At 40.3% G+C, this 144,179-nt stretch overlaps 1 protein-coding gene, 1 non-coding gene and 1 pseudogene across 2 annotated transcripts; 2 read left to right on the forward strand and 1 right to left on the reverse strand.

Annotated features, from left to right (window-relative positions):
- Positions 1-6,538: 6,538 nt before the first annotated feature.
- Positions 6,539-48,606, forward strand: MTPN (myotrophin). Its single transcript, XM_032185904.1, has 4 exons — positions 6,539-6,704; positions 31,879-31,992; positions 33,151-33,234; positions 45,337-48,606. The coding sequence occupies exons 1-4, from the start codon at positions 6,633-6,635 to the stop codon at positions 45,421-45,423; spliced, it is 357 nt and encodes a 118-aa protein (XP_032041795.1). The 5' UTR covers positions 6,539-6,632; the 3' UTR covers positions 45,424-48,606.
- Positions 48,607-56,232: 7,626 nt separating this feature from the next.
- On the forward strand, positions 56,233-56,304 carry TRNAG-UCC. Its single transcript has one exon. It is a non-coding gene; the product is annotated as a tRNA-Gly (tRNA).
- A 79,710-nt stretch (positions 56,305-136,014) lies between these two features.
- Positions 136,015-136,326, reverse strand: LOC116487336 (annotated as a pseudogene).
- Positions 136,327-144,179: the final 7,853 nt, after the last annotated feature.

A 144,179-nucleotide genomic window follows, 5' to 3' on the forward strand; every position in this document is an offset into this window, starting at 1 on the left:
ATAAGTCCCTAATGCGTCCAACTCTCATGTGCTTACTAGCAAAAGATTTCACCTTAGTCAGCACTGCATAGCCCATGCTGTTGTCAAAATGCAAACTGCAACCTATTCAGACTCTTGCACACTCAGCAAAGCATTGGGCTGGGTTCTCCTGATTGCGATTCTCAGCTATCCTGTACAGTCCCTTGCTTTAGAACATAGACTGTGTTTTCACCCATGATAGTACAAGCTCTCCAGAGTTTAACCCTTCATTACAACCATTTGCTGGAAGGCAATTTCAGCATCCAAAGGAATAATCAATAGTGATTGATCCCTTCTAGTCATCACTTGTGAGACTGCAGCTGGTATACTGCTCCCAGTTTTGGGCTCCCCATTACAACAGAGATGTTGATACTGGTACAAGTCCATCAGACAAACCAAAGCAATAAGCTGGCCAAAGCATATGGCAATAACAAAACACTGGAAGAAATTGGCTTGTTCAGCCCTGAGATGGTGAGATTTGGAAGGGCTGAGGAGGTGAGGTGTGAAGCTGCAGCAGGAGATCTCAATGTTGTCTTCAACTACCTCATGAGAATGCAAAGGGAAACCAGAGCCAAACCCTTTTTGAAGGGGTATAGGATAAGATGTAACAAAGATAAAGCTGAAACAGGGGAACACTGATTAGATAAAAGTTTTTCTTCTTTGGTTGTTGTTGGTTGTTGCATTTGTTTGTTTGTTTTTTGGGGGGTTGTTTGTCAAAAGGAACCAAACATTGGAATAAGTTGCCAGGAAAACTTGTGTTTTTGCCATACTTAGATATGCTCACAACTTGATTGGAGAATACCTGGAGCAATCTCACACAGGTTAGCCCTTCTTTGAGCAGGAATGATGATAACCTCCCCCAGCTTCCTTCCAGCAAGAATTATTGTATTTCTATAATTTACTGATTTTAATTTAGAGATATAACTGAGATTATGAAGAGATAACTTCTTGTATTTCCACATTCTTGTATTTCCACTTCTTGTATTTCCAAAAAAAAAAAAAAAAAAAAAAAAAAAGCTTACTGGCATCTAGTAATGACATCTAATGATTCTGGGAAAGAGAAAGCCTACAGATGGAAGGACATTATGCTGTGTTAATAAATAAACCCAGCCTGGCTCTTTATGGGTCAAACCTCTACACCACTATTCACCTGCTGATCTTCCTGAGAGTATTTGTCAACACCGATACACACCTTTCAGTTTTCAGATACAGCCACTTGTTTAGCAATTGCTAAATTGAGTGCTAGATCATATTTACTAAATAGCGTCCAAGGAAACGGCAGTTCCACTCCACGGGAAGATTCATTTCCACAAATGTTGCCCTTCATTACTACTAAAGGCTGGCACCCACTACTGTATTAGTTTCCAAGGTCCAGTCTCATTAGGATTGAAGAACAAGTGCCAAGAAGCTAGAGCTATATGTCTTTGTCTGCTTCTAGTGCTATTTCAAGCACCACAACAAATATAGTCAACAGTTGTTGGGTTTCTCTGGCTGCAATCTTTTGACTTCAGGAAGGAAAAAATAACTTACTTCCTTTTCCTCCCCTTTTCCTTCAGACACCTCACCTCACATACAGGCAAAGCGAAACCTAGACTTATGTTTACATTTCAAATATTTACACAGATTTTGAAAAGGTTAGGAATAAATTTATTTGCAGTAGTGTCGGCAAATACTCAATTATTTCACCAGAGATTTATGCAGCTAAAGAAAGAACTTAAGGAGAGAGAAGATACTTGCCTTTCATATCCTGTATGCAAAAGTTTAAGGTGTGTAGACCAAAACCCCAAATTTTTTTTGGCTAAAATGAAGTACAATTATTGCTGGATTCAATGGCCAAGGGGAAGATATGAACTTTTCTTCTCTGGTGGTCTCCATGGCAAATCAACTGTATCAAATAGTATAAGTATTGCAAACTAATATGCAGAAAACCAATCAATTGTCCAATTTTCACCTGTCATTCCTAGATCTCATGTTAATTCTGTAATTTTATTCAGTCTACTATTTTGTTTTAAATTTATTATCTTCTCCTCAACAGAATTTTTTGTTTATTATGATATATAATACTACTGTTTGGCTGTTGTTGCTAAACTAGCAACTGCTATTTATGAACTGTTTGGCATTATTCGAAGGGAATACAGCAACTGTGTCATCAAACATGGGTTTTATATAAAGCCTGAAGAGGACCATCATATATGCAAGTCTCCTGTTTGTGTTTTGATATTGTTTTGGTTTTTATTTTAATAACTAAATTCACTGTCTTCTGTTCTAGACTATTTCTGTATTGCATTTATGATTTATGCAAGTGTATGCATTACACAATAGTACTGTTGTATAAATGAATATGTTTGAAGTGAATTACATGTATTTGCTGAAATAGAAAAAATGTAAAACAATACTTATATGCGAAATCATATGTGAAAATACACGATACATACAAAAAATAATAGTATTTGTATCCAGTAAGTGAGATTCACTCTGGTCAGCAGAGCAGGATGAGTCTATGAGACAACTGAGCAATTATCATAGAATCACAGAACTGTAGGGGTTGGAAGGGACCTCGAAAGATCATCGGGTCCAACCTCCCTGCCAAAGCAGGTTCCTCAGAGCAGGCTGCCCTGGTAGGCATCCAGACAGGCCTTGAATATCTCCAGAGAAGGAGACTCCACAGCCTCCCTAGGCTGCCTGTTTCAGTGCTCCGTCACCCTCTCCGTGAAGAAGTTCTTTCGCATATCAGTGCGGAACTTCCTGTGCTCTAACTTGCAGCCATTGCCCCTTGTCCTATCCCCACAAACCACTTAGAAGAGGTTGGAAATGTAGGCCTCCAAAACAAGCCTTAACTTGTAAGTGAGAGCAGAGAGATTAATTTCATCTCAACTAGAGAATGCATAGTTTCTAGTTCAATGATCTAGCACTTTTCCTACACCTTAACTTCCTGTCTACTCCAGCCCTTCAAATGATGGGATGAAGCATCTCGTGCTTCTTGAGCTTTTGGTAGGATGCAGAATATAAAATAAATAATCATCTTTAAGTCTGTTGAAGCACACATTCATAGCAAACATACAAAGCTGCTGACTGGAAAGAATGTTTGTTCTTGTAATACATTTGGATTATATCTTTACCTAATTACAAATGCTATTTTATTTAATGGTCCTCATTATAGTATATCCTCAGGAGCATGACTTGCACATTGTATTGACACTTATTTTGGTAAGACTAAAAATACTGTTTTGAAGAAGGAATGTCACCAAGTGAAGGCTTATATCCAAGAAGCCAGCATAAATTCTATGGCTAACAATCATGACTCTCTTGGCAATGAACTAATTCTCTGGATGGTGAACTTACAACCCACTTAGAGCTTTGCCTAGTATGGTTCAAGACAGTATGAAGAGGAGATCCATTCTACAAATGCAAAGTGATTCCACTACTGATCACAAGAAGGGCAAAGTAAACAGGGAGAAGTTTAAAATTACTAGTTTAGGCGATTCCAATTTTAAGACTTCCAATCTAACCCAAGTCTCACAGACTTTATATGTTTAGCTGCATTTATTTTCAAATGTAACTTTGCAGTGATTTTAGGAGAAAAATGTATATGTTTAAGAAATTCCTGTGTTAAATGTGTATTGAATGTATTTCTCTCATTTTTTTATGATTAATGTCTAAAAAACAAAGTTCTTACATGCATACAGGCTTCTAGGAGTTGGAATTAAACCCGAAAAATGTAAAAGAAAAATAATGAGGGCTAACACAGTCCATACAGCTTTTAAGGTACATATGATAGCATAGCTAGAAAATTGCATGAGGTATGTTTTTTTTATTCCTCGATGCATGACTGAGAGATCTGGTATTAGTCACTAATCAGATAAAAAGCATTCATAATTTGGGCCTGAAGCTAACCAGTGAGTAGGCATCTAGTAAAGACATGTATCAGGTAGAAGGGGAGAAAAGTCTGAGTAAACCATGCACTTTATGTAACAGGGCCTGTAGAGAAAGAGGTAAGTGTGAAAGCTTTTCTGCTTCAGTGATAAGGTAGGAGTAGGGAAAACATAGGCAAATTGAAAGACTGAATTTAGGTAGTACAAATACGGAAACTGAAGTGTCTGGTAACATTTAAAAGAAAAAAGGTGGTCACAGATTGGCTCCTTGATGCATTATTCAAATATTTAAGTAAGTAACCAGAATATTAAAAATGTTTCACCAGATGCATTAACTATTTAGTCTGCCTAAATAAGGAAGATATTGGATTTAACTTTTTATTTAAAAAATCCAAACCTCCTTACCCTTTTTGCTGACTGAAAATTAAGCATTGAAAAATTTTACACATATACTGGGAGCACTTACAAAGCAATGCAATAGCACTTGACAATTTGTGCCTCTCAGAGAATTTTTCTTTTATTGTATTAGGAGAAGGAACATCGACAAAACCATATATATTTCAAAGCATCTCAATTTATATGTGAAATCAATAAGGATTCTGACTTGAAAGAGTATAGATTTTTATTTCCTTGCAAATAATATTCTAGCTATTTAATTTAAATACCATTTAATCCCCGTTCAAACTCTGCAGATCATAGAATCATAGAATCATTAAGGCTAGAAAAGACCTTCAAGATCATCTGGCCTTCTTGGCCAACTGGGCACAATGCTGGCTCATGTTCAGGTGAGTAACAACCAACACAGAATCACAGAACAGTTGAGGTTGGAAGGGAACTCAGAAGGTCACTTGGACCAACCCCCCTGCCAAGCAGGATCACCTAGAGCACATTGTGTAGAATGGCATTCAGGTGGGTTTTGAATATTTCCACAACTTCTCTGGGCAACCTATTCCAGTGCTTTGTCACCCTCACAGTAAAGAAATTGTCTCTCGTATGGAACCTCTCAGATGGAACTTCCTGTGCTTCAGTTTGTGCCCGTTGCATCTTGTCCTCTTACTGGGCACAACTGAAAAGAGACTGGCTCCATCCTCTCGACACCCTCCCCTCAGATAGTTATACACATTGATGAAGTCTCCCCTCAGTTTTCTCTTCTCCAGGCTAAACACGCCCTGTTCTCTCAGCCTGTCCTTGTACAACAGCTGCTCCAGTCCTTTAATCATCTTCATAGTGCTCCTCTGGACTCACTCAGGTAGTTCTATGTCCCTCCTGTACTGAGGAACCCAGAACTGGACACAATACTCCAGGTGTGGCCTCACCAGGGCTGAGTAGAGAGGGAGGATCACATACTCCCAGATTCTGTTCCTCTGCACAGCCTTCCAGCCACTCTGCCCCAAACCTGTGGCACTGCATGAGGTTGTGGCCAAAGTGCAGGATCTGGCACTTAGCCATGTTGAACCTCATCCCATTGGTCTTTGCCCATCAATTCGTCTGCAGGGTCTTCCTACCCTCTGGCAGATCCCCACATATTTAACATTTCAGTGTTCAGAAATATAAAGAAAGCACAGAAACATCATAAGCTGTATAGCAAGCTCATAAATTTCCTTTGGCCATGGAGTGCCTCCTCTTTGCCATTAATGACACCATTACTACCTTCAAACACTGTTGTGCTTTTGCATACTGTTGCCAGACTGGGTACACTCATCCCAACTCTAGCTGCAAGGGTGTTTGGGCCGATGCTTGTCAGAGGGGGTTAGAAAGAGCGGCTGCCTGTTAACAGTCAAGCCTGACTCACATAACAGGCCGCATGCTCCATACGCAAAACATGTGGTTTCAAAAAAACAACCAGATGCAACCACCAAGTGCCAGCCTACTAATTAATTATCACACACTTCCTTTTATGTCTCGCCGCTCATGTTTTGGAAGTATTATGGTAATTATTCACTGCATGTTTCAGTGCCTGGGGCGTTGAAGAAGAGGTATTGAGACGCTCGGTTGGGTGAGCACAGACACTCAGACACGCTGCTCCTCGGGCAGCAGGGATGGAGGAGCCCAGGACACAAGCCCCAGGCCTCAGCAGGGCCGCGGGCGCTGGGTGAGGTAAGCGCAGCGCTGCCCGCGCCTCCATTTCTCGCCCCAAGGCCCGCAGCTGCTGGGGCGCGGCGCAGGCCCCGTCACCATGGCAACCACCGGGCCGCCGAGGGCGGGGCGAGGCTTCGGGGATGCAGTGCGCACGCGCAGTGCCGCTTCCGCCCTCATCCCGTCCCCCTGCCCGGTATCTCCGGGCCCGAGGAGGGGGCGGGGTGCTAAAATTAGACACTTGCGCAGAACGGGCTACGGAGGGAGGCGGCGTGCTGCGCATGCGCCCCGCGCCTCCCTCCCCCCCCCCCCCCCCCCGCTCTGCCCCCCCCCACTCCCGCGTGGGTGTCGCGGAGGGGTGGGCAGGGGACCGGGGGGGCTCGGATGCAAACCGGAAGCGGAAGCGCCGCGCGCCAGTAAACCGCTGCTCGCTCCCTCCCTCCCTCCCTCCGGCCGGGCGGCTGCCGCTGGCCCAACCGCCGCCGGGCCCCATCCGCCAACGGCCACAACCGCCCCAACCGCCACCGGGCCCCGGCCCTGCCCCGCCCCGCCCGCCCGGGGGAGGGGCTCCCGCCCGCCGCCGCCGCCGCCGCCCTCGTTGCTGCCTGGAGGCGCTGCCGGCCCCTCGCCGCCTCGCCCGCGTCTCTTCCCTGCCCGGCGGCCGCGATGTCCGACAAAGAGTTCATGTGGGCCCTCAAAAACGGGGACCTGGATGAGGTGAAGGACTACGTGGCCAAGGTAGGGAGGCCCGGGCCGGCGGCGGGCTGCTGAGGGGCGGAGGAAGGGGTGCGCTGGGAGCCTTCAGGGGCCTCCCCGCGGCTGCCCGGGGGTCCGGCTGGGGCGGGCGGCGGCCGCAGCCCATGCGGAGCTCGGTCTCTGCGCGGATTTCCTGCGGGGCCGGGCATCCAGGCCGGGCTTCCCCTCCCCCTGCCGGCGGCACGCTCCGTGTCTCTGCTTCCTCCTTTCCGCACCCGTAGCCCTGCGCCCCCCGCCGACCCCTGGGCCTGCTCCCCGGGGGGCTTGCTGCGAGTAAGGGCAGCGTCGTGACTTGACAGGCGGTGTCCCGGTCCTGCCTCACTGAGCTCATGTGGCTATGCATATGTGTGGCCTCGGCTTGGTTATCCTCTGCGTGCCTCAGGGCTCGTCCTTAATAGGGTGATGCTAAGCTGCCAGGTGTGTTGGGGCTTAATTCATTAACCTTCTGTCAAGTGTTTTGATATCTAGCTAGGGCAAGTGCTACAGGAACAGCAGACACCTGTGTAATGGCTGAAATAATCTTCACACACATCCTCATATTTGGAGTCTGGATTCCATCCTCGATTGCTTACAGTTGTCAGTGAGTTCTGGGGGAAAAGAGCTTCTATATAAAGACAAAATTCTGCTTCAGTCAGTCTGTAGTGTTCAGGAATATTTTGTCTACAAGCTTACATCAGAGCAGATGTTCACAGGCTCTTTGGTTTACGTGTAATTTAGCTGTAATTATTTAGATCTCTGAACACACAAATGGTTGTCTTCAGGAACTTGACGCATGCTGACATACCTTCTGATGACTGAAGTTCTTCCTACTCCACTTGTCAGCTTTGGTTGAAAGTTACCCAAACTTGTAGCACTCTTGGCAGAAAGAAACATGTGCAAGTACTTCCAGCTGCTTTAGTGCAAAGTCCAACAGCTTAGCTTGGATAGTCTTCTCTGACAATTTCAGCTAAGCTCCTGGACTTTGCATCAAAGTGGCTGGGTGCTCACATGCTCTGCTCTATCTGCAAAGTGCTAGAGGTAGTAATGAGGAGTAATATTATTATCCTGCTTCAGCCACTTGTTAATGATCACGTAGCTCTCTTTCTTTGTAATAAAGTTGAATGCTACGTTGACGTGTTCTTATTTCCTCTCAGCTTTGAAGGCCTCCAAAATGTTTCAGTAGAAGATTTGGATTCCTGCTACAGCTCTTACAGGAATTGCATATATGCATACCTAGAGAAATTGCTGCATGCTCGTTGGTAATGGATTCTTCTGTGTTTGTTGCTCACACAAAGAGTCTGGCAGTAGTCATCTTGAGTCAGTTTATATCCACAAGGTTGTTGCAATACTTGTTAATAAGACTGGTTGTTTGAACGTTCTGACCCTTTCCAAATGGCTCTGCAACTGATATAGCAAATGGATCACTCTTCATCTACTTCAGTATGAAGTCAAATATGGAAAGTTGTTTGAGCCAGCCTGGTGGATGCTGTAGTGAAGATAAAGGGCATCTTCTACCTGTGCTAATAAGTTAGAAACCTTTAAAAGGGAAATTTGGTTTAAGGTTAGACGATTACAATAAAAAAAGCCTACAGTCCTTGAAACTTACATTTTAGAATGGTTTCTAATGTAGAAGGTGAATAAACTATGGGAATTTCTTTGTGGTCAAATCTCATTTGTTCTTTTCCCTCACTTGCAAATAAGTCCTTTTTCCTCAGCTGTTAAGCATCCTACTTTCCAGTAAAACAAGAAATATAATGTTTTATTTTTCAAGCGCTATGTTTTCCTGACAGATGGTGGACAGGTAAACCTTTAGTGTGATTTCCTGTGGAAACTTAAAGAGCAAATTTTGGCTGACTGTATTCCTTGCTAATGGTTTGTTAATCTTTTTTTGGTCAATTTCTCATAAGTTTCACAGGGCAGATGTTTCCAAAGGTAGTTTTTTTTTTGTTTGTTTGTTTTTTTTTGTTTTTTTTTTTTTTATGAAACTGAATGAAGTAAAGGGAGATCCCGTAGGGAGGAAAAGAGTGCAAGGGTGACAAAAGGGAGTTAAGGGAGTACAGGAAAACTCTAGAAGCCTTCTGACTGTAAGAAAAGCCTCAGTTATTTCACATTAGTTCCTAAATTAATGAAGTATGTGAGTTCAAATCATGCTTTGATAGCTACAGTTCTCAGAAAAATACCTTCATTCTGTGTGTTCTCTTTTTGAGTGTCTTGCTTAGCAGTTATGTAGCTTCTTCCTGCTGCTTTCCTGTTTTAAGTATGATTTAATGTTTTGGAATTTTGCTAGAATTATAAGCTTTGTAGTGGTAGAATTTCCTCTCCCAGCAATGTGGGAGGCAGTCTTCTTACGGTCTTCACCTTCCTAAATTTCTAACTTTCTTATCTGTTTTCCTGGAACTTTTGACTTCCAACTTCTTTTTTCTTTTTTCTTTTTAGTTCTTGTTCTAGTGTTATTTTCCCATTACTTGAATGGATACAAAACAGCTTATAATTGTGTGGTTTTGCTGCCAATTACATCATAAAGTTTTTTGACCTTTGATTTTGTTCAGTATCTGAGTGGCAGGTCTTGAAGTGGTAACCAAATGACCACTTGTGATTTAAAAATAATAGTATAAAAGGGCGTTATCAGTGAGGTTTTGAGGGTTGAACTCTTAATAATCATGTATTTTCTTCACTTGTGTGTTTTAAGCTACAAAGGTTTTGTATTTGGAATTATTAGCATTTCTTTTATTTCATCTCAGGTATGATTAGTAGGTATGGAGAAAACCATAATCATTCAGATTCAAACATAAGTGAAACTCAAGATATGATGTGAAAACCTTTATTTTCAGTGGCATGGTTTGTTCTCTAGAGAAATTTTCTGCGATTTCAATGGTTCTTAGACAAGCGAAGGGTACAGAGGCAAAAGGAAGAGTCTCCATTTGCATTTTATGTGTTGTTTTTTTTTTTTTCTGTGTGAAGAGATTTTGTGTTCTCTTAAGGATATTTTCTTCAGAAAGAACATGTTCTCACAAACAGTAGCTCTCATGGACGACAATGAAACAGGCAAATGCGACCTAATATTTCCTTATAGCTCTGCAAAGAAGTTCTTAGTGCTTCTTATCTGTGTGTTTTAGAAGTCACAGCTGGCTTCTACTTGATAAAAATATGAAAGATGATTTGTATGGTTTTAAGAGTTCTATGAGACTTCATTCTTTTCTGTAGGAAATATTAGTCTCATCGTTTCTAAACTTGTAATCATATTAACTTTTTATGGTAAATGTTAATTTCTACTGAAGTACAGCAGTTAGTGTGTTATGCTAGCTGATAAGTATAATGTCATCTATGTTTATGATGACTAGATTAAAAAGTATTTTTTACTGTTTGCTTTCTTTGATGTCTTCCTTTTGAATATAGCCAGCATATGTTGCCTTCAGAAGTATCTTTGCAGGGCTAGAATTGAAGGAATTCTGTGCTCTTCCCACATACATCCACTCAAATTTTTAAAATTCCACAAGAAAGCAGAAGCTTTCATATGAACAGATGAATCAAATGTGCACTCAAATGGGTGAGGAGGACCCACGCAGATTAGAGAAATTTGATTCCCTCAGGGGAGGGAACAGAGGGTAAAAAAGTACCAGTTAGAAGAAGAGCAGTCTATATTAAGCCTGCAGAACTTTTTATCGTGAGTGGTATTTGCGCTTTTCCCTTTCTTTATTCTCCTTCCCCATTAAAATGAAGTAAGTTATATAATTGCGTAAAAAGACTCTTTTAACATGTACCTGTAAGTTTTCCAGTTAGCAATAAGACTTCTCAGACTAAGTAGAAGTTACGTTCAGTCACTGGGCACAAAGACTTTCTCCAGATAAACTTGTATTTATAAGAGGCTAAAATGTTATTTTCCTGGAGTAATTTCACTTTCCATGGCTTAACTGAGAATTCCTCAATTCATGAGCTGCTGTAATCCCCTACATTGTTGCTTCTTAAACATAGCACTGCTTACAGATGAATTTGACCAATGAACTAACCTAATACTATAAGAAGGTAGGACAGTGCCGGACTGGAAGTACCAGTTTTTTGCTGCTAAGAGGACAGGGAGGTTGAAATGATGGTAGGCTGAGAGTAGAATGTGTTTGGAAAACACGTGCTATGCTATGCTGGCCTAGTGGACATTTCTGATGGGGAGTCTTCATTTTAACTTCTTAAAGAAAAGAGAAAGAGAGAAAGCTAGGAGACCCTCAATAATTCAAATGCTTGGAAAACAGAGCAACCACCTATATATCCTTCACAAAGTTGTTATGCTATAAAAATTCTTGTACTTTGGGATATAAAGATGTTTGATTGGATATTTTGTGAGAAATGGAGAGAAGTTGACTGCTGCAAAATTAACTGGAAACACTAAAGCAAAAAAACATAGTTCAGAAATTAGAAATACTCTTTTGTAAAAAGGACAGCAGTCAGAGGTATATTTAAAGTCTGAATGCTGTGGAGGGGTAAGAGAAGAGACTTAAATATGTCTGGGAGAAAAATGATTAGCAAGGAGAAATAGTTTTTTTTTTTTTTTTTTTTTACTTTTGATGACTAGCTTCTATTCTTCTGAGTGTCAATTGATATTTCTACTCTTTCAGGAGCAAACTAAATGAAAACAAACATTTAAATAGCCACTAAATATGGGTGGATTACTTCAATTTGTTTAACCCTATTGCTAATGCACTGAAATCTACGTTAGTTGAATGTGTAAAGAATACTGAAGTGTACTTCGTTATTATGGCTATATTGACAGCCAGTTTGTATCTAGTATGGAAACAGTTGCTTGGCTTGAAAGTCTTGCTGTTTTAGAGTGAAGCGTAAATGCTCTGTGATAGTTGGGCAAGAACACATCAGGATTAGCACTGACCTGAAGCTGCTGGTCTGGGGCTATCCCCTGTAGAGCTGTTCAGATGCTTCTGTGATGTAGCTCCCCAGTGTTGTGCTAATACTTGCACTGTGTGGGTTTGTCTCTGTGGAGTATGCTAGGCCTTCTGTTCATTTTCTCATGATTACTTTTGAGTGTGCTGGAGTGTGATCACTTAAGATAGTATAACTAAGCAGTAAAACAAAACTGAAATTCGGTGTTCAGTTTGCTTTGTCAATTTGATTATAATAATCTAAATCTTTCATTTGTGAAACAAGACCATCGTGCACTACTGAATGGTATAGAAGAGAGGCTGTTAGCAGGCTGCATATTCGTGATAGTTCTTAACTAAATTGCCATGAATATACTAGAACAGTTTTCTGAAATACATAGCGTGGCTGCTACTTTTTGGTAGTGAGTACAGTGAGATGTATGAGGTCAATGAAAACACCGTCTCAGGGTGGCTGATTAGCATCCCCAGTGGGATTCAAAAGAGTCTGAAGACATGTGACATGTCACAAATATTATTGGTTCATGCATTGGTTCTTTAAGTACTTGTATAGGAACATCAAGGAGTAACAAACTCACCTGGTACAAAGAGCATCTGTTTAGGAACGTGTATGGTGGGCTTTGGTTGCAAACTGATTTTCAAATTGGTCAATTTTTGAATGTCTAGTTCTTAATTCTTTTGGACTACAGGTCAGAATCGTAGAATATCTCAAGTTGGAAGGGACCCGTAAGGATCCTTGAGTCCAACTGGTCAGCACTTACTGTTCATGTGTAGGAAACAGTTCTGGAGAACTAGCATTAAGATATCTGAAGTTTAGCAAAAGGGACGTTTTTGAAGTTGAATGTGTTGTCCCCACTGAATCTTACCAATTAAGATAACATTAAAAGGAGAAATAGGACAAGTATCAGGAAAGTCATACTGACTTAACAGAGAGTGAATCAGCCAAGAATAATATTTTCCAGGGGAAAATAGGGTCTATTAAAATATAAACTTGGAATTGTAGTGGAATGTATGACTCACTGACAGGATGGATGTCCCAGAATTCTCTGATCTGTCCATTTCATGAAGATAAGGGTATAACTGATTCTGAAGCAATTTTCACCTGAAATATAAATGGAGATTTTAAGAATCTTAACATGTCTAGAACAGCTAGTTATAGCGGTATTGTTGATGTCAGGGCCTGTGATTGTTCTGTTCAATCAGCTGGGTTCTGCACCCTGAAGCTCTTGGTCACTTTAAGAGATTGCCAAAGTACGTGACCTATGTAAGAGTGTTTTTTCCCTGCCCAAATTAAAAAAATCAGCTCTTTCTCATTTGTTTGTGTGGGCTATTATTATGTTGATGTGCTCATTCTGTATCTAATTGCTCTTTGAAAAAAAAAAAAAGATATCAAGACCAGTTTTTAATAAAGCATTGAATTTAAATGTTTGCTGCTGGAAATTTTTGTTAATATATTCAATTCCACAAATGAAAGAAAATTGCCTCTGCTGCGGATAAAATATCTTTTGTCTGAGGTAGTCTCTAGCACATATATCACTAACTACAACACTATAGATTAGGAATATGTTATGAATAACAACCAGAGAATTCGGTGGTGTTCAGAAAATATTTACTTCTGGTACCACTGTATTTCTTCTTATCCTTCCTCATTCTAAGCCCATTTTTCCCTCCTCTATTCTTTTTTTTCCCCTTTAAATCCATGTTTTTCAAGCCTAGGTCTTGTATTCTGATTTTGTTAGTTGTTGATTGCAACAGGAGGGCACATGGAAGATGAGCTAAGCTTTCTTAAAACCAAAGAGAAGAGTTTTGCAGTGGTCTGTATTATGTCTGCATTTGGAAGAATGGGTGGAAAGTTGTGTTAGCTGTGAAGGTTAGGCACTTGAATGTTGACTTGGATACCATGGAATTGGTGAGTCATGCAAGGCTTATGAGTAAAAATACTGAATGAGTAGAGCTTGTAGTAGTGTCAAAAAGCATAGGTAAGGAATCGGAACATGAAGGTCAAATAAACTACCCAAGTTTAAGGAGAACGTACTGGACTCATAAATACAGGCTTTGCAAGTACAAGAATTCTTATGAGACTAAAAGTCTCTGTAAAGATGCATATAGAAGTCAGAAGAGAAAGTGGAGGAAAGATAAAGAAAGCAGGGGGATGTATCAAATTATATTGCTTAAGTCGCATATTTATTTCTGTATGTGTCGCTGTGTTCTTAACATTTATGTTTTTTAATATTATGCTCGTTTCAGCTTCTGGATATGTGCCCAGACAGAAGTGTGAATGAAGTTACTTTTGCCTAATCTGCACACTTCCAAAGTTGAAGGTTTATATTAAGTTGTTCTTAACTTATCTTATTCCCCTAGCAAGAACTTTATCTGGGATGTTATTTTTACCTGCCAACACCTTTCTGTGGAAAGAGGTAGTTGTTGCTTGGATATGAAGATCTGTTACTAAGACAAAAGTGTTAACTGAAATTAAGTGCCAATAAGTGATCAGCTAGTTATATAATGATTGTTTTTCTTAAAACTGCTGCTTCAGCAGTTTTAACTAATTAGTTTTTTTCTCCCTTAGCTTGTGAGGATGGGCAGGTACAAATTAGCACAGCTCATATTGAAGAGTTTGCAATTATTGCATGCTTGAGATGCTAGTAGTTGCTGAAGCCAATGCTAAAGCCTGTGTTGATTGCAGCCACCAATGGTAAATTCTGCAATCATATGGCAGAGAGGAGAGGGGAAACAATGGTTTCCTTTCAGTGTTTAGGGGATTATTCAGGGGTGCTGTTCCATGCAGTGAAGGTTTGTAGCTCTCTGACTTGGAAAGTAATCAGTATTAATGAGTCGTGTTGAACAAGGTACTGTTCTTGTTCAGTTGTTGGTTAGATTGGAAGGTACTTGTGTTTTCTTGTTGGATTTTTTCCTTAAAAAAAAAAAAAAGTTTGTTCTGAAAGCAGCTGACCTCCTGATGAGGTAGAGCAGGAGGGGAAAGAGAAACATGATCTTGTAAATTCACTATTATAATGTATATGCACTTGAATGTGACTTTAAATTAGTTCATGGGACTTGGATTTTAGTACTTTTTGACACTTTGGCTGCTTTTATGGTCTTTGTGTTCTTTTATTAGTGTTTTATAGTTTGATGCAGATGTATAGTACAACACGGGTCATTGCATTTCTCTGAGTGAAGTATTTTTGTAGCTGCAACAAGAATTATAGTACAGTCTAGCTTTTTGTCTTTGCTTATATACGTTTGCTGCAGCTTTTAGTGGTTACAGGCCAAAAGGGAAATGGTGAAATCATTTTACTTAGCCTCCAGCTACACTTTGAAAATCAAATAGAGTAATTGCACACAGTGGCTAATAAGCTGAACAGACCAAAACATCAGTAGAAAGGTTTTCTGGAGATTTGCCTGTCATACTTCCAGACAAAGTTCAAAGAATATTCAGATGTGTATCTAATTACAGAGTCAGTTTATAAAACAGAACTGTGTGCTCAAAGTTTCTTATGAGCTGAGATAAAGTCTTTATTGTTGAATGACTGATACTTTGTTTGCTCAAACTCCAGTAATTTATGAAGATTCTTTTTAACACACTTGTGGCCTATAAATTAGTGATTAGCTTCAGGGAGGAAAGTTGAGCTAGAAGGCCATTTGAGACAAAAGAGAAAGAGCTGTCTATAGAACAGTTATCATCAGCATCTCTCTTCTAAACGGACTTCTTAACAATGCTATGAATATAAATACTGTAATACTGTAGGCAACAAGTGTTTAAAAAATATATTTGTTCAAAAGCACTTCCAATACTCAATTCAGGTAATGTAATTAGGAGGAGGAGGAAGTTTCAAGTCCTATTTACCAAAAAAAAAAAAAAAAAGGAAGGGGAGGGGGCGTGGGCCAGGAGAGTTCCTTCCTGTGAAGTGAGATCTGCATTTCTGTTTGAGCACACCCTGTATAAAGAATTTTGCAGGATCCTTCATATTCAAGTAAGGCTTGGGATTATTGCTTCCTTGGATTCTTAACTTTTCAATACCTTCAATAATATTACCTATCTCTTTAGGTAAGGAAGAGCTGTTATCATGGCTTACAAAAATAAATAAATAAATAAATAAAAATTTAGATTCGACCTGTAGTAAAGCATTATTTATGTTAGCTAAATTTACCTTGGGCATAGTAGCTCAACAAACAGTATATATGCTTACATTCAAGGTTTTTATTTTAGGAAACCTAATTCATGAAAAAGATCAAAGGTTTCTTTAAGAAGAATAAAATGTCAGTCTTCAGTACAGTTCTTGTGACAAGCTAGTAGACCTTATGGTTACTAAATCATTTTCATTAATAGGTGAGACCTAAAAAATTAGCTTACCTTTTGTAGATGGCTTATTTAAGTTAGTGTAATATTGCTATTGGTATATTTTAATAAAAAAACATTGCCATAAAGTTTAATGCCCCAAGTATAAGTGGTTTACAAAGGCATTCTATGAATGTTATACACGTTTTCTAAGTATATGCTGCATGTATTTCATGGATTTATGGTTCAGCATTTATTTCATGCACTTAAATAGCATTTCTGATCAAGCTTTTACTTCCATTGCATTGTGTTTTTTTCATGATTTCATTTCATGAATTATTTAACCAAAAGTCAGTGTTAATTATCAGAGCTTTTGGAACTTTATTATTAATACTGCTTTTTATATTTTATGTGTTTTTATACATTTCTGTATGAAGGCAACGTAAACTCAACATGTAGGCATTATTTTTCTCTGTTAATGAGATATGAATACTTGTAAATAAGCTAAGCTAAACTTTGTTGCTTTGGGTTTGACAGAACATTTGATCTTGCTTTGGACATATCCTTTGTTTATATTCTGGAGAAGGAAGTCATGCATTTGATGTCTAGCCCCAGTTATAAAGCTTAAATTTGGTACCTTTTTAAACTACAGCAATTAATTCTGGAAGATGTACTCATTTTCCCACTTAGCCTGTCATATTTTCATGGTGGAGTATGATCTTAACTTTGAGAACTCAGGATTGTTGTCGTGTTCTTTTTTCTTAAATTATTGATAGTAGATTTTAGATCACACAGAAATCAAAATACCAAGCTGGCATCAATGGAACCTGAAACTCGGTAGCTGGCCGCCCCTACTGTTCTAGAAGGAAAACGGTAATTTCCTTTGCATTCTTTGGACAACATCATCAAGAATTTAAATACAGATGCTGATGTTGGTGCTCGTACAACAACTGAAAATGCTTTCATTCAGGGGTAGAAACTAAGTGGAAATTGGATAATAATTGCTTTTAGACTTTCATGACCATTGCTCTAGAAGTTAACCAGGTCTAATGATGGAAACTTCTTGAATGCCCTTATTGAATCTCTAAACGGTTTTATATTTTAACTTTGTGGTATCAGGAAAGGAGGTGAAGCATGTTATGCTGTTTTTTTTATCTGTCCAAGCTTGCTTTCAGAATACCATGACTAGATGATCTGATGTATTAAGCTTGAGTTAAAGTCGTGTGAAACTACGTAAATGAGTATTTTGTAGAAGATTGTTCTGATTTGATAATGTCATCCTTTGTCAATCTGATAGTATAGTAGTGAATTACCTGCTTTCTGATTCAAATGTGGTTCCCGTCTTCTGTTTAGCAATCACCCTGGCACCCATGTGAGCTGGAATATTTTTCTGCTTGATACACCATTGAAATGGTAAATCTTCCAAATCAGATCAAAGTGCAACAGTGTTAAAATATGGACTTCGGCCAATCACTTCTGGAGGGGAAAAAAAAGTATATATATTTTTTTAAGGCCAGCTCAGCATTGCCTGTGAAAATGGACACTGCACTGTATTCCATGGATGCATAATTAACACATCTTTTCAGAGCAGACACTGGTTTTATGCCAAGTGAAGGCATATGGTGATAAGTTTTGGTTGTAATACCTTACAAATTGTTAAATGTTTTTATTTTGAGTTGTGTTCCCTGTATTCCAAATCAGGTCTGATAGACAAGCCCTGGTTCTGTAACTAAAGCACTTTAATTTTAATTCCAAATTCTAACAATTTTTCTAAGCAAAGAAAAAGACTTACTCAGTCATTCATAGTTCATAGTTCTTTTCTATGGTTGGCATCCTGTAGACCTCTGCACCAAATCTTTTGTTAGGAGCAATAATACCTCTGTCTGCAGCAGCTTGTTCTGTCAGAATTAGTTGCTGCCATTACCCAGAGCTGTTACCTAACTAACTAACTAAAAGACAAGTACTTTTGGACAAAATATTTTAATAGGAATTCATAAAAGCTAAGAGAGGATGCAAAACTTTCCCTTATATTCTTGTTTCATCTTGCTTACTAATGCAAATATTGAGTAGTTTCCACTGTTTTTAACTCAAGTCCTAAACAGTTAAGGATTGAGGGGAGAGCAACTACTTTCAACGATGCAAATAGCTGATACATCTACAAGGCTGGGATTGTAGCACATTTCTAGAAGCTCTTACTAGAAAACAGTAGGTTCATTTTTGTTCTGCAGAACAACTCTTTTATCAGGTTTGTTTGTCTTTCAAAATGCTGATAAAACAACGAATACAGATGGCTCAATAGTGCAGTTTGTTTCTGGAGTTGTCGTTTTGACTGAGAGAAAGAGCTCCAGATTGCATTTGAATAAAGTGGATAAGCTAGATATTTGTTTACCACTAACAAAACCTGAAAAGTAAATTAGTATACAACCTTTTTGTTGTCTTAATCAAAAATAAGTGGAAGAGTGCTTATAAAAGCGTCTCTGAGTATTTTAAATACCATATAAAGATAGGCCAAATCCAGCATCATGTTCAGAATTCATTTTCTTAACTTGTGTGGACCAAGTATTGGTCGTACCATCAGCAGCTGAGGCATCTATTAAATCAGAACTACATACATCAGTGATAAAGTAGATACCTGTTCTAAACATTTAGACATCTAATCTGTTTGCTCTGGTCCTAGCACTTGCTGCAAAATGTCTACAGGAGAGCAGCTACCTCTCTTGATAAACCAGTGACTTTTATAGGGAACGTTATGCTGAAATTCTTTGAGTTGCAGTTTTCAGCTTGTTAAATACTGAAGCACAGATGGATGTTGTAAGGAAAATTAATAGGAAAAAAAAGACTGGGTTAGATCCAGAGCAGCAATGAAAACTTCACTTGCTACTGATGTCTGCAGCTTCCACAGATTTAACTTTCTGTATTTAAAAAGTCCACTTCTGAATACCTATTAACAGAATTTCGCTTTTTGATAATTTTCTATGGGTTTTTGTGGAGACGCTTTTGCTGTTTATGTTGGTAAGATGCAAAAGATGGAGGTAAAGACAGTTTGTCCTAGATATTCCCCAAAGTGAACAGGGAAGTAAAACAGCAGCTGGGAGAGAATTACTTGTTGTTCCAGGTTATGACATTTTGAAGCAGAGAAATGAAAAATACAGCAGTAGCAAAAAGGCATTTGTAAATCTCCTATCATGAACACAAAGATTACCAGTAGAAAGGCTTAGCTAATGCATCTGCTTCCAGTCTTTAAACAAAACAACAACAAGCTTCTAGATCTTAAATTCTCTGAGTGGAAGCCGGTATCCCACACAATAAATCTAGGTCACTTGCTTCTGTCTGACCACAGTTGTGTGTGGACCACTCCGACCACAACTGGAAAACTACTGGAATGGTCAGCATTTGCTTAACCACTGAGCAGAAGCAGAAGTCTTCCTGCTGCAGGCTGAATGAGACAAGATCACATTAATTTATTTAGTGGACTGAAAATTGGTAATTTCTTAAGATATGAACATGTTAATGAAAACTTGGATCCTACACAAAATTGTTGCAGTTGCCATGGTAAACTGCCTACTTGCAGTTACAATGAGTTGCTTCCTTAGCCTTGGCAGGAACTTAATGTTGGTTTTTAACTGAAGAAATCTGCTTCAAAATCATAAACAAATCACAACACTTACTGTTTTTTACCCCTTCTCTTTTTCTCAAACTTTGAATTATCCGTTACTTAAATATTCACTATTTCTACTCTTAGGCTAAATATTGGCTGGAGCAACAAGGTTATTTTTCCTTGTGAACCAGAAGATAGAGACAAGAAAACTTGAGACTTGGTAATTTCGCTGAGTAGAATATAGGAAACTTTCCTCTTTAGGCCTTCTCTTTTGAGAAGCTGTTTGCTACGTAGTTTTTGAACACAAGTCTGAGTGAATATGGGGACTTTGTATCTTTTTGATACACCGACTTGTGTTATGAGCTGGTTGTTTTATTTTTCTTTCTAATAACAGTTGACAAGCTTGTGGAAACTGCATTAGGGTATGATTGTGATGAAATATAGAGCAGCTTATGAAATAGTTCTTGTCTGAAGTGCTAGACTAGTGATTCAGTTAGCTTCAGGCTTCTATTAGGACAGCTGATGTGAGGATATGTTTGCTGTAGCAATTCTGAACAGAGTTTCAGTAATAGATGCAGATATGCAACCTCTCTGCTTTACCCAGCAGAAACTGCTTCAGCTTCGTACTCCATTCCAGTTACTATGACAAAATCTCTAGAGAAAATGGTATAAACAGCTCAGGAGAAGAGACTAATTTGTTGTCCCTGCTGCTTCAAAGTGTTTTGAGGCAGGAAGTCATTTTAATTATAACACTTGAAAACTAGAAATAAGGCTTTGGGAAAAAGTCATTAGTCCTAAGTTATTGAATTCATTTTAAGGGTATTTCTATTGGTGATCTCCAAGGACCTCTGAAAGTGCTTGTGGATTTTGGCCAAATCGGTTTATATCATGGCAGGAATGAAAACTGCTGTTTTAGACTATTCTGTAAGGGGAAAACATTGAGTTGAACTGCAGTGCTACTTGCAAAAACTTGAATGTTGTAGGGTCGCTGAACTGAAGGCCTAAAACACAGACCAGGTGAATATTTTATATAGTGAGCTCTGTACTTGATCTGGTGAGATCTGGTATTGCGTAAAAAAAAAAAAAAAAAAAAAAAAAGGGCAAAGAAGCCTGACAGCATTATAGAAATATGTATTTTGGAACAATAGATGTCTGCAAATGCAGCTTTGAGTTGAGGTTAGCAGCATGTGAATCAGCTCAGTGGCAGTCATTAGGTGAGAACAAGGATTACAAAATGGAAGGCCTCCCTCATGAGGGAGCCTGAAAGAAGAGCTTTCTCCAGGTGGTTACGTGAGGAATCGGGGCTTTCTGTATGTAAGCCCCAGGAACGTTTCAGTAGTGAGGAAACTGAGGTAGTAGCTCTTGAGTTTTCAGTGATAAGCCTCATCTTAGATCTTACGCTCGTAAATGGTAAAAGTGAATCCTCTTTGTTTGAATTCAGTGTTCAGTTTTAGTTTTGAATCTTTAGAGGAAGTTAATTGAAAACCAGGGTATTTGAGGCTTGAATTCTGTGCTTAAGCAACTGAAAGCTGGAGGAAATCATTAGAGAAGAGCTATAAAACTTTATTCCAGTCAAACAAGATGAGACTTCAGTTTTTGATGGTATTTGAGTATAGATGAGGCAATACTGCAGCCTGCACAAGTACAGAAGGTTAACTTGCTTCAGGGGCCTTTCTTTGCATTCTGAGACCGACCGGTGACAGCATGAGAAACATTTTGTTGAGAGAGCCCTTTCCAGGGCTGTTACTTAGAAACAGCAAACACCTCTCTGGCCAGATAGTTTGAGGAATCTGTAACAGATAAGAGTTACATAGAAGGTGAAAATGAAATGGTCTACTGGAAGGAATGCAGAAACATTGCACAAATGTGCGGGGAGTGGAGGTATGAAAACTGAAGTTCAGCTGTAGTTGAAACTATCAAGGAGTTCGAAGGGCACTAGTAGTATATCGATAACAAAAGGAAGATGTGGACCTACAGCTTAGTGGGGCCGAAAGCCTAGCAATAAAATACTAGAATGTGTTCAGAGGCAAGCGTTTGGGGGAAGTTTGTCTTTTTGTACCAAGGGACAGAGAAGGTTGAGTAGAGGTGCACACTGAAAGTGTGAGAGATAACAGTTCAGCTGAGATGTGAAAAATTCCTGTTAGGGAAAAGGGGAAAATAGTTCAATATCAAGATGATCAAGCCCTGGGAAGGGCTGTGTAGAGAGCTTGCGGAATCCTCTGTCGTTAGGGGGATGCATGGGTGTCAGCTGGGCAGTGTCCTGAGCAACCTGATCTGATTGGACTGATTTTGAGAAGATGTTGGATTAGATAACTCCCTGAGTTCTATTTCGGCCTTAAATAGTCTGTGATTCAATGAGTTAGTAAACTCACAAGCATGTAATATTGAACTGTCCTTATATTTTTAGATTATTAGTCATGTCTCAGGAAGCGTGGTCTTTGAGTTTCCTCTCACTACCTCAAGTATTTATGACCTGCGGGTTAGTATAGCATCTTATGTTTTTAAGGGTAAAGCATGTAGAATAGGGACAAAAGCTGTTGCTTCATTTCATGATGTTTTTGAACTCATAATGACTTCAGAACTTGTAGGATGATTAAAGAAAAAAAGAATTTTTTTTTTTAGTTGTATTTGCCTTATACTTTGCCTTGTCCTTGAAGACTTTTAATCAAGGGGTTGACATCTGTGTTGTTGGAGAGGGAACTTTTGGATTAAATCAGTCACAGCTGAAAAATAACAGCAGTAAACATTTGAAAATACTATGAACATACAACTGAAATACAGGTTAGGTAGTGAACTTTGGCTTAAATTCTTAAAAGACAGTTACCTTCTAAATAGAATTACAAAGATAGCTAAATGTATTTTTATCTTCAGAGTAATGTGGGGATATTTTTTCAAAAAAGCCTTTTCCTATATAGATGAATTCTGAGGAAAAAAAAGTTATACTGGGGAATGAGTCAGTTTACACCCCGTTATTCAAACTTTGAGGAAAAGGAAGGAGAGTAGTGGAGGAAGATGAATACACAGGAGTTCCCTCATTGTGAGAAAGCAAGACTGTCAGCTAAACTCTGAAAATATGGCTAATGTTTTTTTCCAAGGTTTGGTTTGTACAAACTTATTTTCCCTTAAGAATATTGAGGATTGTGTCACTATTACGTGGTTTTAAAGCTTATGTTATCTGTATTCTACCTAAAAGCATAAAACTTAGTCTTTCAGGCAATGGGTTAGGTGTGACTTCTGGTTGTAAGGAAAGACACTTCACTCATTGGATACCAGCGTAACTTCTTTTGATGTGAAATGTGTCTTCAGATTTTATTCAAGAGCATAAATTACAGTTTAGTTCTCTTAGTTCCATTTTACAAAGTTTAAGTGAAATTGGGACACCTGACCATGGTATTCTTATTTAGAAGAGGATTTCTGGATTCAGAATATCACAAAATAAGAAAGATTTTACCTTTCAGTTAGAGGTCACCTCCATCACTTTTATTGGGAGCATTAGAGCTTATTTAGTTACCTAATAGGGGTTTTCTTTAAAGACATATCATGAAGAGCATAAAAAGCAGATGCTGTATGAAAATTCTCCAGTTTTCAATTTATTTTTTTTTCCTGCATAAAATTTCTGGATGATTTTGTTTGTTGACACTATGCACTTGAAAGTGCAAAATCTCACTAACATTGCATAAAGGAATGTTACATGTGATCCTTCCAATAAGGTCACACACGACGATGTGGCAAGGGAACAAAAATGTAAAATATCCGCATTTTTCTGTTCTCTTTTATTCTCAAGTATTTGCCTGTTGTTCCTACACCTGGAGAAAATAAATATTCAATAAATATTCAAAGCTTGAGATGCTATTTTTCATAAATTAAAATCTAAATATGTTTTGCTACAGATATGTACAGTGAGATTGTTTTGAAATGTTCCTGATAAACTAAAACTCATTAAATGTTTTGGTTGAAATTTAAAAAAAAAAAAAAAAAAAATCTAGTCAATGGAACAAAGGCCTGTGGGAAAGATAGAAAAATATCACATGCTTGAAAGTAGTGTTCGCAATATTCAATAAGATTTTTTTCTAAATTTCATCCAGAGGATTTAAACTTCTCTTTACAATAAGAGGATTTCTTAGTCTTCTTTACCACTCAGACTTCATCAATGAAGTTATTGCTTTATATAAAAGGTCAGAGTTATCTAACACTCTTAAGTATGGCCATCCTTTGTATGCAAAGAGATTGGGGTAATGAAATGGCTTGTATAGTCCATCTTTTACCAGAGTAATCGAGTCTGGCATTACTCAGTAGTGCAGTACCTGTAGTGTGCTTTCCTTCATTTAAAGGACATCTGAGTGCATGGAATCAGGTTTTCTTCATTAAAATTTCAAGGAAGGGAATGCGTGAAGTGGGGAGACAGAGTTATTTCTGCACGATAGGGTAAGTACAGATGGGGATATGGAGTTGTTTCTAAATCTGAAAGAGCATTTTAATGCCATCAGAATTGCAGATACTGCTCTACTAATCCAGTTAACCTATGCAACAGGATTTAATGAGGTCACCAGTTTCAGTTTCTATTCCCGTAGAAGAACTGCAGTGTAAATCCAAGCGACTTACTTCTGTTGTGTTCAAGTGCCAAGTGGTGAATCGGATAAAGAAACAGGTTCATTTGGAAAGATGAAATGATAAAGTTAATTCTAAGATTGATTAGTTGCTACACTGGATTCATTCTTCAGCTACTAATTTTGATGCAGGAGTGGAAAGCATCGAACTGTGACAATGAGTAGTGGTACTGTAACTGTTACACAAGAAGAAATGAGTGCTAAACTAATTGATGAGCCGAGATATTAAGAGCATGGCAGTAATGTTCTAGAGCAAAATTACTGGCAAACCACAATGCCCACATGAATAGCTGGTTCAGCCTCAGCTGGAGTGCCACTGCAAAGTAAGCCTGTGTTTGAAGCATTTGGAGTATGCTGTAGGGACGCTTGAGTGGCACTAGATAAATTTGTTCTAGCTGAGCTGGCCTTAGGTATTGATGCTTTTGAAGCTGACAGGAACTGGGACAGGAGGGAGTTAGTGGGCAGAGCTAGATCAAGGGAGGTGTGGGAATGCAGTCTGTGTATCAGAGCCTACAGAAAATGTAAGGTCTGTTCTAGAGGGTAGCGTCAGTTTGTGGTTAAATAATTTGCCTGGAAAATAACAAGCATTAGAATTTAATTTATGACTAAACTTGCTCATTTGTTGTTTCAATGAGCTAATGTCATAATATTCATTAGAGGCAGACAGTGAAATTTTAAGTCATTGTTATCACTTGGACTGCAAAAGCATAAAGAAATTTAGCAGAACTTATTCAAGGCAGCTGCTAAGGTGCAGACCCTTGCAGGTTATTCTGAAACATCCAGCAGGTATGATAGGAGAGCAGTGTGGTTGTACAGTGAACTCATCTCTGAAGTCTTAAATACAAAGAGTATGAAAAGTAGAAGTATGGGTGTTGAAATCCAAGAATAATGCAGAAGCTTTCCCAGGGTACGCAGGGATGGAACTAGAAAAGCCAAAGCTTCACTGTAGTTAAAGTGGAAAAAGGTATGAGGCAGCCAGGGCTTTTGTGTAAGTACATGTATAGTGGCAAGAAAAGATGGAACAAGGAATATGCTGGCTTGCAGATGATCTAGTGATGATAAGATATGGGGGGGGGGGAGGGATAAGAAAAAAGCTTAGATATTCCATGCAGTTCTTGCCTCTTTCTTTATAAGTAAGCTCTGCTGTCAGGCCTTGTGGGCTCCTGTGCCTAGCTTGGAGTCTGGGTTAGAAGCAGTCTTCTCTGTTTTGGTTAGAGTCAGGGATCATTTAAACTGGGCATCTACAAATCTGTGTGACTGACTGGTGGTGTGCAACCAGAAGCACTGACATCATTGAGGCCTTTTGGTCATCTTTCAACTGTGACCTGTCAGTCATGGGAAGGAATGATGCATTTTGCATGTTCCCATGCAAAAAAAAAAAAAAAAAAAAAAAAAAGGCATGTCATACTCATTTCCCAAAAGGGCAAGAAAGGAAGGTTGGTCAACCTCACTTCATTCCTTGGGAAGTCTGTGTAGCACATCCTCCTGGATGGCTTTTTCAGACCCATTATAGTGGTTAGGAGCAGCCAGCACAGTTTAACAAGGCCAAAACATGCCTGACTAACCTGATTGCTTTCTGTAATTTTTCTGATTTTTTTTTGTCATTCTTGATGGACATAGGGGAGGTTTCATTTGTATAAAATACAAAACTTTCACTATAGATAATTAAGCACTGGAACAGGGGTTTCAACCAATATCCTTATGGATTTTAAGGCCTAACTAGACAGGTTTGACAGCCTGGATTTAATTCAGAGTGGACCCTACTTTAAGCAGGCAACAAGACAGGGACCTGAGTCCTTTTCAACCTAAATGGTTCTGTCACTCTGGCTCAATGGCTGCTGTTCTTTTTTGGGGTTGGTCCTGAGTGATGCTATGTGGTATTTTCATAAATACCACATAGCATCTGAAATAATGGAACGAAACACCACTCAGGTCAGCAGATGACACCAGACTGAGGGGGAATTGGCTGATAACATGGGAAGTACAAATGCTGTTCAAAGGGGACCTCAGGAAGTTAGAGGAACGTGTTGACAAAGCCTCAGATTTTAACAAAGAGAAATACAGAGCCATTCTCTAGGGATGGAATAAGTTTCGTGTGCTAGTGCAAGTTCAGGATTAATTCACTCAGAAACAGCTTCCCAGGGAGAACACAGGCTACATGCACTAAGTTTGCAGTGTGCCCTTTCATTGTTGAAGGCCACCTACACACTGTACTGAGTAACAAGTCCAGTGTGTTTGAGAGAAGAGTCCAACAAGTTTGACAGAAGCAGTTGTTTCCTTCTTGTCAGCACCTCTGAGCCCGCATCTGGAGTAGTGTGTTCAGCATGGTGTTCTTTGCAAGAGACACAAACTGGAGTGAGGACAGAGAAGAGCTATGTATTGATGTTGAAGGGGGGTGGATTTTATGATATGAGGACAGCATTTCTTTAGCTTTAAGGGATGTTAGAAAATGGATTAATATCAGCTTTCTAGTATTAAATGGCAGGGATATAGAGAAGATGGAACTTGGCTCAGAGGTGCTCAGCTACGGGACAGGATGCAGTGGTCACAAAAGAAATTGATTGGACACAAGGGAGAATATCCTTCACAGCAGCAGTGGTTAAGCACTGGAACAGGTGGTGTAAAAGTCTTGAGTGCTTCTGTTTTTCAGCATTGAAGAGAACCAGGCCCCAAGCAATCTGATTAAACTTAAAGGATAGCTCCGCTTGGAGCAGGAAGGTTGTACTAGACGATCTCCTAAGATCGCTGCTGACCTTACTTTTCCTGTGATTCTATTCTGTTACTTCTGACATCTAAGACTGTCATTCAAAATCTTGCACTAAACTGAGATTTTGCATTAAGCATGTTTCCTGAGTCCTTTGATAGAGGTTAGTGGGAGAACTAAGTTCAAGAGTAATTTGGACAGTACTCAAGAAATGAGTTTGAACAGATCTTTGAGGATTTGATTCCACCATTACAGGAAGTTAACGTGATACTTGCTTTCATGATGAACCCTACTGTAAGCTATTTCGAAAGCAGAGAAGACTTTTTAAGTGTTTAGAACTGAGCTTTGAATTTTTATTTTCCTGTATTTTATTGAATGTTGGTAGATAAATTTCAATTAAAGCTGTTACGTAGTCTTTCTAAATGAATACTCTGTAGTTATAAGTGTATGTGAGTTTTCTAAGTAGGACGTAAGATGAGTGTGTTGTAAACATCTTTTATTCTGTCTTGTGTAGTAGCTGGAGATTCACAGAGAGGCTTTTCTTAACCTGTAATCAGATTTTAGTAGAGGGGATTAAAGTAGATACCTGTTAACTGCTGGTTCTCATGTTTCATGTGTTGAACCAGTTTTTAATGTTAGTAAGTAGTTGGTGCCTTAGGTCTTTGATCAGCAAAGAAAAACATTATTGATGTGGCTTACGCCAGACTTAATCTCAAACGTCTGACTAAGTGAACTCAATGTATTCTGGGAAGTTATTAAAAGAAGTGATTGTTTCCCTTTGCAAGGGCACATTCCTTTCCCCAGATTTGCACAAGCATTTGCACAATTGTCAGTGAATTTGTAGGTCCACTACAGAAAGTGGAAATAATTTTCCTTCAGGAGCAGTGTGGCCTTTGAGGGAAGGTATATTTTATTTTGAAGTCGCTATGGCTCTCTTTTCATTTCGATTTGTGTCCTTCAGAGTACCCTTAGAACTATTAATCTTGTTTCTGCTGTGTTAGACTCCAGAAGATGACAAAAATAATCTTATAAAACTTCCTGTGAGAGCTGTTGGGATGCTTTTTGGCTAACATACATAAGAGATTACTTTCTGTGCTATTTCCAGTCTTGGCCTGTTAGCAGGGCTTGGCTGAGCTCTTCATCTCATTCTGTTAACATAATTAGCCGTGTCTTCACCAGAGCTGCCTTAGAGAGGAGACCCAAGTCTTGACCTTACACTCCAACTTTCTTCATATCCTATGAAGATGTGAATTGGGATTTGGAGCTTGTTGCTATAGCTACAATACATAATTTCTTTGCAGTTATGAATATTTGAATTTTCTAGTACCGATTCGTGCAATTTGTAGACAATACTGTATGGATAAAACATGTTAGCTGTGCAAAATATGGTCTGTCATGGCTGACCTCTCTGAAACTGAGAACCCATCTCCCTACAAGTCAACATCTCTACCTGGCTTACTAACCAGAATACTTCAAATGGAAGAAGAAGAAAATTCAATGTGGAGTGCTCATCGACTGAAGACAAAAATCAATACTCACAGGGCTGTATGTTTGAAGTTTAAAGGAGAACAGCATCTTGTTTAGATGATCTTTGACAACATTATCTGGGATGTTAGATATGTTCCACGTCACTGTCTAGCCAAGTAAAAAGCTTATTGTTGCAGCTGTGGTGACTGCTGTCTTTGGCAGCAGCCTACTGCCAGTTTGAATCATGAGGGTTCAAGCAGTCTTTTGATGTTCCCATTTTATTGGTGATCTTATATGAAACTTACATGTGCCGACCTATTTAAGCACATAAATGCCAGCTGGTGTACATTAAGGTGGAAGCTTTATATCTTTAATTGAAATTCTGTTAAAAGCCATCATTTCCATGCCTAAAGGCACTTTATCTCTGCAAAAGTGGAACTATAATGATATTTTTGAGTTTTCTAACAGTTGGTCTTTAATCCTAATAATTCTTGGGGGGTAAGGTTAAGGGTTTTTTTTTATTTAGCCTGTAAAACTTTCATTGGAACGGTTTAATCACCTCCTGAAAGAGTTCACTTATTGTTTCCATGTGTACGGATAGGACTCTAGACCAGTTGTATCCACAGTGTTTTGATTATGCACCCCATCAGTGGGAAAAAAAAAAAAAAATTGAACAAACACCACTAATAGATTATAAGTTATATAAATGTACTACTTTTTTATTTATAAGTTATATACATGTACTACTGTGCTAATATATTATGCATGTAAGACCCAAAATAGAAATTAAAGGATGCGATAAGGATGAAATAAACAGTTTTTACACCTCAGTTATGGTGCAAAAAATCTCCTCCCCCCCTCCCCCATTAGATTATCTTGCACACCCCTCCAGGCATGTGCGCCCCGCTTCAGAGACTGTTGATCTGTATCAATTGTGTGCTTTTTGTAGTTCACATTCTATTAGCTGGGAATGCAGTATAAGCAGGTGATCTAAAAGCCAGAAATAAATTATCTAAGAAGAGTCCTGCAATTTTTGACATGTTATAAACTGCATTTAGAACTACTAAATTTAAAACTACTTGTTGTAGGATTTGATCCTTGCGTGTGAAGTGGATTGATTTGTTTTGTTTTCCTTTCCTACTTCTATATGTCTTAGACTAGGGATGGGGAAGGCCAAATGAAGCTTAATAATATCCAGTGGGCTTTTCACAGTATGGTGGCTTTTCACAAACATGAGAAAAAAAAAAAAATGGATATTTGGCTTTGTTTATTACAGAACCTAGGAGTACATTTTTGTTCTTCAGTTTATTATTGTAAATGATAGTGTATCTTGGTTACGTTAATTCAGGCTGAAACATTTTAGTGCTATAGTTTGTGTTCGGATGCTGCTAATACATTTCCTTAGTGCTCGTATTCAAGTCCACATCATGTCTTTTTGGGATGTCTTTGGAGACTTCTTGCAAAGTACTTACCTATAAGCAAGCTTTAACAATCTCTAAAGGGATCCTAGAAAATTTGGTGTTTGAGTGATTAAGTTCATTATCCAACAGGATTTTTTGCTGCAACTGGCTTAGAAGAGCGCAGAAGGATCTGTCGTATATTCTTTCAAAAGAAAGATATCCTATAGTGTAAGCCAAGCAGCTGAATGTTTAGACACTTAAAGGGGAGCTTTGGACTGTCTTAATCTTAACACATGATGATTCTAAGGTACAAAACATCATTTTTGACTGTGAACTTTCTGAATGTGAAGCTTTGCTATGTGATGTCCCAAGAGTTAACATTTACGACCCTCTCCCTTATCCCCTTATTTACCCTGTCTTCCCATGTGGCAGACATTAGATGCTTTAGAGCCTGTTTTTGGTGGTATCTGCATGCACGTGCTGTTCAAATGCCAGTTGTTTTTAAACTGATGAAAAGTGGTGTGGTGCAAATAAAAATCAGTAGAGCTTAACTCCCTATTCAAGCAAAGTATGCAGATTCCTTATGTGCTTTTCAGACTGATGAGGCTATTTGTATGCTGTTAGTGTACTGTGATCTGGATGAGTGTGGGGTTCTTTTGTGTTTTTTTTGTTTTGTTTTGTTTTTTTAATTGGAACACAATTGTTAACATATCGCAGCCAATGATCTGTACTGAAAATTGGCAAAGTAAGGGACAAGTTGCATCACAGGACTTGCACGGCAGTGAAGTTGTCAAAGATAATTAGACTTTCAGTAGCCTTACTAGTATCTTACATATTGTACTTTGAGTATCCACAGCTAAAGTAAAGCTGTGGTGGACTCTGTTTAGAGGTACATTCTTGCTGTTTTGAAAATTATAAATAATAGTTAAAGCTATTTAAAGTTAGTTAAAACTCTTTTCTCACATTCAACATGCTTCCTAAGCCCTAGTCATGTGTCTCAGGTCAGTAATAATACCACCTACAGGGATTTTTCTTTCATACTGCTTTGAAGCTCTCATGCTACTGAATGTTCTTGCAAAGTCCTGATTTCTGAAACCAGAAAATGCAGAGTATTCTATTTAAGCATGTTAAGTTAAACACTGTTGTGCTGCTTTTACTTTCATTGGGATTTATTATGGAAAGAGTCAAATAGTCTATTGGCAAGGAGAGGAGAATTCTGAACACCAGGCCAGGTGTTCTTGTTGACTGGCCTGTAGTACGAAGCTGTGACAATACAGAACATGAAGCGCAGAATAAGATTTCCTTTTAATGGTCTATCCTTCCACTCTCAGAGCTGAGACAGGAGTAAGTGGACTGCAAAGGTCCTATAGAGAAGTATGAATTGGTGCTGCAGCTGAAATTATTTTGTTTGTTTTTCTGTGGAGACACACAACTTGAGGTAAGATGCTAAATTTAGCTGTGACCTGAAATACTAAGCTCACTTGCATAAACAAACAAGAGATTACCATATGGCCTGTCTGTGTTTGGTGTTTAGTAACTTCTTATCATTGCTGAAGTGCATTAAATCAGTTTATCCTTAGTTGCACAACCTAAGATGAAGAAACAAAGCTAATTAGGCATTCACTGAATTAAATTTAATTTGTACCTTAAGGGATGCCTCAATCTACTGTTATGAGGGGCATTAGAATATAACTTCCTGTGTCCTGATTTGATTAACTGCCTTCAGACCTTTTTGTGTCATATTACAGATTTGGTGGATACTATTTATAAAAGAGTGAAGTTTTGTAATTGTGTTTTAGATTTTGAATGGTCTATGTTCACTTGCTAGTAGTTACGATGCTGACTTATTTCTGTACATGTAGCTTCTTAGCATGCAGCACCTCAGCATGTGTAAAACCAGGGAAAGTAACTTACAGTAGCCAGATAACTAAGATCCCAGTTAGGTGTAGGAGAAGCAAAACAAGCAAACATGGGCATTTTCCACATACTATAATGACTTTTTGTTGTCAAGTTGCCTACTGCGCTTGGGCACTCACTAGACCTGAAATTCAATGTGGAAGGAGAAACCGAGGCTGTCATGTAGTTTTAAATGTGTAGGTGAAGAGAAAAATAAAATCAAGTACCTTAATTTTGATTTTTATTAGGCAATAACTTAAATATTTGAAGTTGTTAGATTTTTTTTCAAGCTTTTTTGTTGTGATAACTTTAAATTTTGCTTATGTGTTTGTTTACACTGAAGGGTGAAGATGTCAACCGGACACTTGAAGGTGGGAGGAAGCCTCTTCACTATGCAGCAGACTGTGGACAGCTTGAGATTCTGGAATTTCTGCTATTGAAAGGAGCTGATATTAATGTACGTACATCAATTTACAAACAGTTTAGGGTCTCTTTTTCTCCCACATACAAGATAGGTATAAGTGCTTAAATGGTTACTGGAAGAATTGGATGGAACAGCAATTTGATTCATTTAAGAATGCCTGACAGGTGTTCTCCTAAAGGTCAGAAACTTAAAATTACATTTGTTAAATGTTCTAACACTTTGAAACACATTAGAAAAAGCTGTTATCTACAAAAATTAAATTTTATTTGATGATGATGATTAGAAAAATAGAACCAGCAATTATATCTGAAGGGTGACATGAAATGCATGTTAAATTTGTTGAAAGGGACTTCATAAGACATTGCAATGCATCCTTAGCTGGGGCAGGATCAACTGTCTAAATGCGTGTGCTTGTCTTTTTTATTTTATTGATTTGAGACATTTTTATTGCACAAACTGTCATTTTGCTGTAGCTTGACATGCATGGCTTTGTGTCATGAAAAGATTTGGCTGAGCAGTATTGGCACTTCAAAACAGTCCTCCATGAAGTTTCTGTATACTTCAACCATATACCCCAAATGCCATGCTTCAGAATACCTGCCTAAAATTAATGTATGAAACATCTTAGCTTCAGACCTTAACAAAACGGCTTGAATTTTCTCATCGGTGCCTAGAAAGATTAGTAGTTGCTCAGGATTTTTACTAATTCAGCACAAAATGGAGGAAAAAATAATAATTTTTCAGTTGCTACACTTCTTATTCTTTCCAGGATCATAGGTTAGAGAGAAGAAAGCACAGAGAATGTTTCCAGCCATAACAGGTTTCTAAAGCCAGACTGTCTGAAAAATGGGAGAATTGGGAATGCTGTTCTTAAACTGGGCAAAATTTTTCAGCTGAAACCTTGCAAATGTTATCATTGGCCTTAAAAAAAAAAAAAAAAAAAAAAAAATACTAGATGAATTTTGGAATACCAAGTAGATTGATGGAAGAGCTATCATTCTGTTCCCTTGACCAATTTTTAAATACACTTCTTTTCAAATGGCAGAGCAAAAAAATCTGAAGGAATGCATTTCTGGAAAATACTCTTAAATCCTTAACTTCACTCTGGTTGACAAAAACAAAATGAAGTTAAGCGAAACCTTTTAATGCTGTCTGAAATTGTGTTTCAAATAACTGTGTCTCAATTTACAGGCTCCAGACAAACATAATATTACACCACTCTTATCAGCAGTCTATGAGGGCCATGTTTCCTGTGTGAAATTGCTTCTGTCAAAGGTGAGATACAAATGTTTAGAACAAGTTACCCATTAGTGAATTATGTTACTATGATTTTTAATAGGATTTGCTGCTCCAGCTAAGATCAAAACATCAAACAAATGCTGTTTATGTTACTAAAAGAGAAAGGGTATGGTTGTAATGAAAAGATAGTTGAATGAAAATGTTCTAGGACTGCAGTGTAGCAAAAGTAATGGCAACCACTAAAGGTATTTATTGTGAGCCCTGACTGAGAAGTTAACAGCAGATCAGGCTAGATTACAAGTGTTTGTTCAGCAGACAGAAGAGTGAGTGGGGTTTTGCTGGAGTAGCCGGTTAGGTGTCTCTATGTCCACTGTGAAGTTGGTCAGAGGTGTGGTTTCTCTCTGTTTCTCTGAGATGAATGAAAACCCATCAGGGTTAAGAAATATAGATTGAGGACAATAAAAGTAGGAAGGTGGCAAACTTTCTCTTCTATAGAGCTTGTAAATTTTGTCCAGAGCAGAATAAACTTACCTAATTTTGGTCTCCTTTTGATTTATATTGCAAAGGCGATCAATTTTACAAAGCAGTAGTTAATTCAAGCAGTGTTTTGTCTCTGTAAGTGCTCCTTCTTGTTATACCTCATTTCCTTTGAAGAGAGAAGATTAACAGTGAATTTGCAGTACATCAACCCACTTAAATTATTCAGACAAAGGAATATATATTTCCTGCTATGCATAACATTAGTTTCCAAGGTAAAATGGCTTTCCTTAACTGCCTTGGCACTGCATGGATTTTATCTCTACTTCACAGAAAGATAACTAACATCAGACTGAGTCAGAGAAGTGAAGAAATGCTGTGACTCTTAATTTAGGACTCAAACGGTATATTGGTCTTTTATATCTGTTGAAAGGACTGGTCCCTCATTTAGGACCAAATAAACTAAACATATGTACAGAAAAAAACTTTTTTGTAACTAGTGTAGAATTCTAACATTTCTCAACATTTGTCTTCGTGGCGTGTATGGGAATTTTAGTTTATTTTACTGGTGAAGTATATAATAATAGAAGAGAAAGACTTAGGCTCTTGTTTTCTGAGCTGCTATTCTTACACAGTTCAGAGCTGTGGTATATAATGCTTGCTTAAATACAGACTATTGTCCTTATGTCCTGTTGTCTGATTCAATGTAATTTCTGATACTGAAAACTGAAGTTCAGTTCTGGGAATTTACTTTGTTCAGAAGCACACTTGTAAATTTTCATACAGTTTTGATATTTTTTTCTATGTTGTTGGACATATTGCTAGCTTAGAAAGCTTATTTTTATATTTTGTAGTGAGGACTTCCTTTGAGATATTCTCAAATATAAAAATCTGTTGTTACTTGCAACAGATTGCCCCATGTGGTCCATAACTAGAAAGATTTTAATGTCTTGGAAGTGCATATACTATGTAAATCCTTCATTCTTCAAGCCAGAACGAGTCCAATTCAAAGACAGTAACTTTTTCTCTGCCTTAAATGCCAGTGACCAAGACAAATGTTTAATTTTCTGCATATTGCTTTAATACTATCTCCATCTTACAGCCTAGGGTGACTTACAGATGTTTGGTACCATGCCTGTATGAGCAATAAACTGCTAACATAAAGTAACATCTAGTGATTCAGTTAAACACGCTTGGTACAGTACTAAAAGGTTCTGATTCAGGGAGAGTGTATTATGAGAGCGCTTCTAGAGGTGCAGTTTTTCAATATATAAAACTTAAATTCTTTGTATGGTATTGGCAGATACAGTACGTTACTGTGACCATTGTTTTTTAACCGTTAATTAATAGCTAATATTCCCATGACTGTTTTTACTTGTTGATTAATCTACTGTGACAGTAATTCCTAGAGTTAAGATGAACTTGCCAAGTTTTTAGAGAGCTAAGAGGTTTCATTTTAAAGGATATCTTAGTGTCAGTGAGTTTACCTCATGATTTCTACGTTGTTTTTGTTTACTGTATGGTTTAATACAAAATTGGATTTGCAGCAGTGTTCATATGGCTCTCTATGATTGTATCTTGTGATGAAATTGGAAATACAGGCCTTGAGGGTAGGGCTAATCCTAAATTTTGAGATTTTTAGAAATGTTATTTCTATATCTACTCATATGATTGACATATATGCATTACAAAAGATCTCCTCTATCATACAGTGTATTTCTTGCCATTTCTGTTTTGAAGTGCTTTGCATTCTAAAGTTGCTCTGAACTTGTTTCCTGTGAATGCCTCAAAATTTGAGTTCACGCATGAATTTTCTGGCATCTAATAACAATTATGCATGGATTGCAGTTAGTGATGACATTAAAGTCCTTCCTGAATCAGCCTTTTTTTTTTTTCCACACAGTTTTTGAGAATATATTGATCTCTATCCTTGCTGTAAATTGATTGGAATTGGTGAAGTCCAATGGTCATAAATACGAGGTAATCATAGAAAGATATGCAGAACGTGAACTTAGTCTAGGACGAGAAATTAGAAAAATGCTATTGAAACTAGATAGCTTCGGAAAGCTTATATTAGTTTTCAGATTTCTTCATGGAGGCCTAGATCTGCTAGTTTCCGTTGATATGGACTGGCTGATGAAGTATTTATATTTTTGATCTTTTATCACCATCTCTCAAATTGGCATGGTTTGAGTGGCCTCTTGATTTTAAGCTGAAGTAGCCTGGGTTGCTTCAAGGTTGCTTCAAACATATACTGCTTGTTGTTGAATCTTGTGATCATGCAGTTCTACAAGGAATTTATTCAGGCTGCTAAGCTCTTAATAGAAACCGTTTACACTAATAAGAACTTAATCTAAGAAGTAATGGGGGACCTACACTGACTCTGAATTTGTTAGCTCAGTTTCCACAAAAGTTTTTAATGTATGTGTCACTTACCAGTAACACAACTTCCTGTAGACAGTGCTAATAGTTGAAGTCACTGCATTAACTGTTGTCCTTTAAAGAAGAAGCAGTTTTGTGGAATTGCAAGTCATTTTCAAAAAGGCTTTCCTGTGATAAAGCCCTGTTTGTTACTATTTTTATTCCTTAGCAAGGGCTGTTTTGGTGTTCTTAGTTAATACTTATTGCACATATGTAAGCTGAATGTGTGAGACATTCTAAAATGCAAATGATTTCTTTGATTAGTGAAATCTGGTCGTTTACCCAGGAATCATTAGCAGCCCATATTCAGTTAGACTGCTGGCTCCACACAGCTCAGAATTTGAAACATATTGGAACATAGTATGACAAGGGAAAACATTGAGTTGCATAAGCAGTCTGCACTATCACCAACAGTAGAATTGTTTCAGTAGATCAGTAGAATTATTTTACATGGTAGCATTTAGAAATGGATGAAGAATCCAGCCAGATCTTACAAAACGAAGCCTAATTGGTAGCCTTGTCAGGATCAATATGGGTCTGTGGAGATGGGGAGAGATGAAAAAAAAAGAACTGACTAAGCAGGTATTGTTACGGAATGTATTGTAGCATACAGCTAAAATTAAGTCGCATTTTGTACAACCAGATAACTAAGTCGTATTTAGATGTTCAATTTTTGATGTCCTGTAGTAGTTTCAGTCACATAAGACTGAAGGAATGTTTGTATGTTTCTTTTCATGGCATAATATCTCTTCTAAAGGGTAAGAGGGAATAATGAGCATGCTGTCTACCAGCATTCACCATTGAAGGTGAAGCTGCAGTCCTGTGTTACAGCTCAGCCAATGTAAATATTAGTTGCCAGCAGAACAGGTGATCCTGTTTAGTCATTTAATATTATTACTTGTGTATTCTAACTGCTTCCTTACAGTAGCCCTGGCATTGACACTCTTCATTTTTCCGTACTGCAAGTTAATTTCCTGTAGTTAGTTTTCTGCAAATTGAGGTTTCCAAATTTGTTGTTTTAAATTTAGTTCCTTGCATTAGTTTATGGGATTAGGGAAACACTGATGCCAAATCAAGATGGAATGGAAATACCTTCTGTTTCAATTCTGTTGAATTTTCAGTGGTCTTGTGATGGTGACATACCTGTTCCAGAGGGTGGCCTTCTGGGTTTTGTTGCAGTCATTGCAAATGTGCAACAGAACCCATTTTTTTGTCTTGCTGCTCACCTTGTATCTGCGTTGCCTTGTAAATGGCAGATGTTTGCTTGTTGCCTTGTACTAACTGCTTACTTAGTTGTCTATGTGTTTTTCTAGGGGATGGATGAATTTCAGCTGAAACTTGAGAATAGGAGACATGGAACAGATTGAGAGGAATGAAGCTATAGTCTGTCTAGCTGGCTCATTAGTATATTTTATACCCATGCTTGCCTCATCCTATCACTTAGAGTGGCTCGAGTTCTGTCTATTGCCCCTATTCATATTTATTCTTCAGGAACTATGTGGAAAATTTTATTGGTTTTGTAACGTGTATAAAACACAGCTCTTGTTGTTTTTCCATGTCTGAAGAGTGATGCATGTGTTCTAAGAAAAAAAAGTTACTTAAGGCTAATGGTTACTTATCCCTTGCATGTTTTTTGACACACCTGTATTTTTTTTGTTTTTGTATTAATCTGTTTCTTGACTGCAGTATAAGATTTATGTTTGGCTAGCAGCTTATGTGGGGAGGACTCTGGAAGTACCTGATCACAGGAAATCATGCTGTTCGGATATATGGTCTCATTGCCTGGGTATTGAACTTGCATTGAAATATTTACATCTTTTAACAGTAAGAAAGCTTTTGATTGCTTCATTTTAGCAAAGAAAATAAAAAAATATTGAAAATCTTTATGAAAAAGTAGGATAGGCAGAAATAATCCAAATATACAATAATTCGGGTTAATAACAAGTTTTTGGCCTTTGTATAGGAAGTAACAGTTGTAATATTGTGTGGGGTGAGACTTCAAGGAAGTAAAAAGTGAAATGGATACTTGAAAAAGAAGCTGTAGCTGCATGCTCAATGCGAGGGGATTTCACTGATAGGAAAAAGTCTAGAATATTCCTGCTAAAAACACAGTATGCCATGCTGCTACCTCTCTTCTAGTACTGTTTCAGGAAACTCGAACTGATTGCTTCTGGATAAATTTATAATTCCTAGGTTTTTTTTTCCTGCCTCTTCCTTCCTATTACAAATGCATTAAGTTGTTTTGTCAGCCACAACTTCAAGTTATGAAATAGCTAACATTTTCATAACTACCTTGAGGTCCTGCCTGCAGCACTCTGTTATAAACTAGAACTGGAATACTATGAAAACTGCAGCGTAGAGCTCCTTCCTTAATCTTGTGTGTTATAATTCTTTGCCAGTTACTGTTATGGGTAAAACAGACTCAGCATAAGGGAGCGTAATGTAATCTATTGCTTACTGATAACATACTAGAGCAGTGAGAAACTAAAAGCACCTTCACTCTCAATCCACCCTTTTCTACCTCTTCCATTAGAGCAGGGGTTTGAGGGTTGCAGTCAGTCCATAAAATTTAATCTCTGCCCCTACTCCAGTGTCGGGTCCCTCCCATTGGATGCTGTCCTTCCTGAACTGAATGTCCTGCATGGACTTCTCACAGATTGAAACTCTTCAAGAATTGTTTCAGTATGGGTCCATACCAAATGGTCAATACTTCAGAAGCAAACTGCTCCAGCACAGGTCCCCCACAGGTGGGTGGCAGCTCCCCCCAGACCCCCTGCTCCTGTGTGGGCTCCTCTCCACAGTCTGCAGCTCTGGCCCGGGGCATGCTCCTGCGGGGGCTCTCCATGGGCTGCAGCCTCCTCCAGGCCACATCCACCTGCTCCACCGGGGGTTCCTCTGTGGGCTGCAGTGTGGAGATCTGCTCCATGTGGGGACCCATGCGTGCAGGGGGACAGCCTGCTCCACAGGCCACAGGGGAACTGCTGCTCTGTGCCCAGAGCACCTCCTGCTGCACACACCTTGGGTTCTGCGGGGCTGATTCTCAGGCTGCTTCTCATTCCTCAGTCTCTCAGCTGCTGTTGCACAGCAGGTTTTTTTCTCTTTCTTAAATCTGCCTCTCCCAGAGTTACAACCGATGCCACTCATGGCTAAGCTATGGCCAGCAGCAGGTCCCTTTTGAAGCTGGCTGGACCTAGCACTTAACCTGACATGAGGCAGCTGGGCCGCACTCTCACAGTCCACCTCTGCAGCCTCCCTGCTACCAAAGCCTTGCCATGTAACCCTTGTATATGCAGACACTTCAGAAGTTGTAGGATGATTGAAGGATAAAAGTATTCAAATTCCTGTCTTTGGAAGGGTATTAAGGGCTGCCTAAACCCAGAAATATAACTCCAAATTTCTTCTTAGAATCCCTTGAAGAATTTGAAGAGTGGTGATCTGTCAAAGGGAGGTAACCCCCTAACATTTGATTTGACTTTGAAAAGAATAATCATCAAAAACAGTGAAGTGTACTATAAGGAGAAATTGTGCAATGGAATTTCCTGGTAGATTTTATAGGAAGTATTTGAAATGTGATTTAATATTAATTAGTGGCTACAAATGACTACTCTAGCAGGTTGTCACAGTAATTTTTTCAGCTTCAGAAAGCCACAACTCTATAAACTGCTTTTACCCTTTGGTAAATCCTTTGTTCAGTACTGAAGTTGGTTACAAGGATTGATTTTTTTTTTTTTTTTTTCAAGCTTTGTTCTGATGTGGTGGTTTAATATGCTGAACCACCACCATTTTATTTTTATAGTGTTTTCTTCTACTCGTGAAAAAGAGAAAACATTTTTAGGTTGTTCTTTTATGATGAATCTACTTTGAACTGTAGCTTCACACATTACCGTAATTGATGTTGATATTCAAATTCAGACATTTTTTCCTATATGAGAAATCAGATATAGCCAACGTATGGTTATTTTGTATAAACAACATGACTTGCATTGTTTAAAACAAAAAAGTTACCTGACTTTGCTCTCACAATTGCAGTGCAGGTATAGTATATACATGCATATGTATGGTACTGGTAAATACCTAACATGGCTTAAGGGTAGACGTATTATACTAATCTAAAGGCACTTCCTCGAAAGTGTCTGTGTTTACATACAGTATTCTGAAGTTATTGTTTCAGTGAGGACTTCCTGATACCTTGTTCAGATGCTTTGATTTTGGAATCTTGAGCACTCAGTTTAAATTATACTATAAGAAACTTAAATACAGTTTGAAAGCTTCAAAACTGAAGATAGTGTTTGAGTGTGTTCAAGCTCTGCTGTTGTGCTAATTGCAGTGATCAGCCATAATCAATTACTGTGATGATTTAGATGGATTGGATTCGTTAATTGTTTTTTACCAGAGCACAGTTGTGGCCTTCTTTGATGGTTTAAGCTTGTCCAATATCAGCTAAACCAAAACATTGATAATATGGTAATTTAAACTTAAAGATAAATGTTTTTGTTAGCATGTATACAATATTCAAATAGTGTCATCCTTCCAGACATTTAAGGATTAAAGCTCTAATGCTAGTCTGAAATCATCATTTCATCATAGAACTGTAAAATGTACTTAAGTACATGTGCACGGAGGGGATGTTTTGTACTTGAAACTTCTGTACATTAGAAAGGACTTTTATCTTCCATTTGGGAACAAGAGTTTAATGTTTGTTCTCTAAATTGCTGCTACATGTATGCTTGATAAGCCTACAAAAAGCTTAATTAACCTACTGTTACTGGTAGCTAATAGTACATGTACAGTGTCATTAATTCTCAAGTTTGAAAGACTCCAAGCACTGAAATATACAATTCATAAAGCAGGGTTTTGTTGCCCTCAGTAAGGGATGGTTGAATTTACTAAAGTAAATGAGTTAATCTTTAAGAGTTAATTTCTAAGTTAATTTTTAAATTTGTCAGCGGTAGCTTAAACCTTCTAGGTCAGAACTGAGGCACACTTTCCTAATAATCACTTATTTTGGTTACAGTATTTTGACCTCTGATATATCCCTAAAACATGCTTTTTGATGAATCCATTTATCAGATTCCCACAAAACTGCTCTTTTGTATAATCAATCACTTCTGAACTATTAAGCCTCAGTTATACAGTATGTATGTAGCCCAAAACCAGTTTGGGGAATTCTTGGTATATCTTTGAAGTTTATGAAAAACGATGGAATATCATTCTATAGACCTGCTGAAGAACAGACCTGTAGAGGTTTGTAGAGTGATACCAGAAACTGATCTGAGTTTGCCCAGAAACTGATCTGAGGCTCCCCAGGGAAGTGGTCACTGCACCGAGCCTGTCTGAATTTAAGAAGAGATTGGACTGTGAACTTAGGCACATGGTCTGAACTTTTGGGTAGACCTGTGCGGTGTCAAGAGTTGGACCTGATGATCCTTAAGGGTCCCTTCCAACTCAGGATATTCTATGATTCTATGAAAATATACTACAGTAAATGAGAGCAAAGCAACATGAAAGTAATTAGCTTTAGTCTAAAGAGCAATTTGTTTTTAATTCTAAGGTAGTGCTTGATGCTACCTTAACAGTAGCTTTTTTATTTTTTTATTAATTTTAACATATTTCTTTCACGACTTTTAAAAATATTCCTGGTCATTTTAAACAGTGGAGTGGTTTGCAGCATATAGTGACTTTGAAGCAGAGCTGTTATATATTGTGTTCAGTTCTATCACTTCTGCCTTTTCAGTATTATTAATGTTAAATAAGATTAAGGATATTCTACTCTTAGCAAAGTGAATTATCAGTAGTTTTTGATGAAATTGGAAATGAATTGTCTTAAGTACCAAGAATTTAGTTTATGAGGTAAAGATGCAAGCATTCTACAAACAAAAGAGCAGATAAAATGTGCACTAATAGCTAACATAAGTCATTGTGCTTCAGTTTGCTTTTAGTTTTTGCCAAGATAGCAGAGGTATTTATTTAAAAAGCAGAAATTTATTAGAATTGTTTCATGTTTTTCTTCAATATGAGTTTTATATTTGAGTTTTAAATGTGAGAAGACTTCTTCTACATTACAAAAGATAAAAGTTTCGTGTTACAATAGATGTTATTTGATCAGTTTTGACTACTTCTAATAGAGGTTTCCATTTGTGGCACAGTTCTTCTTTTAGAATACCTCTACCGTTTTTGTAAAATACCTAATACAACTTACTTTGCTTACTACTAAAAATGTGTCACCTAATTCAATAGCATACTTTTAATTTAGCACCTTTTTTCTCTGACACTGGCAGGATCAATGCCATTTGAGAAAAGTTGTGGACTTTACCACATTTGCTCATTTATTCCTTTCGTATTGGGGATTTTAGAGGCTTGCAAGTCTATTTAGAGGTTCAAAAGTCTTCTGAAGTCACTTCCAAAAACATTCTCCAAGAATTCACTTGCATCCTTTTTGAACCAGCTGATGTCTGTCTCTAACTTCAACGGGAAACTGATTCTGAAAGTCCACTGCTTGCTGTGTAAACCAGTTTTCTATTAGCTAGGTTCATCAAGCATTACCCGTTCAAGTTTCACAGGGTTTAAAGAGCTCTGCATTGACTACCTGTCACCTTCAAGATTCTTCTGAACTGCAACTGTACTATAGTAACTATTTTGCTCCCTTCAGAGCATTTTTAACACTTCTGCTTTGGATAGTGTCTTAACAACAAACAAGAATGTTTGCTCTGTTTCACGGTGCCAAAGAGAGTGTGTGTCTGTGTGTGTATATTTTAATGTGTATAAGTAAGGAAACATAAGCAAGAGAACATAAAACAGAAGATGTTAATACCTTTTTACTTTGGGGAAGTAGAGAATGCTGTGGAATCACTTTCTTGTATGAATTTTTCATTAAATTTGCTTCCTGGCACTGTTGTACTTCTGAAAATTGAAGTCCTCTTGACCTGAACTTTATTATTTTCTTCTTATTATTGAATGCAGGCAGGAATCTTTCTGTGTAGTGAAGAGCTGTTCTCCTAATTTATGAACAATGACTCTAGTGTGTTTATGAACACTGTTCTCCTAATTTATGAACACTGACTTTATTAAACTTTATTAAACCTAAACTTTATTAAACCACATCATTCTTAGGTGGTCGTGACCTTCTTTATCCTACATTCAGTAAAGCTGCTTTAGAAATTCAAGTCTACCATGTCTAGCTGTTCTGAAGTACAAACATACCTGTGGGAGAAAAGCAGTCCTAAGTCTATACTAAAGTTCTGTTAAAAGTTACTTCAGTTAAGTTGTCTTTTATGCTATAAATGCTGTACACTGGTGGAGAGTTGGTATTTTTAGTGGAAAATCTTTCACAAACATTGGGTTTCAATGATTTCAGCCAAAGGGTGTATTTGTGTTGACCATATGGTCTGTCCCCAGGAAATGACTAAGTCAGCTCACGTTCAGACCCAAAAGAACAGTGATACTGCAGCATATAGAGTGTACCATTCTGTCCAAGGATGTTGCATAGCAAGAGGAGAAAAAGGTAAATGTTATCACTCTTGTCACTGCAGTGATTTATTGCTTACATACAAAACATATGCCTGCATTCTGCAGTCTGAAAAGTGTGGAGAACATGAGCAGCCTGGAAAGAGTTACTGCAATTATTAGTAACCTCCATGGAATTCTATGCTGGAGTTCAAGACAATTGTATTTTCACGGGCTCTTTCTCTGATAGCAGAAACCTGTCTCCCTGCCCAACAGCTGACTGCTACCAGTCTGTTCAGTTGATGCCTTGTGTTAAGGGTCTGTAGGGGCTGCAAAGGAGGTAAATGGCTGTAAGCAGGGTAGGTTTGGCCAGTGGACTACAGGATGAGCACTAGTGTGTTTTAAAAGTACTGCAAAGACATCTCCTTAGAATGGCAGGTAGAATATTTCCATCTTTGGCAGCAAGTTACAGTAAGGTGAGATCCAAAGTACGAGGAACAATTACAGTGGGAAGTGTAGTGGCAAGAGTTGTCTTGGGAACAAACAAGGTATTACATGTAGAAGTTCAGCTGTTTTTTGTGTGTGTAACCTTTTTTCAATAAAGAAGCCCTTGAAATTCTAGATCCAATATGTTCTTAGAAAATTGTGTGTCCTTTACAATTAATCTATGCGCTTTCTTCCCTTTAATGTACTGGAAAAGGAATTTGTATTTTATAGACAGGTTATACATGAAACTAAAGGCAGAACTCTTCAGTCCATGTTCTTGCCAAAGCATGTCTGTACCCACAGTGTTCTTCCTGTCATTTGATTGAGCTAATACAGGCATTGAGAATTGAACATTTTCATGAGGAGTTACTTTGGAATCTAACTTACTTTCAGGAAACATCTTGGTTTTGATTTCTGTAGTTCTATGTTCTCTAACTTTTATCCTTTTATTTAATTTATTTAACTACCCTATTTATGATCTCCTCTGGGTTTTTATTTTTACATATATATGACCAGTGCTCAAAACAAACATGACTAATCACTCTTTGCTTTTGTGTTTTTGTTTTTTTTTTTTCTTCTATATTTCTGGCAGTGGGGCTGCTTCTGTGGTTACCATTCTCCTACTGCCCATTTGGTACCCTACTGCCCATTTGATATATTTGTTATCATCTGTGAAGTAATGCCATATCTGTAAATAAAATGCCTCCCTGTTCTGTTTTGTTATTTTTCAGGTAGGCTTAGCTTATTCAGAAACTTATTCAGAAAGGTTGTTCAATTTTTCATTTAGAATGACTTCACTTTTTTTTCCATGTAGTAATAAGGTTTTTTTTCCTTCCAAAATGGAAGAGAAGCAGAATGCTAGATGGGTGTAATCTGTTACGATATAGAAAAAGAAAACACTTCATGTAAGCTCTGAAAGATCTTATTAACTAATTTAGAATGTGGAAAAAGATGCTGCACCATAGATTTCATAGAAATGTATGAGACTGAATTTTTACATTCATATGAATAGTTACCGAATACAAATCCTTATAGTTCTGTTCTACGTTAATTGATAAATTGTTGATCTTGAAATTTGCTCTGTGACAGGTTACTTGGCTTTTTTTTTCTAGCTATAAAGTTTGAAGTTTAGCTGCATGCTGAATAGTTCGATAAATAAATGTGGCCTGTTCATTTCCTAAATGAGAACATGCACTGGACTGAAAAGGTGTAATTTAATCAGTGTAATTATCCAAGTTAAGTGTTGTGATGTTCTTGATACTTCCACAGCCTAACTTCATGAATTGACAGTCCTTCTCAATGTCTTTACAGGGTGCTGATAAGACTGTGAAAGGCCCAGATGGACTAACTGCCTTTGAAGCCACTGACAACCAGGCAATCAAAACTCTTCTTCAGTGACGGATGGACTGATATCTTAAATGTCTCTCCTGTGGCCTCACACTGCTGCCTGTCTGTCACTCTTTGCATCTTCCAGCTTCTTCAGCTAAATACTTTGGGGGGAGGGAAATTCTTTATGAATCAGACTAGTTAGGGGCCTGTATCGAAGATAACCTGTTTGGAGAGGGTTGAAAACAATTATGGGCAGTGTCCCTCTAGGACTTCTTTTCAGTGCACAATCTCTTCCCATTTCTAGTGAAAACAGAAGAAGAGAGACCATGATCTTGAATTTTTGGCTTGTAAACCTTCTAGGTTAGTACTAAGATTTTTGTTGCAAGATTCCTTTAGATGGAAAGTACTGTGCTATGTACCTGAAACTAATTGTGAAGGGGACAATAGTCCCATGCTCTTAGTGTCTGCTATAATCTGAAGTGTAGTAATATAGGTGGCTGGGTTGCTTTTCTCTCATTTCTCTGTGGGTAGCTTTATTCTTCCTCTGCCTAAAGCTTACGTTGCAGTTTTGAGGACTTTTAATACTACTTATTGGAGCTGGTCTTTTTATTGACTAATTGGATGTCACACTAATATTTTTTTTTCTGACTCTTGAGTAAACCAGAAAAGATGAGTTAAGGCATGGTGTTACACTCCAGAATATCTGCCAACATAGTTTTGGGTGCTTGAATATTTTTTTCCTTTGCATGTTAATCCAAGACAGGTTTAAAACAACTGTTCTTGAGAAAGTTAAAAACATCATTGCACTTATTTCTAAAAATGATTGTAAGATAGAATTTATTCTTTATTCACCATGTCAGCATAAAATGAATCCACATGTGAAAGCTCCAGGCTGTTTTGTATGCAAAGATAATCAAGTCGTGCAAAATGAACAGTAATTATTTAGACATAAATGTCAGGTGAATATAGTTGCTAAACTTCTCTGGTAATTTAAATACTTGGGAGTTCTCTAAGTTGAGATGTTAAGAACAGAAAGACTTACAAGTTGAAAGCTTCACTTGCTCTTATTGCTGGAGAAGACAAAAGTAATTGTGGGTATCCTTGATTTGGTGCTTCATTATTGGCTGAACAAATCTCTTAAATTTCATTACTAAAGCATGGGGCTTGTTCTGAAAGTTCCCACTACAACCAAACCACATTAACAATTGAATTCTAGATATGACTTTTTGTACCAGTAAATATGGCAGTGCTATTGAGAGCCTTGACAACTCATGAGAAGGTACTTAAGAAATTGTTAGAGATTCCTGTCACATCCTTTAGTCCTCAGGAATGCCTGAGCTTCTGGCTTTCATCTTGAGAATTTTCATTATAATGCTGATTCACCCAAGACTAAACAACAGGTTTTATTGAACAGAATTGAGTACCGCAAACTATAAATATTTTCTTTTTTTAACAGATTTCACACTTTCTGATAACGTATACGGAATATAGAAAACAATGTATATAGTATCTCATGCTGAATTCATTAAAGTAGCTGATACTACTTGATATCACTGTTGAAATTGAGAGGATATGTAGAAATAGGTTGGTGACTACAACTCATAAATATTTAATGGAGACTTAGTTTTACTTGAATCATGTTGCATATTATTATTGAATGTTTCAGCTATAAAAAGCCTTGCATTTAGATTGTAAAATGAGAACAGACTGATTTACACATACATGTACATCTATATCCCATAAAGAATGCAATGGAGCAAACAATCAACTCTGGCCATCAACAGTACAGTGCAATTACTTCTTGCTTCTTGGATATGGGTGTCGAGGAAGAGCAGAAAGATTGGAAATCAGTGATAAATCAATTGGTGAGCTGCTGATAAAAGATGAAGCATGTTTGGTGAACAGTGTGTTTAATGACTATTTAAAGAGAACTCTTTAATCTTATCTCTGATCAGTGCTGAATTGTCATGTCATTGTAATAGTGTTTGAACACAGACTGTAGGTTTAACTCTATTCAGCTATAAAAGTAACCATTTTTGGCATAAATTTGCCTCCATATTATGCTAGTCAATTCTTAGCTATTAAATTACTAGTCTAGAAAACTGCAATCTGTTTTTATGTGGAAAATTTGATTATTCAAGTTTGTATTGATTAGTGTCAAGTTGTCTGGCCATAGTGTTTGTTTTTGTTTATTTTTTTCTCCCTGTATTCTTTACTGCACTTCCCTTAAACTAGCTTCAGTGAGCATTATAATAGTAAAGAAACATCATCTTTGTACTAACCCTTGCGGTGATTCACTGAGGTAATTTTGCCTCCCTTTTTCTACAGTTATGTGAACACCATATTTTTTTTCTTACTTCACTTGACGGAAAAAATGCAAACAAACTTCAGTGAGACAAGTATTAATTTGGCTGTAATATACACCCAAGCTGCCTTTCCAGTTCGTTAAAAGATGGCATTTAATGTTTGATTTGTAAAGAAGAAATACTTTTTTTTTTTTTTTTTTTTTGCTTTTTGCACTACATGAGAGGTGATTGATCATTTTGTCCAGGATTAAAAAAAAAAAAAAAAACAACTAAATTCTTTTGTAATTCTCTAGAAACTGGGCTTGTTCATTCATTCCCTTGTTGATAACTATATTGTGGGGAAAAAATAATGGGTGGGTGCCTGTATCTTTGAGTAGGTCCTAACTAGATGAAAATACCAAAATGTAAATTATTTTACATTCTTTAAAGAACATTTAAATACTTTGTCAGACTGGAATCACATACACTTGGAAATCCACTCTGTTCGTAAACCTTTTCCTTTGAAACTTGTGCTGAATAACTTATAACCTAAAGTGTATTTTGAATTTTGTACCCTCTTTTGTTATGGGGGAGCAAATTGGAAAAGTAATGTAATAGTTAAATGGAACTTATCCTTGAATATAACATTGAATTATTAGTAGAAGAGGCTGGCAAGAGTGGAGTGTCCTAGGTCAAGCAATTGCAGTGTTGCATGCAAAATTTCAAAATGAACTTGTCTTAATTATATTTTGTAAATGGATAAACAATCATCTTTCTACGCAGTGATGGAAGAATAGTGCTCTGTGCATTTTGATATTTGACTTCCTCTTTTCACCATCGTTAACTGTTTTGACACAGTTGGGTTCATTATCATGGTTCATAGACATCAGAATGCTAAATGATACTGTATTTTTAAGTTTGTGTTGCAAGAATGAATGGAATAAACTTGAATTGTGCGATATGAGAATCTGGAGTCTTACTTCTTCTTTTGCTTCTGTTTTATTAATCTGGCTACAACTTTGTATTTGCTTAGAAGGCATTTAAGCTTCATCTCCCTTTTACAGTGATTAAAATACTCAGGTACTTAAGATTTAAATGTGGGATAGAAACTCCCTTGAGAACTAAGTATATAAAGCTTTTGATTAATTCTGTGGTCTTGTAGTCTGCATTTCCCAGTTAAATGGTAATGCATAATATTAAAGATCTGTTATTCATCTTAAATTTTAAGAGACATTCTGTAGTGGAGGGATGTCCCTCTTATTAGCTGTTTGGGAGACTATGAATTACTTTAGTCTTTATCACAGAAAGTAAACCAGTTGTTTACAGAGAACACAGATGATATGTAAATAAAATTATATTCAAATGTATATTTGTTATGTTTCCTGACTCATCAGGGCTACGTGCAGTAGTGATTTATATCCAGTTGTTTGATATGGTTTATTTCTAAAATACAAACTTTTGAGTAATAAAAAAAAAAGTATTGAAGTGGGAAAATTGTATGAATATGAAAAAAGTGAGTATTTCTAAAGAAACATAGTTTCTGTGCAAAATTTCGGAAACAGGGACTTAATGCTGTATGCACAACATTTCAGTCAATATTGGAAAACAGAAGAGGGGGTTGTGTTCATCATAAATAGTTTTCCAAAGCAGTTCAAATAAGTGATAGCAGGTGGCAACTGATTTGTGCTTGGGTTCCTGTGTCCATCCTGGTTTTTTGTTTGTTTTTGATGGATAGGTAGCTTTTCTGCAGGACAAAGTACAAGCTAAGCTTTAGAATGTAGATTTCCTTCATTTTTTTCTGGCTAACCAAATTCATCCATACATGTAAGCACTTACCTTCATATTTGTCTAATCTCCCAGAAGAAATGGATTTCTTAGCTCAAAAGGAAGTTGGCCTGAAAAAGCAAGTTTTTTTCAATTGGATGACTTGATTGTTTCTCTGTTTTGAGAACAGTATATTCTCCTCAAAGCTCTCCTCAAAATATTTTTGTTTTACTCGAAAGCTGTTCCAAGATGCCAGTTTATAACTAAGTTATTCTGTAAACTTTGAGACATAAAAAACCTGCATTGATTGGAAAGCACTTTGTTTCATTAGTACTTTGAAAGGCTACAAAAGCATACAGTATTACCCCACTTGGGAAGTGACTGATAATTCCTAGGAGTAGCACTTTTTTTCTCCCTGCCTCAGCAGTCAAAACAATGTTTCTAGTAACTCAAAACCATTTAAAAAAAAAAAAAATCCAATGAAATACTGTAGTTGGCTGTTGTGATCTAATGTTAATATCTGAAAGCCCTTCTTTAAATAGGATAAGTCCTGGAATCTTTGCTCTTCAGATTGTACCTGGAAAGAACCTGTATGCACACCTCTATTCTCCTGCTAGAGAATGCACAGATACTAGTCTTGAAGTAAAGAGATGATTTTGAAAAAGGAAATATGTCTGTCTAGCTGATGTCCCACGCAGTGGTAAGCATGATTGTGCAGATTAAACTTCTTCACTCTAACTATGCCTCCCTTACTGGGCTGTGATTCTGTTACCTAGACACTGATTTGGTGGAGACGGCTGCTCTGCAGACACTTAGTCTGTTTCTAAATCATTGTTATCTGTGATATCATGTGATGTGAGGGAGATCAGCAGATGAAAGGAAATTAAAGGTAATTATAAATAATATTCACATCTAGCTCTATAGTTGTTACATAGCAAATTTAAACTTTTTTTTTTAATAAAGATGTAAATGCAGTATAACCAAATGTTTTTAAACAATTCATTTTGCCTTCAGTAGTTCAGTATTAAATAGTAGAAAGTAACACCAATTTGAAATAAAAACAGAAGTGTTCTCTATTCTTTACCCCAACTGTATATATATATGTGTGTGTGTATACATGTCCTTGTAAGAGACATAAGAGGAAGAGAGCTTCAGTCTTAGTGCCAGATCAATTCGTGCTGCTCATTTGACTATATACTTAACACATGTTGATGCTTTTTATAGGTATTTAAGATTTTTGAGGAGAACCACCCATAATATGGATCATAGGTATTTTTGGTGAAGAAAGTTTTAGTTTTATCACAACTTTTTAGAAAAATCTGTCTTTAAAAGCAAGTCTCTTTTCTAGTAAGAACCGTTATTTAGTTTTTCTCTAAGACTTCATTCAAGCTACCCTTTAAAGGAGCCTAATGAATGCTAATGACTATGTAAAATACAGGTTGCAGTGTGTCCTTCGTATTAAAGAAAAAAAAAACTGACAGAGCTCTACAGGAAAGGTCAGCACTATTTAAAAATAGATGTTTTCCAAGTCTTCAGAATAAGGGGATGCTTTGCTAAATCTAAATGTGTGAAACAGCAGTATTTCATTCCTGTTGTCAACACTATCTAGGAACATGTTTATATATAGATATAAATAAATTTTGCAGGAGCTCCCTTCTGCACATTAGTAACAGAGCACCATGAATTTTAATCTTTTGTAGAGTGACATTAAACCAAATATCATCACTACAGGCAATTTAAATAAAAAAAGTTCCATAAGCTCCATCAACTACTTCTAGTGTTTTGCTAGTACTGCAAAATCAAACAATAATGTGAAAATAGTATGAAAACTGCATTAGAGAAACTTCAGGAAGTAGTAGAGGAGGAATCAACGACTATGAAGGGTTTGCATTTTCTCAAGCCTGAAGGTAAAAACTAGTCTTCAGTAAATAGATATAAACGGGATGTGCTTTCATAAAGATAACTATCCCTATATAGCTGAGAAATGTACTGAGGTTTTAACTGTAGACAGTTTGTCTTCACCAGACAAAGTTAGCATGTTTTTAAATGTACAGAATAGAAGGAATTATCAGATCAATATTGTGTAGATGAAGGAAAGTTACAGGCATATTTTAGCTCAGTCAGGAATAGTGGGCATGCTGCTGACCACAGCTTCCACAGTGTCTCTGATGACCAGGCTATTGAGTGCTTGCATTATTTCATTTAGCTTTCATGGCAGCTTTTTGCAGCTGTCAGCAGTTACACACACACAATGTTTCCAAACTTTTAAAGAAACAACCTGAATTTGCTTTTCTGGCCATACTTGCTTCCTTCAATATGGTGAAAACTTTCCTGAGGGGAAAAGTTAAGTTTTAATCTGCTTTTATATCAGGGTTTGAGGAGGGTAAGCTGTTTCCACTTAGAGGTTTTCTCTAAGAATAAAGTTAATTCTAAGAGCAAAGATCTAGTTTGATATAGGAATGCAGTATTTACCAATAAATGTGGATGTAAAGGGAAATGACATGCATCAGTATCACAGTGCTAGCTATTACTTGAGAAGAGAGCTAAATTTAAAAAATAAAAGTAATAAAAAATGCTCTAAGATGGTAAGAAAAAAAAGCTTCAGTTTTCTAAACTATAATTAGGTAGGTAGTTCTCATTAAAGCTGTGTAAAGATATTTAGAGAGAGAATTATTGTTTTTAATTGCCAAATTTGTCATTTAAAGTGTCAGGGGACTTCAGTTTCACCTAAATTGAGAACTACAAGCTTAGGATTTATAGTTTTGTGGGGTTTGGTTTTCCTGCTTTACTGATGAGATGAATCTAAGAGCTGAATGAGAAGAGTAGTAATGGTAGTGAATGCATATGAACACATACTGTGTGTGATGTGTATATATATAAGACTGTGATTCTTCTGAAATACTGAAGCTGAGAACATAGGACAATTTTTAAAAGAAAGTAAGGCCCCATCTCTGTTTAGTGCTTTGTGTTATCTGTTATTATGATGTAAGTAAAAGATGAAGAAGCTCTGCTTCTACCTTGAAATATTCATCACTTTTTTGCTATCTTTGTTTGCTGGTCATGAATAATGCTTAAAAAAAAAAAAAAATGTGTACAAAGCCTTTTTTGGAAAAAAGCCTTTGCTGGAAAGTCTTTGCTCTGTTGAGGAGGTAAATTTTGGAGAAGGAAATGAGAATCAGTGTTGTCTAAATAGGAGGTTAATTTTGAATTTAAAACCCAGGAGTTCCGCAACAGTGGAATCCACCACCAACAGGGAATGTCCACAAACACTGGAAGATCAATCCATGTAACCTGCGTGATTAAAGTACAAAGTAAAGAATTAGTGTAAAAATATATATATATGAATTGATTTCCTCTAATAATAACAGATTAAATCACTGCTATGGTGGCTGTGAACTGAGTGAAGATACTGATCTTGTCCTTCTAATTTAAGGACCCTAAAGCTTTATATGATTAGTTGATAAGACAGTTTGATATTAAAGGGCAGTCTCATAGAAGCATAAACTTTGATTATCTGGAGTGTTTCCAGTGATGCACCATGTATAAAAGCAGCTTCTCTAGAATTATTTGAAGTCCTTAACTGAAGAAATAATGCCACTGATAATAGGACCTGCTTTTGACAAGTCAAGATGGGAGGGACGTGTATGCATTAGCAGTTTGGGGCTTTTATTCAAGGGGATATTCCTTGATATTACAAAGTTGACAGTCAGGACAATGAGTCAAAACCACTAGGTAGCATATCTCAATTCATCTACCAAATTTACAATTAAAAAGAAAAAATCTCAAGCTAAACACAAATTTATTGTACTACAATAAATTCAAGTTTGCTGTATGTACTGTATGTATAAAAATTACTTGCTTTCAAAACATTCCTTCATATGTGTTTCTCATACACTTCCTCTAACTGAAAATATTTTCTCAGTACATTTATCAGAAACTTTTTGTTCACCAAAATTTTTGTTTCAAAATAAAATAAACCACTTTCTAGTTCACATCAATGTTTAACTATTTTGCTTCAAAAGTGTTTTGGAAGTGGGAAGTCTTGAAAATTATGTAGCTGTTCATGGCAACAAAATGAAATACTTCCTCTTCTTTAAAATAGCTTTTTTTTTTTTTTTTTTTTTTTTTTTTTTTTTTAGAAATATAGCCTTTAATTTAAAAAGAGGCAGAATACTGTGGCAAAAATCCAACCACCCATTTGTCTTCATCTTCAGTAGGAAAACTAACAGCTATATTCAAAGTTGACTCTACTGAAGCTGTTTGTTTGTTTGTTTGTTTTTCTCCCAAACACATCAGTACAGCCACCAAACCAGATCATTAAGACTCAGCCTGTTTTCTGCTTAGAATTGTGATATGCCTGGGATATCACCTGAACAATGCCCTGGAGTTTTATAGTGTGACCTTGTTGAGCTTCAGGCTACAGTCCATTATAGTGCAAGGCAGAGGTAGAAGGTTATTTAGGACAAAGTTCTGAGTGGAGTTATTACCTGACTCAGTTTCTGTATTGTAGACTTCCCAGTATACACCTTTCAACAGGTAGAGAATACAGATAGCTACCAAAGTTGCTGTTAAACAGCAGTTTGTCATTACCATGTTATGATGGCCATAGCCCATCTGCTATAGTCTGTTAGAAAAAGCAAATTATTTCTAATGTTAGTTTCTAAAAAGTCTTCCCAAACATTGATTCTTTTTGTGCATGTGTATATATTTCCTTTTTTGTTGTCTTGCATATTCTTTAGGAAGAAAGCTTCCTAAAACAAGAATTCCATTGAGTTTTCATTGCTCCTTTTCATAAAGTAAAGCTGCAACTTTACATTTTACAGTAGAAATGTATTTTTTTAATTTTGTTGTTGTTGTTGTTGAAAAAAGTATCCTAATTATATCCAATGGTAGTTTTCTTTTCTATTATATAAGTAGTATAAGGACTCTTGTGGCAAAAAATACTTCTCAAGTATAACTTTGTCAAATTGCTATGAAAAACTATTCCTACACCTGATACCAATGCCTACACATTGATAAATCCTGAACAGCTAGTGTAAATAGAATACAGGAGGGAGATGTTTGAGGCATTCGGTGAGATGCCATTAGAACTGGGTTCAATACAACAAGAACTGGGATCAATACAACAATAACAAATTTGTTTTGTGACCATGCCCAAACCTCTCTGTATATCACCTGTCGATTGAAAAGCTCTTTTCTTTCCTTCATTTTTTATTTGTGCATTTGGCCTGTAAACTGACTGAAGCATTATTTCTCAGGACCTGACACACCTTAAAGTTTATGTGTTTTCAGTTAGTAACCTTCTCAAGAGCACAAAAGAGCTTATTTAACGAGAGAAATGAAACAGATGGGAAGCACACCAACTTCTAATGTCAGAGGTTTAAATGGTAAGAACAAAACTCAACCTTATTAATTAATGAAATTTCTGAAGATAGATTTAAATATTTACAAAGCCATATTAAATGGTAACTTGAAAGAAAAGAGATCCTACACAATAAAGTTGTATAACCTGTACACTTAAGGAGGTGCTTCTAAGGCTGTGTTCTCACTATAAACAGCTGGGTATAAACTGGCTGTTCTCTCATCTGATTAAAAATAAATAAATAAAACTGGCATTTAACTGATGGTTGCTTTGGGGGAATGGAATTCCCTTGATCCCAATTTGCAAAACTTGGAGGTTGAGGGTTTTTTGTTTGGTGGTTGTTGTTGTTGTTTTTTGTTTGGTTGGTTGTGTGTGTTCTTTTTTTTTTTTTAATTTCTGTCAGAAGTTAAATTTACAGAGGTATACAAAGTGAAACATACTGTAAATTAATGTCAGTCTCTCTGAGTAGTTTCTAAAGATCACATTTGGCTAGGCTCATTCATTCCCCACGTGTCCAACTTGTAACACATGCTTTCATCTTCACCTTACCTTCCTTACTGTACAGCTTTCTAAAGCTGTAGTTTGACCCCATAAAAGATGCCATGTGGCATCTTTACTTCCAGGAATGGAAGTATCAAAATCATGGGATAAAAGACTTGGGAGAAATTAAGTGAAATAAAGACTGTTTCAATCCTATCTCCATACCACTACAGGCTAATTCTTTCCATTAAATGTTTCTGTAATTTGTCCCATTTATTTTTTATCAGATGCTTCATTTACTTGCTGTTCTTCTTCTTTGCTGTACACGTGATGCAAAGAGTTGTTATAGCACTGGAACAAATTGATTTACTTTCCACTTGTTTTTCCCCAACACTACTGAAAGACCAGGTGGTTTTAAAATGCAGCAGTATTGGTGGTACCAGAGATCCTTGGTGCCATCCTGAAGCAGTTTGTTTGTAATACAGGTGTTTTCACCTGCATGTTGTTTGAGACCTGGATGGCCTTTTGACTACTTTTCTCCTAATCCTACAAGTCAATAGGCAGCTCTTCCTAAAAGAGGAGAGGGAGAAAAAAAAAAAAAAAAAGAGGGAGAAAGATAGCTGTTGATAATCAACAGTTCACTGTTCAACTCTCGTCTTTTTCAAAGCCATCACAAACATGAATTTTCAGTGGTTTTTTTTGACAATGTTAGTAGAGGCATTTTTTTCCTGTTTATAGAAAAGTTTGCAGAAAGTTTAAAGCTTTCTACTAAAAGATTTATTTTGTCTAGGAATGTAGCAGGCACTGTTGTATGGGAAAGACTGAAGGAAATAAAAATTCGAAGTCATAAATGAGAAAGTGATTGGCCAGTTTAAAAAGAGTCTATAGTTTGGAGATACGTGGAATCATCTGTATTACCAAATATAGAGAAGAAGAAAGAAAAAAAAAAAGAAACAGAATGAACTTTTTAGAAGGTTATGAAATATCGCGTTGGTGGTATAGTGGTGAGCATAGCTGCCTTCCAAGCAGTTGACCCGGGTTCGATTCCCGGCCAACGCATGTCAGTTTTTATGGCTGGGGGATTGGATTTAGATGATCTCTAAGGTCCTTCCAACTCCAGCCATTCTATGATTCTATGAAATAACTGCTGAACCTTGTGTGCAAGAAGTGCTTGTTTGAAAAAAAGTTGCCAAGTCACATCTAAACCCCCAAATACTGGCATCGTTTGAATTTATCTTTGATGGTAAATGCTGCTTAGCTTCTACATGTGGACCCAACTCTCACTCAGTTTAAGGAGTGTTCTGGACCATCCTTACTGACTGATACAAGGAAATGCTGAAGCTTTTCTTTCTGCTTTGCTCTGCTACTTGCAAAGCTATCTCATGTTACTGGAGGGAAAGGTGGGACAGTATAATGGAGTTCTATGTTATGGAAAAACACAAGCAAAGCATTATGAGCAATGTCACTGTTCAGTCTCGGGTTAGCACTGAAATCAGAAATAACTTTATTGTGAGCTGACCCTCTTTTCCAGGCATATACGTTTGCTCAATTCCACTTTGAAACCAGCCTAATTCACTGGGACTCAGAGCTTGGTGCTCTCTTCCAATTCTATCAGCTGCTTTTATAAAAGATACTGCTCCTTCTTTACAAACCTGGCTTCACTTGTAGCCATAATGGCTTAAAGATACATTACATGGTGTAAATTAAAAAGTCATCTCAGCCCTTCCTCTTGAGCTTTAATAAACACGATTAGTACTGATGTGATTCCTGCTACTGCAGGTCACTGTTTTAAGTCTAGGATTTAAAATAAGGATATAAGATATCCCATGCTACTAACTGTATTATCCTGACATTCCTTAAATGTCATTGTCGCAAAAACTGTCAGGATCCTATGCATCTGCCACATCTGAGTGAAAGAGCCTTTCCTGCATAACTACAGTTAATGCACAACCTATTTTGCCATTGTTCACAACACTTTAGAAAAATATGCAATTTTTTCTAAATTTTCCCCAATATTCAAAGGATCACCATATGCATTCTGTGCTTCAGTTGAGCTTTGTGCTACTGTGCCTGTTTTCTGAAACAGAGAAACTGTTGCTTTGTCTGCTTTAGTAAGCATACTTCAAATTCATAATTGCAAACAGTTTTTGCTAATCTTAGCTCAATGAACTTTGAGTAAATCTTGTTGAACAAGTATGACATGCTTATTTATAGAATCATCTACGTTGAAAAAGAACTTCATCATCAAGTCCAACTATCCACCTTACTTACTGAGTCCCATCATTAAAATGTGTCCCTTAGTGCCATGTCCACATACCTCTTAAATACCTCTGCGGTGGGGTTTCCACTACTTCCATGGGTAGTCCGTTCCAATGCTTGACTACCTTCTCTGTAAAGACATTCTTCCTAAAGTCTAGTCTAAACTTCCTCTGACTCAACCTGAAACCATTAAAAGATTTCAAAATATAATTTAATTCAAAAATACCTGGGCAGATGCAGGCCTCCAAGACCAGACATTTTAATTAGCAGGATGAGTCAGCAATGGATATCTTATTTTTAATTAACTGGGCAAAATAGCATAGTAAAATGAAAACTGTATTTAAAAGACCATCCATGAAGCAGAAGGTTAAAATGATAGACTTAGAAGCCAGGCAGAAGTGTGAGTAGGCTTGGCAGGATTTTAGCACTTTGTACCAGCAGACTAGAGAGGCAAGTGAAGGATATAAAAATGACACAATAATTAAGTAGTTTTTCATGGTCTATTTTCTATTTAGAGTTCAGTTCCTCACAATTACCATTATTCATAAACACCTGAGCTTCAGGAAGGTGTGTGGGGAGTGAAGGAGGTGTAGAGGGGGATAAGGCAGAATAAAGAATTACATTAATTTTTTGTGTTTAACAAGCCATCTTATTTTCCAGAACATTTAGAATTTTAATGAGCAAGCTTTGCTTGTGCATTTGTGCATTTGTGAGATATAGTCCCATTATCCCAGTAAATGAAACATCTTGTTTTTTCTTATCATTAATATTTTGACTTAAAGTGTTCTGTAACGCATTTTTATATTCATGTTGAAGGCAGTTTTTATTGCATTCCTGTTCTGAAATGATAGATGAAAGATGCTGTATTCATTTTTTATTTTATTTTTTTTTTTCCAGAAAAGCTTAGGTGTCCTTTGTTCCTCAACCATTTAGACTGAGAATTGTTGCTCTGTTGAGATGGAGGTCTGCTACAAAGTATAGGCCCATGTAAGCAGAGAGCTGTCTGATGCATGTACAAGCATTTTCACTGCAGAGAGCAGCTGCAATGAATTGTGGAATTCCAAACATATTTTTCCCCACTGGTGGCTGTGAAAACCAATCACTAGGTGAAACCAGTCATTAGGCAGAAATGTGTCACATAATAAGTACATAATTAAATAAATTAAATAATTAAAAAAAAAAAAAAAGTAGTGGCCACTCGCTAGAATGAGGTAATGATGATTTGAAAGAGATAATATGAGCTTGACCTGTCCAATATAAACACTCCTATAGAAAACAGCGTGTTCTTCTGGATCCTCTCCCAATGAAATGTTAAAACCATTACCAGACAGGTGGTATATGTGCTAGGATGCACCTGCCAACTAGTCATATTATCTCATCTATTTACTGAGGATTCAGAATGTCTGTTCAAATGTTCTGCATTTCACTGTTAAACTGATGAGTGAAACCTACCTTTGTCACTTGACAGCAGTGGTATTAAGAAAAGGAATAGTACTCAATGAGGGATGCTGGAGTAGCAGGGTTTAAGTTTTTATTTAATGTAAGAATAGCAGTAAGAAAGACTAATAGCTAGTATGGGAGTTGACCTACTAAGGTATTTGACAAAATAAAAATAACAAGCTTTTCTTATAGAGGACTTGAAATTTCATTGAACTTATTTTCAGAACAAGTTAATAGTAGGGACCATGGATGTCCCTTGTTAATGTGTTATTAACACTTGTTTTTTTCTAGGCTTACCTTTGTCGTAATGAGAAGTTCAGTCGGCCTTCTCTTTGTATTCATAATTTCGTCTACATATAAGGGTAGTTTATTGGTTATTCTGTCTTTCAGTTCTCTTATTTAAAAATGGGGTATATGTTTTATATGCTATTTGGATTAAAAATAATAATAAATAAAAAATCCTTGTAACCTGGGGAAATATATGTGTGTGTGCATATATATATATATATATATATACATTTTTATACATTATATATGCACATATATTTATATATATTTATATATGTATGTATTAAAATATAATAAATAATATATAGAAATATAATAATAAACATATATTCATATGTGTGTATTTATATATACATTATGTATATATATACACATCATATATATACACATTTTTAAATGTACAGAGTAATATTCATCATAGAAGCTTGTTTTGTTGTTGGTGTTTTGTTTTGTCTTTTTGTTTGGTATTTGTTTGTTGTTTGTTAGTTTTTAAGTTACTTTGCTTTCTTTTCAGAGAGGGAGCAAGAGAGTAGTTTTTCTTTCTCAAGAACTATTGATCACAAAGTAAGGGATAGGAATTTCCCTGATCTCTGGACTTTGGTACTGTTTTCTGATCAAAAATTGATACCTTCTTCATCAAGATGTCTTTGGCAGGATTAGTGTATCAACAAGACCTAATGAATTTTTTCAGTTTAATTCTATATAAATGGATCATGTCATGGATCGGTTTGTTATAACATCTGGTACCTAATATGTAAGAATTTCCTCTTGAGAGTTGAAAAATTCAGGGCAATTTGTTCCAAGCACTTTCTTTATAATGAGGAGTTAAATTAATGTATTTGGTTTTGAGTGGCAGCTAATAAGCAGGCATGGAAATACCTGAGGGAATCTTCCACTTCCTTTGCAAATGACTAGAAGTGTTGCTAGAAAACTTAAAAAGCAGAACAAATGAACAACTAAACAGAAAGACGTAGTTCTGTGCTTCTGTCTGGGCTAGCTGGAAGATTAGTATTTTGTTCACCAACATTACAGATCTTGTCTCTCTACCTGTGCCAAGAGTGGCAGCATCTTAAAGAAGTTACCATAACATTATGTGACTACACAAGAAAAACATGGAATATCAGTCCTTAAAGGTCTGTATATTAGTCATCTGCTTGCCATTTCCAGAGTGTCTTCAGACAAAAGTTTTCATATAGCATTGTTTCAGTTGTTAGCCAGGCCAAGAGTCTACAGGGAGGCCAGGCCTTCTCAAAAACTGATGAGGGATGCTGGAGAAGCAGTATTTTGTTACTGTGAGATGCGGGGTTTCCCTTTCTCGAGAAATATTAGGAAAAAAAAATATTAGGGGTAGAGCTGAATATTTTATTTGTTTTCATCTGAGTTTAGTTTTTGCAAAGCCAAAATTGGGCTTTGAATGTTGTTCCAATGTAATTAATTCATTAAAGGAATTTGTATTCAAATAAAATAGATAAGAGTATGGCAAACTAGGAAGAAAATGTTGAATTTTGTTGTTTTTTGGTTTTCCAAATAAACTATGCCACCAGAAAGTACTTTCTGCTTTCTGGATCATAGTTATTTAGCAAATTAATCCTTTATAACATTGTTTTGGTCTTGTCAGTCATAAGTTTTCCTCTGGATTTAGTTGACTGAAAGTAGTTTAAGCACAGTTAACATGTGTAAAGCAGCACAAAGATGCCTCTTCCAAGCTGGAGAACTCTGAATTTACCCTGTCTGCATAACAAGAAAAGGTATTTGTATGAGGGGAAAATAAAAAATAAAAAATAATAATAATAAAAAAAAAGTGAAACAGTGGAGCAGGGTGGGGAATATTTTGTATTGACGAATTTGAATCTTTACCTTTAAACTGATTAATTTTGAAGAAAATTACACTGAAATATGACGGCTTCAGCATTATCTTATGAGGAACATGAAGTAAGTATCACAACAGCAGTTGGGGAAAAAAAAAAAAAAAGAAAATGGCAAAATATAGCCAGCATACGACAGGAAACCAATGAGTATCAATCCTGTTAATTGCAGTACATTAAATAATAAACTTCAGATTTACACAATCCAAAGGGTTATGCTCCAGAGGATATTAGCTCAGTATGGTGAGACAAGAGTTGAAAACAATTTTTTATGCTATAATTTGGGGGAGAGAAAGGAAGAAATCTAAACTTGAGGGCAGTCATTAGAATCTATTTTCAAATGGAATAATTATGTCTTTTCATTTATTTTGCATTTTGTTTTCTCTTAGTTGTGACTTTAAATAAATACATGAAAGCTGAGTAAGTGAAAATTGCAGCTTTTGAAGTTCTTTGGCTCAATGTTTAATTTCTAAACGGTGTTATTATTTAGTCCTGAACTGTAAAGGCCACTGTGTTCTACAGTGTTGAAATTGTGAAATATGCTGTTGCAAGAAGCACAGGAAAGCAGTTGGAAGGTTTATTGCTGAAACAGACAAAACCAGCAACCTCTCTAAAATGCAAGTGTGTTTAAATGTGCAGTTTGTAAGTGAATAACCCTTTCCAAGCTTTGCTTTCCATAGGCTTTCTATACACACATACTGTGACTCTCTTCTCATTGGGAATGACCAATCTCCAGTTATTTATTTGTAGCTGGTTGGACGCTGTGAAACTTTCTTCTGTTTTAACACAGATTCCTTACACATTAAAGTTTGAGGACCCGTCACCAATCCAATAATCCTTAATAGAGAAATAATGAAGATAAATGTATATTTCAACAGAACAAACCCACACTAAACTTTTCTCTTTTGTAATAAGCAGTCCCAATAGACATTGGGAAGTACAAATCTATTTGTCAGTCTGGCATGACAAAGCTTTGGTTCTCCTGCCAGGGTCCTGTCCTTGGTGCAACTCCATCTCTTCTAGCTAGCAGTGGCAGGAGTACTGGTGTACGTTGGCTGCAAATTACTTCATTTTTCACAGCCATCACCTCCAGGCTTGCTGTAAGCAGTGTTAAATGCTTTGTTAGTATATAATATTGCAGACCTTGGCTGATGTGTTTCCGTGAACTATAGCGGAGGAAGAAGAAAATCACTACTCAAAGGGTGATTAGGGACTTGCATTAAAGATTCTTATGCAACTGGTAAGAGAGAGAGTGCTGTGAGTTGTCACAGATTTTACAGGTGTGTTGTCATCATTGCAGCAGTGGTGGGAGAATTACAGTTACCAGAGTAGAGAAAGACAAAGTGGACAGACTGATGTTGCTGGTCATTGCCTTCCTCTACTGAGATGGATGTTCCAAGTGACAAAGTGGCTGTCCCAGATTCAGGAGGGCTGACTTCCTCATATAACAGATTTTGCTTGATCTTTGGACAGATAATTTGTGGTGCAGTTTGATGGAGCAGTTAAAGTAACAAATGCTGCTGAACAGGCAAATCTTGTCCCCTGCCTTAGGCCAAACCCCAGACTCTTTTCCTGCATTAGCACTAATGTTCACCTGGTCCTGAGGAGAGCTGAAACAGCAGAAAATATTGCCTAACAGCAATAACAAAAATATGATAAGCCTAAAACAATATTTCAGCTGTCATTAGGGAGCAGAAGCAAATTTTCTCTCTTAATTTATAGCAGTGACAAAAATCGTATATAGCTGTCTGTGGATTCATTGCATCTGGCACATTCCCCAGACATACTACGTCTTTCTAAAGTTTCTTCTAATTCTCACTGGCCACAATAATCTACTGTAATCCAGGGGATATAGTCACCTTGCTGCTTACCTCTTCCAGCTCATTAATACATCAGTGGAATGTCCTCGGTCCAGTCCTCATCGTGGTGCCACAGTCACTCTAGTATTAACCTCTGTCAACGGTGAGAAATAGCTACTTACATGTATATCTACTTCTCTGTCACATTTTACACTACGTTATGACTTTAGCCCATGCTGGTTGCTGAGTTTCTCCAATAACTTCTTGTGAAGGAGGTTTTAAAAAAATCTTTGGAAAGTTTAAACATTTTCTATCTACAGGTTGGCGTATTTTAAAATCAATCAGATAATGTGTAGGGAGTGGCAATAGAGAAGGAATAGCATGGGCTTTTTTTTCTTAATATGGTTCCTTAACAATCAATAATTACCTTGCAACTTTAAAGTTCTTCAGCTCCTTCAACTCTAACTTCAAAGGAAATAGGGGATGCAAGTATCCTTAACAAGTGGATAGAAGAGCAATTAAAATCTGGCCAGAAGTTTGATTTTTCCCCAAAGGCCTATTTTCCCACAGAGTAAGCATTGTAGTCTTTAAACTGTTCTTTACAAGGGTAAACTTATGCTTAGGGTAGTGATCGATACCTCTTCTAAATGAATGAATTGATTCCCTTCCCCCTACCTCTTGTAGCAAGAAACAAATGATCAGCTGCTGTTGAGGCAACTTCAATACAAGACTTCTTTGCCATCTCACCTAAGTTTGGACAGATCATTGATATTGCAAACCCAGTGAACTAGCATCTCTGCAATATTTTCAAGTTCTTTGCAATTGAAAATCAAAGTTTTGCCAACAGCCTGACAGTTCAAACAGCACAGCACAAGCCACCAGGCTGTCTTATATATCAATAATTTATCATTATTCTGTGAATATACTAGACAGTCATTTAAAAGTTAAACATACACTTTGAATGATGCATAATCACTTGAGTTCACCACTACCTTGATATCATGGGCAAACAGCTGAAAGCTAGAATTAGTAATGCATGGCTCTTGTACACCATTTTGCGAGTGGGAGCTTTATAGAGGAAGCAGACACTTAGAGATAAAAATCTCATGGTCAAGGACAGAAATAAGTTCACATCCCCAAATTCTCAGCCTGATTTGCTGTTACCAAATCAAGTTAACACTTTATGGTGGAGTCCAGAAGCCCCAGTTAAAGGCTGATATCTCTCTTATTTTGTGATACAGTGCAAAAAGGTAAAATAAATCTATAACAAGACATTGTTTTACACCTATTGCTATTTCAGATAACTCTGACAGACCAAAAAGTCCTGAATTTTGGTAAGAACTCTGAACATGCCTTCACACATAGAAGAAAGCAGCAAGAGTGATCAGGGCTCAAGAAAACATGACAGACACAGACAGACTTTCAGATATGTAAAACATGCCCATGACTGTGGTGGATAAGGTAAAACAGATATAAATTTCAATGAAGAATCTGACATCAAGAAGTAGATAATGAAGTTCTGAAACTGGTATTTGAGAAAAGTTTCTGGATGTTTTATTTCAATATTTGAATTTTAAATAATGTAGCGATTAATGATGTCAATAATGATAAACAATAAAACAATATAAAAAAGTTAATCCACATACCACTCCTTTTCTGATACATATACCAGACTTTTAACAAGTTTAAAAAATATATATATATAAATACACTTACATACAGATCTGAGAATACTTGGAAACACATTAAGACTTTCCTTCTCTAATATTTTTAAGTGTAGTTAATTTTAAAGTTCTCCCTTTGCTTGTCAACTGGTAACACGAAATAGTTGTTTCCACACTTAACAGCATTATTACCATAACATATTCTTCCTAGAAGAATGATCCTCTGGGCTGTGCTTGCCTCTGACAACCACAATCTCTGGATGCGATAAAATGCAGCTTCTCAATGTATGTGTCCCATGCCACACACGATTCCGAGTGAGTGATCTGAATCACGTAGCTCTCAGTGTCATTTTTATAACATATTTTGTCTCATTCTGAGGCTGACAGAAGACATGAGAATCAATAGAAATACAGGAAAATAGAGAGGAAACTAGAACTAGGAAAAATGGGTATGAAGCACTAGAGATATACATAATCTTCAGTGAGATGAGAACATTTTGGCCAGGTAATTTTGACAGATAGCACACCCCCAGCCAGTGGTTGATCTGTGTAAGAGAATGTTTGTTGCTGCTGTTATATTCTTGTTTGTTATCCCCTAGAGTTCTTGTGTTGGTATCTTGAGAAGTTATTTCATCATTTATTGAAAAGTTCCATATATCCTCATTATAAATAGTTAATGCTGTGATATTAAATGTCTGATGTCTGACATGAAAGGTCTCAGTTGCAGTTGTTAAGAGATGTGCACTTCACTTTTCATTTTTAGTGTCCGTTTAAAGAGATATATAGAAATTCGCGAAGGTACTATATGTGTCTTGTTTACACTAAGCTTTTTTTTTTATTTTATTTTTATTTTTTCCCTCCTGTTATTTTCGATATATTTAGTTGTTTTGTTTTGTTTTCATACAAACTGGTTGCCTGTATTTCAAGGAGAAAAAAAATTATCTGTTTAACAGGTTTAACAATGGAACATAACAAGAGGATAAGCAGTCCAACCTGATGAAATGTACATTTCTGATATAACCAACATTAAAATAAAAAAGAATAAAAAAAAAAAAAAAAAAAAAAGAGAGAGAGAGAGAAAACCTTAGAGTACCTCAAAGCTTTAGGACTTCTTGCCATTAAAAGGATAAAATATTAAAATTGTTGTTCCTGTTTGTTATTTTCTGAGCATTCCTCTAATTACTTTTACATGTATTCCTGTATGTAAAGGAAATCTTTTTTCTTTTTTTTCTCCCCAACATTCAGAGAGATCTCATGTCCTAGGCTACCAAACTTAGAGAAACAAAGGCTGGCTTTGAAATTTGACTTTATTTCTACAACTTTTTTAGGTGTCTGAAAAAAAATATGTATGGGGTCTATTAATAGCTTACATTTAAATCAACCCATATTGTGATTTGGAGAGGAAACAATATTTACAGTCCCAGATATTATGTAAGGTAGATCTTGGTTTATCCTTTACTACTGGTAAGGTTTTCAGCTGAGTATCTGACAATGAGAAAACTTAGTTAGATTTGGAGATTTCATTTAAATGAAGTTCCCAAAAGTTAAATCTGATTTTAAGCTGTATCTGAACTTACTGAAAACAGTGTTCCTTGGTAAGCTCTGATTTACAGGTATTTCTAGCTTACCTAGAAATGGAAGTAGCTTATTTTGTGCCAGCCAATGTTGGAAATAAGCAGCACAGGAGCCAACAGCAATGGTCACAGAATTATGTAAAAACAAACCAGCTTTATTTTGCTTTGCTTTTTGTAATAGTGGAGAAAGTTCCTTTTGAGTGTAGCCAGTGTCATCAATTACAATAGTAAACGTAAATTACTTAAAAGCCAGTTTCAACACATTTTAGGTAGCCTGACTACTCCATTCCATGAGTCAGTAACATCTAAGAGCCTTAGGACATATCATGCCCATATCATAACACTTAAATTGAAGAAGGCAGAACTTACTAAGGTAAAACCCTAAAGTAGGTCTCCAGTAATTCTCCTCCTCTCCCTGCCCTGAGTTTTCTAGCCCTGCTCCCTTCTCTGGTCAGACATTGTGTGATTGACTGAGGAGGGACAAGAAAGCAGCTGAGCCCATGAAAATTCTTGAATTCTGGGGGAGAGTGCCAGGCAGAACTGATGGCCTCTGATGGCCCAGACAAAAGGGCTAATGCAAAGGAGTGGGTGAGAATATGTGTCTCCGGGTCACAGCTCAAAAATGGATCATGTGAAGCCTCCATGCAGCTGCACAATTATTTAAGTGTTATTATTAAAGTGGTTGCAAGCTGAGTATGAGCAGGAGAAAATGTTTGGACTCAACAAACAGGCATGACACTGAGATTCTGAATCAGACTGCCTAAACTTACACCAAAAGAACATTTTTACAACACTCAAAATTTAGGAAAAATAAGGATTAAAATGCAACTTGTATTCAGTTTCTTCTTGCATTATTTTGTTTGCCTAAAATAATCAGTCTGGAGTACTAGAAGGAACAGCTCTCTAACACAAAATCCTGGAGTAGTTCAGACAACAGCTACAACCATGTGATCTAATTCAGATATCATTCAGGGGATTTTTTTTTTCTTCTTCTTCTTTTTTTTTTTTTCCCTAATCCCATTTGATTGGGTACCAAACTCTTATTTATTTATTTATTTTTTTGCAAAGAGAGCCTTAGTCTTAGCAAAACCTTCCCTTGGACAGCTCTGTGAATGACACCATTTATTTCTCTGGTGAAGATTTCACCAAGTGGAACACTTTTCAAAGGCAGGGGCCCTCAGGCAGAATCCCAGCACAGGTTGCATGCTCTTTTCATGGTTCTGTGGCTGACAGCACATGCCTTCTCCCCAGTGAATCATCAATGATAAAGAAAGGCAAGAGGGTGATTCTCTGTGCACTTTATATCTGATGTTTGGAAGGACCATGACTAGGGAGCTAATACACTGGCTGCTGGAGAGCTTTAGTCACTTCATTGTGAATTATAGACTGGGAAAGTGAATCACATTAAAGACCTAACCTGCAGATGAATACAAATTTGGTTTTTCATTATAAATGACATTTGTGAAATGCAGCTTTGCTTCCTAGCAGGAGAAGGAACAATCAAACTAAATGCTAATGCAGCAGCCCTATCCTGTCCTGTGACGCATGGTGATCAATTGCTTGTTCTTCTGCTGTGGACGTAACACATCTTCAAGCAGGGAAACGCTTTAGTCTAAGGTGTGGATTTAATTTGGCTATATTTCTTGCTGCTCTGTAGAATACGTTTCTGAGCTGTGGCAAAGAATATATTTATTTATTTATTTATTTGTCTGTTTGTTTCCAGAGGCATTGGTTGAAAGTAATTTTTTTTATAAGTGTACAGCTTTAAAGAGCTCATAACATTAATTGTTTTATGTCTTGTTCAAGCTGTTCTTTCTGATGGTCAGTGACATATTAGATTTGTTTCTGTGTTATGAAGTCATAGGCTGGGTGCAACATTAAATATCCTTTTTCTCTTGATTTGGAATATTTTATGTACAGACTGGAATTAGTGAGGATTAGATCAAACTATGACTGTCAAATTCCCTTTTTCCTTCAGGATAGCTGCTTCCTCCCTAACATGCAGATTTGGTAAATTATGAGTCACATTTGCCTATTACTCTCTCTGCAGATGGCTTTGTTGGTGTGGTTTTTTGTTGTTGTTTTCTTTTTGAAAATGCCAGACAAGAGTTTCTCTACTGTACAAGTAAACAGCTCTGTGATTTGGTTAGTTAGGGTCATCTGAAGGAAAGAGAGAAATAAACGTGTTGAAAAGCACAGCTCTACTAATTGAGTTTTATGAGGACCAACGAAAGCTTGCTTCTAAACTTCTAAACTAAAGTTTCAGTATTACTCAGAAGAGAGTTTGCACAGGCTTGCAGAGGGCAGCTTGACTTTCTGAAAGCCTGTTAAAATTGCCTTGCACAGGGGAGTGGTGCCTTTTAAGAGAGAAAAAAAAAATATCCTCAGCCTTAGAAGTGAAGCATGCAGGTGGGGTTTCCTTTGTGGTCACATATCTTGCTCATTTGATCTAAAAATAAGAAATCTAACAGTAGATTTTATTGCAGTTTCCAACTTGTGCTCAAGTTCAGGCAATTTGCTTAAGTTTTGGAAGTGATGGGACAATTTGAACTGGAGCAACTAGCATCTGTCTTGCAAGCACATTCTCTGTTTGGGATGAAAAGCTGAGAAGAAATTGAAAGCAATTATGAACAAATGGGTAATTACCTGGATGTGGGGTTTTCTTTTTCTTTTTTGTTTTCCTGTTGCAACCTTCACTGTCATATAGCTACTGTTAGTTCACTTTCCATTCTGCACTGATACCTCTATACATTCAAATGGATTATCTGATTAAATAAAATCCTGGGGATTCTTCACACATTAAATAAAATTACAAAAGCCTTTGCATATTGTGCAATTACCTCTTCTTTTGTTTTCCTAAAAAAATACAGTAGACACCTCCCTGTCAGGACACTATAATTATCAGGTCAGTATCATGGCATCACTCTATGGGAGAAATCTCCATATATAACATCACAGTCCAAGGTTATATGTTGATAGGCAAAGCCACATCAAAAAGAGTTGTTTGCACCAGTATCTTCAGGGGAAGTAAGCAGGTAGTAGTCTGTTCATTCCTGTCATGACTTCAGAATCTATTACAGGCAGAAAAACATTTGTGATTTAGATCAAGAGGTTTCAGAGTAGACAACCTCATTTCCTGTCCTGCACCCCACACACTCCTTCCGATCCCCAAAGTCCTTCCACATAAGAGACAACCTCATCTGCACATTGCCATTGCCTGGAAACTGATATCGCTCTTCCAGCCTGGCTTTAAACAGTGGAGCTCTAATGATGGCATTCTCCACTCATTTTTTATCATGTCCATCTTCACTAATGAATATTTTTCCTGTCATACCTAAGGTGCAGACAGTGAACCCCTTCTGAGAAAACAAATAAATACACATATATATGACTTCAAAAACAGATGCAATTCTGGGAAATTAAGTGCTTTATGTGATGATGTTTATGAAGGTTAAATATTCTAATTCAAACCCATCTTTAGTTCTGGAACGACTAATTTGCTCTAGAAGTCAGAAATGTATCTGTATTTTTAAGTTGTATACCAGAAAGGGGAAAAAAAAGGGAAAAAAAAAAAAAAAAAAAAAAAAGAGAGAGAGAGAAAAACCACTTTTTAAAAGCTCTGATCCTCCTTATACATCTACACTTATACATCTACATCTACTGCCAGAGTAGATTGCAGTAGATAAGAGGTAGATGAAACTGAACAGCCGGTATAAGAGGGATCAGCAATACCTGGAGTCTGGTGAAAGAGGTTTTCACTAAGAGGCCTTCCACCTCCAACCTCCCCACCATGACTCTGCAGAAAAGTCAGGACAAGCCTGGGAATTCCTAAATTCATAACACTGCTGCAGACTGAAATCATGGACAAGACAAAAACACCTTGCCTTCCATTCTTTTTGCAATCATAACAGGTAACTCTTAGCATCGTTGTGCTCTGCCCCTTCTCAACTGTTGTAAAAGCATTGGTCCTGTCTGTTTCTGACCAGGCTGAAAATTTGTATGCCTTACCTTTTTTTCTTTTTTCAATGCACTCAATTGATTTTATAAAGCATTTGACCTGTCCCTTCAAACCTTACTACTCTGGAAAGATTAGCAGTACTGAGGACATTGCAGTTTTTGATGCTGACAAGCCATTTGAAGGGAGCTGGGGATGTATGTGCCTAATCTTGAGCAGCAGAAGTCTCTCTTTAGTTTGCGTGACAGAACAGATATAGTTAGGGCATAATTACAGCCTTATGGGGCTGCATCTCCCTCATGTTCCTTCAGTGCCATCTTGCTCAGTCAGAACTGGATACAAACTTCAGTAGAACAAGCTAAATACATGAAGGTTAGAGTGGATAAAAGTGCCAGACTGGAATACACCTGCAGTCTTGGCCCAGTCATCCCACCCTCTTGTACCTTAGTTTCCTCATCTGTAAATTGTGAATAGTAGTGTTAACCTTCTCTTCACAGAAACATGAAGAAAAAAATTACAGAGGGCTACTAAGATCACCGTGGTCTGTAGGAGAAATCCTAGCACCTGGTTCAGTATTCTACTCAGGGAGCACCACAGTTACTTTTTGGTACCCCAACCATTCTTCTTGGCCTAGATTTGCAGGTTATTAGGAGATCTCAGTATTTTGTCTACCTCAGGTGATCTTGATCCACTTGTTCCTTTCTTTTCTTCTTGTGAAGATTGTGGAGATGTGAACTTGTGAAGATGAAAGACCATTTATTCCTAAATACGTGTGGTTTTGTTTGTTTGTTTGTTTGTTTGTTTCCTGTGCATAAGCAATATTCCACTGCTACAGCTGCTGCACTTTCTGCTGCTGCTGCTAAAGGGAATCAGAATATTCAAACAAATATGCACTAATGTAGTTACAGCAGAGAGAGAGGGCCTCTGACTGTTGCTAGACATGAATCACGTGCAGAATGAGAACATGGATGTCCCTGCTCCTAGGCATTTACAGCCTATCCAGGCAAATGAAATCACATGAAGAAAGAAGTGTGCTAGTAACCATCTCCAGAGAGCAGACAGAGCAGAATAAAAATAAAGGGATTTGCCAAAAACAGAGATGTGAAATGGAGGAAGAGCCTGGGACTTGGTTTGGGTTCCCAAGGAGCAGCCCAGCTCCCTGCCTCGCTCTGGCTTTCTGCCCTGCTTCTCTTTGCAGTATTGTTTGAGTATATCCAGTCATAACATCATACCTCCCGGGGAGGAGCTGTTTATGTGCAGACAGAAGAATCATGTAAGTTATTTCTGGATGAACAGATAATTGGATTGTGAAGTGAATAAAGGTTGCTTATGGTTGTTGTTGTTTTTGTTTGTTTGCTTTTATTTTATGTATTTAATTTAGTCTCATCCCCACCCCCCTTTCAGTCTCTCTATCTTATTCTGTCTTTCTGTTTATTTTTTCAGGTCTGGCTTTCATATCCTTGTATTTGATTAGGATCTCCAGGGGTAAGTGTTTCTTCTTTGCAAAACACCTTCTGCTTTTTTTGGGGAAATGAGTGGAAGATAGGAAGTTAGCAAGGCAGAAACATGAGGCAACCAAGCCCCAAGGAATTACAACCAAGCTCACAAACAGGGCTCAGGCACGTGTACACCTTGCACTTTCCTGGTTTTGCTCTGCTGCTTTCAAAGTACATTTTGCACTCTCTATCTCCTGTGAAGTTATCAGGTGAAATCTGCCACCAGCTAGCCGAACACTGGTTACCTTGCAAAAGTGCTTGCAGGGTGTTGGTGCCAATTCTTTTTTCTACAGTGATAAGTGATTCCCTGTGATACAGTCTGCCTGAGCTGTAATTTTGCTCTTGCCAGAATAACTTGACACTGCTAGTAGATGGAAACAAAACCTACATGTTCACATCTGTATGCCTCCTCTCAGTGTTTGCTGCTGTTTGCTGCTCCCCCTGTTCTCACTTGTCTGGCAGTGCTCTGGCCACTTGATAAGCCTTCCTGCCCTGCACCCCAGAGGCTGCACATTTCCCAGAGAAGAAGTAATCCTGAACAGAGAGATAAGGTATGGGAGTTTGGGCAGTGGTGCCAAGCAATTTATCAACAGCACTATCCCTGCTGGAAACAAGTCATCAACAATAAGAAAGGGGCATGACAGTCCCTTCTCCAGAGCAGCCAGATAGCCCAGAGCTGAATGCTAATGGCTTCATGAAGGTCTCCTTGTCCTCTGTTTTTGCTCTGAAGCACAAGAAGAAAGATGCTTCCACAAGGAAGCACTTTCAGCAAGGCCCATAGAGGTGTTGTTACATCCCCACTAAGGGTCTACATAACCCCTTCAGCATTTTCAAACTATTGAGGGGTTTCCACCAGAACGCCAGCCAAAAAAAAATGCCTTCATGTACCAGCAGGCAGCTGTTTCAGTCTCACTGTGTTGTGCAGTCATAGTCTCACTCTAGCTGTGGCCAAACACCTCTTTGCTGTTGTAGTACCGAGGACCACAGAACATGTGTTTGTGCACTACATCTCTGAGCCTGCATTTGAATCACAGCTGTCCAGGTTTCTGTTTTAGTCATAAAAGAAACAGAGTTTAGTTAAGATATTGTCCCTGCAAAGGGTGTGGGGGTGGAAGAACTACTCCTATCCTCTTGCTAGAAGTGCATTTCTGCAGAATTTTGTTGATGATACATTATCACTACAGGTCTTTTAATCCATGCTATTCCTCTCCCATAAATCCCACACATATATGTTAGAATCTTCCACTCCACTGCAGTGTGGGGCCCAGAGACCTTTCCTGTAAGTTCTGAGTCCTATGCTTTGGTGGATACATTGGCTTTACATAACACTTGCTACTAAATGATTTTTCTTGATTCACCAAATCTCTAATTGACTGGACTTGAGCTGTCTCAGAGACATGCACTGCATCAATGGCCAAAAACCACCTTATTGACTACAAGCCAGAACAACAGTATATATATATATATATACACATACATGTATATACATGTATATATACACATTTTATTTTTTCAGAGAGAGAAAGGTGTGTGGGACTGCATTGCTTCAAACCCTATTGTCTGTGGCCAAAGAACTAAAAACAATCTCAAACATTTCGATGAAAATTTGCAGCTCATCTTGCAACTGTTTCTTCTTTAGCAGTAAGAAAAACAGTCACTTTTAACAGGGCTTATCTATCTAAATTTTTCTCTGCCTGTAACAGGGAAGAAGCTAAAAAACCTCAGTGGGATCACAGATTTAGAGTAGCTACCACATTCACAGTCCTGAGAAATGTTCTCATAACCAAGTGATGTATCACTCAAATATGTAAATAAGTTTTCCATGGGGAACTCTCAGTCTCTGCCTCAGAGGAAGTTTTGCTTAAATAAGCACAGAACAGCTCTGTTGTTGCAACTTTATGGAGCTTATCCTTTCAGGCTGCTAGTCCCAGAAGCTGTGCAAGTCCTGGCCAGGCTCTCTGACAATCTAGCAGATGTGTTCAGCTGCAGACACTACCTTTCTAGCTCTGCCAGCACTCCTCTCCCAACTTTGTCAGAGGCTGCTGCTGCTGTGCTTTGCAAGTAATGTAAAGGTGTTAAAAGTGGTTTGTGTTTTTTTTCTTTTATTTTTTCTTTTTTTTTCTTTTTTTCTTTTTTTCTTTTCTCACAGAAGGACATCTGGGCTGTGCACAGTGAGTGACATTCTCAAAGAAAGTTTTCATGGGACTAAATTATAATAATTCAGCCTTTGGTTTGCTTTGAAGTTGTGCACTCACACTAGCAGTTGTGGTTCATTTTCTTACCGAAAATACAATGTGAGTTGTCCCTTAAAATGGCAGTTCTTACACGGTCCCCTTTCCTGACAGAGAACAGTGACATTGTTTTGCCATTATGTATCATAGAATTCCCACTTCTCCCTTTGGTTTTAAAACAGAGAGATTTTGGAGACCTCCTGTGCCAGCATCAAGAAATAGATTCAAATGTAGAATTCAAAATTGCACATAAATTGTTTTCAGAAGACTTTGGAGGCAGATTCAGCTCAAGAGATGCAGAGAAAACAGGACAGAAAAGTTATTCATACATGGAAGAAAAAGGAGGAGAAGGCAGCAGAGCAGCAAGAGGACATAGAAGCCAAAGAGATGGAACAGAAACTGAATCAAACCTGGGTTTAAGAAAAAAATTTACATCTCTTTATTTTAGTGTACATAAGTACCAAATCCCAAAATAGGACATTTTAATGACAATGATCACATTATTATGAAACTTGTCTTTGGGGCAAAAGGGATGAATATGTTCAGTGGCATTATTCCAGCCTTGTACTTGAGATAGCTTTTCTTCTACTCCCATTTCAAGCAAGTGCTATCACAAGCCACATTTAGGCACAAACAAAGCAACTAAGAAAATAGAAATACACATTATTTCAGGCCATGAAAACAGAACAAGATGCAGATGGCCTTCTTCGAAATCTGGCTTTCTTTCAATGTGTGTCAGCATAGCTATATATCTCTCTGAGCTACTGTGACAAGAACTGAGAATAGATGGATGACTGTTTTACTGCAGGTTTTGATAGCAATTTTGAGAGATTAGGGCTGTTTTGGAAAGACAAGTTTCAGAGTCTTCTTTCTGAAGGTGTTTGAGATTAACAAGTAACTTTAGCAACTCTGATATCTCCTTCAGAGACAATAGAGGTTGAAGGAAAATCAGTCATAAAAGAGAATTTAACTAAGTTTCTTATCCCCACGTGTGTTTAGGGAGGGCATTTTCAGAGGACTGGCAGAGCCAACTTCATAGGATGCATTTCAACAATGAGAAAGGGCTGTGATCAAAGGGAATTAATATACTCTTGAATGTGAAACATCTACACTGACATAGCATGTGGCCTCTTGCAGAAAGAAATGGAATCAGCAGCCAATAAAGCAGGCAATTTTTCTTTGATTGTTCTTATACTTTTTTTTTTTTTTTTCATTGAACCTTGTGTGGTTTTTGTTGGGTTGCTGGTGTCCTAGGTTTACCTTCTACTCTCAGTCATCAGTCTCCGTGTCTTGATGGCAGTCATTTCATTCAGCCAATGTGGTAAATTTTGTGGGGGTGATTTCACAGAATAATTATGACAAATGCTGTTAGTATTAATCACCGTCTTCCTGAATTAAGGCACTTGAAGTAAAGCACTGTCTGGTGAAAGGAGAAGAAGAATAATATCCATGCGATAAACTGCTAATGCTCTATCAATGTCGAGAGAGAGGAGCTGCTTAGTTCTGTAATGACTGGAGTCTCTTATTTCATTTAAGAATGTATTTCTCTTCCATCTGACATTCATGTCTGCTTATTGATATTTATATACTAAGTAAAATCATGTTGTCAAATTTGCATCACGTCAGCTGAATACAGTGGTAAAAGAGGGTGTCAGATTATAAAATATGTGTTCCTTAAACACTGCTGAGAAGGGAAATATTAATGTGTCCATCAGCGGTTATTCTTTTTCACTTGTGCTCTTCATGAGTGATACAGCAACTTCCCCTGGCCTCACTCTTCAGATAATTAAATTGTGCTGTAACTCCTTATGGTGGATGACTACAGAACTATACTTCTGGGAAATCAACTGGTAGGGAAAGGCACCATCTTTTTCTAGACTTGCTGATATATTTGGGAAAATAATAATAATAATAATAATAAAATATATATAGATATGCTATCAGGTTCCTCTAGCTGACTCTGTGCTTGAAATATTCTAGATCCAGCCTGGTAATGGATGTGAGCTGTGCTCTAAGTCCTACTTTCTCTGACTGTCACACCTACAACAATGCTATTATAAAGCACACAGAAAATTGTGCTTTCCTTCCTGGATTTCCATAGGCCAGAAGAATGATAATTCTGTGTCCCATAAGAAGTTGGGAGAGAAGAATCAATGGCTTTTGTGTCAATGTGCAATGATTTTTCTCCAGCTGCTGCCTGGCATTGTCTTCTGATCATTCCAGTTCCCACTTGCTTCTGGGTACTGTCCCCACACAACCCACCATCAGGCCAACAGCTTCAGCTCTATTTAGACCAACAACTTAGACACACATTTTATAGCCATCAGCTTCTGGTATCAATTTTATAGAAATGCAAAATAGCTTCTTCCCCCAGCAACCATATGCTGAACTGCCAGATTATACTGATTTTATTTTTTTTTTAAAGTTGTAATTTGCAAAGTCTCATTAAATTGAGAATTAATTGTGAGTTTTGAATTAAATCACTTCTCTGGAATCAATGGTACTCTGCTAAATAAACCCCTAAAATACCTAAATGCAATTTCAGAGAAACCATTGCACTTCCCATCTGTACCTCTGTAATCAACCTTACATGTTAAAAAGAAACAGAAGTCAGGAGAGAAAATGGAGGCCATCAAAAGAAAACAGGTCAAGCAGAGGATTGGAGCTGGGGCAGAGCTGTCCCAGCCCAGCTCAGGTCTTGTGCCCCAGATGTTGCTCATGAGCTGCCTCACTCTTTCATATTTTCAGACAGCAATTTATTATGGCTTCACAAGTTGGTTTCCTGTGCTTCTGTGAGACAAGGGTATTGGAAAACAAGAATACAGGACCATGTGATTTTCTCACTGTAAACTAGAAGAATAGAGTTTGTGCTTGGACTTATATTTTTTCATGACAATTTTGCCAGTATGATGTAACATATTAAATGTAAGTATTTATACTAATGCACTTTCATAGTCCCACTTGGACCATGAAGATGAAGAATGTTTAGCAAATCTGTTAGCTGTTTATGGCTGCTATTTTTCTCTAAAGGTTATTGTAGTGATTTGTAATGTTCATTTAAATAACAACTTCCCATCTAAGACAGGCTGGCACCCTGACTTCAGTGACCTCCAGTTCACACAGCTGTGTTATATAGGCTTTGCTATATTTGCGCTTAACCTAAATACATTTACAATGTTGGAAGAGAACTGTGACACAGCTTAAAATGTTTTGGGCCCATGTTATAAAAGCTATTTCAGAAACCTTACCATATATATATGCCTTCCCAATGTTTTGGTCAGTGTGCTTATAGCTACTCCAGATCTTTTTTTTAGCAAAAAAAAAAAAAAAATCATACAAAAAAATTACACCTGTAAGTACAAAATTACCTGAACTGATAACTGTAAGAAACAGGTTTCACATTGAGTTTTAATTTTTGTTGTTGTTGTTGTTGTTTGTTTGTTTTGTTTTTTGGCTGTTTGTATTTTCAGAAGAAAAAGTAGGTAGCAACTATGAACAACCCATTGTTTTTCTAACTTTGTCTTCATCCCAAATTTAGGAGCTTTTCAAGCAACTGGCCACCACAGTTCTATGTTTGGATTTAATACATTTGGTTAGGGCAGAGTCATAGCCTTAATCAAGAGTGTCTCCTGATAGTCTTCTCTTTTCAGGTTAAAAGATTTCAAAAGTTAAAATGTATTCATGTCTGAGTACTCCTTGGATGCCATTTCATGGTAGCTTTATAAAAAGCATGACTCAGAGCATATAATTAATCCCTAAAGCATTTCAGACTTTTTCAAGTTATTCAACAAATGAGACTTCGCAATAATGGTGAAATAATTTTGTTTCCAAAATGTAAGACTGAGTTCAGCTCTAACAATTCTTCTGGGTGTATAGAAATTTATTTATTTCTTTGATCAGGAAAGAACACAATAAAGATGGATAAATTCCACTTTAAAACAAGGAAAAAATATGAGATATAAGAATATGTATATATATAGTTTATTATACACTTCTATAGTTAATTTTATTGTGATTTGTTAAACAGGGTGAAGAGCTGAAGATCTTACTGAAGACCTTAAACTGAACATTAATGATTTCTTAATAGACAAAGACTGTTAAAGTTCTGGGACAGTGGTCACATAATTACCTACCCTTCTTGAAGGTAACTATCCATATTGCTTTCAAAGTCTTGTTCACTGAGCATAAGAATGGCAGTGCAGTACCAGAATAAAGATTAATCTAGGTAATTTGCTGTCTGGGATAGTAGCAGATGCATAGAGATGAGCATGAGCTTATGGTTTCATAATACATAGAGCCAAGATAACAGCTAGGTACTGCCAAGAGAGAAAGGTCCTGCTCTTTCAGCTTCTGCACCCCCAGATCCTGGATTCATAAACTTGCCTGTGCAGTTCTGATGCACACAACACACCAATTCACTCCAACTCACTGAAAGGGTAGAAAATGCACTTAAAAACAGAAGAGAAAAAAAAAAAAAAGTGCATTTGTATTTGGTGCGTTGAGCTGGCTAGCCCTATGATCTGTCAGTACCAGAGCCAGACTGAGGTGTCAGGCATCTGGGGTCAGCTGATGTGGGAGGAAAGAGCAAGGAAGGCTGGACAGGAGGAGGAATTGAAGTAAATCTCTTTCCTGAACAGAAATAGCTAATTTAGAATTTATAATCCATACTATATATATCTTTTTTATTATTATTTACTTAAACGTGCATTACTTACAAAGTATTGCACTTGATTTTAATTGGCCATTTTATTATTTGGTCACTCAATGTCATGCAGTCTTTCTGTGGCAATTCACCATACTTGGCACTGTAGGCAGCATTAGGTCTTAGTATTCAGAACCTAGGAGGACCATGACAGTAACTGCTTTCCATTGTCAAAACTGACCATATAGTTGAATGCTCTCTTTCCTACTTTTTAAGCAGTCATCAGTCTTTGAGAGAAACTTTCTATCCAGCCTGAGAGGTCTGAAGGGCTTTTGATAATGAGAGCTGTTGCCACCTTTTCTGGAAGGTGGTAGATTGACCACTTGGGCATTGATTCTGTCCATATGATGACTTGCCTGAGCAAAAGTCATGTTGATAAACATAGTTACAATGCATTCACTTCTTTGTTTATATCACTGTCTCTTACAGCAGTTGGGATTTTATTTATTTATTTATTTAATTTTCTGTGAGTTTCATGCAGGGAAACTCACTTCATTCATGTTAAAGATTGGTGCCATACTGCCACCTTCCACTCCTCTAGCATTTTGTTGGTGCTATGCTATAGATCACACCTCATGGCAATTCCATAGCTGAGATGCTTTAAGCTCTTGAATAAATATCATCTGTTCCTGGTAATTTTTCATTGTTCAGTTTCTCAATTTGTTCCGAGCCATCTATTGATTCTTTAAGCTGAGGCTATTCTTTCTAGTGAAAAATGTCTCCATTGTAGGAAATTCATGGACACTTTTAGGGCCATTAGATACTTCTTAAAATCTTTGAGGTTCTTTTATAGCTTAGCGATATGTCCAAATATAAACATTAAAAAAATAGTCATTGTGGTAGGCAAAAAACTGCTCTAAACTGGCAGCAGACAATTGCATGTATGCATACATGTGCAGGGTGAATATCCAAACATCCTGACTGCAGGAATATCTTGGAAATAGGCGAGATTTACAGCTTGAGAACTGGCACCACCTAAACCTGATGAGGTTCAACAAGTCAGAATGAAAGTTGCTGCCCCTTGGCTGGGGCAATCCCAGACATGAGTACAGACTGGGAGAAAAACTCTTCGAGAAAAGCCCTGCTGAGAAGGACTCAGCGGTTTTGATGGATGAAAAGCTTGACATGAGCCATCAGTATGTGAGCCATCAGTGTAGAAGGCCAACTGCATCCTGGGCTGCATCAAAACAGTGGACAGCAGGACAAGGGAGGTGATTGTCCCCCTCTGCTCTGCTTTTGTGAGGCCCCACCTGGAGTACTGCATGAAGGCCTGGGGCCCCCAGCACAAGAAGGGTGTGGACCTGTTAGGGCCACAAAGGTGATCAAGAGGCTGGAGTACCTCTCCTACAAAGAAAAGCTGAGATAGCTGGGGTTGTTCAGCCTAAAGAAGAGAAGGATCTGGGGTGACCTCATTGCATCTTTTCAGTACTTAAAGGTACTGAAGTACTTAAAGTACTTATAAAAAAGATGGAGAGCGATGTTTTGCTTAATCAGATAATGACAGAACAAGGGGAAATGGATTTAAATGAAAAGAGGGGATATTTAGATTAGAGGTTAGGAGGAAATTCTTCACTCAGAGAGTAAATCAGAGAGTAGTGAGGCATTGAACCCAGGGAGATTGTGGATGCCCCGCCTGGAGGTATTAAAGACCAGGTTGGATGGAGCTTTGGGCAACCTGATCTAGTGGGTGACATCCCTGTCTATGGCAGGGGTGTGGAACTAGATGATCTTTAAGGTCCCTTCTAACTTGAGCCATTCTATGATTCTATGATATAGAGACAAATGACAAGAAATGCCCAGGAACCTTAGCTAATAACACCGGAGACTGACACTGGCAAGCAGCTGCTCAGCAGGCCTGACTTGCTGCCTGACCTCCCCAGACTAGGAAGATCTGAGCAGGGAAACTAAGACCTAGGGAAGATGATGCAGGTGGGACAGCAAACGAGTATGTAAAATAACAAATTAGGGCAAAAACATGTTGGTTCTTAAATAGATCCCAGTGTCTAAATCCAAGAGTTGCTGTTTACTCTCTCATTAGTCAGATCCACTACATCTTTCTATTTATTTATTTATCTTGTATTTGCTTTACAACAGAAAACAGTAAGTTGAGGCTTCTTTTTGACCTTTATGTTCCAAGTCTTGAAGTGCACTTTCAATGTTTTGAAATATTGCTTTTAAATTAGAAATACAAGAAACCTCCTATATAAATATCCTATTTACCTGATTCCCATAACTGGATAATAAATGAAAACCTTCATTAACCCATATCTTGCCCTAAAAGTTGAAGAACTGTCAGTACTGGACAATGAATACAACTGTGAATATAATCAGAGTTGCTGTAGCAATTATTTAAGCTGAAAAAGATGTCCTAGGGTATGAATACATCTAATTGAGCTGTATTTAAATTCAGTATGTTTTATTCTGTTCCATTAACTCACAGTTTGTAAGCCAAACCTATATTTATTCTACTGCAAAATTAATCTTTAGAAAACCAGTACAGCTTTTTCCAGACCAGAACTATATAACAGACTACAGATTGAAGTTTAATACACTGACTTGTTTTTTTTGTGTGTGTGTTTTTGTTTGTTTGTTTTTTAACCAAGATTTCATCTTGTGGAATGGTTAAAAAACATTATTCATGGTCTTTTTCATATGCCACATATTAGATTCCCTAGTCAATGTTTTTTTCTATTAAAAAAAAAAAAAAAAAAAAGAAAGAAAAAGAAAAAAAAAAAAAAAAGAAAAAAAAGCATCTCTGAAAATTGGGACCCTCAATGCTTTAGGTACAAAACTAGGCTACATGACATTCAACAGTGATGAACATTTTCAGCTTTTTTGCTGTCACTCAAGGTCTATTTCTTGTACTAGAACAGACGAGCAGTCTCTTGTTTTACTTTGTAATTTTTGACTCTCCTGTCCTGAAAGCAGGATAGGAGCTATTTCATTACACCTGAATTGGGTGCTGGCAGTCCTTAACCCTTCTATCCAGCACATCAGTGAAGGTAGGTTCTGTTCCCTAGCCAGCCTACTTCAATGCAAGGGGTCTCATACCCCAGAAGCCTTCATTTTGAACTCAGTTCCTGGGGCTGACTGATAGGCATCTGACTTTCTTGTGGGCACACAGAGCTATAGGCAGATTCAGAACATCAGCTATTTGTTCTGATAAAGCTAAACTGATTTGTTTAAGCCAATTTGATTTGTTAGTTAATTACCAGCATTCTGTTTTTTTTTTTTTTTGTTGTTTTGTTTTGTTTTGTTTTTTCTTGGAGTTTTGTTCACACTGAGCTGCAGAAACTGCCTACTTACTCATTTATCTCTTCCAGTCAGCAACATAATGAATAGCAGCCAACATAATTGTAAAGGTATTGCAGATATTTTCAAACTTCATACCAAGCCTTATACTGAGATTTTTCAGTGGAATTCAGAAGTTGATAAGAATTGCAATCTTCAGTTTTATTGACTGAGATGACATAATACATACCTGGGATTTAAATCCAGGCTAGTGATAACATAGTGATTTTAATCGTGAGAATGCTTGATCATTGAAACAAATTATCTGTTGATTAGAATGGATTCCTTGTGAACTAAAAATGCTCAAATCAAGATTGCAGAGGTTTTTAGAAGTATGTACTTGCTTCAGTCTCAACAAAATATTTATAGGAAAGAGTGGCGGTAGAAATCAGATTATTTTATTGCAGGGTGTTGTGTGTTTTTTTTTTTGTTTGTTTTTCTTTTGGTCTTAAAACTGAATTTTATTTCTTAGAATGGAAATGTTTATCTTCTAAATTATTTACCAGTTTACCTTTTTATCATCTTTCTTCATGTCTTTACAAGCATAATAAAAGAATAAATAAACAAAAGTTTTGTACTTTTGTATCCAGAGGGCAGAAAAAATTCCCATTGTTCAAGCCCTACTCAACCTCCCCCTTTCTTTCACCTCGTATGAATCACTGATGAGCATAGATGTATGTTCCTCTCCTCCCTAAACACGTGCTGAGCTCAAATAGTCCATGTCTCAATGTGTCATAGTTACTTCTGGAGATAACTCTTATATGCCTGAGTGCTCGAGAGAAAGGACTGGGTTTATATTGGATTGGATATTTTTGTATTTTTTTTTTTTCTGCCTAGAAGGACTGGTAGGAAGGGTAGCAAATCAAACAAAATTAGTATGAACCCTACGGTGGAAAAAACTTCATCCAGAATACTGAACATCTTTGCCATAACAAAAAGATTTTCTTGCCAAAGTCCAAATAAGAGTTCTGAGATTTTTATCATGCTCAGACGGTTTTACCTCTTTGTCATTTATTTGAACCTGCGATTAGTTCAGCAATTCACTTAAGGAAATGTTAATTTCTGTTCAGTTCTTCATGAAAGGAGGGTATTTACCTCACACCACCAGCTACCACAATGGGTTAGCACCTTCACCTTTAATCTTTCCAAAGCCACTGAACCCTTGCGGTTCTGTTGAAAGCTTTGACTTCTCACAGAAAAGTGACCTTTACATGATTTACGTGAACATACAGGATACTGCTTCTGCACTTGTTCTTTGATTATTATTTTTTTTTTAATTTTTTCATAACATCAAATGTTGCACACTAATTTTATGTTCATAGTGGTTAACATTTTCCCTTCCAGCCAAAGGTCCTGGAAGGAAGCACACAATATGGTGAATGTCACCTTAACACTTTAGCTTGGTCCTTGATCAAGTGAAGAGGGTCTAGGTTACCACCAGAATTCTCTAAAGAGCTGTAGTTTTCTTTAACAGCAATAATTACTGTCATTTGATTGACTCTAATTAAAATTACACCTTAAAACTTTATTATTTCAAGTAAGTGTTTTTTGGTCAGAATGCAAGATTTAATCAATAGTTTCAGTGTTAAAAAGATGCAGTCTTCCTTAGCCTTTTGCCCTAGGAGACTAAAAAGAAGACATGCCCCTCTGTTCTTCCAATGGCAATGGATGTTTTTTTCTTATGTTGAATAAAAAGTGAGGAAATGCGTACTCACATTTTCTTGCAGGTAGTTTCCAACAGCCTATTTGTCTAACCAGCTGTTTTCTCAGTTCCCCCCTCATGGCTTTTGTAGCAAATATGTTATTTTGAAGATTAAGATTTTGATGAGGGAAAATAGGAAGTTCCTAAGTCATTGTTTTCCATCAGTCTGCACTGCTGTCTAGGGAGCATAAGATGTGCCTACTTGACAATTTAGTGTAAAGGGTTAGAACCAACCAATTTATTTTCCACTGACAGCTGAAAACTACTACTTTCTCTCTCTTTCCTGCCTTCCTTGTCTTTGCGTCTGATTGCAAGAGTCACTGCAAACTATCTAACAGCTGTGCTGTTAATTACTTTGTTGGCTATCCCAAACTACCCCAGTAGATAACATTTTTGCTTGATTTCCCACCTCCTCTTTATGTTTCCCCTTGTCCCTCAAGTGGGAATCAACAACTTTCCCAATGCAAGAGGTGAATGTTTAAATAATAAATACATGTATATTTAATTGCAAAGGGAGGTTTGAAGTGAAAAAAAGTACACTGATCTCACAAATACTTTGGTACTTCCTCTTTTTGATTTACAGCCTGAAATAAGTCATTTCTCCACCTATGACCTCTATAAGGCATCATAGTCAGGGAGTGAGATCATGGTGTCTCCTGAAATTGTCAGCTGTATACTGATTACTGTCTTCCATCCCTTAGAAAGCCAAAATTTATAGGGCTATATGTCAATAAAGTCAAATATTACAGGCTTGTTATAGGGATGCATTTATGAATTATATACAGTATAAAAGCAGATACAAAGTAAGATTGTAGTTTTAAGAATTCCATTCACTCAAATGGATCTGATAAAATACAGAATTGTTAGGGCTTGAACTAAACAAGCCTACACTGTGTGGTTAGACCAAATACCACACTGATTTTCTCCCCAGTTCTACTACCTACACAAAAAATCTTGTGCCTGTGAGTCAATTCATTCCCCTCCAGGAAGGCCGCGGGGCTGGGGGTGGCTACCTTCTGGGAGAATGCTCACTAGAAACTGATTACAAAGCAACAAGGACACAATTCTTCAATGCTCTTCCTGCAAATTCCCCAGAAATACAGAAAGCTTTTCATCCAATTAGTAAGCACTATATCTGCACCTGGGGTTGTAGGAGCTGTCTTTGGAGGCAGAAAGGACAGCTATTTAAGTGGGATTTTGCTGAGTGTGTTTTTTTCCTGTATTCTACTACAGAGGCTGCTGAACATCTGTGTTAACACAGGTATTAGGTTTTTGCTTGAGATACCAACCCTTTCCTAAAGGTTTTGTTCTGTTCTCTAGAAGCATGTAATCTTTTAACTTAGACAATAGTTGGCAAAATAAAGCAAAGAAAACTTTAGAATTAAATTAAACTTAAATGTGAAAGAGAGGGAAGTACTACATTCATCAGTAAATAACTGAAACCAATGTCTCAGAGTGGCTTTCATCCTCTTCTGGTAAAACTCCTTCCCAAAGAAAAGAAGAAAGAAAGAAAAAAAAAAGAAAAAAAAAAAAAGAGTACCAATGAGGAAACAAAGAGAGCCCCCTGGCATTCCCACGCCCTTGTGAAGTCAAGTTCATTTTGTAGAAAAGACAAAGGGGAAGTGAAATTATATTTCATGAGTGAGGGGGTTTCTTAAATTTAACTTTAATTGCACTGAGAAGAATAATTATAAAGATTCTGACTTCTTTATTGCTGAAATATATATGTATTGTTAAAAAGTTTAATAAAACATAGGAATAATTTGCCTGGGGGAAGTTGTGCTGTGTCCATTATCAGTGGCTTTTAATAATATATTAGACTCACATAAACCATCTGTCAATGTTGCTGTAATACAGTAGATCCTGCCTTGGGGCAGATGAACAAACTGGTTGATTTACTGAGGTCACTCCCAACCGTAATTTTCTATGATTGCACAACATCCCAAGGAAAATGCTTGCTGAGCTCATCACCCAGGTGAAGTACTTGGGGCTCTCCTACATGTCTGAAGCCTTTTTAATGTGCCTAATACAATGGGATGGTACAGAGCTGAATGCTGTTTCTGCCCTGCTAGTTGTAGTGGTTGACAAAACTTATTCAATTCTGTCCCCAGCAGCTGGCTAAGCTTAGGCTGCACTGTACATGGTAAATCCCTGACAACTTCTTGATAGGCAGGGAAGTTGAGAAGGCAGACGTTTGGTGGGACATCCTTAGTAGCAATTTCACTGTTTTGTGGAAAAGAGCCACAAACTTGGGGGAATATATCTGTATATCCTGCTGCACTACCTATTTATTGTCTGGTATCACAGAATTGCTCAGAGACTTAATTCATATTTTTAACTTTGTGGTAGTTACCAACAGGTCCAAGAAAATCCATTTGTTTTCTGTTTAAAAACTCTGTAGTCTGTAGAATGTAAATCATTGAAAAAAAAAAATCTTTTAAATAGTTAAAATAGAAAGTAAGTTAGATTTTCATAGGGTGTTACTTTTATCTTCTATTTTAAATTTGACTGATTTTTGAATTCCCCATACACATTGCATATGTATACTGAAAGCTTCTTAAGTGTGTGAAATGCTCTGCCTACAATTCTGAGATGAAGAATGGGTAGATGATGCTAGCAGCTGATAAAGAACATCTCACTTAAGTTTCATTTGTATCGTTTTGTGTCATTCTAACAAATTGCTTGGCATTCATTACAAAATTTGTACTGACAAATTACACGATAAATTTAGTACAAATGTAGCAGTAATGAGAATTAGGCTTTCTTAGTATATAAAACTGTGTGTCAAAAAAAAAAAAATAAATCTGTAACTGGATGGATTCAAAGCAGAAATTTCTTCATGTGTTTCTTTCAAATGCAACATTTTACTGAAAAAAAAGTGGAGTCAAATGAAATTTAATTTAAAAAGTGTTTCACTTCCGGATTTTAAAATAAAATATAAGTTCCCATGTGCTTTAGCAATAAGTAATCTGGGCTAGAGAAAATTACTGTAATTCCCTACATTTACATAGGACTGTTCATCTGGAAGAATTGTATCCCATATTGGTTTGCATTCTATTCACTTTGCATACATACCAAAATGCTAATATAAGTTGCAGATAAAATGTTTTAAGAGTTAGCTTTTTACTACTGCACAAAAGGACTAGAAAGCTAAAGAACTACCTGGAAAATAATTGTGGCTACATGAAATTTATTGATAGTCTTCTGTTGTCAGTTATAATCTCCTTGTGTCCATTGCTTGAGATTAATGTTCCTTTACTCTAGCTGTTTAGCACTAGTCATTCAGGGACCCTCTGTAGTATACAGAAGGTCAGGGATACGTTTGGGAGGTGATGTACCTGATGGGCTGAGGTCAACTGCATGAAGTTCAACAAGGCCAAGTGCCAGGTCCTGCACCTGGGGCGCAATAACCCCAAGCAGAGCTACAGGCTGGGAGATGAGTGGTTGGAGAGCTGCCAGGCAGAGAAAGACCTGGGAGTGATGGTGGATAGTCGGCTGAATATGAGCCAGCAGTGTGCTCAGGTGGCCAAGAAGGCCGACGGCATCCTGGCTTGTATCAGGAACAGTGTGACCAGCAGGGCTAGGGAGGTGATCGTCCCCCTGTACTCAGCTCTGGTGAGGCCGCACCTCGAGTACTGTGTTCAGTTTTGGGCCCCTCGCTACAAGAAGGACATCGAGGTGCTTGAGCGGGTGCAGAGAAGGGCGACGAAGCTGGTGAGGGGCCTGGAGAACAAGTCCTACGAGGAGCGGCTGAGGGAGCTGGGCTTGTTCAGCCTAGAGAAATGGAGGCTCAGGGGCGACCTTATTGCTCTCTACAGATACCTTAAAGGAGGCTGTAGCGAGGTGGGGGTTGGCCTGTTCTCCCACGTGCCTGGTGACAGGACGAGGGGGAATGGGCTAAAGTTGTGCCAGGGGAGTTTTAGGTTAGATGTTAGGAAGAACTTCTTTACCGAAAGGGTTGTTCGACACTGGAACAGGCTGCCCAGCGAAGTGGTGGAGTCACCATCCCTGGAAGTCTTTAAAAGACGTTTAGACGGAGAGCTTAGGGATATGGTTTAGTGGAGATCTAAAAACCAGTCATTTGCTAGAAAAATGAGATGATTGACCTTTGAAGTCTCTGTCTTCTCTACTTCCCTCTCACTTGCTTTTCTGTTCTTCTCTGCTTCCCTCTCACTGTGCTTTTCTATTAAGTGCACATAGAGCTTTGTGTTGGAGAGTCCATGCAAACCAGAAAAGGAAATAATGAAGCATATTGATAGCATCTCTCAAGGCATGAAGACCATTGGAGGAACAGAGAGGACAGTCATTCTCTTTTTAAATTTAATTTTACTAGGTACTTTAAAAAAATATTGAACTTCAGATTTGAAATAGCCCATTTAAGCCAAAGTAGAATCCTGAAATGGGACCTTTGTCAACAGTGTTGCTTATGGAAGAAAACTTCCAGAGAGTGCAGTGAATTACTGCATGCACTAAAACAGATGAGATGGTAGCCTCTGGCTCCCAGAGGGGAATAACTTAAAATCATTGCATGAGTCATGGAGACAGGCAGATACAAATATTCTTGTTAGCTCAAATGAAAAAAGAAGTTCTGCACTGGAGATCAGTGTTCCCATCAGGCCACCACCTTGCCACATCTTGTATACATTCCTTACTCAATGCTGATAAATAGGTCATTTGGGAACAATGCATTCCAAAGAATTAGAAAACTGTAGTAAAAGGTATGCACTGCCACACTAACTATTTTTCTAATGATTTTCAAAGATATTGCTCAAAGGTTTGGGTTTATATTTAAATATAGTAAGTCCAATTCAAATTAGAAATTCTAAGGTAATGTGATTGCAACGTTGAAAAGGTTTGCACATCCTTTGCACATCCTTTTTTGCACAGATGACTTAGAGAGCCCTTTAGAATAGAAGCATAGAAGCTGGTTGCTTATTTTTTCTGTTCTCTAAAATGAAGTCTTTTGGCTTCTCAGAATGGGGGTTTATAATCCCACCAGGGGGAAGAGCAGAGAGAAAGAACAGGAAAAGACTGACAGACCTTTCTTCCATGAATTTGTCTCCTTGCTTCTGAACTCTACACATTTCTTTGACCTCTGAGATTTCAAGCCAAAGATTTCTACAGTGTAAAAGTTCTTCCTTTTGTGGTTCTTCCTTTATCTGTTGTCATTTGACTGCCTGTCCCAATCCACCCCCCACAAAAAAAAAAAAAAGACCTTTTAAAGTCTGGGGAGATGTGTTTTTGCTAATGTTCATGCATGTTACATAGCTGTTGTTTAAAAATGGATGGATTCAACTTTTTGGACACTTGAAATGATAAGTAATGAATCATTCTGGCTGATTACCTGAGTAATCCATGAACAATTGAAATATGCATACAAAGAGGAATGATATAAAACACAATGGTACAGCCAGAGGCAGGAAAATTGGAGGAAAAAAAAAATAAAATGAAAGGGGTTCTTTTTCCAGAGTTTTATTTCCTGGAATGTTTTGTCAGGTTATGGTCTCAAAACTGCATGGAGGTTGTCCTATGATTCCTCTTTGGGTGACATCACCTCTCTCTACAGCTGTTCAAATAGGATTTGACTGTCTGGCAGAAGTAGCCAGACACTCCTATGTCTGCTCTGCTTGCAGGTCACAAGTAGCATAGGGAAATCACTCTATGCTAAAATCAGAAACAAGTTAACAATAACAACAGTCTCAGCATGGACGGGTTGCCTTTGTTGCAAGCAGCAGTTCATGAATGTGTCAGTAGCACCCAACATCTTTCCTTTCTTCACCACTGTATCTTCTGCTGTAGAGAACAGCTTTAATATTTTATTTTATCTTATTTATTTTATTTTATTTTATTTTATGTTATGTTATGTTATGTTATGTTATGTTATGTTATGTTATGCTATGTTATGTTATTTTTTTACATTTATTATTATTATCATCATCATTATTATCATTATTATCGTTATTTATTTATTTATTCATTTTCTCTCCTAATGAGAGAGAAATTAATCACATCAGAATCTTTTCAAAGACATGAGATATGGTGAGTATGTTTGAGTACCCACCACAGTGTTACCAGACCTATAGATTTGTTTGAAATAAGAGTCTAGGTACTGAAACTATATAGTGAGTAACTATTTGTTACTCACGTTATGATCATCATATTCACATGCTCATATGTTAAAAAGCTTGCGTGATATTGTGGCGCTACATCCAAGACAGCTTAAGAGGTTCATAAGAAATTCATTTAAGTTTATTCTCTGTGGTTTTGTCTAACTGCTTTGCAAATATTTAAGTAAAGACATAGAAATAACTAACAAGCTACAATAGTAGCTTGAACTAAGAGGTTGTCTTTCTCTTTTCATGTTTCTCTTTCTTTGGTTGTTTACATGTTTGAAACTTAGAGACATAAAATTAGATCTCTTTCAAGAACCAGAATACTGCCCTTTTCTTCCAATCCCTTTGTTCTTTAGGGACAAAGGCACTGACTGATTGCAGATTCAGATCAAACAAAAACAAGGTAATGTAACATAACAGAAACAGCCTCTTTTACTGTGTAGTTTACTATGTAATCTCTTGAGTACCATGCAGAATATCTCAACTAGGCTGGCTTGCATTCTCACTCTTCCAGTATGCCCCATATGCCCTACAAACATTATTATGAGACTTATACCACTGATGATGAGAAATTCACCAGAAACTTGACTTCTGGAGACTAAATATTACTGAACTGATCTTTCTCTTTATAACATTTCCTATCTTTTTAAGGGATCTTGACATTTCAGACTTCTCAAAAAATGTGTGGCACCTTCTTGACTGAAATAACCAAGATTTCTGTCACTGATGATGGCAAAATGAAATAAAAATACAACAGAACCTGGATTTATGGCCACCCTGAGTGAAAACTTTCTTTGTACTATTTTCATGTGTTTTTTATGAAACATATTGAAGAAGTGACAGTCAAAAAAACATAGTAGCATTGACTGTCATTAAATTCTAAGAAAAAATATCCCCATTTCCTTATCCTGACCAATAAGTTTTAAATCTCACCAATGTTCATTTGTCTTTGTCTTTGGTGAACTGGCTATAAGGAAAAGTGGATTTTTGAGACTTATTGAGACACTTATCTCAGCCTGAGCCAGTCAGAGGTTAATGTCTCTTTGAAATACCTTCTGTCAGACATGAATTCTAATCAACCACAGATGTTTATTTTCATTCACTGAAGACTTGAAACCAAAAGCTAGAGGTGACTTTAGCTCATTCTTGCTAATCTCCTAGGTGTCCTCACTTTTCTAAATTTAATCAGTGGCTACTGGTACTGACTTTCTTTCCCTGACATCAAGAAGAAGACTGACCTACTGAATTCATCTCATCCAGCCTGATGAGGAGGCCTACAGTTCCAGGAGAGTGTAGGATGTAGATAATGACATTAATTACTTCTCAAATGATCAAACACAAATGACTCCATTGACACTGGCTTTGAGGGGGACAAAAATCCACAATGCTGGAATAGAAACAGAGTGAATGCAGCACTAGTTCAGATCCTTCCCTGCCCCTGAAGAAAAGTGGAAAAAAAAATCGTGCATGTATACAGAAAAAAATTACGTTCTGGAAGTTATGGAGTTTTATTTTATCTTTTTTGAGACTAACTGGGATGCATGCATTTTTACACATGAGGTAATACGGAATGTTACAGTATAAGTGTATAGTTGGAATCAGTCTGACTGTCTGAAAAATAAATTAGAACATGATACAAAAGTCTGAGGTCCATATTCATTCATACGAGACTTACTCTCAAATAAACATGAAGATATTTTGTTTCCCTTCTCTTAGATGACTGACAACTACACAAAAAGACCACAACATTTGATGACTATGGAAGGAATAAGGGAGAGGAACAAGAGAGAGGAAAAGCTGAAACAGGCTTTAAAATATGTTTGTGTTCTAGGGGAAGCAAATTACTTCCAAAATATGGAAATGAAGACACAGGGGTAAGATCTCTCTCTTTAAGGATGTATCTTGGAGAAGATACATCTTGTATCTTGTATCTTGTACTTCTGCTTGGGAGCTGGATCTGAATCCAGCTCAGTCTCTCTCTTCTTCACCTATCCCTCCTTCTCTCCCCCCCCCCCCCCCCCCCCCCCCCCCAAGATATAAAAGCAAGCCGGGTAGGGATTTGAACTATTGTTCTGTATATGATTGTTAGTGTTTGTTGGTTTTTATTTGTTTCTTTGTTTCCTTTTAAATGCAGTTTTATCTTTTTAAACAAGAACATCGAGATTATGACTTCATAGTGACAACAACTCTAAACAAAAACTTATTACACAAAATATTTGAGAAGCTTAGCAAGTCAAGACAGCTTTTGTGATCCCAGTGATTACAAACCATTATCTTCATCTTGGTTTGGTAGCTGGTTTTACCAGGACCTGGGAACAGTTTTTCTGACAAGCAGTATTCATATCCCTTCGGCCCATGAGAAGCAGAAACAAGGTACCAATAGCTGCAGGAATAACGCTTATTGATGCATCATGTTTCTGTCAGGTCCAGATAGCTGTTGTAGGGTTTCACTTAACTTGAGTTGTTTTCTCCATGGACACTTATGTCTGTGTTCTTTTGTATAACTTCCCTGTGAATAAGAGAAAAAGACATCAACTAATTCACTTAAACTCAAAGGGGCATGACAATCAAATCATGACAATTTAAAAATTAAAAATGTTTGGTTTTGTTCTTCAAGTACAAAGAGAGCTTAGGCAGACATCTAGAGCTAAGCAAAATTAATCTCAGCCTTCAGCAGGAGGTACATAAATTAATAGATGACAGACTTAACATTAATCAGATCATATGCCCCATACACCTCCAAACACGCTTGAGTGGCAAAACAGTGAAAACTACTGAATTTTTCACGTTTAAGCCAAAAAATACCCTTCTGCAGATGTAGATATAATATGGCTTGCTGCTTCTCCAGAAGAAGAATTCAGTGGTTGCTGGGTGTTAGCTGGCTGCTGTATTCTTTGCTTGTGGCAGCTAACCAAATGGAATGCACAAAACCTAACAGGCCTTTTTAGCCTGGTGTCTGGTGTATGAAATGACCCTATAAACTGTGGCTAACTCTTCTCATGCCAGGGTGAAGAAATCAATCTGGTAATTATTTTTTTATATTTTTTTCTTAGCTATTCTCATCCTCATCCTCATCTTCTCTGACCAAGATGCTGCCCTGCTAGTGTTCTCTTTCCCATAAATATACATGTCCTTTCTCAAACATAGCAATCTGAGTATTATTAGCACAGAAATGATATCAAGAAGTATATGCAAAAGCCATTTCCTTTACTCTCTCCTTGAAATTGTGATTTAACCACTTCAATAAACAGCAAAATCATTTATTGCACACATCATTACCATTGAAAAGATTAAGATACTCTGGAGATCAGAAAGAAATAAATCTCCCACACAGAGGAGCAACTTCTGCTTGCACCCACCCATCCCAAATTCCAACATGTTGCTCCTCCTTACTAAGAAATGTCTATAGCTTTCCAGAAGCTGTCTTCTGGATGGTGTCTCCCTGCTTCTGGCCAAGCAGTCCTGGAGGTTTTGAAGGATAAGCAAGGAAAGGCAATAACAGGTCATTAAAAACCCACCATCGACATACACAACTGGGAAAGTGCTCTGCCTGTAACCTGCCCAGAGATCAAGAAAATCAAGCAGTCTCTAATATGACTTCCACAACCATGGAAGAGGCTGGGAAGGGCCAATATTTCAGTACCTACTCCATTTTTTATTTCAGCTGTGCCTGTTTTATTACACAGAAGAATGTGTTATGATTTGCAACGGGTAGTGATAGTTCCTGAAGAACATGTTGGACAGCTTCATTACACAGACAATAGATTCATTTAGCTGGTGCCTATCTTTTGTGAGACAAGTTTTAAGAGCACTCTATTGCTTCCTGTGCATTTGATGAAAATACGTTTAGACTGTTTTCTCTAAACACAAGTTTGTTTGATAGGTTCCATGTCCTAATTATAACATTTCACTGCACATAATATTGAACTCAAGAAAGAGCTATTATCCCTTGTCTGCTCAGCGCTCAGTACAGGGAGGTCATTTTCCTGATTGAGGTCTCACCATTCTATTATGATGCAAATTATTTTAGAATAATAATAGAAAAAGTATTTCTCATTGATTATGAAGTTTAAGCTACTTTGTAAGGAATATATGGTAGTTTGCATTATGTCTTATACAGTTATGCAGAGCAAAATAAGAATGGTCCCTATCTTGTGCATAATGCTATATATGAGGCATACTGTTATTCTCGAGCCTGCTGTGTCTTTGTCTGTAAGTCTACGTTGCATTACAAACACTCATTTGCTAAAATAACTTTAGGTATGTCATCCAGAGCTATGTACTTGGCAATCTCACATTACTGCTGAAAGCTCTGAGTCCATTCTGGCAATCTTTGATTTCACTTAGTGAGCTCCTCAACTTGCAGTAATGTTGGTAGCTAGTTGGCAAATGAGCTCCAGCAGTATTAACCAGAAAAAACAGGCTGCACACAAATACACTTCAGCTGTGCACATCTAACCTTCACTGGTCAAAGCCACACACTGTTGGGTAATCTCTGCTGTTTCTCACATTTTGCCTCTCTCTCTTTTTTTTTTTTTTTTTTTTTTTTTTTTCCCCTTTAAAGGCAGGAAAGTAGTGCAAAGAGAAGGCATTTTTCCCTGACCTCATTTGGATATCAAGGACAACTCCTATATCCTTAGAGAATAGATAAGTATGTGGGTTGAACATGCTGCTTCACACAATTTGTGTTCATGAAAAAACTTGACTTGTCAAAAGTAAACACCTGCAAAAAAAAAAACACTGTTTGGGCCTACTATAATTCCATTGCTCAATTGGCCTTATCAAGTGCATTTTAAGAAATTCATTTTGTCTCTCATAACTGCACACTGCTTTGTTTTTGTAATTTATATCTTAAGCTGTAGTCCCAGTGTAGTCACAAAACCTGCAGTATTTAAAAACCCAACTATTACTGTGCTAAGCTAGGGTAGAAGGCAAGTTTCAAGGCTGCTTGAATTAGCTGGTAGTTTCTTTAGACTTGGAGGTTTGAGGGTTTCTTTTTTCAGCATGTTGGTAACTTGACACCTTTTTCTATATTCAGAATGGGCTTGGAAAGTGATGAGCCACAAACAAATTGAAAGATTTGTTTCCCAGCTTAAACAGCATGATCAGATTTGTTTACTCTTGTGACTACAGTGTCTCCTATTATGGGTGTGTACACCAGAATGCTATTTGAATTTTTTATCCCAGGGTAACTAGGGAGACAATAACTGCACAATGCTTTGTTTTTGTTGTTCTGTAGCTTTAGATATGTTGGATTGATATGAAAGACAGAGAATATAATTGGATCATTCAGAATTTAAAGTTATCGTTTATCATCAAAGTGCTCATAAACACCACCAATTATGATTAAAGAGGTTTATTATTTGTGCTTCCACAGGATAGAAAAATATTTTCATAAAAATAATTCCTGGAAAATATGTATTTTCCCTGGATAATAGTTCTATACAGTTGTTTGAGTTAAAGTTTAAATGTCTTACTTATATTTCTTTACCATAATATGCTTACTGTCTGATTTCCATGGGCCTGAGGAGAACTACAACAATGGTGTAATGATTTACTTCTTATCATTTTGTTACTAGTCCACACATTCAATTTTAAGTGAAATGTTATTCCATCAGTTTTTAAGAATAAATTATTCATACTTAAGCACTCTAAATAGTGTGGCACTATACATTTAATGTGTTAAATACGACAGATACTTTTCAGTATTTCTAAGGATCTGTTGATAGTAATATTCATTTTTAAATCTTTTAATTAATCATTTTTAATTCTTTTAAATTGTCTTCTAAGAGAATTTAAATTATCTTCTAATTCTCTTCTCTTCCCAAGGTAGTGCAAGAACAACAGCACATGGTGGACAGTGAAAGCAAGTTCCCAGCAATATCAAGTCACGTGCAGCCAGTGGTGAAGCCCTCGTGTAATTTACAGTTTCTTTGCTGTCTGGGATGAGTAGGGTATGTTGTGGGGTGTGATAACAGATTCATTTCAGGAATACCTGCAGAGATGTAAGAAGTCTTCAAAAGATGTTTAGATGTAGAGCTTAGGGATATGGTTTAGTGGGGACTGTTAGTGTTAGGTCAGAGGTTGGACTCGATGATCTTGAGGTCTCTTCCAACCTAGAAATTCTGTGATTCTGTGAAGTGACCCTGTCTGTGCTCTTTAGCCACTCAAAATGAAGTTACCTCCTCCTTCACAAAAAAGGTCTCTAATCCAATTCACTGTAAAGTCATCTGGGTTATAACTTACCCTTGCTCATGATCTACCTGCTATTACTGTGAATTGGAATGGGAGTGTGTGTGTGATTCTTTGCAGTGTCTTGCAATCTCCAGCCCGGTAATGTCTTAAACCATTCTGTCTAGACCCAGAAAAGCTCCATTAGTGAGACTATACTATATAAAGGAAGTCAAAAGAACCCATGTCCCAAACAACTCTGTACTTAAAAACTGCACAGTTCCTAACTTATTTCTGGCAATTCTACCTTATGTAACCAAATACCAGTTACTGGAAAACCTGTGGTAGAATTGCAAAAGCTACCAGACTTCTGAGATGAGCTTTTGCACTGGTAAGAATGAACAACATTGGCAATTAACATTTCTTCTTCCTGTTTGGGAAAAAATAACATCACAGCATAGACAATTTTGCAAAGAACAAGCCTCCTCTGTGTCTAGCTTGGGGCAATCAAAGGTGTTTATGTGCCCTCTCTGTCCTGGCCTAGGAGGCAGATGCATCAAAACAGTGAATCCTCTTCTGCATCACTTTTCCTAGTGCTTCCTGGTTCTGTTAGATCTGGAAGATGGAGGGGAGACATGAGTACAGGTGTATTCATAGGGTCTCAAAGGTAAGAGACTTGTCCTGTGAGTGGATGTTTATGTTTTGGTATGGACAAATCTCAATTTATCATTATATTATCAACCAATTGGATTTCAGCAAGGCTTTTGACACGGTTTCCCATAGGATCCTACTGGACAAAATGTCCACCATAGAGCTAAATAAAAACATCATACGATGGGTGAGCAATTGGCTAACGGGCAGGGCCCAAAGGGTTATGGTAAATGGAGCTGCGTCAGGCTGGCGGGCGGTCACCAGTGGGGTCCCTCAAGGCTCCATTTTAGGGCCGGTACTTTTCAATATTTTTATAAATGATCTGGATGTAGGAATAGAGGGTATTTTGAGCAAGTTTGCTGATGACACCAAACTTGGAGGAGTTGTGGACTCAAATGAGGGCGTAAAGGCCTTACAGAGGGATCTGGACAGGTTGGAGAGCTGGGCGATCACCAACCGCATGAAGTTCAATAAGAGCAAGTGCCGGGTCCTGCACCTGGGACGGGGAAACCCTGGCTGCACGTACAGACTGGGCGATGAGACGCTGGAGAGCAGCCTAGAAGAGAGGGATCTGGGGGTCGTGATAGACAGCAAGTTGAATATGAGCCAGCAGTGTGCCCTGGCAGCCAGGAGGGCCAATCGTATCCTGGGGTGCATCAAGCACGGCATCGCTAGTAGGTCAAGGGAGGTGATTGTCCCGCTCTACTCTGCGCTGGTGCGGCCTCACCTCGAGTACTGTGTGCAGTTCTGGGCACCACAGTATAAAAAGGACATGAAACTGTTGGAAAGTGTCCAGAGGAGGGCTACGAAGATGGTGAAAGGCCTTGAGGGGAAGACGTACGAGGAACGGCTGAGGTCACTGGGCCTGTTCAGCCTGGAGAAGAGGAGGCTGAGGGGAGACCTCATCGCAGTCTACAACTTCCTCGTAAGGGGTTGTCAAGAGGCAGGAGACCTTTTCTCCATTAACACTAGTGACAGGACCCGCGGGAACGGGGTTAAGCTGAGGCAGGGGAAATTTAGGCTGGACGTCAGGAGGGGGTTCTTCACAGAGAGGGTGGTTGCACACTGGAACAGGCTCCCCAGGGAAGTGGTCACTGCACCGAGCCTGTCTGAATTTAAGAAGAGATTGGACTGTGAACTTAGGCACATGGTCTGAACTTTTGGGTAGACCTGTGCGGTGTCGAGAGTTGGACTTGATGATCCTTAAGGGTCCCTTCCAACTCAGGATATTCTATGATTCTATGATTCTATGATAATTCACTGATAAATACTTTCTTGCAATCTTACCTTCAGCCTCTGCAAGAACTGAGGACAGGGCAAGAGATATCTAAGTATGATATATCATCAGCATGCCTATTACCCGGAATTTTTCTGTTAATCCCATGGAATTTGAGTGAAAGCTTTTAAGATGTTCCCAAGATCTAATAATTCTTCAGTCTCTTCTGCCATAAAGACTGAGAGACAAACCAGTAATCACAACATGAAATATTGCATGCCTTAGAAGGTTCATTTGCTTAGACTTGGTATCCTCAAATGTTAATGTAACATCATTACAAAACAAAGCCTTCTATATACCCAGGTACTGGACTGGCAGAAGAATATATTTGGGAAATGTGACTTCCTTCTCTCTCCAGCCCTTAACTTGACAAAAGCAATCAGGACAGCTATAAGCAGCCTTCCAAGAGTAAGACAAAACAAAATGCCAGCTATACCTAAGATCTTGAAATATATGTCCTGGTTCCCAAAGATTCATCTGGCTTTAAAGTCAACTGCTACTGCTGTGACAATTGGTGAGTGACCAGCAGCCTTGGAATGTGTGGTGCTGTTAGCTCAGGACAGTGACTGAAAGTCTTGTGTCTCAAAGAAGAAATGGCTGTGGTTCTTAAGGTTAGTTTGTCCCTATCCCATCTTCTCCCCAGTGAAGATCCAGCAATATGGAGGCTGGCTCTCCCCATCTCTTTTATTTTCTTATTGGCTATACATAAGCATTTTTATTTTTTTTGGGAGGGGGTGTGTGTGGGGGGGAGAAGATGGGAACATCCCATCTCCACTGCTGTGGAGACAACAATGAGGAAAGGTAATTGCAGGTTGTAAGTTTCCTGGAGCTTCTCACCTTCCATCTCTACAATGTCCTGAATGCATTTTGGACTGCTCTTCTTGCTTATTTTACAAATGCTGATCCGTCCTTCCTGCCCCCTGACTTAATGCTTCCAATTTCTTTAAAGATAAGCTCCGTCAGAAGTTTGAGTCTCACGGTGGATTCCCCTCTGACAATGCCTGTAAGTTAGGTTTTCTCTGCCTTTCTGCTATCCCACTCCTCTTATATGTACCATATATCAACACTGAGCCCCCAAAAAAACATAAGGTGATAAGAGAAGGAAAAATGATTAAACTAACAAGAATAAATAAATAAATAATAAAAAAATAGGGTTTATCTATTCCTTTAAATAGCTCGACTTCCTAAGACCTCCTGGTATGTAATTACTACAAGATAAGCTCTGCAGAAATCCACTCAAGCCTCATCCCAGGAACTTATTGGTTTGCCTGCAACTGCTCACTGTAGCAGATTCTGGCTTTGTTTACCTCTGGGCAGGATGACTGGACAGATTGATGGACTGAAGATGTGTGACTGAGATACAAATCAGCTTATATAGCACATCCTAACATTCTGCTCCCTTCAAGGAGCAGATGTTATATGTCACAGCGAGATAGGATTTTGGTGTAAAAACAGACTCCTGGCCTCTGCCCTTTGTAGAAGAGGGATTTTCCTTAACCAAGTTTGGAAATAACAAGTGCAATGAGGCAGTGCTCTTTCACCCTCCCAAAAGTAAGAGAGAAACAGAGAATTGTGACTTTGCATCCTTCCTTTCTAATTTAACCACTTTTTTTTTTTTATTGAAATTACTGTAATGATTTTCATATATTGGGTTGTCTCTGTTAATTGTATATTGTTTTCAAGTCTACTGCCTTTAAGTCACTGTGCATATTCTCAGCTGTGTGTACCTGTATTGGGAGACTTACCCAATAAACAGGTAAAATAATAGGCTCACTAGATACGCTACACAATTCATACCTACATCAGTGTATTCACAATTTTCTTTGTGTTTCCCAGTGCAGCTAGTTTCTTCTTTAGTTTATAATAGTGTGATAGCGATTGATGAAGTTCAAAGTCCTATGCACTTTTTCTTCTGTGTCAGCCAATCTATCACTCATTTTTTAAGGTATGAGAATAACAGAAGTTAAAATCAAATCATTTTTAATGCTCACTGATAGCAGATTGAATCTTATTTCCTTTTAGTGACAGAAGCATAAAGGTCATACAGTAAAACATTCTAGAAACAGCTAGAAGAATCTTTTGTTTGTCTTTGTAGACCTAATTGTGTGATTTCTTTTCTTATTCAGACCAATAACTTAAGAGAAAAAAATAATAAGAATAATAATGATTAAAACAAAACAAAACAAAACAAAAAAAACACAGCTCTGTGGCATGGGATTCTCTTCTACTGCAGAGGCTGAGACCTCATTGAAGACGTTCATTCTCATTCGTAGCACTATAGGAAGATATCACCCACAAAGAGCCAGAAATTCTTACCCCTGTGAATAACAACACCTCAACTAGCATTTGATTTTCCCACTGTTAATTTGCTGTAGGTCCTTAGAACAGCTTCTGTCTATGTTCATCATCATTTCGTTTATCTCCACCCATGTAGAGCTGTGTCTTACAGTCAGGACAGGCTGTAGAAATTTGAATAGCCATTTCATAGTATTTATATATGTGGTTTTTGTTTGTTTGTTTGTTTGTTTGTTTGTTTTTTTCTATGAGATACTTAACATGTGACAAATGATTTAAATAAAATTATTGTAAAACATTTCTGTCTGTAGGTCCCATTTGAGTTACTAGATTAATATTGATAGTTGGTATGGAAAGACATAGTTTAAACCAGCCTATTAATTTTTGTGGGAATTATACAATGATTTGTCTTCATCTGGACTTTTATCTAATGTTAATTCCCATAGTACAGGTAAGAAGATTGTTCAGGTCTTGTTTCTTCTCTTTCTTTCTGAGAAGAAGACCTTATATTCTCCTTGAAGAATTGTATGAGGCCATCTGTGCATTAGGTCAACAGCAAAGTTAGAGGTTATTCTTCTTGATTTCTTCTGGAATATTCACCAGACTTGCTCAAAACATATTAAAATGGGCAGCTTCTCTTTTAGAGATATAAGATCAGAGAGCAATCTGTACAAGCTAGAGAGTGATCAAGCCATTGGGTGGTGGCAGATGGCCTTCCTGATTCCTGAAACCTCAGTGACTGCTGGTTTCTGCAGTGGTCTCATGCATTGTGCTTACTACCCACTCTCTTCACCTTGTATCTGTTTGCTCAGCACCCTTTTCCTATAGGCTGCCGACTCCAAAACATCAAAACTCTTATGCACTGAGGTAGCTTGCTTATTTCGTGAAAAACATGTCTGTTCTGTAAGTTATGACTCTACTTGACAGCTTTACCAGACTGAGACCAAAATACTCAACCCCTTTGAGAGTGGGATTGTCCTGGTGTAATCCATGTGGTTGCCAATTAAATTAAGGTTCTGTTGCATTTATAATTAAGAATCAAATCCTGATTTTGTACATGGAAAGGTGGGAGTTGAACAACTATATCATAAAAAATAAGGAGTCACAAACTTGCCTTGGGACTAATTCCTGTTTTAAGTAAATTCTTTAAAATGCCAGCTTTCAGTTCCAGTTTATACATCTCCAAGAGGTACAACTGTTGCTGTCAATACCACAGAGCCAGAAGAAGTTCTCTTTCCCCTCCTGCCCTATTACTCAGCAAAGGACTATTCATAACTGCCCAAAATAAATATGACTTTATAACATAAGGCTTTTACTATGTCTTGCCATCTTTTTGAAATATTTCACTATTTATTTTTATGCATTTATACTCTTTCTTCTGGTATACTGCTTTTTAAGTAACATTGTCTAGGGTTATGAATTCATGTGGAAAGGAAAACACTTAAGGACTTCTTATTTTCTTCAAGTGAATGAGAAAATGCACAGTTAATGCAAGCAAAAAACATTACCAAGACAAAAAAAAAAAAAAAAAAAAAAAAAAAAAAAAAAAAAAACAACAAACAGACAAAAACACCGCTATGCTTTTTCATCTCTTGCTAACAGCACCATTATTAGTGTTTGACCATAATGGTAAAAGAAGGTAAGGGGTACATCAAAGAACAAGAAAATACAGTCCTGTAGGTCAAACGTTGGCTTTCAGGAATGGTGTCAGAGGCAAACTGCAGTAGCTGTTCTCTTTCCTTTAGTATTTGCTCTGCAACAGAGCTCAGACCTTGAGTTCAATCCTATTCCAAAACAAAAAAACATTGATTATTTCTCTATAACTAAAAGAAATTTCCTCTTTCACACAAAAATGTCAGGATGAATTTCATATTGTTATGTAGCTTTGTATGCTCATTTTTAAAAAAAAAAAACTTCTTTTCTTTTTTTTTCTTTTTTTTTTTTTTCACCATTTATAAATTATGAAACATAACAACGTTCATTTCTTTCTTATTCTCAGACATAGTACTGACCTGAGTTCAGGAACAAGAGAGTTCCAGGCAGGGTATTGATATATTTTGATATTGCAGCTTACAGCAACAAAGAGAGAGAAACTGTTGCATTATTTTGGATATTTCTAATAAAAAATAAAATAAAAATAAAAATAATAAAAATAAAAACAGAGAGCAACAATTTCTAAGACCAGAGAAACCTTACCTTCCTCAGCATATGTGATATTCTTCCTTTCATAAAATTTCTAATATTTTCTGCAATATAGCTTTTTTTTTTTTTTTTTTTTTTTTTTTCTTTCCATTAAGGAGTAAAAATTAACATTTGGGCTGTGCTCTAGGTTACTACATTAGTAAAGTTACAATGCAATGCATTTGATTCTACATGCTACACAAAACCATTTTTTAGTTTCGTTTAGTTGTAAAAAGATAAACTGGAAAAAAAAAAAACACACACACACACACACAAAAAACAACAAAACAAAACACAGATGGAATATATTCTCCAATGTAAAACTTAATTTAACTCTACTATAACTCTAGTTAGAGCACCTCTCTGATTATATTCCTCATCTCAGAGGGAAAGAGAAATCAGAATTGTGTACTCTTTAAAGGTAAAATCCACAGAGAGAAATGTTAACATTTATATTGTTCCAGTGCCCTTTAATTCAGACCCAGATTTAACATCCTAAATTACCATCTTTAGGTGATCTATTCTCTGAAAGTCAAAAAGTCCTATTTTTTATGCTCATTTCAATGTTGTTCAGCCATTAATGCTCACAACAGTGTCATGAAGTTATGATATGGTTCTTTGTTTGCCAAGATTTTAGCCTTCTTCTACTCAAAGTTAGAGTCACACTGGAAAAATCAACATGGCACTTGGGTGTGGTTTCCTTCAGTATTCAAATTCCCAATAATAAACTTTTTTTAATGTCAGCTATAAAGAACTCCATGCAGCACAACTGGCTTTTGTAAAAATTCCTTGACCATGTATAACAACATCTTCTTTCCAGAGAAACACAGTATTTATAATAACCAACAACCAGCAGTGTGACATAGTACTCTAAATGTGGATCAACATGTCAGTGCTCCAGTAAAATTTGATTTGCCTCTGAGGTGCTGCTGTGTCAGTGGGGATCTGGAGCTTTTCCCTTGGCATAGGATTTCCTGCCTTGGCAAGTGAACACTCATCCACTACATGCATTCTTTTCCAACAGCATTTCCCAAATGTGCTTACAAATGATTTGCCTGGGTGAATGGTGCTTGTAGATACCTGAAAGTCAGGCAAAGGGAGGTCATACAGTAAGGTCTTCCCAACTGTAAAATGAAGTTATTAATCTAGTCACCATATTGGATGATGTTTTGTGATACCTGAAACCAGGTCTTGCATTCCTTTCTGCCCTGGAAATGTCCCCTACCATCCACCGAGTTGGATGGGACCATATAGCCCTGTGTTTGGTATCCCTGCGTGCAGAGGTTAGTGGCTCCTCTCATCACATTCCTCCTCTCAATCTCACTGGCTCATTTCACCCACTGTTTCCTCTTCCTGCTCAAGCTGGCATTAGTGATTTGTGAGGAAAAGGTTTAGATTAGCTCTGCTTCCCTGAACATGGTGCGAACCAATCCATTGAGGTGAAACAGACTCTCAGGTGATGGTGAGGGGCTTCCTCTTGTAGACACCTTGGATGGTCACATGTTCACTGGAGAGGATTAGGTGTGCCTGTGAAAGAAAATGAAATCTCTCCCTATCTTTCCCCACCCTGAAGATGATAACCTTGCACAGGAGGAAACTCAATGCTTATGTTTGAGACATAGGACACAATACTGCAATCATATTTATTCTTTTAATTCTCCACAAATTGAATACAATTTGAATCCCAAATGATTAGAATAAAGAAAAGCAAGAAGGAAAGACTGTAGAAGAAGACTAAATGGAAGAAAAAAATAAAAGTGCACACACACACTGTTAAAAACAAACAAACAAACAAAAAAAATAAGGAAACAAACACCTCTCCCTTAAATTTTGATACTTAAAAGGAATATTAAAATGACATCTATCCCCTCCACAGGCACATTTCTTCTCTAGGGCTTGCTGGGAAAAATGTAGTGGCAGGAAGGTAACTACTGATTCACATAGAATTGCCATGGATGTCAAGCAGGTCACCAGTTGTTTTACTGATGCCTGTATTAGGAGTTTTATCCCACTGTTTAAATTTCATTACAGAGAAGAAAGAAATAAAAAGTTATTTGGTGGTATAGAGGTGGCTTTACATGCTCTGGTTTCCATAACATGGCACTGCTTATTCACATACCTCTCTGTGGGTCTTGAAATAGGGTGGGATTGAAGCAGTAGTTGAGGGGTGAAAGTGTTCCTGAAAATACCTGTACAGTAGATTCAAAAGCATTATTTGAAATGCCTTTTTATTTAACTGACAGCAAAAAGTAATTTTAAAGGGACCTTTTCTCACCCCTACCTCTCTCCATCTGGCAGTGAAGCCTGGAAAATGAAGTAGTCTGAGGACTCTGACCTCTGGAGACCTGATTTGAATATGTAGCTTTGACTAAGAGTGTTCTGGGGTATGCTCATGCTGTTTCATCTGAGGATCTTTGTTCCATGCTCAGACATACTGCATACAAACTTGTTCTCTCCATGGGTAACAGCTAAACTGAGCCAACTTGCGTCTTTCAGAAAGAAAGCAAGGTGCCAGCAGCAGGATCATTTGCTTCTGGTCCTTTCCAGGTTAGAAAGATCAGCCATGATCCAGAACAAGTTTGTTTCCCTCCCCCAGCTCCTTCCCCATAGATATCTGTGTCCTTACATATGCCATAACATACATCAAGATAGACTACACACCTTCAGCATTCTGTAGCAAAGAACCTGTTGGAGGCTGCATTACCACCCTTTCATCATTTTGGACACAGAAAACTTACAAGCACACAAGGCCAACAGGGGCACCAAAGAGTAGAGGGCAATGTAGACCAAGGCTTAGGCAGTAAGCACATAGCCGTTGCACTCTAGAGGCTGTGAGCTTCTAGTCTTCAACAGCTTGGAAAAGAACCATTCCACAGTATTGTTTTAGGGTCTGTGGTCGTCCTCGGATGGCCAGGCCCTGTTTGGTGATGTTCCCCTGTCTACAAAGATATCTGTGCTGTCCTAAAGAAAAAAAAAGCATGGCTGGCCTGTGAATGCAATAGCATTGATGGGTCTGGACTAAAGATAAATGCAACAACAAACCAAGATAGGAAAATCTATAAAATCCACTGCCCACAAACAAACAAACAAACAAACAAACAAACAAACAAAAAAGCCAATGTAGCAAGAACAAGGGTTAGACTGTTCTATCCATAGAAGCCAACACTTCCCTGTCTGACTGGCTTCTGCCTGACAGACGTGAGGCTAAAGGTGGGATGTGTGCATCTTTCTTAGGCTGCTCAATAATTACCATTCACATGAGAAAGAATATTCAGAGGGTTGTATGTTGGTGGGTCATGCTTAAGTAAGTGACAGAAATTATAAAACCTGGACTCCTGACAGCATCTTGCCATGTGGCTTTATGTGCAATCAGTTGGTGGCTTTGATATTGTCTCGTGTGTTTCACTATCAGTAGTTGATGGCTTGAAAAGCAGGGTTATTTAAATATTCCTTCCTTTAATTTTGCTCATTCACATAGTGATTCCCCTTGCCCATAGACAAGACTAGGCTGTGAATCTGTGAATCAGAATTTCTATCCCAGAGGGATTTCTGATATCTAATCTTTTTTTTTTTTTTTTTTTTTTTTTTTAAATAATAATATTTTGGAAAGTTAAAATGTTTTGTTTTGACATTTTTGACTGAAATGAACAGTTTTTGTGTTCCCAAATTAGAATGTTTTATTTGTTGAACTCAGATGAAGCTTTTTTATTTGAAGTTCATTCAAAATTAACATACCTCTGCCAATGGTGCTGCAGATTGCTGGCTTGCCACTTGTTTTGAGAGGAAGCTGCAATGTGTGAAGGGAAATAGAGTGTGGGATAAAGGAGATTGGCCTGTAATGGAGCATGAGAAATAAATCATGTGAATTCTGACATATCAGAATTTAAAGTGTTCAAGATGAACATGTTTCTGAACAAAGTATTATGCCCTACAGTCTGTAATGTCTTGGAGACAGGATCCAATGGCATAGCAGAAGCAAATAAATGGGACATTCTGACCCAGCCAGGAACAGCACTAAGTATCCAGGGGTGCTGTCTTCACAGAGGTAAAACTTCTTGCAGTAGGTCATTGTGTGTTTTGTGCCAAAAGGCAGTCATAGCAACCTTTAAGAAAGAAAAGGTAATTTTATGGTGTGGGAAAAGGGAAGGGAAGGGAAGGGAAGGGAAGGGAAGGGAAGGGAAGGGAAGGGAAGGGAAGGGAAGGGAAGGGAAGGGAAGGGAAGGGAAGGGAAGGGAAGGGAAGGGAAGGGAAGGGAAGGGAAGGGAAGGGAAGGGAAGGGAAGGGAAGGGAAGGGAAGGGAAGGGAAGGGAAGGGAAGGGAAGGGAAGGGAAGGGAAGGGAAGGGAAGGGAAGGGAAGGGAAGGGAAGGGAAGGGAAGGGAAGGGAAGGGAAGGGAAGGGAAGGGAAGGGAAGGGAACTTTTTTGATGCTGTTGCAGGGTTCTCTATTTACCATAATAGAAAAACCTCAATACATAAGGCTTTGGTTACTAACTTGTCCAAATCACTGGCAAATGCTCTTCATCCTATGAGACACTCAGACTATTTTTTATCCTATTCCAACAGGAAAAATTGTTTTTGAAATTTCCTGTAGGCATTTCCTTGTTAATAGCACAATGCTTATTTTTGACATTTTTTAAACAAAGCTAAGTCCCAGATTTCAGGCTATTAAATTCCTTCCTTGACCATAACCCCTAGGACCTCTAAGTTGTCTTGCAACTGGAGCACTGGGAGTTGAGATTCCCAGGCTCTGTGGCTCTGCAGCCTAGCAGCTAATTGAGTCTGTTACAACTTTCACTTCCTCCCTGTATTGACAAACTCTTCTTTTTACTGTATTTAGCCTGAATTTTCTGAGTGCTTTGACTCACACTGGAGTTTCTGAGTGCTTTGACTCACACAGGGCATCTCAGTTTTCCAAGCCTCTGCTGTGGAGCTTGGAGACCAGCAATGACTAAAATCTCTTCTGAAACCCTCTACCAACAAGGTACAAACAGTCCAACAGATTAAAAACCCTATTTAATTGGTGGAGAACTAAGACACCTAGCAGAGAGTCTCAAGCGATACTGAAAGCCTTTGGTGGAGCTTAGACTTTAATGTGGCCTGTGAAGTAGAGCACTGTAGGACAGTGGCTCTTTAACTGAGATAACTACTAGCTATGTGTCAAAAAATTCCATGCATAAATTACTCCTTATACAGTAAGAATAATATCATCTGTCACTGGAAGGAGGTGTTCAATACCTTTATGCAGTATGAAATTCTCATGATCAAAACCAGCAAATCACATAGAATAGAGAGCAAGTTTCATCATTCCATTAACTTATCCTAAATATGTTTCATACTAAAGTGAGATTTTCCCTCTGTCTTTGAAGAACACATTTGATAATTGTTTTTATTAAAGAACAGGCCACAGAGAACCTTTCAAGTCTCTAGGTGTATCTATGAATCAAGGATGGTCACTGAAATCTAGGATGACAGTGGAAATATTTATGGATACTCATCAGAAAAATATTCTGTATTCTTTATTCTTTAATAATAATATTCTTTATTATGTCTGGCAAACTTCTAAAGACTAGATTCTAAGTCATGCTGTTCACACACAGTACAGACTAGAGTTAGGTGATATAAAGATCTCAACATTGAGAATGTAATTTGAGCCATTAACCAAGGAAAATTGACTGAATATTTGGTACATTTATCCACAGTATCCAAATATTTATGTAGGACCATACATTAAAAGTTTTGTTCTTGGGGTGGTTCAGAGAGTACAACGCTAGAAAGAAACAACTGCAATGGATGCTTAACATCAGAAACTAAAAGACATTTCAAAACTACTTTTGCTTGATGTAGAGCCTACCTTGAAATAAATAAATAAATAAATAAATAAATAAATAAATCCAGTCCTGTCAACCAAACTGTGCACAGATCATTAGCAAAAATATTGGATGACAGCCAGTTTCTATGCAGTTTGTAGCTAGCTTGTCAGTAAGCCTGGAGTATTTCAAATACATTGTCACAGAGGGAAATAAGGGATAGCTGGTGGCATGTTTTGGACACACCCAAAAAAAGACAGACTTAAAATTTTCCAGACATATTTTGATGAGGAACTCCCTTGTCCCTGCTTTTCTCCCTGAGCTCAGGATGTAGATCAGAGTATTCATCTAACTGATCAGCAAAACATAGTTTGTCCTTTACATATAGGATGAAGTGCTCACCAAACTAAGGAACACAGTTCCCAAAATGTGTTCTTCAAGCATCACACAGTAAGCCCGTAGAAACCCTACCTAATGATATGGACATGGGTTCTCTGAGGGCTGGGAAAGTGATGGAGCAAGTACAGGAAGTTACACAAGTTCTTCTAAGGGTAAATCCAGGTAAATCAACTAATTAAGAGTTAAGAGTGAAATAAAACAATGGACTTCTGCAAAGTAAGTTAATTTGCTGTATTATTGTCACATGGTGAAGGCTTTACGTGTTTTAGCATACAGTGTACAGTTATCATATGAAAAGTGTGCCATCTTGTGGGAAAATACAAAAAATATCAAACAATGCCCTCACATGCATTCTGCATACATTATGCAAAACAAAGATTATGAACACATGTTTGAAGGAATATTCAGGCTGAACACTAAAGGAACAAAACTTTCAATAGACAGGTTCAACTTTCTGACCTAAAGACTTACCTGGGTTTTGTAATTTTCAGATTAAGATGATGAACTCAAACAGTATATTTATTACTGAAAATTCCAGACTAGCATATTTTTCCCAGTCATCTGTGGACTCCTACAACAGGGTAATTCTTACCTAAAATAAATCAGCATAACCCAGCTAACTCATACCATAGTAAGCTGTCAGCTTTTTAAGAAAGGAGTGTGTATACATGTTGATCAAAAGAGACAGAAATAAAAGTTAAGGGAAAAGGAGAAAACCACTTGCAGAACAAAACTTATATCACCGGGACCTCAGTCTCTGTGATTCTTGGCAAAGAACAAGCTGGAAAGACTTCACATTCAAAAGAATCTAAAGATATTAGCAGTAAAAAATGAAAACTAAACAATAGCAATGAATGTCTTGGTCAAAGATCAAATGCTCTACATCTTATCCTTGGATTTGTGTAGTTTGGAAAAGTAATGCTTTTCAAAAATATGTTTGGATGTAAGTATTGCTGGACTGCTGTTACTAAGGAGTCCTGCTGTGAGAAGCATCATGAGGCAGTGAAGATGAGAAGAGCAACATCCATGTGTGGGGTCAGGGCAAAGAGGAGAAGAAGAAAGGTAGGGGAGGTTGTTCTTTAGCAAAGAAAATAACAAATAGTCGACATCTGTGAGGAAAAAAAAAAATGTCCATGTTGCATTCTTTTTCATCCCAGTTGCTAGAGTGAGTGTTTTCTCCTGTGGCAGAGTTTGCCCAAGGCCCATGCTTGCATGGAGGGAACTCAAGGCCACTGCTTATCTCCTCTCCTCACAGCTGGCTCAATAACTGTGGCACAGAGCTTCTAAAATATGAGGTTAATCAGCATTTTTATGACTCAGGCTGCTCAAGCCTCAAAGTGGGACTTACCCTTTGACAAAAAAAGTGTCAGAAGGGTCTCATTAGCTGTTCTACACTCTCATGCCCTTTAAAAAATATATGAAAGAACATTCCACTGGATTGAATACAAAAGGAAAATAAAACAACAAACAAAAGCACAAATTAGGATAAAAAGTATTATTATAAAATCATATTTGGACATGCATGCTTCAAACTGGAACATGACTGAGAGATGCTAAATAGTGGAAAGAAAAAAAAAGATATTACTAATGACTGTCAGAAAACAAGACTGTCAGAAGTGTTAACAATGAACAGAAAAGGTTATTTATTTATTTATTTATTTATTTATTTTGGTTTTCTATTTTGTTACTTGTAAATCTTCCTTTATTCTTAAGTATCTTCAGATACAACAGTGTCTGATGTACCAAGAGAGAATTTTTGGTCTGTTTTTTTTTTTTTTTTTTGATATGTCCACGGTGTTGGCAGAACTTAATCTAAGTGAGCGTAGATCCATAAAGTGGAGAAAGATTCACAGAAATGTACTTTAAGTCCAGTACTTTAAGTATGGAGCTTAATTGTTCTCAGTTCCCTCCCTGGAAGTCAATAGAGATGGGCTCCAGAGCCCTCCAAAGAATTTTAGTTAGTCTGAACTGCTCTTAAAGGAGCCTAACTCTCCTGACAGATTACAGATGTAAATTAGGCATTTCATTTACATGCCTGAAGTTAAGCAGATTGAATCAGGACTTCCCTGTGTCCATGTTCATAATAGGGATGTTTTGTTCAGGTAACAAGACTATATCTAGACCAAAGTAAAAATGTGCAGCACTGTTAGAGGGCATCCAGCAACATAGTCTTTAACTTATTGATCTGCCCTGATTATGAACAATTATCATCCATGTAGATGTTAGCATGTGTTTGCTGATACAGCCACTCAACAGAGAAAGTCAGCCTGGACCGAAAGCTGAGTAGGCACAGTTATACCGTCTCCAGGCTGAATCATGCAGAGAAAGTTCTGAAAATATTTTTTGTAAAGAACAGCATCTTTTGTGCCTGGGATTGCTAAGAAGAGCATCGAGTGTCAAACATCACACTGTCCCCTCAGCTTAACTAAAATATCTGTCTAACACTTTGCTGTGTGTCATGTGGGCTTACCCACTGGCTGACATGCAGGAAAAGCTGGACCAGCACTGACAATAAGGCTACCCACAGATGTAAACTTTTTACTTAAGGCACCTGTGAAGAATGTTGCTTTTGATGGTACAGAAGAATATTAGTCTCTAGTAGCAACACAGTTGTTTGCATCAAAGTACAGTTGAACTTTGGTAAAGCAACCAGAAGAGAAAATGAGCCGTGAAGATGGTGTCTGGCCTTGGTATTTAGAACAAAATAGAATAGAACAGAACAGGATTTTTCAGTTAGAAAGGACTTTCAAAGATCATGTAGTCCAACTGCCTGATCATTTCAGGGTTAATAAAAAGTCAAAATGTATTAATGAGAGAATTGTCCAAATGTCTCTTGAACATTGACAGGCATGGGACATCAACCACCTTGCTAGAAAGTCTGCTCCAGTGTTTGACCACCCTCACGGTCAATAAAATTTTTCTAGTGTCAAGACTTAACATCCATTGAGTTTTTTTCTTCTCTATTGAGAAGAAAGACAGAATTAGCAATGAATCAATGTCAGCTCCATGCTGGAGGAATTTTTTTACATGTAATGGTGGATTATGTAGGCATAGGCTGATCACATCATGCCATTGGTGAGCTTCACTTAGGAAAGCTCAGTCTCTTAGTTATATTAATTGGGTCTTCCTTTGATGACAGAATCAATTCCAACGAAGAGAGAGGGACTGTATTTGAGTAAAGGCCTAATTAGGCTAGTAGCAACTTCATATTCCCACTGCTGAATGGCCTCTTTGTCAGTTCAGCACAGATGTTTGATTGTATCCTGATTTCTTTTTTTTTTTTATGCACAGCCTCATTGGTTCTTAACAAGACAAAACAAAGGAAAAAAAGTGCAAAAACTTTGTTGCATATTTGCTCTAAATTTCTGTCAGTTGGTTTTAATCTTTCTAAAAATGTAGCTTACATTGAGTTTTGACTAAAGATTACTTTTTCTGCCTATAGTCTGTGACTAGAACAGGACACTGTAATCATTCACTGACACTAGGGAGCCCATGGCAAGTTCTGGCAATGCTGGGGAAGAGACAGAAATCTCTTTAGAGGAAGAAGAATATTAAAAGATGTGAACTTATCTTTCCTTGAATTAACATAGCCTACCATGGGCCATTAGGTGATGTGCACTGGCTGTAAAATATACCTCTAGTTCTTTGTTTCTCCTGGCAATTGACACTATGCTGGCCCCTTTCCCGGACCAAGCTATTCAACTTGAGACAGTTACAAACCACAAAATTGGATCTAATTTTAATTTCCCAAAGCCCAGGACAGGGTTTTAGTCCCACATCTAGTTAGAATGCTACTTCTCATAACAAAATAATTTCTTTCAAAAATGCATCTTACTTTGATGACATGTCCACATATGACATAATTTCAGTGATTTATGTATCTATTTATTTATCTATTTATTTATTTTCAGTCTAGCCCAGGCTCCCAAGAAGAGCTGACATAGCTGCACTAATACCTGCTTCCTTGGACTTTCAATTGGATTTTGTATTAAATTTTCTCAGCAGCCTTGGAAACTTACAGTCATATGATTTTTAAAAGGCTCACTCCTAAGGCAGATTGCCTTTCTTTCCTTCCCCATCTCTTTAGGAAATCTCCCGTCTACTCTTTCTAGTGTTGAGTTCTGCTTGAATAACTGATTTCTTAAAAACAAACAAACATACCATAAAATCCTGCAGCCCTTTTACATGGGATATATCATATTTTCCTCCTCGCACACACACAGAATGAGGTGGAGGAGGGAGGGTATATTCGTCTCTTCCTAACCCACACATACATTACAGGAAAACTAATTAGGAACCCAGAGAATCACTAAAAGTGTGTTATCAATCTGCTTGGGCAAATATGAGCCTAAGGCAACCACCAGCCAATGAAGGAAAGAAGTTATTGAATGGTTTAAAACAAGTTCCTGGAGATTTTAGATCAGAACTTCAAAACCCTGGCTGGCAATATTTTTTCCTTTTTATTCTGTTCCAGAAAGAAAAATTAGGTGACCTTATTTCAGTTCCTAAAAGTTTTTGTAAACCACAGAACATTGTGTAAGAAAGCTTTTCCCTACTCTGTCTGATGACAGCATCTGTTTTCTGAACCTGGGTCTTGTTCGTTCTAGGCAGTGCTATGGATGAATTGCACAGGCAGTTTCTGTCTCTGTCCTTTAAACCACATCGTTTTTAAGAAGTAACCCACAGTATTTTTTTTGGCAGTTTTTTCCAGACTGTCTTGAGATTTCAATTTTGCCGAATTTTGTAATCACAATAAGTAAAATTTTTCACTACATTTATTCCCTCTATGAGGAAAGTAAGCCCTATTCATCTGTAGGAGAGTGCAGGAAAGAACAGGCTGCGCACCAGTTCTGTCACTGTTGCCATAAAAAGCCCTAAGAGTAAAGCTAATGGAAGATCACTCTTCCCCTTCATCTCATCACCCCAGGGACTGCAGTAACTCTCAGTAACCCTTTCGATTTCCAGAGCCTTAGTTAGATTCTGAGGTTTTATCAAGATTTGGCATCATGGCTGATGACTCAGGTATGGTTGAGCTGTGAACCTCTTTGAGGGAGACAGCAAATAAAGATTCTGTGTGACCAACTGAGAAGAAACTACTAGAGGCATTATTTTGGAGCACATGCTGCAAAACTCTACGAAGTAGGGATGCAAACAGGGAAACCCAGTGACCAGGCATTTAGCATGGTCACTGATGGACAGCTGTCTTTTAAAACCAGGCCAATTCCACTATAGCTCCTCATTTGTTATTCTTCCTATGCTTCCCAAGAGTTCAGGTCAGTCTCACTTATAAGAGTAAATGTTTTCACCTGTGCCTCTGCTCTCACATATTCAGCAAGGAGAGAAGAAGTGTTATAAAAATTCCCTTTCTGACTAATGACAAGAGTCAGGATGTCTGAACCCTAACAGCCAGTCCAGATTAGGAGCCAGGGTAAGGGATGAATCTGATGAAATCTGCAAATAAGCTACATATTTAACTGCAACTGACTTCATTGGGAATCTGATCCAAGGAAGAGCTTCTGGATTTGGCCTGAGCAATTTAAATAATGTGAGACAACTTGGTCAGTTTCTTAATTTTCATCTTGACAATCCCTTTAGATTTAACTCAATTTCATCAAAAAAGCCTCTTTCTCTATACAGAGAAGCCTGATATTGTGCAATAGGACTGTGAAAAAGCATTTGGGGGATGTTCTGTAGTCAGAATGATCCATGATTGTGATACTGATTAAAAAGACCTCTAACAGACACTCAAAGAAATGTCTATTCTTGGATAACACTTGTTTAGACAAGACTTTGAGCCACCTTCTCTTGCAGCTGGCCCTGTTTTGAGCAGGGGGGTGAACTAGGTGATCTCTAAAGATCCCTTCCAAACTTCTTTTTTTTTTCAGTTCTATGAATCTAGTGTTACAAGAAGACTCTAGTACACTATTAGGCATTCTTTATTCATGAATTTTAAATGATGATTACATCACCTCAGCTCCCATTCCAGGTTTCAGTACTTGTATGACTTCATCGGTTTCTGGAGAATCACTAAATGAGTGAGACAGTAAAGAGTACATGATACTCCTGCTCAGACTTCACTAAGATGAAAGAATAGACCAAGTGCATATGATAGTAAATACCTGTTTCACATAAACAGTTTGGAATTTAACTAACATGGGCACATGGTTTAAAGAATATGGCTACATTTAAAGCCTTTCTGATGCTTGCTTGGCTTCAGCTGTTCTGTATACATGTTAGTTGTGACAAGCAGATGAGGCAAGCTAAGGGACTGTTTAGTGGCTTGACACAATATCCCTTTCACCAACAATGAGACAAGCTAAGATAAAAATGATTTTGTTCATACAGAGATGATATTATGTCTTCTTACCCTAAGACAGCCCTAAGTGTCCTGATCTTATAAGTGTTTATTAATGTTTATGCATGTGTAGTTCTCTATTTTCCATTGCAATGTCAATATACTGAATGCTCAGTCTACAAGATTAAAGACTTGGGGCAGTTGTGAGTTCTGTAACTAATGAGAGTGTCAAAACTGTTTATGTGACTTCAGGCTGAACTCGCTAAGTTATTTAGACATCTAAACATAGAGAGGAAGACCAAAGGGAGTTTTTGAGAGCCCCTCTTCTGACTGGGAACAAGCATCCACATTTTTAAAGGTCCAAACCTATGAGAGGATGTTCATATCTAAAGTGAAATTTAGGTGCCTTGTTCCAAAATTTATGTCCTGATCATTTGCTATTTGTTTGAAGAACAAGTATATAGTGTCCTGACAAGTAGGTGTTAAGGTACATACTAAAGAATAGGTTTTGTACATGTATGTTCTTTCTGTTGAAGGGGTGATTTTGTTTGGAAAAATGGAACTACTCCAGGCCTAGAGAAAGATAGCAAAACTTGATTCCCCCATTGAGTGAAAGATAAGACAAATAAATACACTGAGGAAAAAAATGAATTTATTTCCTGAAAGTGTGAGTGCTGAGTCCTTTTGATTATTTTACAAAGGAATAACCACCTCATCAAATGTGCCTTAGGACTAGTGTGAAAGTATAAGCAGTCAGCTAGAAGGGTCAAGGCTCTAGTTCCTAACCTCAGGATTATTTCCACTCCCATTAAAAGGTTAAAATAATGCTGCCTACCTCTTGAGTTTTAGCTGGGCTATCCAAGGCAAGCCTTGTCTGCCTGTGAGAGGGGGAGGTCACCTGTTGTTCAGCCTCTTGTGTCACTGGTCAGCTGTTGTGCCTCAGGCCCTGAATAACTACCCATAGCATAGGCAGTAAGCCTGACTCTTTCCAGAAGTGTTGCTCTTTGACACGACTGCAATAAATCAGCAGTCCTCCCTTTGGCGATTTGTTTATGAAAATGTTACCAAGAGCATTTTTACTGTTTTTATATTTAGTTATTTATTGGTATTATATTTAGATCCTGAGGGGATGAAGTTTATTTTCTCACAGCTTAGTGACACTGAGAAAAACACCATTGTTGAAATACTTATTAATTTTTTTCATATCTTTCTGTTTCTCTTTATATCAATATTTACTGTACCAGTTAATAAACATGTTTTCTTAATGTTAGGGGCTCTTTTTTATTGTTCCTTTTTAAGCTGCTACCAGGTTAACAATCCACCTTTAACATCCAGTGCCTATTATCCTGATCTCTGTTACAACAGAAAATGAGAAGCCCCTGCCACAGAGATCTCAGGTCCTTTGCATTATTCACAGACTTACATGAAGTTGGTAAAGACCAGATGCAACAGGGAGGGGAAGTTGTTTGTTTCAGTTGTTGTTTTTTGTTTGTTTAATTTGTGTAAATTGTTGGTGAGGTGCTATGAAGGAAGGAGCAAGGGCCTGTTATCAGTGAACATCCACGAGGTAGGTTGCTGAGAAATGCATGTGCTTTTTCTTTGATTGTTTTTAAGAGGAAGCAGATGTAAAGTTCAAATGTTAATTTCCAGTAAAATCTGCGCCTGGAAGTGAGATAGCAGGCTGCTGGCATACTTTATTGCTCTGCTAGTTGAAACCTTACTCTTGCTCCTTTTCCTGAGAGAAGCAGGGAGAGCTGTGCGGGACATAGCTAGGCGGGACAGGGCATATAGCAGGAGTAACTAGTAAGTAACTGGTAAGTAACACTACTGCTTGAGGAGAAGGGTGACCTGAGTTCTCCTGTCCTGCTGCAGTTTTGACCAGTATTCATAAGCCGCAGACGGGAGGGATGATTTTGCAATCATGTGTAAAAACAGCAGATTAAATACAATCACATTGTTTCAGGATTTATATAGGTTAATGCAATATAATGTGGTCACTGGGCTGGCTAACTGGCCTTCCCAGCTCACCCTTCTTAGCCTTCCCTTCACTTAAATGACCATGTGAGAGGGGGGGAGGCATCATAATTTTGTCTATCAGCTGCAGTTATCTCACCAGGTCCAACAAAGGCTGAAGTAATTCATTTCTCTTCCATCCAAGAGCATTGAGAGATTTTCTATGTCTTCCCCAAATCATTTTTTTTAATGAATCCCTTAAAACTAGTTGCTCTATATGCTTAGTTGATACCCAATGACTTTCTGTTTCCTGCTTTTTGGAGAACTCAGGCCCTTCTCAAAGCAGACCACTGCAAATCTTGAATCCTCCTCACCCACTTTCAACAAAACCTCTCAGCTGCATGGCCTTTTTGATGGCTGACTTTGGTACTAAAGAAGCTATTCTTATTTGAAGCATCAAGAAACTTTTGTGTGTGAAGTATAGAAGTACTCCTTTCTGGATGTGAAAATATGTGTTCAGTTTCATTTACAATTCTATGAAAAAAATTATAAATAAATCTAATCTCAAAGGAGTCTCTCTGTTCTCCATCTGTCCCTTCAAAACACATGTACACATTATTCCTTTGTATCTTTTTATATGAAACATCTATGGGGTATGATTTCTGGATTGATTAGTTTAGCCAAAATAAATGATTTTATTATATTCTTGTTCAAATGTCATTCTAGTATTTTGTTTTCCAGATACTGGGCTTTCAGTGTCCATTTGATCTGTAGCAGGTAGAATCAGTGTTCTGTAGTTTGCTCCCGTTAATTCAGTTAGTTTGAGTTAGTGACCTCTCGGCAAAGTATAGCAATTTTTATTAACTGTACTTTGATTAGAAGAGTGACTGGCTTCGCTACTTTATGAACATTTGTAATTTCATCTTAATTACCAGCATGTGTTTCAGTATAACTTGAATGTCAGCCTACATCCTCAGGCAGGTGAGAAAGACCTGGGAAAAAGCCTCTCAGAGCCTAGGTCTTCACCTGAGGCTCAGTGTAAATTAATATTACAACAAAGACAAGCTCTCCAAGCTCTCCATAAGACACCAATGCAATGAAGCTTGTCCAGCCCATTAATTTCAGTGCATTTGTCTGTCAGGCAACAAGGCACTGATTATAGACTAATAAATAAATACTAAATGATTAAACAATTTCATATATAGCAATATATGCACATATACCAATATAATAATCTACAGAACTGTTACTATAGTGAATTATTTCTATATGTATAAAATAAATCACTAAGTACAACAGGGTAACAACAGAGATTGAGCTTCCATTCTTGCATACACAGAATGAAGGTACTAAATCTAGTTTCTTGTAAAAAGCTCATGTTTAATTTCCCAGTGTAAAAGTCAAAAAGTTATTGCAGAATAGTAATGTGTGTATGATTATTAAAACCAAGGCCCTATCTGAAGCCTTGTGCTTCCTTATTTTTCAGCGCTGTTTTAGAGAAGCAACATGTAAACATTTTGATAGACACTTCAGGAAAAGAAGGGGAGTCCTATGTTATTATTGCAACATAGCTTACAGATGTATAAAGCCACATGACAGATGTTTTCTCTCTTTTAATTGTTTCACTTATCAAAACACGATTTTAATGAGAATTTGATACTCTTGTCATTGGCCTTTTATCCTGAAAACATTTTCTACAACAGCCACCATCATTATTCCTTTCATATGATTTTTTTCCCTGTTATTTTTTGACTTCAGAAGAGACACTTTAAAATGATCAGTAAACAAAGCATGTGAACTATATCACCAGGGAGCAGAAACAGTCCTGGAATGCAGAGTTTTAAAAGAGGAAAAAAAGGAGAAATATTTTACAACCCAAAACCCCCACCCCTGAAAACAAAATGAAAGAAAACATACCAACAGAAAACAGAAACAAAGGATCAGGTATTTTGTTTTGAATCACAGATTTTCATTCTACTAAATCAGACAGGAAAAAAAATAAAATAGGCCTAGCACAGGGGTACCTGTTTTCTATTAGATGACACAACAGAGGAAGAGCTGAAGATGACACCACACCAGTGAAAGACAAATAGCCATTTCCCTGTCTTTTTTTTTTTTTTTTTTTTCCATACTGCATCTGTGTTTTGTTCTAAACTTGTTGTGGAGTTTGTGTCAGAGAAGGTTTCCCAATAAGATGCTTCTTTAAGACAGCATTGTCTAGGGGCTTGAATCACTTGAAAAAGCAATAAAATGGTTTTCAACAAATGGATTACAGGCTAAAACAACAGCAGCTTTGAGAATAAAATTATACATAAGGCTTAAGTTGGTCTAATGATTTCCTACCACTGAAAGGGAAATGTCTGTCCTCCCAGCCTCTTAAGCTGCAGCCTTTGGGCTAGCTGCACACTCCCAATGTTGCACCAGGGGGTTTGGCATGCCTGTTGGTGACTCAAGTTACCAGAGGTCTCATTTAGCTAAGCAAAGGGTCAAATAGGCACCAGAAGTGGCAGAAGAAAGGAAAAGGTCATTCAGTTAGAAGCAGTCATCACACGAGAGAGAGACAGTCCTCTCCTCATTTCAGTTTGGAGTGAACTGTTGGATTGACAGTTATTCATACTGTCTAACTTAACGTTAGTTATGATGTAGGAAATACTCAACATTTTTGTGATTTAGGTGCAAACAAAAAAACACTCTTATTTATTTTATTTATAAATAAATAAAAGACTTTAATCCCAGGCTATGAGCTGTGGTAGTGATAGGAAGGTTTTATTTTTGTTTCTGCATTTATGGTGTTGTTTTTACATAACTGTAATAGAAATATTAGGCTATCAACACAACAGTGGCAGGCAACAAAAATATGCTTGGAATACGAAAGGACTATGGGGAATAAAAAGACGAAACACAAAATCATTTTAAAATCCCCTATACCTGTCAAGATCTGTTGTATCAAGAGACACTCCTTAAGAGGGTACATATTTATTGCTTTGCCATATTATACTCCTATTAAAATCAAGGACTTCTGAAAATATTCTAAACCCTCCAGCCCACCTTGTTCAAAACTTATTACTATCAGTGAAAGACAGCAATTCTTGACGTGGAACACTGTACTGGTTTCAGTTAGGACAGAGTTAATTTTCTTCCTAGTAGCTGGTAGAATGCTCTGTTTTGGCTTAGGATGAGAAGAGTGCTGATAACACCCCGATGGTTTAATTGTTGCAGAGCAGTGCTTCCACCAAGCCAAGGACGTCTCAGCTTCTTGCTCTGTCCTGCCAACGGGCAGGCTGGGGGTGCAGCAAGAGCTGGGAGGGGACAGACCCAGGACAGGTGACCCAAACTAGCCAAAGGGGTATTCCATAGCATCTGACGTCAGGCTAAACCATATTATAGGGGTGGCTTACCGGGGGAGGGGGGCCGGGACTGCTTGGGGTTAGGCTGGGCATCGGTCAGCGGGTGGTGAGCAATTGCATTGGGCATCACTTCTTTGTACACAGTAGTAGTAGTAGTACTATTATCGTCATTGTTGTTGTTATTCTTGTTGTTATTATTATTCTTGTTGTTATTATTCTTGTTGTTATTCTCTTCCTGTCTTAATAAACTGTCTTTATCTCAACTCACGGGCTTTACTTTCCCGTTTCTCTCCCCCATCGCAGAGAGGGAGGAGGGAGAGTGAGCGAACGCCTGTGTGGTGGTTAGCTGCCCGCTGGGCTAAACCACGACACAGGGTTAAAAGACAAATACCGCATAAACTGGAAGTCTTGGTGACAGTAAGAATTGCTCAGCAAGAACATGTTATGGCCCTTTCACTTTAAAGAGAGATGATCTTCTGATTGGTCTTCACCAGGGATACTGAGGCAACCTGGCCCAGGCTGGGGCCCCATCCTGTTGGGTTCTTTCTGTACAGATGCAGAACGAAAGCAGCTCTTGAGAGCACAACATTTGCAATACAAAGAGTAAGATGAACATTTGCCCTCTATAAAATTGCTCCCAGCTCAGCTCTCCTAAAGGGCTGCACACATTTTCTTTGTAGGTGCAAAGTGCCTCCCTGCCCTGCTTGTGGGGATCACAGAATCAATGTGACAACTGTAGGGGTGGGAAGGGCCCTCGAAAGATCATCGCGTCCAACCCCCCTGCCAAAGCAGGTTCCTCAGAGGGCAGGCAGCACAGCCCCAGCCAGACCCCAGCACGCTCGCACAGCTTCGTGGCACGGCCCCGCAGCCCTGCCCAAACACCTGGGCACCTTTTCCACCGCCCGGCCTGGGCCTGGGCTCCGCATCACCTGCTGCCACCCCCCGCGGGTGGGGATGCAGCGCCCATGGCACAGCAGGCAGGGGGTGCCCCATGTCACAAAGGGGCGGGGACAGCCTTGGCCCCAGAACGCTGGCCCCAACGGCCACGCAGCCCTGCCATGGCTGCCCGTGCTGACGGGGAGGCTGCTCAGCTGCCTGCTCCTGCTTCAGCCTCAGCTCTGGACACAAACTCCACCAGAGGAACTCAGCTCCTCTCTCCTCTCTCTTCAGGCCCTCACCTCCACTGGCTCTCAGCGCCCTACAGCACACTGAGCCAACTAAACCATGGCACGCTCCTGGCCGCTCCTTGCCAGCACTGGGCCAGACAATTCTCCACGCCCTACAGGACAGGTAAGATCACCCCAACCCACACCCACCTTGGTCCACAGCAAGCAGGTTGGTGACAGAATCGGGCCAGGACGGGAGGCAACCGTTGCAGCAGGATGATGGGGCACGGACAGCCTTGGTGAGTCGCTGGAGACCCTCGGGCACAGAGGCAGGGGCTGCCCGTGGTCACAGGGGATGCTGCTTCCTTTGGTGCTTCTCCTCTTTCAGCCAGAAACACACAGCGATGGGACCAGACCGCGACACAATCCTGGCCTCTCTCCCCTTGAGAACTAAGCTGGAAAATGAGTCAACGCTCTACAGGACAGATGAGCTACCCCCAACCTCTTCCCCACCGTGGTCTCAAGGCCGGTGGAGTTGGTAAAACATGGATAATTCTAGGCCCACGGGGAGAAACTGGATGGACGGCACTGCTGTGAGGCTGGGAGAGCCTTAGGCTGGGAGGCAGGGGCTGCTCCTGGCCACAGGGGAAGGCTGCTCCCCTTTGTCTTTCTCTCTTACAGCTGGAAACACACACAGCGATGGGACCAGACTACGGCACAACCTGGCCTCGCTGCCCTCGACCACTCAGCTGGAAGGAAGAGCTGCCAGCGCTCTACAGCACAGGTAAGGTCGCCCCAACCCACATGCAGCAGGCTCTAACAGCAAGCAGGACGGTGACGCGATCAGGCCAGGACGTCAGTGACCGCTCCATCAGGACGACGGGACACGGCCAGCCTCGGTGAGTCGCTGGAGACCCTCGGGCACAGAGGCAGGGGCTGCCCGTGGTCACAGGGGATGCTGCTCCCTTTGGTGCTTCCTCTCTTTCAGCCAGAAACACAGCTGGGGAACTCAGCTGGAAGGGAGAGCTGCCAACGCTCTACAGGACAGATAAGCCACCCACACCCACCACAGTGTCACGGCACGCCAGAAGATGAAATGGTTGGGCTATGATCGGCATCTCCTGACTGTCACTGAGACGTGAGATGGACGGCACTGTTGTGAGGCTGGGAGAGCCTCGCACAGGGAGGAAGGGATGGCTTCCCGTGTTGCAAGGGGTGGCTGCTCTGTTTGTCACCTGCTCTGTTACAGCTGGACACACACTGGCAGGGAGGGAATGAAGCCATGGCACACTCCTGGCCTCTCTCTTCCAGCCCTCCGACGGAGAACTCGCCCCGCTCTCCAGGACAGATAAGATCGCCCCAACCCTTTCCCCACCACGGACTCAATGCCTGCGGGAAGGTGCTGGGCCTGGCCCAACACGGCTGACTCTTGCCCATGAGGGAGACGCGGGATGGACAGCCTTGCTGTCAGGCTCACAGAGCCTCTCCCGGGGATACAGGGGCTGACCCTGGCAACAGGCTGGGGCTGCTCTTTTTGATCATTTTCCTTTCTCACCCCATCACAGGGCCCCGAGCACACCAACCTCTGCCACCGTCCTCTCCCTCCGCGGCCGCTGACCTGAAGGCTGGTGCAGCGTTCTACAAGCACAGCCACCAAAGGAGCAGGAAGCACACAAGGATCCTGTCCCTACCCGGCCATGGTCCTACAAGCACACCAACGGGCCCCGCAGTTATGGACGAAGAGAGCTCAGCACGCCTCCGCGCCACCCCACCCCACCCCAACCCTACCTCTCTCAAACCTTGCTCAAATAAAGGTTCTGATTCACAACCTCTTTGGCTGCTTTTTCCTGCCCTTCTTGGGGAAACGTCGGGGGGCTCTGCCTTTTGCAGAAGGAGCGAGTGCACCAGCCTCCGCTTCTTCAGGTGCTGGCACCAAGAGAATTTCAAAGGAGATTAAGTGTCCTAGTCTGAAAGCAGAGTCTTCAGGAGTGGGTCTGGAAACCAGTTTGCTCCCTCTTTCAGCAATCACAAAACACTCTGACAGGGCCTCTACAGTGCTTAGACTGAATTTCTTTCTGTGCCACCGTGCTGCTGGGACTGCTGCTGTCAGAGGAGCAGCAGCACCGTTCATTACTCCAGCAAAAGGAGCTTGCTTACAAGGCACGCTCGCTTCCTTGCAGCTCAGTCCTTGTGTCGCTGCAAGCTCCTGCGGTGGCTGTCTGTATAGAGCACCAGCTTGTTAGTACACATTACTAGTAGTAGTACTATTATCATCATTGTTGTTATTGTTATTATCGTTATTGTTATTTTCCTGTCTTATTAAACTGTCTTTATCTCAACTCACGGGCTTCACTTTCCCGTTTCTCTCCCCCATCGCAGAGAGGGAGGGGGGAAGGTGAGCAAACAGCTGTGTGGTGTTTAGCTGCCGGCCGGGTTAAAGCACGACAGCTGACCAGAAGGCAAATACTTTGGGATGTCATCAGAGGAGGAGGTAGGTCGTGCTGAAGAAGCCCCACTGTACAAGCAGTGACCAGAGAATGAGAAGATATATGCCCTGTTCACTGATGGGTCCTGTCGTATTGTGGGGAAGCATCGGAGATGGAAGGCTGCTGTATGGAGTCCTACACGACGAGTCGCAGAAGCTGCTGAAGGAGAAGGTGAATCGAGTCAGTTTGCAGAAGTGAAGGCCATTCAGCTGGCTTTCGACATTGCTGAACGAGAAAAATGGCCTGTTCTTTATCTCTACACTGATTCGTGGACGGTAGCAAATGCCCTGTGGAGACGGTTACAGCAATGGAAGCAAAACAACTGGCAGCGCAGGGGCAAACCCAGCTGGGCTGCTGCACTGTGCCAAGATATTGCTGCTCGGATAGAGAACCTGGCTGTAAAGGTACGCCACGTAGATGCTCATGTGCCCAAGAATCGGGCTACTGAAGAACATCAAAACAACCAGCAGGTGGATCAGGCTGCTAAGATTGAAGTAGCTCAGGTGGACCTGGATTGGCAGCATAAAGGCGAATTGTTTATAGCCCGATGGGCCCATGACACCTCAGGCCATCAAGGTAGAGATGCAACGTACAGATGGGCCCGTGATCGAGGGGTGGACCTGACCATGGACGCTATAGCACAGGTTATTCATGACTGTGAAACATGTGCTGCAATCAAGCAAGCCAAATGGTCAAAGCCTCTTTGGTATGGAGGACAATGGCTGAAATATAAATATGGAGAGGCCTGGCAGATTGATTACATCACACTCCCTCAAACTCGCAACGGCAAGCGCCATGTACTTCCAATGGTGGAAGCAAGCACTGGATGGCTGGAAACATATCCTGTGCCTCATGCCACCGCCCGGAACACTATTCTGGGCCTTGAAAAGCAAGTCCAAGGCAACACGGCACCCCAGAAAGAATAGAGTCAGACAATGGGACTCATTTCCAAAACAACCTTATAGACACTTGGGCCAAAGAGCACGGTATTGAGTGGGTGTATCACATCCCCCCCTGTCATGCACCAGCCTCTGGGAAAGTTGAACGATACAATGGACTGTGAAAGACTACATTGAAAGCAATGGGCGCTGGGACATTCAAAAATTGGGATACACATTTGGCAAAAGCCACCCGGTTGGTCAATACGAGGGGATCTGCCAACCGAGCTGGACCTGCCCAATCAAATTAGTTACGTACTGTAGAAGGGGATAAAGTTCCGGTAGTGCATGTAAGAAAGATGCTGGGTAAAACAGTCTGGGCTACTCCTGCCTCAGGAAAAGGCAAACCCATTTGTGGAATGGCTTTTGCTCAGGGACCTGGATACACTTGGTGCGTAATGCAAAAGAACGGAGAGGTCCGGTGTGTACCTCAAGGGGATTTAATACTAGGTGAGAATAGCTCATGAATTGAATTGTATCATGTTAATTACTATATAATACTGTATGTCATCACTACCATGACTACTATATACCCTAGATGAAAATGGTGACTGATTAGAATGTATGGGAAAGAGTGTAACCTGAGCATGACATAAATGGTATGGAATAAGGGGTGGATAGATGTCCTGGTTTCTGTTAGGACAGAGTTAATTTTCTTCCCAGTAGCTGGTAGAATGCTCTGTTTTGGCTTAGGATGAGAAGAGTGCTGATAACACCCCGATGGTTTAATTGTTGCAGAGCAGTGCTTCCACCAAGCCAAGGACGTCTCAGCTTCTTGCTCTGTCCTGCCAACGGGCAGGCTGGGGGTGCAGCAAGAGCTGGGAGGGGACAGACCCAGGACAGGTGACCCAAACTAGCCAAAGGGGTATTCCATAGCATCTGACGTCAGGCTAAACCATATTATAGGGGTGGCTTACCGGGGGAGGGGGGCCGGGACTGCTTGGGGTTAGGCTGGGCATCGGTCAGCAGGTGGTGAGCAATTGCATTGGGCATCACTTCTTTGTACACAGTAGTAGTAGTAGTACTATTATCGTCATTGTTGTTGTTATTCTTGTTGTTATTATTATTCTTGTTGTTATTATTCTTGTTGTTATTCTCTTCCTGTCTTAATAAACTGTCTTTATCTCAACTCACGGGCTTTACTTTCCCGTTTCTCTCCCCCATCGCAGAGAGGGAGGAGGGAGAGTGAGCGAACGCCTGTGTGGTGGTTAGCTGCCCGCTGGGCTAAACCACGACACAGGGTTAAAAGACAAATACCGCATAAACTGGAAGTCTTGGTGACAGTAAGAATTGCTCAGCAAGAACATGTTATGGCCCTTTCACTTTAAAGAGAGATGATCTTCTGATTGGTCTTCACCAGGGATACTGAGGCAACCTGGCCCAGGCTGGGGCCCCATCCTGTTGGGTTCTTTCTGTACAGATGCAGAACGAAAGCAGCTCTTGAGAGCACAACATTTGCAATACAAAGAGTAAGATGAACATTTGCCCTCTATAAAATTGCTCCCAGCTCAGCTCTCCTAAAGGGCTGCACACATTTTCTTTGTAGGTGCAAAGTGCCTCCCTGCCCTGCTTGTGGGGATCACAGAATCAATGTGACAACTGTAGGGGTGGGAAGGGCCCTCGAAAGATCATCGCGTCCAACCCCCCTGCCAAAGCAGGTTCCTCAGAGGGCAGGCAGCACAGCCCCAGCCAGACCCCAGCACGCTCGCACAGCTTCGTGGCACGGCCCCGCAGCCCTGCCCAAACACCTGGGCACCTTTTCCACCGCCCGGCCTGGGCCTGGGCTCCGCATCACCTGCTGCCACCCCCCGCGGGTGGGGATGCAGCGCCCATGGCACAGCAGGCAGGGGGTGCCCCATGTCACAAAGGGGCGGGGACAGCCTTGGCCCCAGAACGCTGGCCCCAACGGCCACGCAGCCCTGCCATGGCTGCCCGTGCTGACGGGGAGGCTGCTCAGCTGCCTGCTCCTGCTTCAGCCTCAGCTCTGGACACAAACTCCACCAGAGGAACTCAGCTCCTCTCTCCTCTCTCTTCAGGCCCTCACCTCCACTGGCTCTCAGCGCCCTACAGCACACTGAGCCAACTAAACCATGGCACGCTCCTGGCCGCTCCTTGCCAGCACTGGGCCAGACAATTCTCCACGCCCTACAGGACAGGTAAGATCACCCCAACCCACACCCACCTTGGTCCACAGCAAGCAGGTTGGTGACAGAATCGGGCCAGGACGGGAGGCAACCGTTGCAGCAGGATGATGGGGCACGGACAGCCTTGGTGAGTCGCTGGAGACCCTCGGGCACAGAGGCAGGGGCTGCCCGTGGTCACAGGGGATGCTGCTTCCTTTGGTGCTTCTCCTCTTTCAGCCAGAAACACACAGCGATGGGACCAGACCGCGACACAATCCTGGCCTCTCTCCCCTTGAGAACTAAGCTGGAAAATGAGTCAACGCTCTACAGGACAGATGAGCTACCCCCAACCTCTTCCCCACCGTGGTCTCAAGGCCGGTGGAGTTGGTAAAACATGGATAATTCTAGGCCCACGGGGAGAAACTGGATGGACGGCACTGCTGTGAGGCTGGGAGAGCCTTAGGCTGGGAGGCAGGGGCTGCTCCTGGCCACAGGGGAAGGCTGCTCCCCTTTGTCTTTCTCTCTTACAGCTGGAAACACACACAGCGATGGGACCAGACTACGGCACAACCTGGCCTCGCTGCCCTCGACCACTCAGCTGGAAGGAAGAGCTGCCAGCGCTCTACAGCACAGGTAAGGTCGCCCCAACCCACATGCAGCAGGCTCTAACAGCAAGCAGGACGGTGACGCGATCAGGCCAGGACGTCAGTGACCGCTCCATCAGGACGACGGGACACGGCCAGCCTCGGTGAGTCGCTGGAGACCCTCGGGCACAGAGGCAGGGGCTGCCCGTGGTCACAGGGGATGCTGCTCCCTTTGGTGCTTCCTCTCTTTCAGCCAGAAACACAGCTGGGGAACTCAGCTGGAAGGGAGAGCTGCCAACGCTCTACAGGACAGATAAGCCACCCACACCCACCACAGTGTCACGGCACGCCAGAAGATGAAATGGTTGGGCTATGATCGGCATCTCCTGACTGTCACTGAGACGTGAGATGGACGGCACTGTTGTGAGGCTGGGAGAGCCTCGCACAGGGAGGAAGGGATGGCTTCCCGTGTTGCAAGGGGTGGCTGCTCTGTTTGTCACCTGCTCTGTTACAGCTGGACACACACTGGCAGGGAGGGAATGAAGCCATGGCACACTCCTGGCCTCTCTCTTCCAGCCCTCCGACGGAGAACTCGCCCCGCTCTCCAGGACAGATAAGATCGCCCCAACCCTTTCCCCACCACGGACTCAATGCCTGCGGGAAGGTGCTGGGCCTGGCCCAACACGGCTGACTCTTGCCCATGAGGGAGACGCGGGATGGACAGCCTTGCTGTCAGGCTCACAGAGCCTCTCCCGGGGATACAGGGGCTGACCCTGGCAACAGGCTGGGGCTGCTCTTTTTGATCATTTTCCTTTCTCACCCCATCACAGGGCCCCGAGCACACCAACCTCTGCCACCGTCCTCTCCCTCCGCGGCCGCTGACCTGAAGGCTGGTGCAGCGTTCTACAAGCACAGCCACCAAAGGAGCAGGAAGCACACAAGGATCCTGTCCCTACCCGGCCATGGTCCTACAAGCACACCAACGGGCCCCGCAGTTATGGACGAAGAGAGCTCAGCACGCCTCCGCGCCACCCCACCCCACCCCAACCCTACCTCTCTCAAACCTTGCTCAAATAAAGGTTCTGATTCACAACCTCTTTGGCTGCTTTTTCCTGCCCTTCTTGGGGAAACGTCGGGGGGCTCTGCCTTTTGCAGAAGGAGCGAGTGCACCAGCCTCCGCTTCTTCAGGTGCTGGCACCAAGAGAATTTCAAAGGAGATTAAGTGTCCTAGTCTGAAAGCAGAGTCTTCAGGAGTGGGTCTGGAAACCAGTTTGCTCCCTCTTTCAGCAATCACAAAACACTCTGACAGGGCCTCTACAGTGCTTAGACTGAATTTCTTTCTGTGCCACCGTGCTGCTGGGACTGCTGCTGTCAGAGGAGCAGCAGCACCGTTCATTACTCCAGCAAAAGGAGCTTGCTTACAAGGCACGCTCGCTTCCTTGCAGCTCAGTCCTTGTGTCGCTGCAAGCTCCTGCGGTGGCTGTCTGTATAGAGCACCAGCTTGTTAGTACACATTACTAGTAGTAGTACTATTATCATCATTGTTGTTATTGTTATTATCGTTATTGTTATTTTCCTGTCTTATTAAACTGTCTTTATCTCAACTCACGGGCTTCACTTTCCCGTTTCTCTCCCCCATCGCAGAGAGGGAGGGGGGAAGGTGAGCAAACAGCTGTGTGGTGTTTAGCTGCCGGCCGGGTTAAAGCACGACAGCTGACCAGAAGGCAAATACTTTGGGATGTCATCAGAGGAGGAGGTAGGTCGTGCTGAAGAAGCCCCACTGTACAAGCAGTGACCAGAGAATGAGAAGATATATGCCCTGTTCACTGATGGGTCCTGTCGTATTGTGGGGAAGCATCGGAGATGGAAGGCTGCTGTATGGAGTCCTACACGACGAGTCGCAGAAGCTGCTGAAGGAGAAGGTGAATCGAGTCAGTTTGCAGAAGTGAAGGCCATTCAGCTGGCTTTCGACATTGCTGAACGAGAAAAATGGCCTGTTCTTTATCTCTACACTGATTCGTGGACGGTAGCAAATGCCCTGTGGAGACGGTTACAGCAATGGAAGCAAAACAACTGGCAGCGCAGGGGCAAACCCAGCTGGGCTGCTGCACTGTGCCAAGATATTGCTGCTCGGATAGAGAACCTGGCTGTAAAGGTACGCCACGTAGATGCTCATGTGCCCAAGAATCGGGCTACTGAAGAACATCAAAACAACCAGCAGGTGGATCAGGCTGCTAAGATTGAAGTAGCTCAGGTGGACCTGGATTGGCAGCATAAAGGCGAATTGTTTATAGCCCGATGGGCCCATGACACCTCAGGCCATCAAGGTAGAGATGCAACGTACAGATGGGCCCGTGGTCGAGGGGTGGACCTGACCATGGACGCTATAGCACAGGTTATTCATGACTGTGAAACATGTGCTGCAATCAAGCAAGCCAAATGGTCAAAGCCTCTTTGGTATGGAGGACAATGGCTGAAATATAAATATGGAGAGGCCTGGCAGATTGATTACATCACACTCCCTCAAACTCGCAACGGCAAGCGCCATGTACTTCCAATGGTGGAAGCAAGCACTGGATGGCTGGAAACATATCCTGTGCCTCATGCCACCGCCCGGAACACTATTCTGGGCCTTGAAAAGCAAGTCCAAGGCAACACGGCACCCCAGAAAGAATAGAGTCAGACAATGGGACTCATTTCCAAAACAACCTTATAGACACTTGGGCCAAAGAGCACGGTATTGAGTGGGTGTATCACATCCCCCCCTGTCATGCACCAGCCTCTGGGAAAGTTGAACGATACAATGGACTGTGAAAGACTACATTGAAAGCAATGGGCGCTGGGACATTCAAAAATTGGGATACACATTTGGCAAAAGCCACCCGGTTGGTCAATACGAGGGGATCTGCCAACCGAGCTGGACCTGCCCAATCAAATTAGTTACGTACTGTAGAAGGGGATAAAGTTCCGGTAGTGCATGTAAGAAAGATGCTGGGTAAAACAGTCTGGGCTACTCCTGCCTCAGGAAAAGGCAAACCCATTTGTGGAATGGCTTTTGCTCAGGGACCTGGATACACTTGGTGCGTAATGCAAAAGAACGGAGAGGTCCGGTGTGTACCTCAAGGGGATTTAATACTAGGTGAGAATAGCTCATGAATTGAATTGTATCATGTTAATTACTATATAATACTGTATGTCATCACTACCATGACTACTATATACCCTAGATGAAAATGGTGACTGATTAGAATGTATGGGAAAGAGTGTAACCTGAGCATGACATAAATGGTATGGAATAAGGGGTGGATAGATGTCCTGGTTTCTGTTAGGACAGAGTTAATTTTCTTCCCAGTAGCTGGTAGAATGCTCTGTTTTGGCTTAGGATGAGAAGAGTGCTGATAACACCCCGATGGTTTAATTGTTGCAGAGCAGTGCTTCCACCAAGCCAAGGACGTCTCAGCTTCTTGCTCTGTCCTGCCAACGGGCAGGCTGGGGGTGCAGCAAGAGCTGGGAGGGGACAGACCCAGGACAGGTGACCCAAACTAGCCAAAGGGGTATTCCATAGCATCTGACGTCAGGCTAAACCATATTATAGGGGTGGCTTACCGGGGGAGGGGGGCCGGGACTGCTTGGGGTTAGGCTGGGCATCGGTCAGCGGGTGGTGAGCAATTGCATTGGGCATCACTTCTTTGTACACAGTAGTAGTAGTAGTACTATTATCGTCATTGTTGTTGTTATTCTTGTTGTTATTATTATTCTTGTTGTTATTATTCTTGTTGTTATTCTCTTCCTGTCTTAATAAACTGTCTTTATCTCAACTCACGGGCTTTACTTTCCCGTTTCTCTCCCCCATCGCAGAGAGGGAGGAGGGAGAGTGAGCGAACGCCTGTGTGGTGGTTAGCTGCCCGCTGGGCTAAACCACGACACAGGGTTAAAAGACAAATACCGCATAAACTGGAAGTCTTGGTGACAGTAAGAATTGCTCAGCAAGAACATGTTATGGCCCTTTCACTTTAAAGAGAGATGATCTTCTGATTGGTCTTCACCAGGGATACTGAGGCAACCTGGCCCAGGCTGGGGCCCCATCCTGTTGGGTTCTTTCTGTACAGATGCAGAACGAAAGCAGCTCTTGAGAGCACAACATTTGCAATACAAAGAGTAAGATGAACATTTGCCCTCTATAAAATTGCTCCCAGCTCAGCTCTCCTAAAGGGCTGCACACATTTTCTTTGTAGGTGCAAAGTGCCTCCCTGCCCTGCTTGTGGGGATCACAGAATCAATGTGACAACTGTAGGGGTGGGAAGGGCCCTCGAAAGATCATCGCGTCCAACCCCCCTGCCAAAGCAGGTTCCTCAGAGGGCAGGCAGCACAGCCCCAGCCAGACCCCAGCACGCTCGCACAGCTTCGTGGCACGGCCCCGCAGCCCTGCCCAAACACCTGGGCACCTTTTCCACCGCCCGGCCTGGGCCTGGGCTCCGCATCACCTGCTGCCACCCCCCGCGGGTGGGGATGCAGCGCCCATGGCACAGCAGGCAGGGGGTGCCCCATGTCACAAAGGGGCGGGGACAGCCTTGGCCCCAGAACGCTGGCCCCAACGGCCACGCAGCCCTGCCATGGCTGCCCGTGCTGACGGGGAGGCTGCTCAGCTGCCTGCTCCTGCTTCAGCCTCAGCTCTGGACACAAACTCCACCAGAGGAACTCAGCTCCTCTCTCCTCTCTCTTCAGGCCCTCACCTCCACTGGCTCTCAGCGCCCTACAGCACACTGAGCCAACTAAACCATGGCACGCTCAGTCCTTGTGTCGCTGCAAGCTCCTGCAGTGGCTGTCTGATGCACCTGTTTTCCATATTGAGTATTATAGCACGTTATTTTCCGTATTTGCTCTTTTTCATGTTTTTTATCCTCTCCAGGTGCTGGTTTTAAATCATTATGGTACTGTGCATTGTAACAGTGGCTTATGAGACGATGAAATATCTGGTCATGACTCTAACTTGGTATTTGTACTCAGCAACGTCGTCAACTCTATACTTGGGAAACCATATCTGAGAAACTGTTAGTAATTATACCTATCACCTTTTTTCATCAGGCAGTCATTCTGTGGAGGAGAAAGGGTAAGATATTTTTTCTTACTCGTTCACTCTCCCTTTCTCCTTCACTACCCTCTTATCCTCCGAGCTTTTTACAGTAGTTCTCTAAGATATTGAATATCCGTGGGATACTCAGACTATCATGTACTTTTTGTTATGCCTTCTTAATGTGCTTCCAGTTTTACTTAAATTTAAACATCTACTTAGGAATCTCATCCAGAGATCTGCCCGGAGGCAGGATGGTTGTGAGTGGCAGGGAGTATGGGAGGATATGGGCAGGCATCTAGAGCAGTGGGCACCTCCAGTGTTTTGGAAATTCACCCCTGAACAACTGCAAAATCCTAAAAAACTGGTAGAATGCTTGAAAAAAAGGTGTCATGTCTCTGGCAGTTCCAAAGTGACACAGATCAGTGTGACGTGCTGGGGCCTGGCTCATGCCTATCGAGCTGCCATTGATACTACTATCAACTTAGTAACAGACCCTGTGACCACTCCAAGTCCTGTGACAGATCCAATGGCACTGAAATCCCTATGATGGACTCTGCATCTGCTCCAGCTCCAGTTCCTGGAGCCGCTCAAGTTCCTGCAGCCTCCAGTTCCAGCTCCAGTGGCTAGGTCAGAGAAACGAGCTGTAGCAGTGCAAGTTGCCCTTGCAGAGGGTATTCCAACCCCTGTGGCAGACCCTGTAGCTGGGTCAGAGAAATAAGCTGTAGCAGTACAAGTTGACCCTGCAGAGGAGGTGAACAAATGGTATAGGGATTCAGGTCATTTAGAATGCAAAGTGTCTTCTGCCAAGTCTAGGTATTGAGACGATGATGCTGGGCCATCAGGGATTCAGGAGGAGGAAGATGAGGATGCCGAAAAATCAACAGTAACTACCCGAAACCTATACCAGCATGAGTTACGAGATGTGTGAAAAGATTTTGGTCTTTGCATAGGTGAGCAGCTTGTCACCTGGTTGCTCCGGTGCTGGGACACTGGAGCCAATTGTGTGGAATTAGAGGGCAGGGAAGCCAGATGGCTGGGATCCCTTGCTAGAGACGCAGTCATTGACAAAGTAATTGCAGATGGAGAACAATCTTACAGACTCTGGAGGCGTCTCCTCTCAGCTGTGAGGGAAAGGTATCCCTTCAAGGAAAAACATGTATGTCTACCAGGCAAGTGGACCATGATGGAGAAGAGAATCCAGTACCTGAGGGAATTAGCCATATGGGAGGTGATTTATGAGGACCCAGACCTCAGGCAAACATCCACAGATCCAGATGAGGTCAGGTGTACACGACCCATGTGGCAGAAGTTTGTACAGAGTGCACCATCATCATATGCCAGCTCATTGGCAATAATGGCCTGGAAAGATGATGAGGAACCCACAGTGGATGAAATGGCTAAACAACTTCGGCAGCATGCAGAAAGTCTCTCCTCTTCCTTACAGGCCTGCATCTCAGCTGTGGAGAAACTTTCTGAAGAGTTCCACCAACTCAAAGAGAACCTATCTTCCTCCCAACCTGAACAAACCAGTGTCCACCAACTAAAAGAGAACACCTGGGAGAAACTTTCTGAAAAGTTTCACCAACTCGAAGAGAGATTATTTTCCTCCCCACCTGTACAAAGCAGTGTCTCAGCTATCAGGGGTAAGTGTTCACCTGCACAAGGAAGATGATATGGTAGGTACTCACCGCGTGCCACCCTGTGTTTTTATTTATGAGACCATGGAGAGGACATGACAAAATGGGATGGAAAATCTACCACAACCCTAGAGGCACGGGTACATGAGTTGCAAAAGAAAACAATTGGGAAAAACGGATTCTCTGAAAAGTTTGCTGCCCCAACTTCCAGCAGACAGTCTTTCAAACACAGAAATGAAGAAGATTCTGACCAGGATTAAGGGGGCCCTGCCTCCAGCCAGGGGGAGGAAAGGGACAATCGAGTTTATTGGACTGCGTGGATTTGATGGCCTGGCATGTCAGATACACGGAAGTATAAGGCTTTAGTAGACACCGCTGCACAATGTACTGTAATGGCATCGAGCTATAAAGGGCCAGAGCCCATCTGTATTTATGGAGTGATGGGGGGATCTCAGCAGTTAACTGTATTGGAGGCTGAAGTGAGCCTGACTGGAAATGAGTGGCAAAAGCACTGTATTGTGACTGGCCCGGATGCTCCGTGTATCCTTGGCATAGATTACCTTAGAATAGGATATTTCAAGGACCCAAAAGGTTTCCGGTGGGCTTTTGGTATAGCTGCCTTAGAGACAGAGGCCATTAAACAATTGTCTACCTTGCCTGGTCTCTCAGAAGACCCCTCTGTTGTGGGGTTGCTGAGGGTCGAAGAACAGCAAGTGCCAATCACTACCACAACTGTGCACTGGCGGCAATATCACACCAACCTGGACTCCCTGATTCCCATCCATAAGCTAATTCACCAATTGGAGAACCCAGGAGTGATCAGCAAGACTCATTCACCTTTCAGTAGTTCCATATGGCCAGTGCGAAAGTCTAATGGTGAGTGGAGACTAACAGTGGACTATCGTGGCCTGAACGAAGTCACGCCACCACTGAGTGCTGCAGTGCTGGACATGCTGGAACTCCAGTAGGAACTGGAATTGAAGGCAGCCAAGTGGTACACCACAACTGATATAGCTAATACATTTGTCTCCAACCCTCTAGCAGCAGAGTGCAGGCCACAGTTTGCTTTCACTTGGAGGAGAGTCCAATATACTTGGAATTGGCTGCCCCAGGGGTGGAAATGCAGCCCTACCATTTGCCATGGACTGATCCTGTCTGCGCTGGAGCAGGGGAAAGCTCCTGAACACCTGCAGTACATTGATGACATTATTGTGTGGGGTGACCCAGCAGAGGAAGTTTTCGAGAAAGGGAAGAAAATAGTCCAAATCCTTCTGAAAGCCGGTTTTGCCATAAAACAAAATAAAGCCAAAGGACCTGCACGAGAGATCCAGTTTTTAGGAATAAAATGGCAAGATGGACGTCGTCAAATCCCAATGGATGTGATCAACAAAATAACAGCTATGTCTCCACCAACTAGCAAAAAAGAAACACAAACTTTCCTAGGTGTTGTGGGATTTTGGAGAATGCACATCCCAAATTACAGTCCGATTGTAAACCCACTCTACCAAGTAACCTGTAAGAAGAATGAGTTTGAATGGAGCCCTGAGCAACGACAAGCCTTTGAACAAATCAAGCAGGAAATAGTTCATGCAGTAACCCTTGGGCCAGTTCTAACAGGACCAGATGTAAAGAATGTGCTCTACAACGCAGCTGGGGAGAATGGCCCCACCTGGAGCCTCTGGTAAAAAGAACCTGGGGAAACTCGAGGTCGAACCCTGGGGTTTTGGAGTTGGGGATACAGAGGATCTGAGGCCCGCTACACTCCAACTGAAAAGGAGATATTGGCAGAATATGAAGGAGTTCGATCCGCTTCAGAGGTGGTCGGTACTGAAGCGCAGCTCCTCCTAGCACCCTGACTGCCGGAACTAGGCTGGATGTTCAAAGGAAGGCTCCCCTCTACACATCATGCAACTGATGCTACATGGAGCAAGTGGGTTGAACTGATTACTCAGCAGGCTCGGATAGGAAACCCCAGTCGCCCAGGAATCTTGGAAGTGATTATGGACTGGAGTGGCTCTGAAAAGAGCCTTTGTGTTTGGTAAAAGCAAGTCCTAACCTACAACAAGTTTAGCCGCCGAAGCCATAGAGGGTGCATCCCTGGCACTTGAGGGCGTAGACCACGTCCATGGCCATGACCATCTTGCGCTTGGCATGCTCGGTGTAGGTGACGGTGTCACGGATCATGTTCTCCAGAAAGAACTTGAGCACGCTGCGCGTCTCCTCATAGATGAGACATGAGATGCACTTGACGCCACTGCACAACGCCAGGCGCCAGATGGCCGGCTTAGTGATTCACTGGATGTTGTTGCACAGCACCTTACGGTGCCACTTGGCATCCCCCTTGCTGGGGCCCTTCCCGCCCTTGCCTCTGCCGGACATGGTACCAACGCGCTCTGCCTAAACAGCGAGGAATGTAGGACTCCATACAGCAGCCTTCCATCTCCTATGCTTCCCCACAATACGACAGGACCCATCGAAGAACAGGTTTCCAGACTGGTTTCCAGACCCACTCCTGAAGACTCTGCTTTCAGACTAGGACACTTAATCTCCTTTGAAATTCTCTTGGTGCCAGCACCTGAAGAAGCGGAGGCTGGTGCACTCGCTCCTTCTGCAAAAGGCAGAGCCCCCCGACGTTTCCCCAAGAAGGGCAGGAAAAAGCAGCCAAAGAGGTTGTGAATCAGAACCTTTATTTGAGCAAGGTTTGAGAGAGGTAGGGTTGGGGTGGGGTGGGGTGGCGCGGAGGCGTGCTGAGCTCTCTTCGTCCATAACTGCGGGGCCCGTTGGTGTGCTTGTAGGACCATGGCCGGGTAGGGACAGGATCCTTGTGTGCTTCCTGCTCCTTTGGTGGCTGTGCTTGTAGAACGCTGCACCAGCCTTCAGGTCAGCGGCCGCGGAGGGAGAGGACGGTGGCAGAGGTTGGTGTGCTCGGGGCCCTGTGATGGGGTGAGAAAGGAAAATGATCAAAAAGAGCAGCCCCAGCCTGTTGCCAGGGTCAGCCCCTGTATCCCCGGGAGAGGCTCTGTGAGCCTGACAGCAAGGCTGTCCATCCCGCGTCTCCCTCATGGGCAAGAGTCAGCCGTGTTGGGCCAGGCCCAGCACCTTCCCGCAGGCATTGAGTCCGTGGTGGGGAAAGGGTTGGGGCGATCTTATCTGTCCTGGAGAGCGGGGCGAGTTCTCCGTCGGAGGGCTGGAAGAGAGAGGCCAGGAGTGTGCCATGGCTTCATTCCCTCCCTGCCAGTGTGTGTCCAGCTGTAACAGAGCAGGTGACAAACAGAGCAGCCACCCCTTGCAACACGGGAAGCCATCCCTTCCTCCCTGTGCGAGGCTCTCCCAGCCTCACAACAGTGCCGTCCATCTCACGTCTCAGTGACAGTCAGGAGATGCCGATCATAGCCCAACCATTTCATCTTCTGGCGTGCCGTGACACTGTGGTGGGTGTGGGTGGCTTATCTGTCCTGTAGAGCGTTGGCAGCTCTCCCTTCCAGCTGAGTTCCCCAGCTGTGTTTCTGGCTGAAAGAGAGGAAGCACCAAAGGGAGCAGCATCCCCTGTGACCACGGGCAGCCCCTGCCTCTGTGCCCGAGGGTCTCCAGCGACTCACCGAGGCTGGCCGTGTCCCGTCGTCCTGATGGAGCGGTCACTGACGTCCTGGCCTGATCGCGTCACCGTCCTGCTTGCTGTTAGAGCCTGCTGCATGTGGGTTGGGGCGACCTTACCTGTGCTGTAGAGCGCTGGCAGCTCTTCCTTCCAGCTGAGTGGTCGAGGGCAGCGAGGCCAGGTTGTGCCGTAGTCTGGTCCCATCGCTGTGTGTGTTTCCAGCTGTAAGAGAGAAAGACAAAGGGGAGCAGCCTTCCCCTGTGGCCAGGAGCAGCCCCTGCCTCCCAGCCTAAGGCTCTCCCAGCCTCACAGCAGTGCCGTCCATCCAGTTTCTCCCCGTGGGCCTAGAATTATCCATGTTTTACCAACTCCACCGGCCTTGAGACCACGGTGGGGAAGAGGTTGGGGGTAGCTCATCTGTCCTGTAGAGCGTTGACTCATTTTCCAGCTTAGTTCTCAAGGGGAGAGAGGCCAGGATTGTGTCGCGGTCTGGTCCCATCGCTGTGTGTTTCTGGCTGAAAGAGGAGAAGCACCAAAGGAAGCAGCATCCCCTGTGACCACGGGCAGCCCCTGCCTCTGTGCCCGAGGGTCTCCAGCGACTCACCAAGGCTGTCCGTGCCCCATCATCCTGCTGCAACGGTTGCCTCCCGTCCTGGCCCGATTCTGTCACCAACCTGCTTGCTGTGGACCAAGGTGGGTGTGGGTTGGGGTGATCTTACCTGTCCTGTAGGGCGTGGAGAATTGTCTGGCCCAGTGCTGGCAAGGAGCGGCCAGGAGCGTGCCATGGTTTAGTTGGCTCAGTGTGCTGTAGGGCGCTGAGAGCCAGTGGAGGTGAGGGCCTGAAGAGAGAGGAGAGAGGAGCTGAGTTCCTCTGGTGGAGTTTGTGTCCAGAGCTGAGGCTGAAGCAGGAGCAGGCAGCTGAGCAGCCTCCCCGTCAGCACGGGCAGCCATGGCAGGGCTGCGTGGCCGTTGGGGCCAGCGTTCTGGGGCCAAGGCTGTCCCCGCCCCTTTGTGACATGGGGCACCCCCTGCCTGCTGTGCCATGGGCGCTGCATCCCCACCCGCGGGGGGTGGCAGCAGGTGATGCGGAGCCCAGGCCCAGGCCGGGCGGTGGAAAAGGTGCCCAGGTGTTTGGGCAGGGCTGCGGGGCCGTGCCACGAAGCTGTGCGAGCGTGCTGGGGTCTGGCTGGGGCTGTGCTGCCTGCCCTCTGAGGAACCTGCTTTGGCAGGGGGGTTGGACGCGATGATCTTTCGAGGGCCCTTCCCACCCCTACAGTTGTCACATTGATTCTGTGATCCCCACAAGCAGGGCAGGGAGGCACTTTGCACCTACAAAGAAAATGTGTGCAGCCCTTTAGGAGAGCTGAGCTGGGAGCAATTTTATAGAGGGCAAATGTTCATCTTACTCTTTGTATTGCAAATGTTGTGCTCTCAAGAGCTGCTTTCGTTCTGCATCTGTACAGAAAGAACCCAACAGGATGGGGCCCCAGCCTGGGCCAGGTTGCCTCAGTATCCCTGGTGAAGACCAATCAGAAGATCATCTCTCTTTAAAGTGAAAGGGCCATAACATGTTCTTGCTGAGCAATTCTTACTGTCACCAAGACTTCCAGTTTATGCGGTATTTGTCTTTTAACCCTGTGTCGTGGTTTAGCCCAGCGGGCAGCTAACCACCACACAGGCGTTCGCTCACTCTCCCTCCTCCCTCTCTGCGATGGGGGAGAGAAACGGGAAAGTAAAGCCCGTGAGTTGAGATAAAGACAGTTTATTAAGACAGGAAGAGAATAACAACAAGAATAATAACAACAAGAATAATAATAACAACAAGAATAACAACAACAATGACGATAATAGTACTACTACTACTACTGTGTACAAAGAAGTGATGCCCAATGCAATTGCTCACCACCCGCTGACCGATGCCCAGCCTAACCCCAAGCAGTCCCGGCCCCCCACCCCCGGTAAGCCACCCCTATAATATGGTTTAGCCTGACGTCAGATGCTATGGAATACCCCGTTGGCTAGTTTGGGTCACCTGTCCTGGGTCTGTCCCCTCCCAGCTCTTGCTGCACCCCCAGCCTGCCCGTTGGCAGGACAGAGCAAGAAGCTGAGACGTCCTTGGCTTGGTGGAAGCACTGCTCTGCAACAATTAAACCATCGGGGTGTTATCAGCACTCTTCTCATCCTAAGCCAAAACAGAGCATTCTACCAGCTACTGGGAAGAAAATTAACTCTGTCCTAACAGAAACCAGGACATCTATCCACCCCTTATTCCATACCATTTATGTCATGCTCAGGTTACACTCTTTCCCATACATTCTAATCAGTCACCATTTTCATCTAGGGTATATAGTAGTCATGGTAGTGATGACATACAGTATTATATAGTAATTAACATGATACAATTCAATTCATGAGCTATTCTCACCTAGTATTAAATCCCCTTGAGGTACACACCGGACCTCTCCGTTCTTTTGCATTACGCACCAAGTGTATCCAGGTCCCTGAGCAAAAGCCATTCCACAAATGGGTTTGCCTTTTCCTGAGGCAGGAGTAGCCCAGACTGTTTTACCCAGCATCTTTCTTACATGCACTACCGGAACTTTATCCCCTTCTACAGTACGTAACTAATTTGATTGGGCAGGTCCAGCTCGGTTGGCAGATCCCCTCGTATTGACCAACCGGGTGGCTTTTGCCAAATGTGTATCCCAATTTTTGAATGTCCCAGCGCCCATTGCTTTCAATGTAGTCTTTCACAGTCCATTGTATCGTTCAACTTTCCCAGAGGCTGGTGCATGACAGGGGGGGATGTGATACACCCACTCAATACCGTGCTCTTTGGCCCAAGTGTCTATAAGGTTGTTTTGGAAATGAGTCCCATTGTCTGACTCTATTCTTTCTGGGGTGCCGTGTTGCCTTGGACTTGCTTTTCAAGGCCCAGAATAGTGTTCCGGGCGGTGGCATGAGGCACAGGATATGTTTCCAGCCATCCAGTGCTTGCTTCCACCATTGGAAGTACATGGCGCTTGCCGTTGCGAGTTTGAGGGAGTGTGATGTAATCAATCTGCCAGGCCTCTCCATATTTATATTTCAGCCATTGTCCTCCATACCAAAGAGGCTTTGACCATTTGGCTTGCTTGATTGCAGCACATGTTTCACAGTCATGAATAACCTGTGCTATAGCGTCCATGGTCAGGTCCACCCCTCGACCACGGGCCCATCTGTACGTTGCATCTCTACCTTGATGGCCTGAGGTGTCATGGGCCCATCGGGCTATAAACAATTCGCCTTTATGCTGCCAATCCAGGTCCACCTGAGCTACTTCAATCTTAGCAGCCTGATCCACCTGCTGGTTGTTTTGATGTTCTTCAGTAGCCTGATTCTTGGGCACATGAGCATCTACGTGGCGTACCTTTACAGCCAGGTTCTCTATCCGAGCAGCAATATCTTGGCACAGTGCAGCAGCCCAGCTGGGTTTGCCCCTGCGCTGCCAGTTGTTTTGCTTCCATTGCTGTAACCGTCTCCACAGGGCATTTGCTACCGTCCACGAATCAGTGTAGAGATAAAGAACAGGCCATTTTTCTCGTTCAGCAATGTCGAAAGCCAGCTGAATGGCCTTCACTTCTGCAAACTGACTCGATTCACCTTCTCCTTCAGCAGCTTCTGCGACTCGTCGTGTAGGACTCCATACAGCAGCCTTCCATCTCCGATGCTTCCCCACAATACGACAGGACCCATCAGTGAACAGGGCATATATCTTCTCATTCTCTGGTCACTGCTTGTACAGTGGGGCTTCTTCAGCACGACCTACCTCCTCCTCTGATGACATCCCAAAGTATTTGCCTTCTGGTCAGCTGTCGTGCTTTAACCCGGCCAGCAGCTAAACACCACACAGCTGTTTGCTCACCTTCCCCCCTCCCTCTCTGCGATGGGGGAGAGAAACGGGAAAGTGAAGCCCGTGAGTTGAGATAAAGACAGTTTAATAAGACAGGAAAATAACAATAACGATAATAACAATAACAACAATGATGATAATAGTACTACTACTAGTAATGTGTACTAACAAGCTGGTGCTCTATACAGACAGCCACCGCAGGAGCTTGCAGCGACACAAGGACTGAGCTGCAAGGAAGCGAGCGTGCCTTGTAAGCAAGCTCCTTTTGCTGGAGTAATGAACGGTGCTGCTGCTCCTCTGACAGCAGCAGTCCCAGCAGCACGGTGGCACAGAAAGAAATTCAGTCTAAGCACTGTAGAGGCCCTGTCAGAGTGTTTTGTGATTGCTGAAAGAGGGAGCAAACTGGTTTCCAGACCCACTCCTGAAGACTCTGCTTTCAGACTAGGACACTTAATCTCCTTTGAAATTCTCTTGGTGCCAGCACCTGAAGAAGCGGAGGCTGGTGCACTCGCTCCTTCTGCAAAAGGCAGAGCCCCCCGACGTTTCCCCAAGAAGGGCAGGAAAAAGCAGCCAAAGAGGTTGTGAATCAGAACCTTTATTTGAGCAAGGTTTGAGAGAGGTAGGGTTGGGGGGGGGTGGGGTGGCGCGGAGGCGTGCTGAGCTCTCTTCGTCCATAACTGCGGGGCCCGTTGGTGTGCTTGTAGGACCATGGCCGGGTAGGGACAGGATCCTTGTGTGCTTCCTGCTCCTTTGGTGGCTGTGCTTGTAGAACGCTGCACCAGCCTTCAGGTCAGCGGCCGCGGAGGGAGAGGACGGTGGCAGAGGTTGGTGTGCTCGGGGCCCTGTGATGGGGTGAGAAAGGAAAATGATCAAAAAGAGCAGCCCCAGCCTGTTGCCAGGGTCAGCCCCTGTATCCCCGGGAGAGGCTCTGTGAGCCTGACAGCAAGGCTGTCCATCCCGCGTCTCCCTCATGGGCAAGAGTCAGCCGTGTTGGGCCAGGCCCAGCACCTTCCCGCAGGCATTGAGTCCTTGGTGGGGAAAGGGTTGGGGCGATCTTATCTGTCCTGGAGAGCGGGGCGAGTTCTCCGTCGGAGGGCTGGAAGAGAGAGGCCAGGAGTGTGCCATGGCTTCATTCCCTCCCTGCCAGTGTGTGTCCAGCTGTAACAGAGCAGGTGACAAACAGAGCAGCCACCCCTTGCAACACGGGAAGCCATCCCTTCCTCCCTGTGCGAGGCTCTCCCAGCCTCACAACAGTGCCGTCCATCTCACGTCTCAGTGACAGTCAGGAGATGCCGATCATAGCCCAACCATTTCATCTTCTGGCGTGCCGTGACACTGTGGTGGGTGTGGGTTGGGGGTGGCTTATCTGTCCTGTAGAGCGTTGGCAGCTCTCCCTTCCAGCTGAGTTCCCCAGCTGTGTTTCTGGCTGAAAGAGAGGAAGCACCAAAGGGAGCAGCATCCCCTGTGACCACGGGCAGCCCCTGCCTCTGTGCCCGAGGGTCTCCAGCGACTCACCGAGGCTGGCCGTGTCCCGTCGTCCTGATGGAGCGGTCACTGACGTCCTGGCCTGATCGCGTCACCGTCCTGCTTGCTGTTAGAGCCTGCTGCATGTGGGTTGGGGCGACCTTACCTGTGCTGTAGAGCGCTGGCAGCTCTTCCTTCCAGCTGAGTGGTCGAGGGCAGCGAGGCCAGGTTGTGCCGTAGTCTGGTCCCATCGCTGTGTGTGTTTCCAGCTGTAAGAGAGAAAGACAAAGGGGAGCAGCCTTCCCCTGTGGCCAGGAGCAGCCCCTGCCTCCCAGCCTAAGGCTCTCCCAGCCTCACAGCAGTGCCGTCCATCCAGTTTCTCCCCGTGGGCCTAGAATTATCCATGTTTTACCAACTCCACCGGCCTTGAGACCACGGTGGGGAAGAGGTTGGGGGTAGCTCATCTGTCCTGTAGAGCGTTGACTCATTTTCCAGCTTAGTTCTCAAGGGGAGAGAGGCCAGGATTGTGTCGCGGTCTGGTCCCATCGCTGTGTGTTTCTGGCTGAAAGAGGAGAAGCACCAAAGGAAGCAGCATCCCCTGTGACCACGGGCAGCCCCTGCCTCTGTGCCCGAGGGTCTCCAGCGACTCACCAAGGCTGTCCGTGCCCCATCATCCTGCTGCAACGGTTGCCTCCCGTCCTGGCCCGATTCTGTCACCAACCTGCTTGCTGTGGACCAAGGTGGGTGTGGGTTGGGGTGATCTTACCTGTCCTGTAGGGCGTGGAGAATTGTCTGGCCCAGTGCTGGCAAGGAGCGGCCAGGAGCGTGCCATGGTTTAGTTGGCTCAGTGTGCTGTAGGGCGCTGAGAGCCAGTGGAGGTGAGGGCCTGAAGAGAGAGGAGAGAGGAGCTGAGTTCCTCTGGTGGAGTTTGTGTCCAGAGCTGAGGCTGAAGCAGGAGCAGGCAGCTGAGCAGCCTCCCCGTCAGCACGGGCAGCCATGGCAGGGCTGCGTGGCCGTTGGGGCCAGCGTTCTGGGGCCAAGGCTGTCCCCGCCCCTTTGTGACATGGGGCACCCCCTGCCTGCTGTGCCATGGGCGCTGCATCCCCACCCGCGGGGGGTGGCAGCAGGTGATGCGGAGCCCAGGCCCAGGCCGGGCGGTGGAAAAGGTGCCCAGGTGTTTGGGCAGGGCTGCGGGGCCGTGCCACGAAGCTGTGCGAGCGTGCTGGGGTCTGGCTGGGGCTGTGCTGCCTGCCCTCTGAGGAACCTGCTTTGGCAGGGGGG

The sequence above is a fragment of the Aythya fuligula genome, chromosome 1, assembly GCF_009819795.1.
Source record: "Aythya fuligula isolate bAytFul2 chromosome 1, bAytFul2.pri, whole genome shotgun sequence".
Classification (NCBI taxonomy): domain Eukaryota; kingdom Metazoa; phylum Chordata; class Aves; order Anseriformes; family Anatidae; genus Aythya; species Aythya fuligula.

Bases quoted from the DNA above. Each gene is read 5' to 3' on its own strand.
- MTPN (XM_032185904.1), top strand. From the start codon at position 6,633: ATGTCCGACAAAGAGTTCATGTGGGCCCTCAAAAACGGGGACCTGGAT. The intron at 31,993-33,150 runs GTACGTACATCA...CTCAATTTACAG, and splicing joins TGAAAGGAGCTGATATTAAT to GCTCCAGACAAACATAATAT. The intron at 33,235-45,336 runs GTGAGATACAAA...ATGTCTTTACAG, and splicing joins TGAAATTGCTTCTGTCAAAG to GGTGCTGATAAGACTGTGAA.